At 36.8% G+C, this 144179-nt stretch overlaps 11 protein-coding genes, 1 long non-coding RNA gene and 2 pseudogenes across 15 annotated transcripts; 6 read left to right on the forward strand and 8 right to left on the reverse strand.

Annotated features, from left to right (window-relative positions):
- Positions 1-245, reverse strand: part of LOC124823209 (putative carboxylesterase 12 pseudogene) — a 1286-nt pseudogene extending 1041 nt beyond the window's left edge.
- A 17041-nt stretch (positions 246-17286) lies between these two features.
- LOC124823213 (putative carboxylesterase 12) lies at positions 17287-18333 on the reverse strand. Its single transcript, XM_047295383.2, has one exon. It carries the CDS (start codon positions 18322-18324, stop codon positions 17371-17373), a length of 954 nt encoding a protein of 317 aa, XP_047151339.1. The 5' UTR covers positions 18325-18333; the 3' UTR covers positions 17287-17370.
- A 5049-nt stretch (positions 18334-23382) lies between these two features.
- On the reverse strand, positions 23383-24770 carry LOC148206601 (2-hydroxyisoflavanone dehydratase pseudogene; annotated as a pseudogene).
- Positions 24771-26140: 1370 nt separating this feature from the next.
- Positions 26141-28696, forward strand: LOC124823208 (uncharacterized). Its single transcript, XM_088108202.1, has 6 exons — positions 26141-26486; positions 26517-26728; positions 26825-27892; positions 27972-28195; positions 28265-28522; positions 28609-28696. The coding sequence occupies exons 1-6, from the start codon at positions 26141-26143 to the stop codon at positions 28694-28696; spliced, it is 2196 nt and encodes a 731-aa protein (XP_087964328.1).
- A 12282-nt stretch (positions 28697-40978) lies between these two features.
- On the forward strand, positions 40979-47054 carry LOC124823212 (uncharacterized). Of its 2 annotated transcripts, none has more exons than XM_047295381.2 (6): positions 40979-41517; positions 41840-42075; positions 42169-42427; positions 46010-46189; positions 46355-46510; positions 46604-47054. In XM_047295381.2, exons 1-6 carry the CDS (start codon positions 41488-41490, stop codon positions 46775-46777), a joined length of 1035 nt encoding a protein of 344 aa, XP_047151337.1. In that variant the 5' UTR covers positions 40979-41487; the 3' UTR covers positions 46778-47054. The 2 variants fall into 2 exon arrangements, with proteins under 2 accessions (XP_047151337.1, XP_087960547.1); XM_088104421.1 differs by lacking the exon at positions 40979-41517 and adding an exon at positions 41558-41757.
- Positions 47055-49672: 2618 nt separating this feature from the next.
- On the forward strand, positions 49673-54410 carry RBP47B (RNA-binding protein 47B). The gene is made up of 6 exons (XM_047295385.2): positions 49673-50217; positions 50854-51337; positions 52959-53041; positions 53122-53252; positions 53716-53812; positions 54037-54410. The coding sequence occupies exons 1-6, from the start codon at positions 49861-49863 to the stop codon at positions 54160-54162; spliced, it is 1278 nt and encodes a 425-aa protein (XP_047151341.1). The 5' UTR covers positions 49673-49860; the 3' UTR covers positions 54163-54410.
- Positions 54411-59282: 4872 nt separating this feature from the next.
- Positions 59283-61485, forward strand: LOC124823210 (uncharacterized). Its single transcript, XR_007027623.2, has 3 exons — positions 59283-59809; positions 59910-60048; positions 60788-61485. It is a non-coding gene; the product is annotated as an uncharacterized LOC124823210 (long non-coding RNA).
- A 3661-nt stretch (positions 61486-65146) lies between these two features.
- LOC148206602 (uncharacterized) lies at positions 65147-67363 on the forward strand. The gene has a single exon (XM_088108212.1). The coding sequence runs from the start codon at positions 65147-65149 to the stop codon at positions 67361-67363; it is 2217 nt and encodes a 738-aa protein (XP_087964338.1).
- A 9603-nt stretch (positions 67364-76966) lies between these two features.
- Positions 76967-79829, reverse strand: LARP6C (RNA-binding protein). The gene is made up of 10 exons (XM_047321600.2): positions 79350-79829; positions 78885-78966; positions 78693-78787; positions 78543-78614; positions 78359-78438; positions 78191-78269; positions 78040-78087; positions 77887-77955; positions 77659-77784; positions 76967-77212 (listed from the first exon to the last, which is right to left on the reverse strand). The coding sequence occupies exons 1-10, from the start codon at positions 79653-79655 to the stop codon at positions 76970-76972; spliced, it is 1200 nt and encodes a 399-aa protein (XP_047177556.1). The 5' UTR covers positions 79656-79829; the 3' UTR covers positions 76967-76969.
- Positions 79830-82571: 2742 nt separating this feature from the next.
- Positions 82572-85531, reverse strand: LOC124844630 (very-long-chain (3R)-3-hydroxyacyl-CoA dehydratase PASTICCINO 2A). Of its 3 annotated transcripts, XM_047321607.2 has the most exons (10): positions 85391-85531; positions 85232-85318; positions 85031-85142; positions 84858-84876; positions 84668-84756; positions 84505-84558; positions 83610-83680; positions 83434-83515; positions 83017-83113; positions 82572-82913 (listed from the first exon to the last, which is right to left on the reverse strand). In XM_047321607.2, the coding sequence occupies exons 2-10, from the start codon at positions 85300-85302 to the stop codon at positions 82843-82845; spliced, it is 666 nt and encodes a 221-aa protein (XP_047177563.1). In that variant the 5' UTR covers positions 85303-85318; positions 85391-85531; the 3' UTR covers positions 82572-82842. The 3 variants fall into 3 exon arrangements, with proteins under 3 accessions (XP_047177563.1, XP_047177559.1, XP_087960550.1); XM_047321603.2 differs by having other exon boundaries at positions 85232-85505; XM_088104424.1 differs by lacking the exon at positions 84505-84558 and having other exon boundaries at positions 85232-85509.
- Positions 85532-85866: 335 nt separating this feature from the next.
- On the reverse strand, positions 85867-89642 carry LOC124844629 (basic helix loop helix (bHLH) DNA-binding superfamily protein). The gene is made up of 2 exons (XM_047321601.2): positions 89478-89642; positions 85867-88819 (listed from the first exon to the last, which is right to left on the reverse strand). The coding sequence occupies exon 2, from the start codon at positions 88780-88782 to the stop codon at positions 86026-86028; it is 2757 nt and encodes a 918-aa protein (XP_047177557.1). The 5' UTR covers positions 88783-88819; positions 89478-89642; the 3' UTR covers positions 85867-86025.
- Positions 89643-90942: 1300 nt separating this feature from the next.
- Positions 90943-92699, reverse strand: LOC124844631 (Pre-rRNA-processing protein TSR2, conserved region). The gene is made up of 4 exons (XM_047321609.2): positions 92409-92699; positions 92222-92310; positions 92044-92151; positions 90943-91314 (listed from the first exon to the last, which is right to left on the reverse strand). Exons 1-4 carry the CDS (start codon positions 92590-92592, stop codon positions 91111-91113), a joined length of 585 nt encoding a protein of 194 aa, XP_047177565.1. The 5' UTR covers positions 92593-92699; the 3' UTR covers positions 90943-91110.
- A 7619-nt stretch (positions 92700-100318) lies between these two features.
- On the forward strand, positions 100319-104633 carry LOC124844632 (protein NETWORKED 2D-like). The gene is made up of 2 exons (XM_047321610.2): positions 100319-100676; positions 101273-104633. Exons 1-2 carry the CDS (start codon positions 100583-100585, stop codon positions 104311-104313), a joined length of 3135 nt encoding a protein of 1044 aa, XP_047177566.2. The 5' UTR covers positions 100319-100582; the 3' UTR covers positions 104314-104633.
- A 3677-nt stretch (positions 104634-108310) lies between these two features.
- On the reverse strand, positions 108311-111205 carry LOC124844633 (nicotinamidase 1-like). Its single transcript, XM_047321611.2, has 5 exons — positions 110954-111205; positions 110564-110747; positions 110051-110184; positions 109261-109446; positions 108311-108694 (listed from the first exon to the last, which is right to left on the reverse strand). Exons 1-5 carry the CDS (start codon positions 111185-111187, stop codon positions 108617-108619), a joined length of 816 nt encoding a protein of 271 aa, XP_047177567.1. The 5' UTR covers positions 111188-111205; the 3' UTR covers positions 108311-108616.
- Between the last annotated feature and the right edge of the window lie 32974 nt (positions 111206-144179).

Raw genomic sequence — 144179 nt, forward strand, 5'->3', positions numbered from 1 at the left:
TTGTTGCGGAATCGATGCCCGGCGGAACGACGTCGCAGCCTGAAATTCTCTCGGCGCGACCGTCTTTGTAGATTTTTAGAAAGGGTGTTAAATCGAGGGCTACTTCGCTGCTGGAATCCATGGCAGAAAGAAGGCGATACTGAAGAAACTGAGTTGGGCTGGAGAAGAAGGGTAGGTATAATATAACAGCGGATTGAATATATGAGTACCGAATAGCGTCCACATAAAGTCTTAACTCGTTCACTCCCTCAACTAATCTCTATAGACCAACCAGGTATAATGTACAAGTCAATTAAATTATCAATTAACTAATTAATTGTTAATTAAGGTCTTTTAATAATTTATAATAAATAATATATTATAATTTCCTATACCATAATGATAAATTTATTAATCATTTATTTTATTCCGTCTTTAATTTATTTATTGAAAATGTAAAATTCTATAAATACTTGATAATATTAGAATTTTATTTATGAAAAAGTATACCCTGAGAAGTTGTATTGGTAGAAACATTTGACACCAGTGAGGTTATGACAAGCTTTAAACTTGATTCATTTCTATAGAGACAATATTTTTCATTTCTGTAGAGACAATATTTTATATAATGTCTTTATTGGTTATCAGGTGTTTAATTAGTTATAAGGGATACTATTTACTTTATATGCGATAATGAAGTTTCCTATCGAGGACAAAGTTATCTATGCTAATAATTGAATTGTGTATTAAATTTTAGGTTTAATAGTAAATTTTGTTCCAGTTTCGTTGACAAATATCAATTTAATCTCTCGTTTTAAAAGTGTTTAAAATGGATTTTCACTTTTAAAATTTTGAGTCAAATTAGTCCCTTCTGTTAAATATAAACAAACGACGTTAAGAGTTTGATGATTTGGCATAAAACAGTGCTAACATATTATTTTATAAATATATTTGTGCTGACGTGTTAGTGAATTAGAAGTTGACTGTGAAAGAGTAAAGATTGACGTGGAAAGTATTGTGCTTCCCCGGGGCTTGCGGCTGAGAAACCATCCTTCTAAGCCAGTTCGAGCTCGTCTTCAATGGCACCGCTTCGTATTGGTCCACCGAGAACTAAAGCAATGGGACATTCGTCAACATCCCAGAGATGATCATCCCTTACCTTTACGCCTTTCACTTCGTCGCGTCATTCTCCCCCGTCACAAATGAATATGATTATTATTTGTTATAGAAGTTCAATCATTTTTTGTCTTGTGTAGCCTGACTTCTGGAAAGAACCTGCAGATGTTGCCAAGAGAGCTTACAGTAAAACTGATTCTAATATTTTAGAGATGTCGGGTGAATTAGGTAGAGGAGGTTCAACTGTAGTTACAACCAACATTGAGGCTTAGAATAAGATGTTTTGTAGTTTTTTTCTATAAACTATAATACACTTTTGGTTCACCGTAGTATATCTTCTTGTAGTGTATGATCGTGTATATAATTTGTTATTATATGTTATATTTGGATAATTGTAATAGTAATTTATATGTTTTCTTTGAGTTAAATTTTTTTTATTATTAAAAATATATAATGGATCTAGTTGAACACTATGAAAAATTAGGATGTTACATAAAAACTCTCTATTATTAATAAAAATATTACAATTAATTTGTAATTGAGAGTCTAAATTGATCTCTTTATCAAAGTTTTTTAACTAACTATTATTACTGTCTATTATTAATTAAAAACTAGTTTAGAATATAATTATAATAAGCTAAATCTTTGATACTAATGTTAAAGACAAGTTTAGACTTGAATTTACAAACCAATTATAAAATTTTATTAATAATAGAGATTTTTAAGATATCAATATCTTTTTAGTTTATAAAATAATATTTAAGTTAATCAATGTAATAACTAATTATTTTTGGTTGCTAAATTAATTGTTATTAAGGATTTTCTTATAATCGTTAGTTTTATAATCACTGAACAAGATATAATACAACTTTAAAAGTATATTTTGTTGGGTATATTTTTTATAAGGTTTTAATGAGATATATTCTTGAAATAAAATACAACTTTTTAGAAATATCTTCAAGTCCCACATCAAATTCATACTATCCAAACTATTCGAACACTACATCATCCAAATCATTCAAGGGAAACAATTAAAATATTTAGAGTTATTATATGCAATCAAGTTATTACAAACCACTAAAAACTTATGAACTTATCCATTACGAGGTTCAAATATTCATTAGTCCGTTGTCAGTTAAAATCCTTTTATTTACTTATCGCCAATAATATCATGATCTCTCATAAGATTATAACAAATTTATTGATTTTTATTTTATTTTATTATAAATACATGACAATAGCACGAAAAATATTCACTCATTATTCAATATTCTAGTACACTTTTTATTCACCTATGCAAAAGTCTCCTCACTTTAAGTTGTCAAACCACCAACTTCATCCTATATTTCTCCCTAGCTCTCTCCTACTTGATTAAGGTTAAAATTAAAAATAAAAAAATCAGTCCACGTGTTGTGAACCAAAACGACGGTGGATTTGAACCAGAAAAGATTTGGATTCACATGCAGAAACAAGTTCACACAGACCCCACTCACCAAAAGTCGTCCATGGCTGGTGAAACCATTTAGAATTTGTGGTTTTTGTGGATTTTTAGCTCGTTTGATTTTAAGGTGAATTATTTAAGAAATTGTAATTTTACATCTGTCGGAAAATTTGTCATTAATTCTTACTTAAATTATTAGGATAGACAAATTTGAATTTATCAATATGATTAAGCTGTGTTTTGCGAATATTAAACTTCTTTTTCAATTATTAAAATCCTGTCCACATGAACATTTTTATTTTTAGTGTTTTTTAAGTTAAAGTTCTGTATACAAATGTGGTTTTTATTTTTTGAATTAAAAAAGTCTTGTATGATAAATATAATATTTTTCAATTTTTTTAAAATTACAGTTGACGATAAATACAACTTTTGTTTTTTATTTGTTATATTGATTTTTGTAAGATAATAAGACTTTTACTTTTCTTTTTAAATTTATCAATTTTAATTATTTCTAGAAACTATTCTAAACTGATAAATTTTCTGAAATTCATCACATTTTCAATGATGCTATTTATGCAAAGAGGGAATGGTACCATTTAAAAAAAATTAATAAAATCTATTATATCAAACATAACTTTTTTCGTGATTAAAAAAAGTTTTACTCATTTTTATGAAACTCGACATTTCTTAATACAAATTTTTTTTTAATAAATATTTATTCATTCATAATAAAATTGAAGTTTATCTCACTCTAATAATATCTAATTAAATTATGAGAGTAAAGTTTTTTAAATGTTTCTTCTTTGTCAAGTGATGCTCTTTAGGAGAGAAGGGAATAATGCTATCATATAAAACACAACAATCTGAGTCACAACAATATATAAAACAGAACCATCTAAATCCCTTTGTCATATGACGACCTAAAATTGACCAGAAATAAGGTAGCTCCAAACACTTTCTTCAATAATACGTAACAAGAATGACAGCAATGATATAGAATTAATTCAATAAATAAAAAGAAAAGTTAGACGAGAAGTTTAAGAGACAATGATGTTGCTGCCTTATTCTCAACGTTGAAAAGTCAAACAAAGAAATTTTGAATTGAATACAGGTGTCCCACGTTTCTCTCTCACCTCTTGTCGTTATGTATGAAACCGTATTTATTTATTTTTTACCTTATCCCATTATTAATAAAGGTTTTCTTGAGAATGAAGAGAGGGGAGAAGCATGGGAAGGCACGCAGAATGAATTAACTAAATAATCAAAAGTATTTATTTTTTTGAAAACAAATATTTTCTTCTTAAAATTCGAAAGTCATTCATTATCCTAAAAACTTAATCAAAAGAAGTATTTAGTTATTGTAATTTTTAATAATATTTTTTCTATGTATACAATAATAATAATAATTTAAATCTAATATTAAAATTGTAAAATAATTATAAAATAAAATAAGATAAATAAATATATTTATTTTACTTTTTCTCTATCTTTTATTCTTATTTTTTTTAATTTAAACAATCTTTCATTTCTTTTCTTTTTTATTCTGTGTATTTAGATCCACTGCAACATCTATTTTACTAAGTTTTTTTATGCTATTTGAAAGAAAAATTGTTAAAAATAAAAAATATTCTTTAACGTGAATTTAATAGTGATTAGTAATGTTTGTTGACAAAAATATTTTTATGCGTTAGATAATAATCCATTTTTTATATTAATGTAAAAATATTTTATTTATATTTATTTTACTATTTATAAAGCTTTGTATAATTTATTTTGCATATTATAATTAATATTATTTTAATTTTTTATTAATAAAATATTTTAATTGATGGTGTATATAATATGAGTGTAACATCGACTACACTACTATCTACTAATTTAAAATATTACAAATTAGATATTAAGCATAAACAATCACATAATATATATTTAATATCTACAATCCTATATGTAAATTGAAGAAAATTTTGCAAAGATTAAAACTTATTAGTATGGAAAGAAATACAACAATGCAAACATATGTACATATAAATATTATATCATACAAATTTTTTAAGGAGTTTTATATTATCCATTTCTTCCACCTATATCATCATCTGGTCATTTATAACATACAACCGGACAATCACAAACAACATACAAATATAAGGATAAGCTTATTCATTGTATAAAGTTCTATCATTCATTTCATCATACAATTTATCTTTCAAAAAGATATTCATGATTAATACAATACCAAACAACCAATCATTAGTACATTAATACTAATAAAACTAGACTCAATTATAGAATACATGTATTGAGCCAAATACGTGTGAAGTCCTACATTTGTCATGAAATCTCAATATAGTGAATTCGAGAAAAATAATTGTTGTGGCTCCACTTGACACATATTTAGCATATTTGAGAAAAAAGTATTTGTTGTGTTCCACTTGGCACACATATACCATGATAGGGTTAATTTACTATAACATCGCCACAATAATTATCTCTCACACTAATCCTAGTATAGAAACCTCATTCAACTTTTATAGCCTAAACTCCGTCTTTTATATGAGTATGTGAATTTAGTATAGTTAAGATGACCTCACAATCAGAACTTTCACTGAATACATACCCTAACATTAGACAATGTGGAAATTCTTCTAAGAATTAACTACAACCATATAATACACAAGTTAACCATACTTTCTAATCACAATTTCAAACTGAAATCTAGAAATCATCACCATCAACACTAGAAACTCATTCTTTCTTTTTCATTCATATAATTCACATAATAACATTATTGGTTCACATTTCCAAAAAAAAGCATTTTGCACTTTGACCTAGGCTCTATTCAACATAATATACACCATGAAATCACAAGTAAACTCTAGAATGAGGGAAGAGGGGAGGAGGGTGATTTGAGTTTAAAACTTTTTGTAATTAAGTGCTAGATGTTGTTTGCAGGGGTTAAATGGTATGCACATAGAGTTGAACACTTAAAAATAATTATAAAGCATTCAGAAAAACGGTTAAACAAATAACAAGGAAGAAGACTTGTTTTTATACTGGTTCACTAGGTCTAAGTTATACCCAATTCTCCTTTAAGCACCGTTAAAGGTTCCCTTAATCTTTGAAAAAATTACAACAAGTTTAACCACTCCTAGTTTACAATGAGTATAACCACTCTTCGTATCATTTAATCCAACTAACTATTGTTTAACTCCCCTGAGTTAAATAAACAAGTATCTTAAATTACTCTTGAGTTTACAAAAATAGTAAAGTGTTTTTCTTTAAAGAAGTAAAAATATTAACTCTTTTAGAGAGGATATTTGAGCAATACAAGATTTATCTGAAAAAATTCTTACAAAGATTTTCCTTTTACAAAGAGCTTAGACGAAGAAGATGAAAGAGAGTTTTGACAGTGTAAGAGTATAACAATAAAGTTACTGTTAGTTCTTGTCTTCTCTTCATGAGGTCTTTCATCAATTGGAGGTAATCTGGGTGCAATGGCAGCTAGCATGACAAGTACTTTTCTCATACGCTTGTTTTCGTATTCATTTTCTTATAGCAGGGTCAGAGCCATGTTACGATAAAATTCTTCAGGAATACCACCTTTCACTTCGCACGGATGAACTGTAGTGAACTTGTACAAATGAGTAAAGAGTTTGATGTGATCCACACAGACCCCTTGATCATCGATGTCGCGCTCGACTCAAATTGATGTTGCAAATTAAATGCAGTAACTGGAGAATGACTCCTAGGTCGTCTCTCAATGAATAATTTTGGTTCAGTCAAAGGATCAAACACTTAGTAAGGAGATTTTTTTAACAGATTGTGTGAACTAAATTAACTGACTAAAACACGAATTAAACAGTGATTAAAAACGGTTGGTCATTAGTTCAATTGCAATGCTTCATATCCTTGATTAACAACAAATTACATGCTCCTCTCACTCCTAATCCAACACAAATTAACCAACTAAGCGAAGGTTAATCTGGTTTTCAAGAATGTGAATTAAGCAAACATAATGAATATGTCTAATCAATTCTGCACACATAGATTAGTCAACTAAGTGGAAATTAAACACAAATTAAGCAATTAAGCGTGTACCTAATTGCAAGCACAGAACAGATTAAGCATTATGCAAGATATGTGAAGCAAAATCACAATGACAGCTCAAAAATCTCAAGGAAAACAATGTAATTTCCTAGTGTCCAACCACACAAATTCAGCCTTCCATAAAAACAACTTCAACACAATGAAAATGAATTACAACCATAACAACATAGGCAAGAACGAAATTGAAACTGAATTTGGAATGCGAAAATGAAACTAAAAGCGAAGCATTACTGGAAAAAGAAATTAACACAACAAATGAATTACATACAAGAAACGAAAACGAAATTAGAATGCAAAGTGAAATTGGAAACAGAACTTGAAACGAAATTGTAATGTAAAAATGAAAATGGAAATGAAATGTAGAATCAAAGAAACGAAATGAACCCAGAAAACGAAATTATCAAACTTGAAAATATGAATGGAAATGAAAGTGCACAAGAAACAAGGAGAGAAAAACGAAAATGTAGAACCAAAATTAAATTGCTGAAATTGAAGGTGCTGGAGAACGTAAATGAAACCTAAGATAAGAGCTTTGTTTTTTGTCCAGGAAGCTGAAAAAAAACGAAAATACAATGAATGAGAGTTCCTAAGGGGTGGTTGTTGCATGGGCGCTAAACCTTAGGCTAGCCAAGTCAACCCCCAAAATTGGGCTTTTTTCTAATTCACTAAAAATGGCCCAATATTCAATTCTAACCCAAAATTAAAAGAAATAAAATTACAAAAGAAATTAAAAACAAATGTTGATGTGGAAAATAATAAATGATGTGGCAACCCTCTTGATGTCCCAATTATATTTCCAAAATTCGCCCTGAAAATAATAATGGGAATAATTAAGCTCAAATAATTAAAATTAATTAAAATATAAATTATTGGTCAAATTAAGCCCAAATAGCAAAGTTGAGAAAATAATGGAAAGTTAAACACAATTCACTAATTAAATTTGGTGCAGAAAGCTAAGTGAATATGACAAAATAATGATTCATCACCTCTACAGGTCTTGAGTCCCTATGTCCAACTAGTGATAGTTCAATTTCCATTCTTATTTTTTCATCCTTCGAGGATTTTTGTCGACGAGTAGACTGTGACTCATACCAGACGAATGTCATAGCCCCCGTGGATATGTGATATGGTGATGGCTGATGACAAATTTATGAACACCGAAAAATGGCGCCAAAAACTTGTTTAACCCTCGGCAAGTGTGACCGAATCGTATCAAGTAATAAACTCGGTAAGACCAAGTATCGTTCTCCCAAAGGACTCACGGCCTAGTTAGTTATATGATTTCTTGATTATTTAAGACTTGTGAACAAATTGTTATAAGTTTCAAATGCAAAAGACAAAAAGTAAACATGTATGCATGTGATGATCAATGGGAAAGAAGAACACAAACACTGAACGAATTATATGGATGAGTATGTTGTTGGGGTAATCAATTTCATCTTATCCACTCTCATATATTTTAGGAATTCATCATTCTTTTCATCAATGTTAATATCATTCTCTAAATTACCTTAAACCCGATGTCTCGGCGAAGAAAGCCTATCCTTAATTACGAGTTCATACAATTCCTAGCATCCCTAATAATTAATTCTTAAGCACAGAAGCTTAAAGGCAACCAACCCTCATATCCCTATGTCTAGGCAATATGCTATTGGGAGAATTTCCCCGGATCTAGATTTCCCCGTATGTGTCCATATCGACAAAATCAATAATCATGACATCGAATGAGTTAAACAATGCATGCTTTGAGCAAAGAGGAAAAACCCTAACTATTAATGAAAGAAAGCATGTATCTCAAATAAGATGTTTAAACACAAATTCCATATATGAGAGCTTCAAAAGATTACATTGATTCCCCAACAACAAGAAGAGTTTAGTTCACCATATTCATGGTGAAACTAGATGAAGTACAATGAAAGAGTGAAAGATAGAACCCTAGAAAGTTGAGTAGGTAGCCTTAGCATCCAAAATCTTCCTCCAAGGTGTGGAAAGGTGTGTGTTTGCTTCGTACTCTACCAAAGATACAAACCCTAGGAAGTCCTAAAGCTTATATACTATTCGAAATATTACAGAAAAGTGGGCCTAAGCCCAAAATAATGGCGCTCAGCGGTAAGTGTGTGTGTTGAATTCTTTCCCTCAGCTGCAGTTTCACTCCTCAGCGGTGCCAACGGGTGTTCATTAGTGCCGCTCAGCGGTAAACTGGCGTTGAGCGGTACTTGCGGCTTCTCTTCTTTTACACTTTTTGAGTTCTTTTCTGATTCGATTTCTATCCTTCTTCACTTCTTTCATCAAATTCATCTTAAAATATGCATAAAACACTGAAATCAAGCATAAACCTGTCCAACTCTCTTATTTCCAAAAATATAAACAAAAGCATGGTTTCAAGCTAGTTTCTAAGTGTTAAAGGTTGCTTTTAGTATCAATTTTAAGCATGAAAATAACAGTTTTTCAACTGTTATCAATGACCGTTTGAGGTTTGGATATATTTCTCTTGACATAGAAGGTGCAAGAAGAGAAACTATGGAGTTTGGTGGAAGGTTCAAATATTCAGGTAATGGTACTTGGTGATGTGATGATTGATAAGGAGTGGTCTCATAGGGTATCTCGATGGTGTGTTTGAATATTGATTCGAAGATGGGTAGATTTTTGTGGCTGTCAGGTGAGGGATGAACTTCATAATCTTTGTTGTGAGGAATGTTTAAGAGTGGATAGTTGAAGGGTTGACGTGGTGTAGGTTGGAAATTTGGAGGATAGAACGATGATATGTTTAAGGTGAGCTTTGGGGTTGAGTTAGGTGCTAAGGGAGATTCAGGTGTGACTTGTTCATGAGAAGTTTGAATTGTCATAGATTTATCTACACTAGATTGAAATTGAGGTACTATAGAGATTGATGGTTTAGGGTTACCTTGGTCTGTAGATTGCTCTACGATCACCATATTTGTTTCTTCAGCAATTTGAGATCCTTCCATGATTGACTTCTTAGGTGCGGATCCATAAGAGGGTTGAGCGAAGCTTTCAAAGGGAATGATTTGAAAAGGGGTGTTGGATAATGTTAATGGAAAAAACATTTTTGCAACCTTTCTAATACAGCACTTTCGTCAAATACAGGATATTTCAAGAAGTTGTTAAACGCTCGACCTTGTAATTGGTTTTAAATAATAATTTCTTTTCGAGTGCTATTCAAAATATCTAATGTAGGGTTTGTAAGGACTTCCTTTTAATGAACAATTGTTTAGTATGAGAAGCTCTTATATTCAAAACTAAAATGCAACTGCAGGTTTTATAAGCGAAGAGTTGAGAGAAAAGTAAACAATAAATGAACAAATATTTCTATATTGGTTCGCTCCAACTAAACTACGTCCAATCTCCTTTGTCCTTAAAGGGTTCCACTATAATCTTCAACAATATTACAATTCAGTATTCTCACCGCTCCTAGTATCCCCCGATACGCTACCTAGTTGAGTTTCACTCACTCTTAGTTATGCAGTATTCTTAAACAAAATTATTCTTACTCTACTAGAAGCTTCATGATGGCTCAAGATCGCCCAAGAGAGAGAATCTAGTCCCATCTTCCACATATGACTCCAACTCCTCTCGAACTTCCTTGGTCATTGCTAGGGGGTATGCCATCAGTTGGTCTGTTTCATTGACTCAAATGAGATTGAAGAGGATATCACCTACCAAGTTGACCAACATTTCATAGATCCATATAATTATTGAAGTTGAATGTGTATCTGCATTGCATGACTATGATGGTGATGTTGAGGAATTAGAAGGAGAAATACGAAGACAAAAAGAAGAATATGATGATGAAGATTAAGAACAAAAACAAGAACACGATGATGATGAGGACGCAGAAGAAGAATAAGACAATGATGATGACAATCACTCAATTAAGAGATTTATTATGCTTTGTCAAACTTTAATTTCAAAAACATATGATGTAGTGTATACCATGTTCAAAGTTGTATGCATAAACTTTACATTCACTTTATTTTGTACTAAATATGATATCCATCTTATGTATCTACCAACTGTATTTCAAAATATAACCCTGGTTTAATCCTCTGCATTGTTTCACTTCATTTTTAACCATTTCAATGAAGTAATGACAAGAAAACGTCCATCATGTCCTGATAAAGGCAAGGGGATAACAAAACCTAATTAAGAAGAGGTAATGACAGACACACTATATATTGAGGGTTCCTACAACACTATTGTCCATTGCTGCCCTCACTCCATCGAATGTTGGACCATCACATGCAACACACCCTCCTAAGCTACCCACAACAGACCTTTTAGTTCATCATGTAGTAGACCATGTAGTTGATATGTCACCTTCTACATTCATTGGGACACCTTTGGACTCTACTTTTATACCTCCCTCATTGTTCATACCATCTTCAAATATTCCTACACCATCTGGTAATCCTAATTCACCTGGTGATGGTGTTGACGCCCCTTTCCATGTCGACCCATGATTGAATCTTATGGTCGAGAGTAATACCTAATAATCTTTGTTACTAATTTTTATGACATGACTTGTTTATGTTTTCCTTAATTCAAATTACTTTCATTTATTTATATGTAGGCTTCTTCCATCCAGAGTTGCTTCTCAGGCAATCAAAAGGTCAATTAAGCAAAAAAAAATTAAGTCTTGGCCTACATGGAAAACAATACTTGCAGAAGACAAAGACCCATTCTGACAACGATTTAAGGTGAAAGTGCATCAAAATAATTATCATTTCCTATTTATGTAAGTTAAATAAAATGCAAAACATAGTACATCAATTCTAATGTTTGTATGATTTATTATCACAGATGAATGTGCAGTTGAGCCTTAAACATGAAAGTCAAATTCATAGAAATTTTTACACTAAAGCATCTCATAGGCTATTAGAGATGTTTAGAGATATGTATGCAATGCACGAGAACACCCTTACTGGATTGGAGAGAAGATTTGGAACTCCTTACTAGCACATTGAAATTCGCCAAATTATCGTAATAAATTGTTACTGCATGAGGAATAGAGCTTCAGAAAAGGGTGGGACCGTACATACAGGTTAATTAATTAACTTTCATGAACATGCTATTAGCATGGTAAACCTTCATTCCTTTAGTATCCATTACCTATAACTTATGTTTTCTAAATTTTATGTAAATATATAACTCTATATTTTGTTACAAGCTTAAGAACTAGGGTGAGTTGTCCATGTTGATGAGGTTTTCCAACAAACTCATCTTCGGAAGGGATCTGGTCAGTTCGTTGATGAAAGGTGATGAATCACTATTTTATACTATTCACTTAGCTTTTGGCACCAAATTGTATTAGTGAATTGTATTTAATTCTCTATTATTGTCTCATTTTCACTATTTGAGCTTAATTTTACTAATAGTTCTCATTTTAATTAATTTGAATTATTTGGGTCTAATTATTTCAATTATTATTTGCAGAACAATTTTGGAATCATATTTTTGGACAATAAGACTCTCGCCACGTCAACATTATAGTTCAATTTTGTTTTGAATTCGTTTATAATGTAATTGGGTCAAACTTTATGACTTTGGACCCATTTTTGGTCAAATTTAGGAGAAGCCCGTATGGAAGGAATTTTTGTCTTTTAGGGTTATTAAACCCTTGAATCGGATTTTAGAAACTCTCTTCTTCTCCATTTTAAGTTTTTGCAGCCCTCCTAGGGGTTTTAGGTTTTCTCTTTCCCTTCCCTTTTTATGTATTGAATCTTGTTTTTAATTCCAATTTCATTTTCGTTTTGTACTCTTGCTTCAATTTACGTTTTATATTCTTGCATTTCGTTTACCATTGCATTTCGTTTTTCCCCTTTCTATTCCAGTTTGTGTTTTGTTCAATTCCATTTTCAACTTTGTTTACATGTCCAGTTTCATTTGCAATTTAATTTCGTTTTGCTGTTTGCATTTCATCTTGATGGTAGCTTGAACCTGTGTGAGTTGGTAATTGGGGATATTGCATTGCTTACTTGAGATTTATGGACTGTAAATTTTAATGTGTTTTCTTACCTTGCATTGTATTAAGTTTGTTCTCTGTTTGCAATTAGGTATACGCTTAGTTGCCTAATTGGTGTTAGTCTTCGCTTAGTTGATTAATCTGTGTAGTGTAGAATCAATTGAATATGTGTGTTGCATTTGCTTAGTTTGCAATTTGAAGACTGGATTAACCTTTGCTTAGTTGGTTAATTCGTGTTGGATTAGGGGTAAGATGAGTTTTTGATTTGTTATTAATCAAGGATATGAAGCATTGTAATTGATCCAAATGCCAACCTGTTGTTAAATCTGTGTTTAAATTGTGTGTTAATTAGTTCATTTCATTTCGCAAAACAACCTTTAAAACCCCTCACCATGTATTCGACCTATTGTCTGAACCACATTTAGTCCTTGAGAGACGACCTAGGAGTCACTTCTTAGTATTATACTGCACTTAATTGCATATTAATTTAATTCGGGTACGGCCTCGATCAAAAGGTCTCGGAGGACACATGTAAGCAAACACTTTTAATATTAATTGTTTTAGACTTTAAACTTATTCTACTATATCATTTACTAACATTGTATATCAGTCCAGCCCACACCAATCTAGTCACTTTCACAACAATAGAACGATGAACAAGAACAAGACCATGAAGATGATGACTATTTAGGTTCATTATGTCAAAAAAAGACTTTTTATATCGGTTAAAAATGACTTTTTATATCGATTTTCGAGTAGCTATAGGAACAGGATGTATATCGGTTAAAAATGACTTTTTATATCAATTTTTATATCATTGGAAAAAATTTGAAAAAAGACATCACCATATTTGTTACTATTTTCAATAAAATCATACATAACCCTTACAATAGAATCCAATGTTTCAGATAAAAAATATTGCCGATAAAAGAAGACTTTTACCCTTTGCTCACTTGAATGGATTTGAGGGAGAGTGATTGAGTGGATTTGAGAGGATTTAAAAATAAATTTTGTTGTTGTTTATTTGAGTGAATTTGGAGGTAAGTGAGAGTGAATTTGGAAGCAATGTTTGTGAGAATTAGTGTAGGATTTGATTGATGTAACAGATTAAAAAAAATTACTTCCAAATCTACTCTCATTTACCTCCAAATTTATTCAAAAAAACAACAAAAAAGTTTATCTTCAAATCCTCTCAAATTCACTCAATCACTCTCCCCAAAATCCATTCAAGTGAACAAAACCTTAAAAATATAAAGGTTTAATAGTCAATTTAGTCCTCACTTTGGTTGAAAAATCTCAATTTAGTCTCTCGTTATAAAAGTGTTTTGAATTAGTCCTAACTTTTAAAATAGTGGGTCAGATTGGTCCTTTCTGTTAAATATAAGTTAACAAAATTAATGGATGATGATGTGACACAACTTAAAGCTAACGAGGGACCAATCTAACACATCAGCTTTAAGCTGTGTCACATCATCATCCATTAATTTCGTTAACTTATATTTAACGAAAGGGACCAATCTGACCCACTATTTTAAAAGTTAGGACTAATGTAAAACACTTTTATAACGAGGGACTAAATTGAGATTTTTCAACCAAAGTGGGGACTAAATTGGCTATTAAACCAAATATTAATTATGACATTTAACATCATCACTGTAGATGTATGAGACCGAGATAATAAATCACTGTAGATGTATGAGACCGAGATAATAACGTAATTATTCTTCTAATGCAGCATATGGAATGCCAATCTTGTTTCCTAGCACAAGAAATGGAACATTTGCCAATGATTCGTCCATTGCACGGCATTAAGCTCCTTGTGAACCTCTCTGTCATATGCATCAACCTTCACTATCATAACAAAATCATCAACACCCATTTATATTACTTCTTATATTTTACAAGTCGTTAAACGAAATAATTTAACAAATATAAACTAATTAAGTGACCGAATAATCATGTAGATTTTAAAAATTTAAAATATTCAATCTTCAAATTGTACTCTCTCTGCATATGTTTTTTAACTAGTTATTAAAATTGTCCGTCTTCAAATTATATCATATTCCCAGAGCTCAAAATAAATAAGATAAAAACATGATATCGTTACTGTTGGTCATGTTCATGCTTAGCAAGACATAAACTAAGGTTTACAACGATAGTGATTTTAACTAACTGGTGCAACGTATTTAGGCTCATGCCCCAAGAATACTATGTTGAAATAAAAATCTGTAACCCAAGTTTCAAATTCAGAACATAAAGCACAATATTTCATAGTCCACCCAATTTATCAAACAGGTTGCTTAAGTCACATGTTAAATGCAATCCCTAAAGCATTCTTTGTGATTGCGGGTCCTCAGGTGTGACTCATGAAGATTTCTACCAAATATAGGACACCCTAAAAGTGCACAGACAGATGCAACAACATGAATTCTACTTAATGCACAATTCATCACAAGACTAGTATTAAGTGTAAACTATAAACAACACCCACAAAGCAGAGAAAATATAACATACACAACTAAAAGAGAGAAACTTTTAGTGATGTAAGATTATTGAAGAAAACTAAAATATTTTTTTTCATGGAATAAAACATGCTCGGATGAACAAAAGGTTGAAGGATAAGAAATCCACAAGAAGAAAAAAAATGGGCAAAAGAAAAAAACAAAAGGAGCTCCTAAAATCTAGACATTATATGAGAGTTATCCAGTTCCTCCGCATATCTGAAAATTAATTAGCTTAAAAAGACCATGAATTAAGCACCATAGAAATATGTTAAAAGTGAACAATACTTATCAAGCTGAACATCCTAGACCATAAATTTCAAGCCACAAGGCAAAGAAAGGACTAGTAGTTACAACTCACAGAACAAAATCCTTAAAGCACAAATTTATACCATTATTTGCATTTTAATGAGACAATCTTTTCTTGAAAGGAAAATTCAATTTTTTCAAAATATGCATTGTACACTGTAAAGTAAACATCCTGACCTTTATAAATGGAACAAGGGGAAGTTGAATAACAACCAGGATTGGCAATTAGACGTGCATTCTTTATTTCCTCCCTTAAAACCTCTGTCAATCCATATACAACTTCTTTTTGGATAGAAATTACTGATTAATTCAGGCATTAAAACCAAATTACAAAACGAGAAAGAGGTTTCAACCTAGGACTCAATCTTCTCATATATTATATAGATGAACACTTGAAAAGAAATAAATGTTGACAGGTCAAATTCATAATCCACGTCATAAAAGTCTGCATCCTTCAAATCTGGCAAGTCTTGTAAAGATGGTTTAAGATCAAATAATTTAATTTACTTGACAATACATCAACATCCATATTTCAAATGACACCTAGAGGATTGTTCAAGAAAATGATGATTATAAATAACAACAACATCCATGATCCTCATAAAAAAGGTATGTTAATCTCACTTAGAAGAAGAAAAACAGATAGCTCACGACAACCTCTATAAAAAAATAACAAAAAATTAACAAAAATATCTCTTTAAAGTACATATTATCATTCTTGAAACCAACCATACCCGAGTGCTCAGATGTGGGAATATAGAAGAGATTGGTTGCCCCGCTTTCCTATCGGGAGTCATCAGTGCAATCCCAAATTATGGATGATTTGCCATGAGTCACAAAACCTAACCAAACACTCTTCACAATCTCACAAAAAAATAACACCAGATCATAAAAGAATCTCACAATCTCGAACTCGACATTGTCGTCCAGGGGGTTGTCGATGATAAGGATGTCACACTAAACGATGCAAGATAAAAAAAGGAGAATAAGAACACTGCTACCTAGGGTTTTAGTTCAATAGCCTGAACAAAATAAATTTGAAAATACGAAATAGACATCTTTCTATACCGCTATAAAAAAATGTATTTTGAATTGGTGATTTATGTTTATGAACATATACTTGTTCTATACTTATGATGGTGATTTATGTTTATGAACATATACTTGTTCTATACTTATGATGGTGTTTACATCTGCAGCCAATACTTGAACACGTGATATCTCAACCCATCAAAGAGCTCTCACCACTGAACTACATTACACCTTTCGAAAACATGCAATTTTCATTAAAACTTACTTAAATTTTATTACTATATCACTTCTAACTTTTACATTTTTCTTAGGTCTTATACCAAATTATAGTTGGTAACACTTAACCCTGGATAAGAGGCACTCGTCCATCATGAAACAACACTGACATGTAACGCGCATTGTACTTATTCTTTGGTAAACAAATGTTGACTTTTGGAGAGCAGTTATCAATTCACTCCTCAACAATCAACATATAATGTGTTATAATGTGTTATGCAACCGATTGTCCTAAGAAGACATCATTGTTTGCAAAGCCAAAGGATATTCAGCTACATACAATATCGTGTAACACTTGGGTTCGATTTTCAGTTATAAAAACATATTTAATAACTTGCATTTTGCAGCATGTCCATATACCTTAAGTGTAAATAAGTGACGAGAATATCATGTGTTTCCAACCTCGCACTGTAATGATTAAAGTAGTAAAAACTATAAATAGTTAAATTAAAAGATCCGAATCACAAATAATTCAAAATTAAGAATCTAATGCTTAACAACACAATAGCCGACTCGTATAAATTTCTTTTCAAACCGTCAATTTTTATTTTTATTTTTTGTTTTCTAATTTTCTACAATATTATTGCAAGTAAGCATGAAAAATTATCTGCTAATAAAGTTAACTATTAACTACTATGGTTGATAAAAGAAACAAATCGACTGAGCAGGGAGACAGCGTTGTCAGAATCTGGATTGAACAAATGAAACACGTGGTTTTCTCCTTTCGCCTCCATGACCTCTGCAACACCCTGCCACCCACACTTCTCTACCGACTCCTTGTAATACCAACCCCGATCCCTCATCAAATCATTCTCAGCAACAAAGATCATCACTCTCCTGCAAGCTAGCTTTGCCAGATTCGGATCCGTAGCCGGGTTGATCAACGGGTCGTCGGATCCTGTCGAGGTGGGACAAATAAAACGCCACAAATTATCCACCGCTGCAAGATGTTCAGGCTTTTGGCTCTCACTTCCGATTCGCTCCACGCCCCAAAAGTAGGGATGCACCAAAACAATCCCCTCAACGTTAACACCCGGAAGCCCGTGGATCCCCGCTCGAATACACATATTGTGTGCGATGTTTGCTCCCGCACTGTCCCCACCGTAGAAAACCTTCCCGAAATCAACGTGGCGATTGAGGCACTCCTCAGGGCCGTTTCCGTCGAAATGGGACGCCACCCACTTGAGCGAGGTCCATGAATCTTCATAGGCAATGGGAAGGGGGTGCTCTGGTGCTCTTCTGTAATGAACAGACACAGCAAAGATGTGGGCCTTGGAAACAAGTGAGTTGAGGAATTTATGGTAAGGAGGAGAGTATGGTGTTTCTATGCAGAATCCCCCACCATGGAAGTAGGCTAGGAGAGGAAGCTTTTGGGTTTGATCGCTGACGTTGGGAATAAATATCCTGGCCGATACGTCGTCGTCTTTCGAGATTACGATGTCTTTGGATTCCACGTTTGTTTCGGTATCGAAACCCGGCGGGGTGACGTCGCAGCCGGCAAGTCTCTGGACGCTACCGTCTTTGTAGATTTTGAGAAAGGGTGAGAAATCGAAGGCTACTTCGGTAGAACTGGAATCCATGGCTGAAGGCGATGGAGAAGAAAGTTGTTAGTTTGTGTGATGTGGGAGAGGGATTGTTATAATGTGCATGCAGAAGCATTGGTTGGCGTGGATATGGTCAACTTTCTAGGGCTATTATGTAGGTAAGGTAAGGTTAAAAGTCATTCTAGTTCCTCAACTTCTACTTTTTAATATCTTCGCATCTCATAGTAAAACTTCAATACTGACAGATGGATGATTAACTAATATCATATGAAGCGGAACCAGAACCACTAAATTATTTATATTATAACTTTCAGTTGTATTAATGTTAATAATATGTAAATTGGAATTTAAAGAAAATTGAGCATTTAATGGTCAAGAAGAGCTTAAACTTGATTTTCTTAAAAAGGAAAAATAATTTATTCAAAGTTTACTACTTATTTATTTACAAAATGTACAAACCGAGAGTATATTTTGAGAAAATGAGTTTATTATATATATTTAAGATCATTACTAAAGATACAACTTTATTTTTTCTTTTCTTTACATTTGTTTTGTTGGTACAGCACGATTATCCAATACCTATTATTTTGGTATCATGTTTCATAAGTTAGTTAACAAATGGTCAGTTACAATTATTTTATTTAAGTTTTTTACATTTTTCAAAGTCATCAGAAAACTAGAGAGTTAATATTTTTATACTACCTAAAAGTTGGCCTGTTCTTACCATGTCACAAGTCGCGGTTACAAGTTGGCCTCTTTCTAATTAGTTATAAACCAACATTTTTCTACTCGATCATAAGTCGACCTCTTCCTATCTAATCAAAAGCAAATCTCTTCATACATAATCATAAATCGGCATGTTTCCATCAGATACAAGTCAAAATTTTTCCACCCAACCATAAGCCAATTTCTTCGTACTCGGTCACAAATCGACCTCTTCCTATCCTGCCACAAGTCAGTCTGTTACTATTCAGAATTAAATTTGTTTGTTATACTTTATTAGTGTGATATTCTTTAACTTAACATAATTTATATCAAAAATAAATGAATCCCTATACCCACTCTAACCTTAATAAGTGTGGACTCACAAATGTGATAATTATTCTATAAATAATAAAATCAAAGTAAATAATTTAAGTTCATGTTTACAATATTAGGTTCTATCTAATCCACCAAACTCACCTGGACATAAAGTGACTTTTTCAGGCACACCACCGTCCATCCTATGGAGCACAAGTACCGAGAGGAGCAAGGAAAAATTCTTGACTCGAGGAAGATTGAGGAAGTTTGTAGAGTTCAACTTGTCAGGGTATACACAGTTCCATAAGTACACTAGTACAAGTCACTGACATTTAAAAAAACAGTCCACTTTATTCTAATTTCTTTCATGTCTCTTCCTTCTAATGAGGATGAATAGTTAAATATCTATAAATAAAGTAATAAAATTAAAATAATATTGATAAGTATTTAATCAAATTTTTATTACCTTATTCAATAATGTTTGTACATATAATTGTGTGCATTTGTTTCATGATCTCACACTTATAATTTTCCCATTGACGTAGATATTAAAATTTAAATACAAATATATATTAAACTTAATCATATTAAAAGTTGCTCATTCTCATGTTTTATGTGAAAAATGACGTGATAAATTTTCCAAAAATGGAAGGAATATCTTTATTTAAATTATTACTTAAAAAATGAGATTGACATGCAACACAAGAAAGAAAGTAAAATGAACTAAAATTTTATATATTTATTAAAAGAAATTGACGGAGATCGAATTTAAATGTTTTTAAAAATAATATTTAAAAACAAAGTTATATTTTAATAAACTGTTAAAAGTAAAAAAATTGAACTGAATTTATTTTAAATTAAAAATATTCTCCGACTTGTTTATTCGTTTATAGTATATAACTACTATTTATTTAGATATCTTATTGTCCTTGTTGTTATGTTGCTAATGAAATTACTACACTTTAATGGAAAGAAAGAGACCTATCCTTCGTAGGAAGGGCAATATTAATAAAATCCATAATAAGTTTTATCTATCTTTAAAATATTTGTTACATTGAGAATTTATATGATAGTGTGGTCACGAAGGTAGACATCTTAAAGGTCCACTTTGGGGTCATTTGATTTTTAAACTAAATCACATACCTATTGAGTTTACACAATCCAATTAATTAATCAGATTCAAGCAACAACTTTGAATCAACCTCTCAGGGTTGAAAAGAAATATATAAACAAATTAAGGTTTCAAATACTAGAATTTAAAACATAGAAAATAATTCAAATATTTGAAAAAACCTAAAAAAGAACAAAGTTGATAATGCCAATGCTGAAAAATAACAACACATGAACACAAACAAGATTGCGAAAATCTAAAAGAAAGCAAGATATGGTAATTTTAATTGGTAGAAATATAGTAAACGATAAAACTAAAACTGTAAAGAAATGCAAAAACACAATTGATACATAAGAATGTGGTTTTGCAAGAATCACACAATTATAATGCACGAGAAAAGAATAAAACTGAACATGAAAACTTCAACCCAGATAAAAAAAAAAAACTTTGCAAGAAAATCTTAAATAATCAAAAAATGAATCAAGAGACAAATTGAAATAATGTAAAATTAGAACACAAATTGGAAAATGAATCATTCAATTGTATTAATTTTTTGAAATTGAAAAGGTACAAAGTATTGTTTACACTAAAATCCTCTCAGTGGCTTTGCACTCTCGTAGTCCCAACAACTCAAGTGTCCTCCTCCGATGGCTTTGCACTCAATGGTGGTTCCTCACACCGCTGTGCGTATGAAACCCTTTACCCAAATGTTCACTCTCTTAATATATATATATATATATATATATATATATATATATATATATATATATATATATATATATATATATATATGCTTACTCTACTAAATAGAAAATTAAGACAAGAAGAATAAAAGAGAATCGAGAGCCAAGAGGAGAAAAAGAAGAAAACAAAACAAAAAAGTCTTCTAAACAGAAGAATCCCCTCAATTTTTTTTTATCGATACAGAAAACCTATGCAGGAAAAAAAAACTCGAATCTATGCATCTTGAGGTTCGATACAACAATATAAAGAGGGAAATGGGCAACAAAACAAATACATTGGAGCAAATATTGAATGACAACATGGATAAGTGAAGGAAAGAGAGAAAACCTGATTGTATGCAAATTGGAGAAGACATCACGAAGACAATGGTATGAAAACCACAGCGGGAGACCACGACATGGAGATGAGGCCATGTGATCGATGTAATGTGGAGAGGCCAACAAGTAAAGAGAAGATAAATATTATCACAAGAGAAAGGGTATCATGACATACTTTTATATTTATTTGACACATGATATAAGATAAAATGGTTATAAAAGTGTAAAGTTTTGTATTTTTTCAAGAAAGAAGAAAAGTAAAAATAAGTAAGGATAGTGTCAAATAAACCTAAAAAATTTAAGTGTGTCAAATAATCATTTTTCTTATTGTAAAAGAGAGAAGAAGGTAAATTGAGAAAGAGAATTCGCGAAAAGAGGATAAATAAGATAAAAATACGAAAATAATTTAAATAAATTAGGGATTAAAAACTTTTATGAGAGACCATTATCGTATGTTTTGAACTTTATTACGAAAATCCTATTATGACAAATATTGAATTACCACGTCACTTATGACATTTGTTCTAATTATTCATTGAGGGCATTGGAGGGAAGAGTTTCATTCATTACAACATTGCACTTAACTGAAAATGTTTGGATTAACATGGTTAATTGTCAAGTAAAATTGACTTTGGCTTAAGTCCAATGTGTAATGCATTATCAATATTTTATTTTGGATAATGAACATGGTTAATAAGCTATTTTCCTTTTCCTTTGTTGATACGTCAAAGTGCAGAGTTTTCCTATTTTTTTTCTTAGATTGTTGTCATCAAAACTCTGTTTTTCTCTTGAAGCTTGTGTTGATGAGAAATAAGGAACTACATGGTTGCGCTTCTGATATGTCTTCCTGCTCTTGTTGACAATTTGTGCAGAGTAGAGTGATCAAACTTTATAGCTGGTTATGGATATCTTTACCGTCGAACAAACACCTCTACCGCACAGCCACCGCCGCCACAAGGCCACTGTCGGGATGAGCCTGCCTCTAAATACAACGTGACACACGCCAAAAGCACTCGCCGCCGCAGAAACACCAGCCGAAAAGCAAACACCAGGGACGGATCTCCTTCTGAAAAGAATGCGCCACAAGCCAAAAACCCTTGCCTCTGTCCCGTGTCACTGCCGCACATGCGTCGCCGTGTCACACCCACCCCGACGCCGTTGTCACACGCTGCAGCAAAACCACTGTGGGAAACTGAAATGGATGCTTAAGTCCGAAACAGTTGTTGTAACACTCTCTTTTACGTTTCCAGATCTCGATTACCAGTGAAAATAGGTCTCTCCTCATAGGAGTTTTTCTTATTTATTTACAACTAACTTCCTTTTTCTCTCACTAGTTAGACAATTACTCAGTTTCGTCTTGCAACATTAAAGTAGGGAGTGGTGCAGATAGAGATTAGTAACGCAACATGTTACTCCATACTCGTCCCCTTACCCACAGTTGGGGTGATTAGTAAGGACTCAATTTTCCACGGCAAAAAAATCACTGATTCATTTTCACTTAAAAGTCATTATTTTTTGGCCACCATGTGAGTCGACCACTGCTATATTAAATATGCGTTAAATAGACACCTCATTACAGTATACCCACTTCTTCCCGCAAATAATGGTACAATGACAACGAAATGTTAATACATATTTTTTTCACCAACATTTTAATATTATACATTTATAACAAAAAATAATAATAAATTAGTAAAAAAATTATGTGTCAAAATGTTATGAAAAAAATCTATGTCAATTTTTTTATTTTTAAAAATGCATTGTCTAGCATATAACGAGAGAGATAAGAGTACTTCATTTTGTTTTCTCTCCTCAGTTTTCTTGAGAAATTGTATGAATATTTCCAAGAATACGAACGCAAAAAGCAATTACTGGATACAAACGACAAAGAAAACTAGCAAATATTGAAAGACAGTCACATGTCTGTATTCACTTATGGATAGAAACGACAAAGAAAACGAGGAAATATTGAAAGACAGTTACATGCCTGTATTCACTTGAATTCAGACAAAAACACGGAGCAAGAGAATCGGAAACAAAATTCTGAGCTTTCAATTCACAGGAAAATTCTCTTCCTGCTATGCTATGACTAGCTGGAGAAGAAGACAGAGAAATCCACAGGGCACGAGCTTCCAAAAGGTAGACGGCATAATAAAAGCAATAATAACAAAAGAGTAGTATGAGAAAGTGGGTGATCATAATCTAACCAATGAATCAGCGGCTCGAGGGGGTTTGCTTCAAGAATGCGACAAACTGTTTAACGAGATCCAAGGAATTTTGCTTAGAGGGCTGAAGAAGATGAAACACGTGGTCTTCTCCGGGGAACTCCACCTTCTCCACCTCACCCTTCCACCCGCTTTTCTTCAGCGCCTCGTAATAGCTTATCCCTCTGTCCCTCAGAAAATCTTTCTCTGACACGAAGATCAGCAACCTCGGACACGCCAGATCCGATAGTTTCGGATCCAGCGGGGCGTGGATCATCATGTTGCTCGGTCCTTCGTAGGTAGGGTACAGATACTCTACCAGCTCATCCTTTTTATCGTTCCCGAAGAATGGGTGGAGCAGCACCATCCCCTGGAGGTTCAATCCCGAGAACCCCTCAGCACTGCCTCGCATCGCCACGTTGTGCGCGATGTTACCGCCGGCGCTGTCACCGGCTATGAACACGTTTTTTGGATCGCCGTGGGCGTTGAGCCAGGGCTCCGGGCCGGAACCGGCAGCGTGGGAGGCGACCCACAGGAAGGCCTCCCAGGTGTCGTTGTAGCCGGCGGGAAGCGGGTGCTCCGGGGCGAGGCGGTAGTGAACGGAGGCCACGATAACGCTGGCGCCCGCGCAGACTGTGTTAAGGTGGTTGTGGTAGGCGGGGTTGAAGGGGGTGCAGACGCAGAAGGCGCCGCCGTGGATGTAGACGAGAATAGGGAGTTTCTCGGAGGAGGAGGAAGCGTTGGAAGGGAGGTAGAGGCGGACGGCGACGTTGGTTTGGGGGTTTATGGTGACGTCTTTGGATTCAACGGCGGTGGTGGGGTCTGTTCCGGCAGGAGTGGTTTCGGTGCCGAGGAGACGCTCGACGCTGCCGTCTTTGTAGGCGCGGAAGAGGTGAGGAAACTCGCGGACAACCTCGCCGGGCTTGATGCTTGGTTCCATTGCAGTGATGAGAAAAGATGTAAGAAAGATGGAACGAGAAAAAGTGTGAAAAAGATGGAGAATATGTGAGAGTTTGGTAGCAATGAATAAAAGAGAAAGGGTTGGCAGAAACAACCGAAACTGTTGATGGTTAGAAACAATGCCATAAAGAACGGTTTAACTGATTTCTAAAATTTACACAATTTATAAGAAAAAGATATTTTGAAACATATTTTTAAAAAACATAAGACACTTTTTTTTTTACTTACTGTACTTACGTATAATAATTTTAACAAAAACAATTCAAATATGCATTATATTAAAATAAAAAAATATACTTTTATAAACATAAATTTTTTAGATTTATTTAACATTATTTCTTTTAATTTTTTATTTTAAAAAACTATATAAAAATTTACTTTTTATGATTATTTTATTTTTATATTATGTATTAAATGAAAGTAAAAATATGTTATCATATCATTATTTATTAAAATAATATAAAATAATGTATTCACGTGTCATTGTACAATACATAATTTTTCCTCCTTTACGTGGTCCGGCGCACATTCATTATTCAACGTTGTTTCAACCGTTTCGTCTGTTTAGGAAATTATCATGGAAAACACGAAAAAGAAAAGGTTATGACTTTCCCTTCTAAATACCAAAGAAAAGTTACGAAAGTTTATACATAATTATGTTTCTAAATATTATATTATATTTATATACTATAAATGTTGATTAATAGATTGAATTTTTTAATAAAATTAATGTTACTAATAACTTTATTTTAGAAATAAATATTTAAAATTATAAATGAATAAAATTAACAAATTTCAATGTTAATATCAAGTAAAATAATTTATTCTAGTGTATTTCTATTTTAAAATATAATTATTTTATATATTAAAAAATTTTAAAACATTTTTATTTTGATTTAAAATTTATGTTAATTTTAGGTTTAATACCTCTTTTGGTCCCTCGAAAGGGGGCAAATGTTCAATTCGGTCCTACCTTTTTTTAGAAGTTCAATGTGGTCCCAACTTTTGTAAAAAGTGTGCAATCAAGTCCTTTTTGGAAACGGCGTTGAGTTTTTAACGGAGCAGCTGACAGGGTGGACTGAAGTTAGCTACGTGGCTATGTGTGGGTAATACGTGGCTGTGAGAGGGTGATACGTGGCTGTGAGAGGGTAAATGTGATAATATTACTGAGGTTAAGAAATCAGAAGTTAGGGTTTGAGTTGCAGAGAAAGTGGTAATTTGGGATTTATCATCGTGGAGGAAGTGTGTTGAAATCTGAAGCGCGAATTGGATACCGGAAATCTGAAGCTCAAATTGGAAACCGCAAATCAGGTTAGGGTTTATGTTTGATAATTTTATGACATGTAGTTTTTGTATATGTTATCACTGTTGTCGCTTTATAGGGGTTTAAGTAGGGGTGAAAAGTTGTCTTGTTTTGATGGTTGATAGTGGTCCCATAGATATTAGTTTAACTTAAATTAGTGGTCCCCGTTTGCATTTGCAGGGTTGGGGTAGGGATGGGTGAAGACATGTTCCATCACGGTGGGACCTTGATCAAAGAAGTCCCCTTTAAGTATATGGGCGGGGAGATAGTTTATTGGGACGTAGATCCCGATAAATGGTGTTATTTTGGAGTATTAGGTTCACTTAAAGATCTGGGTTACATGGAAGTAAAAGAATTATATTACAATATCCAACATGTTTTACATAAGCTTGATGATGATAAAGGAGCTATGAACATGATGAAGGTGGCTAGTTATTTGGGGAAAGTGAACCTGTATGTTGTGCATGGGGTGGACGAACCAGCTATTGTAGAAAATGATGACAATGAGATTTTGTACATATGTGAAGGTCCAGCAGACAGTGGTGAGGGTAGTGACGTTGGAGGAGAAGCACATGTTGAGGGTGACAAGGAGGATGCTGAGAATGAAAATGTCTGGGAGGATGACAAGGAGGATGTAGAAGATGTTGAGGTTGCAGTGGAGGTTGAGAATGAGGACAGAGTTGAGCTTGAAAATGATGGATTAGTGGAAGTGCACATTGAGGATGGAAGGGAGGTTGAAAGTGAAGAAGAATTGGAAGTGGACATTGAGGAGGGAGGGGAGGTTCCTACTGAACAAGAAGTGGAAGTGGACATTGAGGATGGAGGGGAGGTTCATATTGAACAAGAATTGGAAGCGGACATTGAGGATGGAGGGGAGCTTCATACTGAAGAAGAATTGGAAGTGGACGTGGACAGTGATGATGAACCAGGAATGGATGATCTGAGTGGTGATGAATATGTGGATGCAGACAATGATCAAGAAACCCAACAACAATGCAGGGGTTTGTCAAATGATGATTGGGAGTCTGATATGCTTGTAACTCCTGAAAACAGTTCAAGTGAGGAGGATGACAACGAGGATAGAGTATGTATGGGTGGTTTCTCAAAATATGCAAAACAGAAGTCCATGGCAGATTACAAGTGGCAAGTGGGCACCATTTTCAGTGGGAAGGAAGAGTTTAAGGATGCTATTAGAAGGTATGTTGTTCATGCTGGGAGGGATCTAAAATTTGTGAAGAATGATAAGCGTAGGGTGAGGGTGCGCTGCATGGGTGGCCAAGGGAAGTGCCCATGGGTAGCTTACTATGGGTACTTGCCATCACGCAAAATTTGGCAATTAAGGAAGATAATTGATACTCACGGTTGTAGTAGGCAACTTAACATCAAACTAATGAATGCTCAGTGGTTGAGTGAAGAAATAGATAGGTCTTTAGTTGACAATCCTAATTTAAAGGTGAATGATATTCGTACTAAAGCATTAAGAAAATGGAATACAAATGTGTCAATATCCAAGGCACGAAGGGCAAAGTTAATTGCCACAAGACAGCTTGAAGGAGATTTCAAAGAACAGTATAAAAGGATATACGACTATGGACATGAGTTGTTGAGGTGTAACCCAGGTTCAACAGTGCAGATTAAAGTTGACTCTCATAATGGTGACCCAATCTTCCAAAGAATGTATGTTTGTCTGAAAGCTTGTAAAGACAGCTTCAAAAGTTGTAGGCCCATTATATGTTTAGACGGATGTTTTTTGAAAGGTTATTACAAGGGAGAGCTTCTCACTGCTGTTGGTAGGGACCCAAACGATCAAATGCTACCCCTTGCCTATGCAGTAGTAGAAGTGGAGAACAAAGACAGCTGGACATGGTTTTTGAAATTATTAATTCAAGACCTCGGGGGTAGTCAAGTATGTAGGGGGTGCACGTGGATGTCAGACCAGCAGAAGGTAAATATACACCTTATATTCAACTTTAGTTAATGCTTTGTTAAAGGATGTTGTTTTATGACTAAAATTATTTGTGCAGGGGTTGGTCCCAGCTATCCAAGAGCTTCTTCCTGGGGCAGAACAAAGATTCTGTATGAGGCACCTGTATGCAAACTTTAGGAAAAAGTTTGGTGGTCAAATTTTAAAAAATCTGATGTGGACAGCTGCCACAAGCACATATCCACAGGCTTGGGAGAGAGAGATGCTGAAAATTAAAGAAGTCAATATTGAAGCATATAAATACCTCATAGGCATTCCCCCGAGGTAACCCATTAGCCATTACATACAATTTATTATCCCTGATGCATTGTAACCCATTTGAGTGTGCAACAGGTTTTGGTCAAGATCTCGCTTCACAGGTCAAGCAATGACTGATACACTAGATAACAACATCAATGAAGCTTTCAACAGTGTTCTTATTCATTCAAGAGGAAAACCTATTATAACCATGATGGAGGATATCAAAGTTTATCTCATGAAAAGGTGGGCCACCAATAGAACCAAGGTGGCATCTATGGACTTCACAATATGCCCAAAGATAAAGAAGAGACTTGAGAAGGAATGTAATCTGTCAAGATTTTGGGTGCCAAGGTAATATAACTCAATTTATTTTATATACAAGTTATTTATCTACATTGTTGATGTGTTTCATTTGTTTCAGCTGGTCTGCACGAAAGATTTTTGAGGTTAGGCATACTTCATCAGTTGGGAACAAGTTCACACTGGACCTGGACACAAAGGAGTGTAGCTGCAGAAAGTGGATGATTAGTATCATTCCATGCTGTCATGCAATTGCAGCAATGAACTTCTCCAACGTTGATCCACAGACTTTTGTCCCTAATGTGTTCACAAGATCCACCTATGAAGAGGTGTATGCGTCCATAATTTTTCCACTCAATGGCCACCTACTATGGGAAACCACAAATTTCAATGATGTACTACCACCACTGATCAAGAAGATGCCTGGGAGGCCAAAGAAAAAAAGGAGGTTGGAAGCATGGGAGCTAACTAAAGATCACACTCAAATGCGTGTTGGTGGCCATAGGAAAAAATGTGGTATTTGTCATCAGATGGGGCACAACAAGAATAACTGCCCTTTAAAACCCCAGCCAGCAGAAACAACACAACCATCACAGCCACCTTCAAGTTCCCCAACCCCTGAACCATCACAGCCATCAAGTCCCCAATCATCCCGGCCAACAAAATGCAAAGTCAGAAGAAAAGATACTTAGATGAAATTGGGTTATTAGATAGTTAAATTACATGGTGGTGTAATATGTACTGTTTGTTACATGGTGGTGTAATAGATACTTAACTTACTTACTGAACTGATTTTATGTATTTCTTTTATGTGTCGTAATGAATGAAACTGGTTTTATGTTTTTGTTTTATGTATTTGTTTTATGTATTTGTTTTATGTATTTGTTTTATGTGCCATTATTCAACATCATATGCATTATTGGGGTGACCTTTGTGAACAGTTTTAAAGCAAATGGGGGACTCATTTCAACATTTTTAAAACATCAGGGGACTGATTTCAACATTGTTAAAACATCAGGGGGACTGATTTGAACATTAATCACTGAAATTAACTCATTAAAATAGTCAATACGTAATACATTGAATTGCTTAATTGATCTTACACCTTTCAAAACATAGGATGTTACAATCTAACTAAATCAACCTAAACAGAACCTGAACAAGGCACACCACAATACACACACACAAAGCTACAACTAAGATCTTCATCATTTTCTACAAGTCCTTCACTGAATTTTCGAGCTGACTTATCCTCCTCACCATTGTGCAATCTTTTTCATCAACTTTCTCTTCAACACACCACTTGAAAAAGTTACACGAGCTGCCAATTGAAGATCCACCCTGTTATTCACCAAGTTAGGGAATCTATCAACAAATGCATCAATTCAAAAAAACTTTAACTCAAAAGGGTATACTTCAAACCTTGTAACGTGGACAACCCCAGAAATTTCTCCCAGCATTCTTCGTAGTTCTCGCCACTTTGGTTACAGCAACATCACCACAGTAACAAGTAGGGATTATCCCACCTCCTCTCACACCACAACCATGGGACCACCCAGAAGATTCTTTGCCCCAACTTCTCGAACACGACGAACACCCTTTAGAAGAAGCCATTCGTATCTCAAATTACCAATTTCTCTGCAACTCAAACCCTAACTTCTGATTTCTTAACCTCAGTAATATTATCACATTTACCCTCTCACAGCCACGTATCACCCTCTCACAGCCACGTATTACCCACACACAGCCACGTAGCTAACTTCAGTCCACCTTGGCAGCTGCTCCGTTAAAAACTCAACACCGTTTCCAAAAAGGACTTGATTGCACACTTTTTACAAAAGTTGGGACCACATTGAACTTCTAAAAAAAGGTAGGACCGAATTGAACATTTGCCCCCTTTCGAGGGACCAAAAGAGGTATTAAACCTTAATTTTAATTTAATTTAAAAAAGGAATTTAATACTAAATTAATTTTAAAAATTTACTTTATAAATTAAATTTTAAACATATCAATATACAATTAAATCTATTCTATTGCATCTATTAAATCAACTACAAACACCTTCACTAGCCCATTATGCAAAGGTGGGTAATTAGTTTTTAATTAAATTTTTTCAGAAGTTCCTTGAGTTACTTTGATTTATTTTTGCAAAATAAGCTTATTTAATTTTTTTTTACCTAAATAAGTATAGTTTTGCATTAGTAAACAGGTCTAGTCTAGTGTGACACCCAGGCACTGACGAGGGCGGGGAGTGATCGCCGGTGCAAGAGGCATGGTGCAAGAGGCATGGTGCAAGAGGCATGGTACAAGAGGCATGGTGCAAGGGGCACTGACAAGGAGCGACTCTTGGCAGGCTTCCAGTGGAAGGGGCACATGGACGAATCGAACATACACCGGAATGAGAGGGATCTAGAGACTGTATAGGTATGGGACTATATAGTTAAAGGATAGCTTAAAAGGATTGATTTGGCTACTCATATCACCAAATGCATTTGCTTTTCGGTAGCCTGACCCATAAGAACTCCATGGTTAAGCGTGCTTGGCACTTAAAGGGATTGATTTGACTACTCATATCACCAAATGCATTTGCTTTTCGGTAGCCTGACCCATAAGAACTCCATGATTAAGCGTGTTTGGCTAGTATAATGTGTAAATCCAAGAAGAATCTCAATTCTTCTCTTCGTTTTAAACTCATTTTACATTAGTTTAGAGAAATCTTCAAATGTGTTCATTCGGAACACAAAATATAATATTGTATTCATAAATATAATAATCAAATAAAACGGATCGCCTTTGTCAAATCATGCTTATTTTTGTTCTTTTAAAATATATTTTTTTTTGTTAAAAAGGTGTAAGATCCGAGAAAATTTAGAGCTGGCAAATAAAACTTGAATATGCTTTATTAGAATCTACATGAGTTCACAAGGTGTTGTGTAATTCAGTTGGTGTGCAAGTCTTGAATAAAATATAAATTTCTATGTTATTTATTTATTTTGTTGATATTATAGTGTAACACATGTTATTGTATGGTTGTTAAATTTGTGATGCCTTATATTTTTAATGTGATTTGTTGACTTGTTGGTAGAGATGTTGTCTAAGATTGAATGGAGGTGGATTCAAATCCTAGGGAGAACCTATGGAGAAAGGTTTATGTGAAACCTTTGTTTGATTTTATTTATATTTTGCTTAAGGACAAGAATGTTCTTTCCATTTTTTTTGTAATTGAGGTGTAGATATTATAAGGTGTAGGAAGTAAAAACAAGTACTTTAAATAATAAAAGTTAAAAATAGAACGTAGAATGTAGAAGTTATATTTTAAAAAACTGGTTGAGATGATATAGGAAACATTATCTAGGCAGTTACCTTTAGATATATTTTAATTAAAAAGAAAAAAAGTTTATGAAATTATAAATAAAAAGAGAGGAAGCTAAAAAGAGGAACTAGAGAGGAGAAAATAACTTTTAGATAAGATAGCAGAAGCATGAGAGTTTGTGATTGACTAATCTGGTATCAATAAAGCCCTATAATTAGCTAAGGTATGAAAAACTCACATTATCTTCATGAGTATGAGAAGCTAATATGATGTGTGATTATATACGTGATTGACATATGTTTGATTATATATGTAATTATTAGTATAATTTTAAATACTTTGGTCTGTGATTATGATTTTAAAAATTTAAATTTCACTCGTAATCGGGGTGTTATATTTGGTATCAGAACCAAGTTTTCGAAAATATTTTGGAGTCTTGGGAAATGAGCTCGTCTAGTTTTTGTTGTGTATCTCTATGGTTGTGTTAGGTATGATTATATCGTGGTGTTATGCTTGATTGTTTATTGTTTGTTATTTGAAATTGTTTTGTTTCTATGTAGTATGAATTTAAATTGTATTGATGAACTGCTTGAATTTGTTTTATGTCAATGATATTACTATATTTTGGTTGTTGCTCTAGTAATGTTATAAGGTGTTTGGGGTTTCTGAAGAAGACATTAATGTCAATTAGACTATCTTGTTATTGAGTTGGAGTGTTAATCATTTTGTGTGGGATTAAACCTGTGATGTTGTCTTGTTTTCTTTAGTACGAGTGCTCAATATTTCACAGTGAATGAATATGATATACTTTAGTGTTTTGTAATTATTCTATGTAATGCCAATTAGTTTATAATACACTCTTAAGTCTCGACAATTTCGATCAATTTTAAAAGTTGCCCTGTGTTTGTCTGCGGTGCAACTATAATAATTGTTATGATGTCTTAATGTATAATTGTTTTAATTTCTATAGTGTGGTATTGTTAATGATTCTTATTTTATTTTTTATTTTATTTTTTATGATGAAGGTTAATTTTATTGTTGTTCAATCAAAGTGTTATTATTATTATTATTATTATTATTATTATTATTATTATTATTATTATTATTATTATTATTATTATTATTATTATTACTATTATTATTATTATTATTATTATTATTATTATTATTATTATTATTATTATTATTCAATCAAAGTGTTAGTGCAATGGGGTTTAGTGTTGTAATATTATTATTGAGTAGTTTTAAAAGAAAATTATAGGACATTGATAATTGTTGTTTAATGTCTTTAATTGATGTTACGCAAAAATGAAACACTATTATATTTTAGAAATTAATGCTGGAATTTTTTCTACCTTAAATTGGAATTTAATAATTACTATTTTAGAAAATTTTTCAATGCTTTAAATTTGATACAATATATATATATATATATATATATATATATATATATATATATATATATATATATATATATATATAAGGATAAAGTTGAATATACATGTTATAATAAATATATTTTTATAAAAGATTGGTAAATTGAGGTTTTATTTTCTCTTTATTAAAGTGATGGTTAGAGAATTTAGTATTATTATAATACTAAAGAAATATAAACGATATAATATTTTTACTTTGATTTGTGATTGATTGTTTTATTATTTTATATTTTGTAATTGTGTTTTTTATGTGAGTTATTAAATATAAGTGAAAATGTTTTTTATAAGTAAAGTTTTAGGATTTATTTACGTTATTTAATTGTGTATCATAAGTGATTATAACATAAGATATATAAATGAACATTGTTACAAAGTGTTATATTAATAATTAAATGTTATATTATTGAGATAAACCTTTATGTGATGAACTTTGATATCAAAGTAGTTATGAATAGTTATTAAAAGTTGAATATATCACCTACTTTATTTTATAATAAGTGGTAGTATACGTGGTTTGAGAAAATTATACTATATGTCATATTAAATAATATAATTTTTATTTTAAAAGTATAAAATAATTTATGGTTATTAAATAATGGGTGTAGTAAAAGTAATTTATTACGCCATGACGCGATAATCATATATGCTACATTAAGTTCTGGGAAGTTATAAATGTTTGCATGGTGTAAGTTGCTTCATGAGTGTAATTTTTGTGGACGAAAATTCTTTTTAGGAGTGAATGTAAGATTCGAGAAAATGTAGACTTATAAATAAGATTTGAGTATGTTTTATTAGAATCTGCATGAGTTCACAAAGTGTTGTGTAGCTCAGTTGGTGTGCAAGTCTTGAATAGAACATAAAGTTCTATGTTATTTATTTATTTTGTTGATATAAGTGTAACACATGTTATTGTATGATTTTTAAATTTGTGATGTCTTATATTTTTAATGTAATGTGTTGACTTGTTGGTAGAGACGTTGTCTAGGATTGAATAGAGGTGAGTTCAAATCCTAGGGAGAAAGGTTTATGTGAAACCTTTATTTGATTTTAAGTTAAACCCCTTCGGAAGTCCCTGTTTATGTGGGGTTCTCCCAGTTAGATCCTCGTCTTATAGGTTTCGCCAATTTGGTCATTTATATTGAAAAATTGACTCAATTGGGCCCTGCCGTTAAATTGGCTTAACGAAGTTAAGTTTTTTATGAGCTGGGATGTTGACGTAGCCAGCTTTTGCCACATCACTCTTGCCATGTCAGCGTCATCTTCCCCAACAGTAGAAACCCTAATTTCCCTCAAGAGTGAAACCCTAGCCACCGCGAGCAAACCCTAGCGTCGCCGCTGTAAAGCCGCTGCGAAGCCTTCAGTCTCGCCGTCACCACCTTGCTGTGCCGCAACCATGAAGCCACCGTGAGAACGCTAGTAGCACCTTCAGTGCACCGCCACCATCAACGCCACCTTCTTCGTGCATCCACCATTTCGTCATGCCTCAATGTCGTCATTGCGCAGAAACCCATCATTCGCCACCACCTTCAACAAATAGAGAGAACCCAGATTCATGGTCGTGATTCACGCCATCCTTGGACCGCCACATCGCCTCCATCTCCTTCCACCATTGTTTCCTATTCGCGAGTGGCACTGCGACACTACTTCATCTCCATCAATGAAAAACCCTAAATCACGTTAAACCCTAGTCGCGCAAAACCCAAAATCGCGAACTCCTTGTGCCGCCGCGAGACCACACCGTGAGAGCTCCAGCACCTTCGTTTCTTCTTCCTCGAGCAATTGCGAGAAGCAGCACATCCTTCATCTCTGCAAGTCTCCTTCTTCACAAATTCATCAACCTACAAACCCAGAGAAATCACAAAACACAGAAACAGAAACCCATTGCGAGTTCATCTCTCTTGCACAAACAAAAACATGAGAAAACCCACAATCTTGAAGGAGAGGCCCTAGAAGACATTGGACTCCACTCCAATCTCGAACTCTATGAATATGTGATTTGTTGTGTCTTTAATCTCGAACCCAATTTGATTTTAATAAACCCTAATTTGGTGATGAACCCTGATCATCAATCGCTAAAGTTGAAGATGATGAAGGGAGGTTGAAGATGATGAACCCTAATTTGGGTTTCAATTATCAGAAACTTTATTTTTTTTTTTATTTTTTAATTATATATTCCACCTAACCTTCTTGAATGTGCCACGTATAAAAAACTTACCATGTCAACGTGCCAAGTAATAAAAAACTTAACCTTGTTAAGCCAATTTAATGGCAAGGACCCAATTGAGTCAATTTTTCATTTTTAAGGACTAAATTGGAGAAACCAATAAGACAGGGATCTAATTGGAAAAAACCCACATAAATAGAGGCTTTTGAAGGGGTTTAACCCTGATTTTATTTATATTTTTGCTTAAGGGCAATGATGTCTTTTCTATTTTCGTAATTGAGGTGCATAAATTGTAAATAAGGGTGTAAGAAATAAAGACAAGTACTTTAAATAATAGAATTGTTGCTATATTCGACAAAGTTTAGATTTTCTTTTTGTTTTGATTTTTTTTTCTAATGTTGACATATGACAAAAGTTACCATTTGTACTCCTTCAAATGTATTATACACACACACACATATATATATATATATATAAAAAATAACCGTAGTAAGGCACACAAGGAACATGGAAACTTAAAAGAATTCTTCATAAGACAATGGGTAATGAAAATCAATACTGGAAATGAACAATTCATGCAATACCAACAAGTAAAGTCAACAACAGGTAAGAACAAAACGAAACACAAATTCTAAATTCACAATGAAAACAATCTTATGATGGAAACCTATTTAGGGAACTAAATGAATATCCATTCAAGGAGTATCAACTTAAGCTAAGGATAAGAAAGGGACGTAGAAAAATGACTTTTAAAAACTCTTTCTATTTTTTCTCTAAGCTTTAAAAGGATTCTAACTACTAAATACTTGTTTATTCTTGTTTTTTTAGGATGTAATAAAGTTAGGAACCATTGAACAGTCAACCAGAACTTTGGAGCAACCTTGGAACATTTTCAAGTTGGCAAACCTCACTCATCAAAACAACATTCCTTGTCCAGTCACGCTTAGAGGCCATCCAAGGGGTGCCAACACTAACGAAGCTGCCTGATACACGTTTCTGGTTGATTTTTCCATGTGACCCAAGCATGTAACTCGTGTTTCATTACAACTGGACTTTCTAGCACAACTCCTTTTGAATTTTGGACGGAATGTAGTTCAGATTAGGAGCTCTCCTTCACCTATAAATATGAGAGCCCAACCATTGTATTATTTCACTTTTGAGTTTAGTGATATGATGTAGAAATCAATCCAGCCTCTTTCTCTTAAGTCATTCTCTAAATTTCGAATTCAGCTACTCTCCTCTTGCTTCTTTCCTTAGTTGGAAGACCTTTTGAGCTTAAAGGCTCCAAACACCACCATTGCCTTCATTCACACCTTCATCAAACACTTTCATGTCACCGGATTCCATAGCACCAAACTTTTCATCCGCTGCTTCTCTGATCATTGGAGATTCTTCTCAATTGAAGCCTGAAGCTACCTCTATCATCTTAAGGCTGACATCATAAAGAAAGTGCAAGAAAAGAAAGTAAAAATATAATCAACTTAAGAATATTACAAAACAATATAGCTATGACTAAAAGAATTCACAACATGCAATTTCAGATCAAGAGTAAGTGTCGTGTTTGTCACCTATTACACATACTAAATTGTTTTACAAACTCTTCTTTTATAGGAGAAAATTCAAAAGGGAAAAATAGGGAAAAGGGAAAAGAACCTAAATGAACTCAAAGCTTTGTGAATCGTCACTTCTTTGAAGTTCATCTATACGCTTGATCACAAACCGCCTCGTTCAATTGTGGAATGTTTGTAAAATAGACTTCAACTATATTCAATTGTCGTTATTTACATAATAACTATTATCAACTATTTTTGTTTTGACACCACTGTTTTTATTTTGACATCCTTATAAATATGAAAGTAGTAATAAATGAATTGTAATGAGAGTAAACAATTATGAAGTGTTAACAAATCACAATGCTTTATAAAAGTTTTTGTGTGCAATCATAACGCTTACTTAATATCTTTATACCTTTTATAAATTCTAACAAAAAAAATTATGAGATGTTAGTAAGAGATATCTCATTAATATTAAAAGAATTATTTATATTTAAAGTTTCATTGATTATATTTTAGAATTATTGATTTTTTAGTATATTTTTCTTTTATAATTTATTATTAAAATTTTAATGATTGATAAATAATTACATTTGTTATAAAACGAATTTACTAGGATTTTATATTATCTAATTATGATTTAACTTAAAAATATTCTTTTAGCTTTTTGTTAATAAAACAAATTTATAGCCACTTTATATGAAATCGAAATTAACATCTTGAATTTGAAATAAAACAAAAAAATATTCTTTCATTTTATTATCACTCTTCCTCTTTTTTCCTTTCATTTTTCTCTTAATAGTAAAAAAAGGAATACCATTCCTTCTCTTTTTATTTCATAATTTGAAAACATTATCTTATTAATTATAAAAATAAAAGATATTTCAAAAACTAGAATTTATTAAAATTGATAAGATGAATTTATATTCATTCATATATTTTAAACAGATTTTATGTCAGAACCAGTAAAATCCAAACACGTGTCGTTAGTGGAATTCACATGTCAAGAGGAAGGCTCGACATTCAGGTGACGAACGCCAGGTGTCAAGCGAAGGAGACCCGAAAAATTAGTTAGTGGAAAGCAGGTGTCGACTGAAGAGGGGACGTTCGTTGTGACGTGTGTAGCAAAACTTGGATTTTCAGAAAATCTGCTCCACTCTCTGTAGGCACCCTCTTTTCACGTTTCTGAAGAACCTCATTTTCTCCTCCTTCTCTCTACCTCCTCTTCATCTTCTCTCTGAGTAAACACTTACTTTCTCTTCTCCGATCTCCATTCAGGCATCGTAGGAGCACTTCCGGCGTCCCAAGTTTTAGTTTAATCCGATTGGTTTCAAATTCTGAACGGGTAAGTTTTCCTTGTCTTTAACCGTTCGTTCTTGAAAACATGCAAACCAAGTTCTGGTTGCATGGGTCCTTAGTTTCATTCTGAACGAGTTCGGACTGTTGTTTTATTTTGGTTCGAAGAGTCGTTGAGCGTTGAGGGTAGAAAGGATCGTAGTTCGGCGAACTGAGTCTCAGTCTGTAGAACGTACGTTCACGCTCAGAGGTAAGGGAAGCTTATTTAATTTAATTTGTATTTGTATGATGTTGTACTGGATGAACGTTCGTTATTTGACTGAATGACTTTGATGCATGATGATTGATATGATTAGATTGCATGAACGTTCGTTTGTTTAATGAGTGGAAATGAAATATGGTTGAGTTATGTTTTAATGCATGAAAGATATGAACCTTATATGATATGGATTGCATGAGCTATGAAAGTTGATCATGATATGAATGTATAAAGTTATGAAACTATATGTTAAGAAAGGAGATAAATACAAATAAATTCTGAATATGAAATTTCTCATATGAAAGTGTACGTTCGTAACTGAACGGTTATTGACCGTTCGGTTCTTCTGGTAAACATAGTGGAAATGGGATTCTTTCATTTGGAGAGAATCCTAGTTGAGGACGAGCGTCCTCGTGTGGTAACACTAGGCTTGAGCGTTAGGCCAAGCATAGTTGTATCTGGGTATCCTGTGATAACTTAAATCTTTATATATATGTATGGTATATTTTCGTTGTTCGTAAACACTACTTCTATAGTATCTGACTATATTTATCAAGCCTTTTATCATAAGTTCATTAGTGCTCGGTCTTACACCAAGCGCTCATACTGAGTAGTGCTCGGTCTTACCCCAAGTTCTTGTACAGAGTAGTGCTCGGTCCTACACCAAGCGCTCATTCTCGTTTCTTATATAATTTATTTTGATGAAAAGTAGCGTTCGTCTAACTTAAATAAAATCTTCTCCTTCACCGTGCTCGGTCATTGACTGGCATTCGGAATTCTTGATGTAAATTTAAATAAGCTAAAGATTCTTAAGCGTTCGGTTTCTTCAGGTGAATCCTTCTAAGTATTCTACTCTGAAAGTCTTGAAGTGTATACGTCCATTTGGTTCCGGCTTAGAGCTTTAGTATTTGGCCTAGTTCTTTCTGCGTTCGGTTAGAACTCTCAAGGGTCAATTCATCTAATTGACTCACTTTGTAAGTAACGTCCGTCCTAGTCATTCTTGCGATATGTAGTTGACCTCGGTTTCTTTCGTAATCCGATAGTAACCCTCTCGGTCTTATTCTATTCTGGAACTGGAGACCTCTCTGTCTCGTTCCAAGTGTTCGTCCTCGTTCTGAGTGAGGATTGAACGTTCGGTATCGAGTATCCGTAAGAATTTTTGAACAAAGATGAAATTTAACTTATTGGTAATGAAAGATGAATTTGAGAAAAATGATAATGAAAGATGAAATTGAGAATGATTATGAATGAAATAGGAAGAGAATGTGATATGAATGAAATGATGTTGATTTGAACGAGCGTTCCAGGGAGGAACGACTCATGGATGAATATTGGAATTTGTAAAGTATGACTGTGGGCATGCTAATGCTGACAGTTCATCCTGGTGTTCCGTGAGTACTCGTCCTCACGTAGAGGAGGGTAGGTCATGTGTGGGAACGGCAGAAGGTCCTAGTCCTTAGGGGTACTTTGGACGGAACGGACTAACCTCGGGTGGCAGCTGATGAGAGTATTCCAGTTACTACATCACCCGGGTGCACGAACGCCTGTAGCTACGCAGATTTCATACAGTCCGGACAGTCAGTCTAGTGATAGGCTTGTGTGATACGTAGTTGAAATTTATCTGGTGTTGAATTATTTGAAATGTATGTTTATGCATGAATTAAATTACATAAGCTTACCCTGCGTTTCCTGTCGTGTCTGGTTTTATACGTCCGTCCTTGTCATTGCAATGATCATCCGTGTGAATGTGAGCAGAAGGAGTCGAGCTGCTGGAAGAGGCGCTGGAAGAAGAAAATTTGGAAGAAATTGAAGTCAAGACCGAAGAGTAGGACGTTCGGTCAATAGTCTAGTTATAGTAAGGTGGACGTCCGCTCACTTTCCCTTTTGTTTAAGTATGAACGATCGGTATGGTTATTTTGTAAATCGGTCGGATAGTTTGGGTAGCGATGTACGGCTTAAATTTGTAACTGTTTCTGTAAGGCTGTTCGGCCATCAGCGTACGCTCGACTCTTGTGTAAGACTAATCTGGATTATTATTAATGTAATTATTCTATCATATGGTTTATTGCTGTATTTTTGGAATGTTACATTTTATTATTAATGTAAAATAATATATATAATAAATAATAAATTTCCTTAAAATAAATTATAACTACAACTCTAATAATAATATATTAAAAAATAAATTTTAAATCTAATTCAATTTTATAAAATTAATTATAAAGTAAAATTTACACTTAATTATATACTGTAAATACTAAACTGATTTTATATTACCGACGTGAAACTCTTAAAAGATATAAATTATTATTCCTAAAGACATGAAACAAATGTCAATGGTTATAAAGTTCGAACATGTTTATTATTGACCGTACTCTCACGTAATTGAAATGTTTAAGACTGTACCAGACACGTCGGTGTGAAATGTTTAAAATTGTCAACTTTGTGAATTTAATTTCTCATAATTTTGTTTTGGTACAGACATGTGGTGGATCTCATGGATTGCAAACGAAGTCAGATGATGTCGTTTAAGAGGCGATGGATCGCACTCATGATGTCGTTTTTCTTTGGTCGTACTCAACCGTCCTCACTCCTAACGATACTCGAAGCACTTCCGAACACAAAGAAAGAGTTGGGCATAGTGCAAGATTACCGAAAATATATGTGTAGTATATATCCGAAATCCAAGATTAGAAGCCTAGAAATAATTGCTTCATTTTTCATGAGATCCAAAAAATAATTCAAAAAGAGAAGGGATAAAAAAGAAGAACAAATAATAAAAAGGAAAAAAGAAAGAAAAAGCTCAGTGTCTCGCACGCACCTCATCTCATCGAGGAACCCCTTTTGCTTTTCCTCCATTTTTTTGGCCTGTGTGGTTGCTGGTTGCAGCAATGAGAGCTGAAACAAAAGCTTTAGAATAAAAACCGAAGAAAGAAATTCAGAAAGGTACCCGAAAAATGCCTTTTCATCTGCATTCTTTTTGAGCTCGTCAACAATGGCCGATGATCTCTCTTCCTTCGCTAAGGTAAGTGTAATTTTTCACCTTTCAGCGTGCCATGTTGTCCTATTCCTCAAATCTCCCAAAATTTGAAGTAAAAGATTTCATTTTTTATTTTGTTTTTACATGGGGTGGCACGTGAAATTGTCCGATCTGGTTCCTTAAAGTAACCCCTATGAATATGTGTTTTTAAGGTCATGGTTATTAGGCGTTTGATTGGGTAGTTTCCTTAAGATGTAGATTCTGTGGGGTTTCAATCTATTTCAGGTGCGGGATTAACCATGCTTATGCCTTTATGGTATATGTTTTGATACAAATAAATCGATTTAGTTGTGGTTCTTGGTTACAGGATGTTTTGCTTGTGAAGAGTTGGAAGAGTTCTACGTTTGTGTGGAGGCTAGTTGTGTTGACCCTTGCCATGGTCAGTGGCGTGTATATATGTTCAATTTGTCTGAAGCAGATAGGCACTGGCACTAAGGTTCGTTTTCTAGAGATCAAGGTTGAACAAAAGCCGTGCCCAGAACCTAACATTGAACCTTGGGAGATTCCTTATGTGCACTACCCTAAACCCAAAACTTACAGCAGGTGGAATTATTAATATATTGCTTAAATCTAAGGTTTTGTTGCAAAATATGTCTGAATTTTACTGATATTTCTTGCTTGGTATTTCTGTATTAGGGCGGAATGCGCTTGCCACCCTGTGCGCTATTTTGCTATTCTGTCGATGCAGAGATCTGGGAGTGGATGGTTTGAGACGTTTTTAAACAGTCATGATAACATAAGCTCAAATGGGGAAATATTTTCGGTTAAGGTGAGAAGGAGCAACATGTCAACAATAACAGAGACGCTGGATACAATTTATAATCTAGACTGGTTAAGTAGTGCTTCAAAAAATGAGTGCACCACTGCTGTTGGCTTGAAGTGGATGCTGAATCAGGTAAAGGTTGTTTTATTTGTGGATGACCTTTTATTTTAAGAAATACTTGTCTTGTTTGAAGCACTTTTTGTATCTTTTGGCAACAGTCAATCATTTTTCTCTGTTTTTTTTCATCTGAATAACTGATATACGCATAGTTAAGTTTGAGTTAATGTACAATCTGATCCTTTAAGGTTACAACTTGCGTTGCTTGAATGAGTCCCAGAATATCCACTTCTACATATAGGTCTTCAAAAGTGTCAACTTCTTACAACGTTACCCTATCAAGTAGTTAACTTTGCTAACAAAGTTTGTTACCAAAGGACTAGTTTGTACACACACCCACACACATGTATCTATGAAAATATTTACAAATCAAAGAAGCTCAAGTTGCCATTTTCAAAGACCAAATTATATATTAACTCCAGTTTGTTGTTAGTTCTTAAGGTGCTTTTACAAATTTTCATTAAATCTATGATTGCCAAGCTAGACTGATGATTTCCCCTTGTTCCTCTAAGACTGACCACTGCATTTGGAGTGATTTAGCTAAACTAGTGTACAATATGCAGGTTTATTGTGTAAAAGTAATGATCATTCTGTTCGGGCCCAATTTAAAGTCACTCTCGCAATTAAAAGAGAAACACGCTCTGTTGAACTGAAAATATAACAGTAATGGAAGAAACAACTAAATGGTGAGGATAACTAAGAAATGAAATAAGTTTACTCGAAGATAATGACTGCTACTCCTAGGGCTGGGCAAAAATATCTTAACTATACTAATTATAGTTAACTGTATTATTTTATACTAAAAAAAACTAATCTATTTTACCCCAAAACCTGATTATACTATTATCTAGTTCAGGTTAAAAAAAATGAACTCATAGTATTTTCAGTGCAGTTTGTGCAGTTAACTGAAAACTACTGTTTCATAATATCTATTTCATACTCATTCCGGAACACTACTTTCTCTTCCAACAATATTTGGTATATTATTTCACATTTCAGAAGCCTCTCTCTGTACCCTTTAACTACCCCATGCTGTTACCTTCCAAGTTTAATCTCCTCTCACTTCTTTTACTTTTATTGTTGAAGCCCTTGTGGTTTCATGGTGGCCTTGTTTTCCAACTCAATCTATCTATCTATCTCTGTTTCAGATATTCCTTTTTCTCTGTTAAAAAAAACCTATTTCTCTCTTCTGTGCTTGCAAGATTTTTTCTTTGATTTTCTTATTGTTTACGTCTTAGCTTACCTTCATCAGGGTTCTTGTGCTTTTCTAGGTGTTTGTCGTTTGGTTTTCAGCTAAAAAGTTTAGTTTTTTGTCAACTAGGTACATGCGGATTTGTGTTTTTTTTCTTTCTAATTGTTGCTCTGTTTTGGGATGTTTTCCTCGTCCTTGTCGATAATGTGGGATGGGAAAAAAAAACTGTTGCTTTGGAGCTGGTTAATTTATTTTTTTGCTTTTTGCTGTGACTTACTATGAATTGCTTGTGGATGGATTGATTTGTTCTGACATGGTTGGAATTGATGAGTTATTAAGTTTAGTTATTAGTACTGATATAAGTTCACTTTTTCAAAACTGAACTCTTAAACAATACAGTTAGATATTATATCAAGTAGTTCAGTTTTTTTTAGTTTATTAAAAATATAGTTTAGTATAGTTTAATTAATTATACCCGGTCCTAGCTACTCCTTGCCCAACCAAAAGGCTGGACCATAAATCTGAATATTTTTCTGAATTCCCCCTTCAATTCACGATCCTCCTCTTTTCATGACCTCTTCCACCTTTTCTTGCTACTGGGTCACGTTCCTCAATCACTCAGCGTAACTGTCTGTCCCTTAATATCTTCCATGTGCTCCTCTTTCCCTTCTCCTACCTTCCATATATTAGGGCCATGGCTTAGCTGCTGCTCTGTTTGACCCTTACACTCTATCATAGTGTCAAGCTCCATAGTCTAATGAAAAATGGAATTGGAAATTTTAATTTAGAGAATGCTATCTCTTAATGATGGTAAAAAGGCTCAAGGGATGTGGGATACTTTCTCTTACATTTAGGGAGTGTCAGGTATTGAGGATTTTGCCTGGTGAAATATGCTTTCAGATATGATTAATGATTTTGTTCTTGTTACCGTCTATGCATAAGATTCAAGACGTGGGAGGGCTAATTATGTTTTGACTTCCCCGCGATGTATTTTTGCCTCAACTTTCATAAAGGAAACTTGTCAAAATTGATATGAAGAATAATACAAAGATCTGGAATGCAATTCATTATTCTTTTGAACTAGTAGTTGAATGATGTATCTGTCGACTGATTTGGAATTTAGAGGGATGTAATGCTTTTTCATGAGGTCTAAACTGTTTATGAGAGATGTAGGCACATGTTCCCAGTTTTTCTAAAGGGTCACAGAATTATGATACTTGGGAGACTTAGAATTAACTCTCTTTCTCTTACACGCAAGCACCAACGCAAACTATGTTGTAGACTATGCAAGCATGACCTTTTTATTTTGTGTTCTTTGCAATTTGACATTCTTATAATTGTTCTTTTCAAGCTGTAGCTGTTGTAAAGCTTCAGCGTAGTTTGTCTAGCTGAGCTTTTCAGTACTATTTAATTTTTGTTATTTGCGATGTTTTTTACTCCTTCCTAGATGTTTTGTGTATGTTAAGAAATGTTTACATAACATATGCTGATGGAGGTTCAATGAAGAACGGTGTTCTTTTTTATGTTTGAATGGTTTTGCATATGATAGATGGTTCTTGGAGTTTCTCTGAATGTTAGTTAATAGAATGCTCGAGTGTATAAGCCAAGTCTACAATACAACCTCATTAGATTTAGAAGAAAGTATAATAATAAAACCTGGTTGAGAATGAACTACGACTTGTCTCTTGTGTAATTGCTTTTATGTTCCTAAAAATATAGAAGTCGCTAACTGCATGTCGATTTTCAAATAAGCTCAAATATTTGAAAAGATAGTTTAAGTATTACCATGTTTCTTACTACAGGCTGGTGGACACAATTTCTGATGCTACAACAATCTCTATTGATAATATTTCTCAACATTTTTACTGAACTATTGTATATAAGTTGCCCATTCTTTGGCAAGAACACTTGATGATGCTAAATTAAATTTTTATGAGTGAGGCTAATTCATTTGATTCCCTATATTTGAATTTCCTTTCTTGCAACTGTTAGGAACATTTTGGTATCTAAAAGGAGCCAATGCCTTCTAAACAAAAAACAACCTAGAAACAAGCCTATCAAAAGCAACACCAGTAATATAGTACTTCTTTCTTTCCATGCCTTCTAACAGACTTTTGTTATATACATTATTGTCTTAGGACCTGTTTGTATAAACTTCTCAATAAAGACTTAGGAGAGAGAAATAAGTAAAATGAAACTTTTTTTATAAGTTAAAACTAACATATGCATAAGCTAATTTTTTTTTAGAGAAGTTATATTATAAAATTTTTACAAATTAATTTTTGCAGAAACTATTTTTGGCTTATGGAGAAGCTAAATATCTGTTGTTTTCCCTTTTTTTCTTCTAAACAGGCCCTTAGTCTTGTGAGATTTGAGGATATCATAATATCTGTTACTTAATGCAGGGATTGATGCAGCATCACGAACAAATTGCTGAGTACTTCAGAATACATGGTGTTTCGCTCATATTTCTTTTCAGAAGGAATCTTTTGCGCCGGATGGTTTCTGTACTTGCAAATGAATATGATAAGAACGCTAAGCTATTAAACGGGACTCACAAATCTCATGTTCATTCACCCAAGGAGGTCTCTACATTTTTCTTTGTGCATGTGTACCTGTTTGAGTTTGAATGTTCGTGGTTGAACATTTGCATCAATGCTTCTATTTGATTCAAGATGTTCAAGTCAGTCAATGTATTAAAGAAATAGTTACGAATTATTCATGTTCCTGGGTTCTGATTACATTTTCAGGCAGAAGTGCTTGCAAAATACAAGCCTATAATCAATTCAACATTGCTGATTGCACAACTTAGACAAGTGAATGAAACCACCACCAAAGCCTTGGAGTATTTCAAGAGCACCAGGCATATTATCCTGTACTATGAAGATGTGGTAAAAAACCGCACCGTAAGTCACAACCTGCTGCATGATGCCTGCAACAAGTTCTTTATATGTTTGTAAAAGGGGTCTTGACATTTGAATTGTCTCTCTTGTTTCCAGAAACTAAGGGATGTTCAGGATTTTCTAAAGGTTCCTCAAATGGATTTGAAGAGCCGTCAGGTGAAGATACATAAAGGGTCCTTATCTAGCCAAATTGGAAACTGGAACGATGTAACTAAGGTACTAACAGGAACACCATTCGAGAGTTTCATTCGTGAAGATTATCGCAGGTAAAGTGGTGGTGGGTATGTACATACCACGTTTTGCCTTTTCCTTTTCCTGTTCTCTGTTATTCCCACGCTGTTAACATTCCTCTGATCCTTTGTTCACAAGTTGGTTCAAGAGCCAACAGGAGAACAACCACCCTGTTGAAATTTTGGCCATGGCCCTCATTTTTGTATTGTTGTTTTTGTCTTCCTATTTAATTCATTCTTTGTACTGGTGCAACACCATGCACTTTGTATTGATGCATCAAGGGAATTCGCAATTTCAACTTGAAATGTGTTCTTGAGACCTGCTTGTTCCCTTTGATTGACGGACATGTGCATTTAAAACATGAGTTGAAAAAAGTGAGTCCCCCTCGAATATCGTACAAATTGTCAAAGCACAAATGTGCTTTAAAGTAATTGAAGAGCATGCACTTAAAGTTTAAACCAAGTTGTTGTTCAACGTTATATCACTGTTCTTATAGTTAGGCTGATGATAGTAGCATGATGTTTTGCTGCCAACAGCTGGACCAGGAATAATTTTGGTGGGCACACTCTACCACATGTTTATTACACGCAATTGTTAACTAAACCAAATTTCAAACACCTTCTCGCTAATCATAGATTTATGTGTGTGAATCTAACAAATCGTGCTATTATATACTCTTAATCGCATATTTTGCATCATATTGATGGTCAAATAATCATAATAATAGAATAATAATCGTGTTGTGGTTGTTATTTGTGTCCTATTTCGAAATTACATTGTTGTAATGGACGTTGGTCAAAGTTGCGGGCGAAGGGGTGCACCTACTAAAAGTCTAAAATTTGATTTGAGAAGTACGAAGTTGACTGGGAATTTGTGACACGTTGGCTTCAGTGTCTCATACATAGGTTTTGACCTGGTCACGTTCTTAAACAACATGCGATGCAAGTATGCAAATCCAACGTTCCAAGCCACCACCAAACGCAACGTAACAACTGTTTTTTAAAAGAACAATCATTGCACCAAGATTTTAAACCATGCCCATCCTTCTATTATCCTTCTATTAAAAGATGCAAATTGAATCCACAAATCATAGCTATTTTTTAAAAGTTATTGGTGAAGGCAAGTGGTATTTGTCCCTCCTCATTCATCAATAAAAATTAATGCCATTAATATATTCTCTCTCCACTGATAATAATTCTATTCTAACAAGCTAAATAGCCTTTATACATAACATTTTAGGATATTTATATTCAGCTATTGATCTTTTTTTTATATTAAATTGCCAACTTCTACTGTTTTTATATCCATTTTTTTTTATTATTTTAACATTTGACAAGGGGATTAACATCTATATATGGGTATGTGTTTTGTTAATATAAATATTTTCCAATTGGTAGGGTTTATAATTTAAATTTAAATCTAATCTGTAACTATATATAGTAATTTAAGTATTTTATAATGTCCACTAAACAATTATCACAAAAGTAAATAATCTTATTAGATACGGCAACTTATAATTGAATGGTGATAAAATACTTTTATAGACGACTGCATTCTAATTAAATTATTGTAATACTTACTTTAAGAGTTTATGTTTCGCATAAAAAATCTCCCGAGATATGATTTTTAAGTCATTATTGTAAGAACTAAACAATTTTACCATATATGATAGAGTGTATTTGTGAGTTGTTTTAAGAGAGTGTACTAATTTATAAACTTGTAATTTCTTTTTTCAGATCATAGCTGAAAGCTTATAAGCTTTTGAGAAGCTTACAAATTACTTCATTGATACACCCATAATATATGATAGGGTTAAAAACATTTAATAACTGTATTCTAATTAGTTTTTTAATTAAAATTCATGATTAATAATATTGTAATAGACACCGATATATAAAATATATATAAAAGTCAATCCTAAATTAAAATTCTTTTCTAGAGCTTAGTGTTTACTTCTTTGCGATTGATCTGTTAGAATAAATAAATATTCAACTTCATAAAAGTACTTTTTTTCATCACGTTTTGACCTTACCCTAGAGGAAATCGCGTTCGGACTTCAATAGTGGTGTGAGGTAAAAGAAAACAAAAGATATAATTACAAAATAGAAGTCTAAATATCTGTTATACGACAGACTAATTAGTTGGTAATTTATTATAACTTATCTATTTAACAAAACATTAGTTGGAATTAAACCAAAAAATACGTTATGATACATCCGTTTACATTATTAGAGTATAATCCACTTCCTCCGTGGTTGACGACGTTGAGATCAACCACTTCTCCAAATGAATTATCTTTTTTTTTTTAAGAAAAGAGAAGGGATATGAATGAATAATTTCTGAAAGAAAAATGAATAATACTTTTTTTCCCGGCATCCTTTACTTTTATTAAAAAACAACTGTGTTGAAAAAGAAACCGACTTGACAGTCTTAAATGTATACACGCACATGGGGTGATAAGGTGGAACAATTAATTAAAAATTCAATTTATGCTAGGAAATTACATAATTAGATAGTTAATTAGATACTTGAATAAATAAATAGGATTTAGAGGCTTAGGTAATTCATTAAGAGCTTATTTAAAGAATAAAGAATTTGAAAACATTTTTATTGCATCTCCACAGGTCAAATTTTTCAAAAAATAATATAAAAAGAAATAGTGAGTGCAATGGAAGGGTTTGAGGCAAGTGGGAGAGAAAGAGGGTTAAGGAGAGCCGTTGATGAAGAGGAGTGGGACCCAGAACAGGAGAGAAAATCACGGACGGCTAAAGAGGGTGCATTTGCGAAGCTGGAAGCGGGTTTGGGTTTTACGGTTTTACCCTGAGTGAGTGAGATCCGATCCGAACCGAACCGAACCGATTTGTGTTGTTATGTCGACCCACACTTGGGTTGCAGTGGTGGCGTTAAGTGTGTGTGTGGGTGTGGTGTTCCTTTATAAAAGAGCAACCCTACAAATTTCGCCCTTCTCTTTCTCTTTCTCTTTCTCTCTTTGTCGCCTGGTCTTGGCATCTCCGCACCCGCTTGGACCAGGTCGTATCGTTCTCTTCTCTTCTCGAGCGAGGTGGGAAGAAAAAGAGAGCAAGGGAAAGGAACTTAACATAGGTAGGTGGTAGCAGGTAGTGATGGCTCAACCCAGCAGCAACGGCGATCTGAGTCAGCAGCAGGGGCAGCAGCAGGGGCAGCAGCAGCAGTGGCCGCAGCCGCATCAGTACCAGCACCAATGGATGACCATGCAGTATCCGGCCACCGCAATGGCCATGATGCAGCAGCAGATGATGATGTACCCCCAGCATTATATGCCCTATGTCCACTCTCATTACCCCCCGCCGCCGCCCCCTCCCTCCCACCACCACCATCACAAACAGCCCGCCGCATCTCCCGCCGCCTCCTCTGACGAGATCAGGACCATCTGGCTCGGCGACCTCCACCATTGGATGGACGAAAACTACCTCCACAACTGCTTTGCTCACACCGGCGAGGTACCGTTCAATTCATTCACTTCTTCTTTTCGATAACGTGATTCGTTCACCTTCAGTTCTTTGATTCTGATACGTGTGAGTAAGCTTGATTTGTTGCTGGAAGTTACTTCAGAAACTTCCAATTGTTATTTTGATTATTGAATCATTCTCAAACTTCTTTCTATGCAGGTTGTTTTAGTTGCCTGCGTTGCGAGTTTTACTTTGAGTTTCTTGATCTTGTTTTTTTGTTTGTGATTCCGGTTGTTTGTTAGGGAATTATTGTATGAGATGATCTATTCTTCAGTTTCAATCCTTGGGATTGCGAATCCATGGGAGTTGTACTGTTGGAAGCCTAAGTGGTCCCCTAACTGAGGGTTTTGCTCTGTTGACCTAAGTTTTCGTCGAATAAATACATTCAAGATCTCTTAATTCTAACTGGAAAAAGTGGCTCGTAAAACTTGTACTTTTTAGTGTTTTTTAAGTCTTTTTCTCCTAAATATCCGCATCTTGAAGATCCCTAGTTGACAATCAGCCATTGCAATTTATTTGTGAAGTGTGAATCTTTTTTCCTGTGAGCTACCCAGTTAGTGTCAACATGGGTGTACGTTAGTGCTTTGCGTTGCAAGACTCTTTTTGATTATGTTGCCATATGTGCAGGTTGTGTCGGCCAAGGTCATTCGGAATAAGCAAACTGGTCAGTCTGAGGGATATGGATTCGTTGAGTTCTATTCACGTGCGACGGCTGAAAAAGTCTTGCAGAACTATAACGGCACCATGATGCCAAACACAGATCAGGCATTTCGTCTGAATTGGGCCACATTCAGTGCTGGGGATAGGCGATCTTCTGATGCTACTTCTGATCTCTCAATATTTGTGGGGGACTTGGCCATTGATGTTACTGATGCTATGCTGCAAGAGACTTTTGCGAGCAGATTTTCGTCTATTAAGGGAGCAAAAGTTGTCATTGATTCTAATACTGGTCGCTCAAAAGGTTATGGTTTTGTTAGGTTTGGGGATGAAAATGAGAGAACGAGGGCAATGACTGAAATGAATGGTGTTTATTGTTCTAGTAGACCCATGAGAATAGGTGTTGCAACTCCCAAGAAAACTTATGGCTATCAACAACAATATTCTTCTCAAGGTTTGTTATTTAATTCTTATTCTGCATGCTTGTGACACAGTTTTAATTTGCAGTAAATTACATTAATGACAGTTGATTTTTTTTGAGAATTTAACCTTCAGTAATTGTTTGAAAAACATTACACCCTGTTGTCGTGGAATGGAAGTTTTTGTAATTTCACAAAACCTCAGGGTGATAAATGTAATTCAATCTTTATTTTATCATGATATTTTATTGTTCAGTTAGTAATTCATTCAGTGTCACTTTCTTTTCTTCAGCATATTCCTTCATCAATTTGGCAATAAAAATCTGGGGTTGCATTGACTCTGTTTAAATCGCATCTTGCACACCTATATTTTGATTGTTTGGCAGCAGGGAGAGGTTGCCTTACTGTCCAAAGGCAATTTCATTGCACTGGCCATCGGTCAATGCCTTGCTGTCCAAAGTTCATTGCATTGCACCAGGTCGTAGGTCATTTTTTCAGATAAAAATTGCAAAAGAATTGCCCACTAGAGAGGGTAAATCATATGGCACCGCAGATATAACCCCTTGTTCCATTCAATCTGCATTTGCTGCTAGAAGGTCAAGAAGGGAAATGACCAAAACCTTAAGTTAAACGGCAGACATCATTTTTTATTTTAGGAACTTTTATGTTTTAGGTCCAAGAAAAAACACCATCCAATCTGATTTTGTTTTTCTTCAGTTTAGGCCATAAGTTATCTACTGGACTGCCTAATCTCTTTTAATAAACATGTAAAGTAAAAAAAATTAAAATTTAGATTCATTATAATGAAGTTTTATTTTTGAATTTAAACAAAGATATTTTCTAGTGATGATATTCTGGAAAATAAAGTTAAAACTATTTTGAAACTATATGTTTATATATGTTTCTTTATGTTAAATTGCTTTTGGAATTATGTTTTATTATTGGTCATGAGTTTACTGTACATGATACGATTCAATTCTTTTGTTCGGAAAATGGGTTTTCCCATTATCAATTTGTATCTCAATTCAACTACTATTTTGTTTTATATTGTCAGAAGGGAAACCCCAAATTTAATTTCCTTATTCAATTTTAGAAGTTAGGTCTTTTTTCTCCAGCCTATGCATTCTTGAGGTTTCATCATCTTTGGTTATTATTTGTTTTGTACACTTCCTTCCTTAAGTGGTTAATAATTGTAAATTGACATTTATGAAGAATAAGTTGCAATGAATGTGCTTAATTGTATGAGTAATCATATCTTGTGTATGTACTTTTGTTCTACCACCAGTAATCATAACTTCTAACAGTTTTAGCTGACAGTTGCATGCTTCAAATTTGTTTATTCTTTGGTTCTCTGTTTATATTTCCCTTACCCATTTCATTTTATATATTAGCTAATTCTAAATTACAAGTCTGTTGTTTCTCTCACACTTCAATTTATCTTTTAATTTCCATGTGTAGATATATTTTCACAATTTAGAAACTTGAATCCATATTCAAGCATTAATATTCATTGTTCATTGTTTTAAAATGTATATATTGCCAAGGCTTGCTGTTTATGTTTATAAAACCAGAAGAAGGTTCTCACTGGAATGAAGTATATCATGTATGGCGCTTCTGATTAGAAACTTCAAACTCTGATATTTTGTCTTTAACTAGCTGTGGTATTGGCTGGTGGACACTCGGCAAATGGTGCTGTGGCCCAAGGTTCCCAATCTGAAGGAGATTCGAACAACACTACCGTGAGTCTGATTTTGTAATCTTTTTGTACATGTTAATCACCTTGCTTTGTTCATATCTTAGTAACTGGTCTCTGTTGTAGATATTTGTTGGTGGGCTTGATTCTGATATCAGTGATGAGGATCTCAGACAACCATTTTTGCAATTTGGTGAGGTTGTCTCTGTGAAAATTCCATTGGGAAAAGGGTGTGGATTTGTTCAATTTGCAGACAGGTACTTTATTCTTGATGTATCTCTTGACATGATGACATAGATTATAACTTCCATGTTAGTGAACCCCTTCCCCTCCAGGGAAGTGGGTCACGTGAAATGGGAAGTGGCTTGTGTATTCTTGTAATGGGTAAGAAATCCTCGAATATGCTAGCTTCTAATGCTTTTGAAGTCATCTAAGGATATATCTAATCAAATTTCTGTGGCCAAGTGCATATAATGTTTGATTCTGACTGCTCTTGCCAGCATAATTAGCGCTGTGTTATCTTTTGCCTTAGGGCATCTCCAAAATGAGTTTATTGTGTTGTTTAACCCTTAGAAGCATAGCTTAACAATTTCTTAATTATAAATAACTCAGATTATTAAATAAACAATGGAAGTTATAATCTATGTCATCATGTACGTAAAGGTGACACAGAGGATGTTCTTGGTGAGTTAACTATTCTTTATGCTGGGTCTGTAACAGAAAGAATGCTGAGGATGCAATTCAGGCATTGAATGGGACAGTAATTGGGAAGCAGACAGTGCGCCTTTCTTGGGGCCGCAGTCCAGGAAATAAGCATGTAAGTTTGTGTCCATTGTTTCACTTAATCGTTTAATATACTTTACCTGTGGCTATACAATGGGAAAATTGGTTTAGTGGCACTCTTTTTAGCATCATACTTTTCAATTCTATATTTGGATTGAGGGCCCCAAAATGAATTTTCGAATTATTCAAGCGAGAAATACTATTTCTAACATTCAACTTATTGAAATCCATCTCTAATTTAATTCCTTGGGCTCACAGTGGAGAAGTGATTCCAATGGAGGCCATTATGGTGGTCAGGGTTATGGAGGCCATGGATTTGCTGTGAGACAGAATCAGGATCTAGCCATGCAACCTGCTGCTGCTGCAATTCAAGGGGCTTCCTAACGGGGTTAGCTCAATTGTGTGCTGAAGTAGGATGGATTTTATTGATCGCCATTAAACTGTAGTATTATTTTTAAATTTGTAGCTGGGTTATACGGTATGCGAGGTTCTTAATTAAGATTGTATTAAAAAGTCTGAAATTTTGGATTGACTCGGGTATTTTTGTTTTTTAAATCCTTAAAAACATATTGGTAGCAGACAGCTAAGATTATTTTAAATACTTCACAGTAAAACTATTATTGCTTGCAAAATCAACGTGCAGAGACTGAATCTGGAACAGGTTATTTGCGAGTTTCTCGCTGACTCTAATAATGCGAACAATATACAATTATGAAATTATGTATACCATGATTTGAAATGAAAGACAATAAATTTAAAAATTGTTGTTCCATAACATTTGTGTATATATGCAGCCCTGGACTGGAAAAAAATGGTAATACCTTTCCACTCAATTAAAGCGGTGGAATTCTTTTGAGGGAAGTTCGGTCTTCTATTCCGTATGATGTTAGACTAACATTGGCCATTGTAGAAGATGACCAGGAAAAGACTAAACACCCCCAAGTTGGGTGGAGACAAAGGGATCGCTTACACCAGGTTCTTCAGCACAAAAAACGGTGTGAATGCTCCATTTACTGTTGCTTAAATTTCGAATGGGCATGGATATTGTGTTTGGTACCAATATACCATCAGTGTCAAGAATTTTTGCGGTGTTGAAGTTTTAAATTTGGCTAGAACTAGAATGGGAATAGAGCAAAGATCTTTAAACAGAAGAAAGTGTACGAAACCTGAAGCCGAAGTATTCGTTCAACTATGAAATCAAATCCACAAATGTTGAGCGTAGAGAACCGAAGAAAAATGGCGATTGGGAACATGATTGCAGTAGCAAGATGGTCTTGAATCTAGATTGCGATTAAAACTAGTGGATGAGTACAAGTTTGACCACGAGAAAAGCAGTGTCATCAATGTGTTATCTATTATCGGCCATGGCGATGGAAATTGGTGTCGGATTTGCCGGCAACTGCCCGCAAGATGGTGGTGACTCGGTTTTTGTGTGGCGATCCATAGTGATCATCATTGAATGGCTTTTACAAAAGTTGCGCTTCACAGGTAGAACTGAGCAACTTCTTTCATCTTCATACATTTCTCCCTGCATTTTCTAGGTCAAGTAAAAAGATATTTTTGTGCTTATCTTTTTCCATCTTCTTCCTCCCGCCAATCACACCCCTCTCTCCCTTCTTCCTCCACCTTCACATCTTCTTCATCTACCTTCATTGGTGTCCCTTCTCCCATCTTTATCGGCGTTCCTTCTTTTTCCATCTCCACTTTCATCATTTCCACTTCCATCAACGTTCCTTCTTCCTCTACTTCCATCGACACGCTCTTCTTCCTCCACCTGCATTGGTACCTCCCGCTTATCACCTTCTTTCTCCACTGGTCTCTGCCCTCACTCTTCACCTTCTTTCTCAAAAAGCCATTCTGGATTGTATAATGCATTTTTTATTCTGGATTGTGTAATTCATAATGCATTTTCTATTTTGCATTATGGAATATGCAATTTGAAATGTTTTCCGAAATTATGCATTACATAATGTCTTCAAACTGTGTTTTTGACACTCAATTGAAAAAAGAGTAAAAGTATAATTTTTAAGTGTTTGGAGGTGTAGGAAGAAATTATGGAGATGTAGGAATTAAGTCCTAGGTCTATTTGATTTAATTTTAAACTAAGGAAAAACTATTTTTTTTTTTTCTAAATGAGTTTACAACTTTGTACTTGTTTGTTATTGTCATTGTTATCATTGTTCGTTGTTTTTTATTTCCTTATTTCCGACTATTCTTGTATGAAATCAAATTGTCATGTCAGATCTAGTATGTCTATGTCTTCATTGTTGTTCGACAAGTCTTTGTGCAATCATCAAAATGTCTTTGTTCCAATATTTAAGTAAGTTAATATGGTCTAGGTAGTCTAGTTTAGTAAGAATAGATTTGAATACCTTTTACACGAGAATTAATTGTTTTTATATACCTGTCATTTATTAATTTTGTTATACTATTTTATGAAGGTTTTTATCCTCTAATAAATCCTAATAAGTGTCTTATTGTAACGGCGAATGGGCTCATAATCATGTTTGTCAAGGTTGACCTAATTTTAACAAGGTTGAACCAGCATCCATTCATATCTACTAAAATGGTGACCGTGGTGAACTTGTTACAAAACTTGTGTGATCTTGGTCGAGATGATCTTAATATTGTATAGTATAATATATAATACCTAAATAGTCTTGGATAAGATAATCTAAGTGTTGCTTCTTCACTTCAATTTCTTTTTATGCCTTTTCCTTTTCTTTTTTCCTATTTTCTTCTACTTTATTATTCTTGTTCTTAATTTTTTTTCTTTGTTTTCTATTCATTTTTATTTTTTGTTATATTTTTCTAATTTTTATTAGTTATTTAAAAAAATGATTTTTTTTCTTTTTTATTTCTCTTTACATTTTTTATTTGTTTATATTTTTTTGTTGTATTTTTCTTTATTCTTTTCTATTTCTTTTGTTCTTTTTTCTTTTTTTGTTATATTTCTCTTTTGTTGTTCTATTTCTTTTTTATTTGTTATATTTCTTTTTAATTTCTTTTTTTGTTTATAATTTTTATTATTATTTTCTATTCTTTCATTCTTTTCTTTCTTTGCAATAACTGCTTGCGTTTATTAACAATGGAAACAACTGAACAAATCAATTAACGATCATCTGACACAAGTGATCTATGATGAAAATATTGTCATCCTTTGAATGAATCAAATTTAAACACTACAAACATTTTGTAATTAATATGGACAATTATATTAGGAGGGCCAAAGAACATCTAATAGTAAAGGAGTAATGTTGCACCTTGTTCCAAAGCTCCAAAAAATGTTAAGAAGAAATTTCCAAAATGTTTAAGAAGAAATTTCGAAAATGTTTAAGGAGAAGGTAGTTGCTTTAATAAATTATGTTGATAATGTACGGAGCTTTGGTGATATTAATAAGATGAAGATGAAGTTGAATTTTCAACCAATAGTAGTCCCAAAAGGGAGAATGATGGAAAAAAGAGATCAATAAATATATTTTGCAAGAATCTTTCTCTTACTTTAGAAAAGAGAAAAACGTAAAAACAAAGAAAAATTAATATCAAAAGGGCATGTGACACAAATTCGAAGGTTTTAGTTCATGAATATATCATTCATTTCTAGTACCAAGTAGGATTGCCATTCAATCTTGTTAAATTGAAGAGCTTTCAAAACATGATTGATGCTATTGCAGCTTACGGTCCACATTAACCAATTCCTATGTACCATTAAACTAAAGTTTCACTTCTTAACAAAGAGATGGACTACATTAAAGGGTTGCTTAAAGATCACAAAGTGCAATAGACCAAACATGGTTGCTCTATCATGTTAGATTCATGGATTGATTGGAAGCAAAGATGTTTAATTAATTTTTTGGTGAACTCTCTTAAATGGACAATGTTTGTGAAGTCCATTTATGGCTTAAAATGTGTGAAAACGGGTGAAGAAGTATTTGAGATGCTTGATAAGAGGAAATAAGAAAAGAAGATGTTATAGCTATATCTTCTACAACTATTTTATTTTGTAAAAGGGTTTTCTCCTTTTCTTTATTAGAGGTGGTCAACTCTTCCTTAAGATTACTAACATTTTGTTATAGCAACTCCACATCATTTTTGGATGATGTTACTTTTTCTTTTAAATCATTATTTTCTATTAAAAGTTTCTTACTTTGTTTTTGCAGAAACCTATGTGTGTTAGATAGTTTAGATGAATATGAAATCAATTCATAATAGGCATAAATAACTGAGTGTAAGTCAGAAAAATCTATCTCGTCATCAGGGTCATCTGATGTGCTCTTAGCATTTCCTACCACGAGGCATACTTTTGCGTCTTTACCTTCACCGGACGTGTCCAAGTCCTCCCAAGTGCTCATCAGTAATTTCTTCTTTTCGTATCTGGGATTATGTGACTTTTTCTTCTTTCTTTTGAGCTCGGGACACTCAAATCTAAAGTGTCTAGGTTTGTAGCACTCGTAGCAGACAATTGAGTCCTCTAGTCATCAGTCTTTTGATTTGTTCTTTGAGCTAAACCTGATTTGTCTGCCCTTGAACATCGTGGCTCTTTTTCTCCTTCACATAGACTGAAGCTTTCTTGATATGAATGAAAGCTTCCCTTCTTCGTTTTCGTCCATGGAGTCTTGTTCACCATCGAACTCATTGGAGGATTCATTTGTTTTTAAAGCTTTGGTTTTAAGCGCAACACTCTTCTCCTTCTCGATTGAGCCATCTTGTAGGAATTCGAGCTTATGTACTTTTAAGATAGAGACCAATATACTTAGCTCTTGAAGAACCTAAACACTTGATACTAACTGATGACAATCCTCTGGCTAGGCTGAGCCAAAACTAGATTGAAGGTTGGGGTGGTTATAAAAATATGGTGGAAAAGAGACTAAGGCTCTTGGTCATGAGTTGTTTTATGGTGATAGAGGTGGTATTTAATGATGCTCTAAGAGAGGTTGGGTCAACTCTTGGAGAAAAATAGCTAGAGGAGGCCACTTGGGTTGCTCTAGCCTAGAGTGACCTAATAAGAGTAGTATGACACAAAAATAATAGCATGATTGTCTTTAAATCAAAGCTAATTACATGAAGAAGAGACACATCTATTTATAAGCTAAGATGTTTCAAAATAGGTAGAAACTTTAACCTAAAAGAGCCACCTTGGCTAGCTTGGAGAGTAAGGAGAAATTCTCTTCTTTACACTACAAGAAAAATAGCCATTACTGACCGATATTTATATACGGATTTTAATCCGTATGTAACATAAGTATTATATACGAATTTTACATACGGATCCTGAAAAACGAATTATATACAGATTTTATCTACCGATATATCCGTATATAAAATATGTATATAATATTCATGCGTTTGGGCGGGAATTTTATCCAAAGATAATATCGGTATGTAAGAAATTAAAATCTGTATATAAATCCAAAAATTATTACCTACTCAAATTAGATACGGATATTTATAATTAGTTATTAAAAAAATATAAAATAAAAGTAAAACTTTATTTTCGTTTTCTCCCTCCTCAAAATTCTACCTTTCTTCCAAATTCTCACAAAGCAAGAAACCCTCGTAGGGTTTCTTCTCCTTCTTCACGCAAACAACAACAACAACCTCCTTTTCGCACCTTCCCAAGTTAACTACGGTGCCACCTCCATTGCTGTTAGGTCCCTCATCATTGTCGCACCTCTCCCGGCTGGCCAAGGTCATCGTCGGCGACATCGCTCACTGCCGTAGTCTCTAACCTAGGTTTTCATGTATCTAACCCTTATTTCTTCCTTTCTCGTCCGTTCCCATCATCTAGGTTTAATATATCTAACACTTCTTTATTCCCATTGTTCCCTAAATCCCTAAATCCATAAGTTCTCCATTCAAACTCCCTTATCTGCTCATTCCCTAAATCCCTAAACAACCTTGGTGAGTTTCGCAGGTGGGATGCTGGCGATGCTCAACGAGCCCCATCTCTCGCTTAAGCTTCACGCGCACTCCAACCTCAACAAATTGGTCGACACCTTCTGGCCGAGATCTCCACTAGTCGGCCTAAGATGTGAGCATTCTCCTTTTTTCCTTCAATCTCTGCTTTTTTGCGAATTTGGATTTGGGTTTTGCGTGTGCTTTTTGTTGACACTGGAGCTTCTCTGCTTAAGAGTGGAGACAATTTGTGTGCAGTTGTGATTTGCTTCCAGCACCAACCTCCTCGCAACTTGGTGGCCCCTTGGTCTAGAGTGCACTAGAGCTTCTCTGCTTAAGGTTTGAAGGAGTTGCAGAGTTTCCTTGAGAACTTGGGTAATTGAGTTCCTTCAATTTTCTTCTTTTTGAGGATTAATATTCATTTGTAATTTTCTTCTTTTAATAGTTGACAACTTAAAAAGACTACTAAAATTTACTTTAGAAATTAATATGCAGAGATGTATGAGTGTAAAGTGAAAAATATAATTAAAAAATGTAATTTAGAATGGTTGAAAGAATCCTGTTAACTAGTTGCAGCGTGGAATGTACTTCTAAATCAATGAGAACAAGCATATTCTCATCATCTAATTAAAATAGAAATTTAAAACTGTATGTTTTCATTTACGATATTTAGGTTGCTTATATGAGGAAGTTGTCAAGTGGTAATTCTTGGTTCTGTTTTTTGGTTATGTAATTTTTTTTTAAGTTACATTACATGACGTATATAATTTAAAATTGGAACTACAGGTGGTGTTATGATTATGTCATTGGCATAATTTATATTAAGTTTGTATTGGCAGAGAGGAAAATAAAAAAGAGATTGAATCATTTTGTTGGTTTGGTTTGAGAGTTAATGTGGAGTGTAATTTGGCAAAGAGGAAAAGAAAAAAGAGATTGGGTCAAAATTGGGTGATTATTAGTATAAAAGTAAGGGTGATTACTCTCTACTTTTGAAATTTGTTTGCTTCTTTATTATGCCCATCACCTTAATTTGATGTGAAAAGTAGTTATTGTCCATTGGCATGTTATATCAACTTGAGTGTTTTTTATTTAGCTTTGTATTGTTGGTTTGCAGGATCTTGTGGAACTGTGTATATCATGCTTTGTAGTATGGATTGGTATGTTCTTTCCTCTTCCTGTAATTTTTGTTTTAAATTTCATCTTCCTTAACATGTTTAAGTTTTTTGTACACGTTACACTATTGGTTATGTTGCAATTCAAATTACTATCATTTAAAGTCCTTTTTTAAAGTGTTCAATTGAAATTTACTTTGTGCATCAGACAAAAATATATTCATGTTTCTTTAGGGTGTTACGGTTAAGGTTTTCTCAAAGCAAGAATATTCAGATAATGTACCTATTATAGAAAGATAATGCTTACTCAAGTTCTTTGGCTTGATTCTCCACAGCATTAGCAACCTCTATGGCTGATTGCTTTGATGGCTCATTTAGATGGACCAAAAATGTTATATTGTCATGCAACATTGTATTTGCATTTTATTAGAACTAACTATAATTATGCCTTTTCTTATCCCTTTGTTTTGAGATTGCCATCAAACTTGAAAAGGTCTTCCACCCAATAATTATATGTGCAACATTTGCAGAGCTATCAACAATTGCTTTGGATATATTATACAAGGACCTGTTTGTTTTAGATTTAAATTATTGTAAAAGTTAAATTTGAGTGTTATGAGATATTAATATTAAGTAGTTGTATTTATTTCTTTGAACTCTCTTTATAGAGTATTCAAATAAAATTTTCATGTTTTAATTATTTGATTTTCAACACAATTATATATTATAAATTTTTAACATTTATAATCTGGTAGTAATTATTTAAAATTTTATGAGAAGTTTTAATGTGTAAAAATTTTAATATTAATTATATAACTATTAGAAAAAACCAATCTAATTAAATGTTATAAACAATAGATACATATGTACATACTTTTGTAATTACATACGGATTTATCCGTATATAATATCCGTATGTAAATTACATACGGATTTATCCGTATATAATATCCGTATGTAAATTATATACGGATTTATCCGTATATAATATCCGTATGTAAATTATATACGAATTTATCCGTATGTAACTTAGCTACGCCTTTTTTATATACGAATTTTTGTTCGTATATAATTCGTATGTAAAATCATTTTATATACGAATTTTTGATGTTATATACGAATTTTGGCGGTATGTAATAGTGATTTTTCTTGTAGTGTTAGAAGAATAACAAATGGCAAAAATCCTCTCCAATAAGAGAGGGACATGTGACCACTACTTACGGAGAATCCTCCTAATTCCTAGAGTGACATTTGGTCATTAACTAAGAGGAAAATCTCTCCAAAGGAAGGGTGACACATGGCATGGACAACCCACCCCTCCTTGTCCACCAAGTTAGATGAAACTTTGACCCCTTGGTCAACAAGCCCAAAATCACATCCAACTTTGGTCAACATTGGGCATTGGCCCTTTGTTGAGTTGAGTGGTCAATACCCTATTCTACTTGGCCCAAAATACAAGGTCCAAAATAAATCCTACATTATTAGACCCATAATACAAGGGTGTTGCTCCCTCCACCACCACACCATGCTTCCTCCACCTCCCCAAATTCTTTTAATTTCAATTTTATCCTTCCTAGTTTTACTCATTTATTTTTGCTAGGCAGCTACACCCCCATCCATCTCTCACGAATTTCATTTTCTTCCATTTCCGCTTCACTTCCTCTCCTCTCTCATTTCCGTTTCTCTCCCATTTCCGTTTCACGTCTTCTCATTTCTTGTCTTCTTTTTTGCTTTAATTATATTACACCTAATTCTTTCCCTTCTTTTCCCAAGAAAACCCCAAACAAGAAAAAAGGACAAACCCCAAAAATATGCTTAGAAAGCTTGCTATTATAGTCAATGAAAGGAGAACCCCAGGGATGTTTATAATGTATAAAACACCAAGTAAAACAATTGTCAGTTAACGCATGCACATGCAAGACAAAGAAAGTGATTATATCTGACTTTTCTTGAGTAACATTTATACATAACATTCCCAACAAAAAACAAGCAAGTGGAATGTCCAAAAGAGTCCCCTGAGCATTAACTTTGGTTTCTGCAATAAAATTTAGGGTCTTTCTCTCTATAACTAAAACAAGGACTGCAACCACCTGTTCGCAAATGACAGCATAAAAAGCAATGTTCTATGAGAATGAGAGCACAAATATTTGATGGATAAATGTAAAATCAATTTACCTTGCATCGAAGCACTATTTTCTTGTGGGTCAAGCCCTGAGGCAATTCAGAGATCAAACAAGTGATATACTTTCGAGATGCATCGTCGACATCTTTAGTAAAGCTTAAAACAGAGGGCTTGTCACCACATTGTTTATCACATACTTTTATGAATTTTATTACAATAAATGACACAGGCATCAACATAAATTTATATTTGTGTCTTGCAGAGCAGAAGACAAGGAATCAATCATGTTGAAAATTAAAGAACTTTCACATGATAAATGGGAGGATATTCCTTCATATGAGTGCATATGGAAAAATGGAAGAGTAAAATTATGTATACATAACAGATTGGCATACAAGAACACATGAAATACACTCGTCAATGGATTTTGTTTTTACAGAGCAGTTCACCACTGTCAATATTACTATTTTTTCTTTAACAGTGCAGTGAAACAAAAACTGGTTTCCAATTGTTTCTTGTCTGATAATCAAATGCATACCTTGCATAGAGAATTTGATGAAATACTGCAGTTACACCAGGTCCAAATCCAGTGGGGAAAGTATGTTTATTTACAGAACCATAAATATTCACCTAATAAGAAATAAACTAACAAGATTATGTTGCAAAATAAGCACAGAAAAATATGAAGATAAATATAGAATAAGATGGGATTCCACTTACAATGTGGTGATGCACCAAAACATGAATGCAGAAATTGCTTTTAGTCCCAACGAGGCCTTTCAACTGAAGAGAATGTTGACATTCGTTGACATCGGTTTGTCCAATGAATGTTGACATTCGTTTGTGCAATAACAAATGTTGACATCCGTTTATTAAAGGGTAAAAAAAGAATAAGGAGGTGCAAGGAGTACTCTATGGTGGTGGAGGGAGTAACTCTCATAATACAAAGCATAAATAAATCCTAAACCACTTGGCCCACAATACAAGGCCCAAAATTATTCTTACTCTATTAGAAGCTTCATGATGGTCGAAAATTTCCCAAGAGAGAGAGTTTAGGCCTATTTTCCACAGATAACTCCAACTCTTTTTTATTGTGCTTGGCCATAACTTGGGGGTACGCCATCAGAAAAGCTCTTAGAGAAAAGGAAACAAGGGAAGAGGAAGATAGAAGAGAAGAAAAAGAAAGAAGAGAAGAGAGAGAGAAGAGAAAAGGAAGAAAAGAAAGAGCTTGAAGAAGAGAAAAAAGAGGGAGCAAATTCCTAACAAGAAGGAAGGTACTATTGCTGGCAATTTCCACTCTCACAATTACAATGGAACCAAGACTTTTAAGTGGAGTTCAACTTTTCTCCAATAATCATTAAGTTTTCAAATTTTAACTTCTCTTTTGAAAATGTTGTCATTCCATCCTTCAAAGTAAATTTTTTTTCAACATGTAGCAACTCAAAACTTGAATTATCGATACCTTTGTGGTTACAACTAGTTTAAGACAAAAAATCAAAATTTTTATGAAGGCTTCTTGTATCTGCAAGGGCCGGACGCCGTACGGAAGGATCCGTGAGCGGACGCCCAAGCTAATTGGGCGGGTCTCCATGCGGACGAGGCGGACGCCCATATCACATGGGCGGACACGACGAGCAAAGCCGGACGCCGTACGGAAGAGCCCACATGGGCGGATCCCACATGGGCGGATCTTCGCGGACGCGGCCAGCGGAACCGGACGCCGGACCAAAGATCCCACATGGGCGGATCTCACATGGGCGGATCTCCGTGCGCGCGAGGCAGACGCCCACTTCACATGGGCGAACGTCCACGCCCGCCAAATCACTAATCAACATGACTTAAGGAAAAGTAGCCTGGTTTAAAGGTAAGTAGAAATTAGAAGCTATCGGGCCGTTTTGGGCCGTGATTAACTTTTCACTAATCCCAAGCCCATAGCGAAAACTATAAATACAGGTCCATGGTGAGTGGTAGATAGGTCACATTGAATGCACATTTATTGCTATTCTAGAGAGAGAAACCATTGCTCAGAAACTGACTTTGGCATCGGAGAATCTTTTGCAGGTCTCCACCCCTCAGGATTGAGAGAAGGAATCGAGAATCAGGACAGAAGATCAGCCACCGGGACAAATTGACAGGAGGTCGTGGAGGTTTGGAACTGCACAGCCCTACACATCCGAAACATTTGGCGCCCACCGTGGGGCCGTGTGACTTAAAAAACCCAATGGTGACCACGAGAAACATGAGCTTAGACGATCCCGCCGAGATGATGCGCGTGCTACAACAAAAAATGGACGAGATGCAGCAACGTCATGAAGAGGAGATGGCGGCCGTGAAGGCCGACTGCGAAGCCCGGATAGCTCGGGAGATCGGGCGGATGAACGGGGAAGAACGAACGAAGGACAAAGGGAAGGGGGTGGAAGGAGAACGCCCGCCCCCGGGTACCGAGAGCGATAGGACTTGGAGGCCTTCCGGATCGGAGGCAGCGGAAAGCAAGGCTAAGTCGGTGCACGCGGAAAGCGCTGCCGAGGACGGGCGGATGGTTATCAAGCCGGAGCCTTCATCCACCCTATTGCTTCCATTCACCCAAAGCATAATGAATGTCCAAATCTCGGAGCAATTCATGGCTCCGCAGTTCAAAATGTATAACGGAACGACGGACCCCGCGTCCCATATCCAAACATTCTCAAACGCGATGGCGTTCCGGACAGGCAATGACGCCATTTGGTGCCGAGCATTCTCGCTCTCGTTAGAAGACGAGGCACTGGAATGGTTCAACACCCTCCCCCCTAATTCTATAGAAAACTTTGCTGATTTGAAACAACTATTCATCAAGCAATTCGCGGCCAGTAGCACCCAAGACTTGACCGTGTTTGAATTAATGACCCTCAAGCAGGGGAAGGACGAAACACTGCGGACGTTTATGGATAGATACCAGAAGACCGTCCGCCGCGTAAAAAGCTTGACCCCTGAGCTTGCCCTTCATTATATCCTGCCGGCCTTAAAACCGGGACCATTCAAGGATAGTGTCTGCAGGCGTGCTCCTAAAACAATGGAGGAGCTGAGGGAGAGAGCAGCTGACGAGATAAGGGTGGAGGAGATGAAACTCTCCTACAAAAAGGAAAATCAAGAAGTTAGAGAAAAGGCGGACGGTAATAAAATCGCTCCGTCGACGAGAAAAACGTTCGGCCTTAGACCCGGGGAGCACAAGAAAGGACCCCGCTTCCAACAGTATACACCTTTGAATGCCTCAAGGGAGAAGATCCTTCGGGAGGCCCTGAGTGCAGAGTTGATAACAGAGCATGAAGGGCTCCCTACTTCGAAGAACGCTGACCGGAGCAAACACTGCTCCTACCACAAAAATATGGGTCACAGCACCGAAGAGTGCTGGACCCTCAAGGACAAAATAGAGGAGCTCATCCGGGCGGGAAAGCTCAAGAAATACGTCCGCGATGAGCGTCCGCCACAACCAACCGAACGGCCTGCTCAGAGGCCGGCCTACCGAAAGGACAAGCCAAAGAACACGAGGACGGAGCGACCACGCTCAGAAAGACGATCAAGCCGAAGCCGTAGCAGGGAACGCCCCTTGAGAGGGCATATCAACACCATTTCCGGAGGATTCGCGGGAGGAGGATCATCTTCCTCCGCCCGTAAGCGCCATCTTCGAGCCCTCCATTCCGTCCATGTGATTGACAAGCCGCGCCGATCCATGCCGCCCATCACATTCTCCGACGAAGACTTTCACGCCCCTGATCCCGACCAGGACGACCCAATGGTCATAACGGCAGAAATAGCACGGTACGGGATAAGCAAAGTTCTAGTTGACCAAGGAAGTTCGGTCAACATCCTTTACTGGAAGACTTTCCTGCAGATGGATATCGCAGAGGACCTGATTGTTCCTTACGATGGGCAAATAGTCGGGTTCGCAGGAGAGAGAGTTGACACAAGGGGATACGTGGAGTTGAGGACGAGGTTGGGGACGGGACGATCTAGCGAGGAGAAGAGGGTCCGGTATCTGCTGGTGGAGGCTAGCACCTCATATAACGTGCTGCTCGGAAGGCCGTGCTTAAACGCTTTTGGAGCGATCGTCTCTACCCCCCACCTCACAATGAAATACCCCTCCGAGAAGGGAACTATTTGTACAGTCCGGGCGGACCAGAAGACGGCGCGAGAATGTTACGCGGCAGGGTTGAAGTTGCACGTCCGTCCCGTAAAAAGGCGGGCGGCCGGCTCGGAGGTGGCCATGGCCGACCTTGATCCTAGGACAAATACCGAGGACCGGCTGGAACCTATGGGAGAAACCCAACCTATCCTGATAGGAAAGGAACCTGCCCAAACCACTCTCATCGCCAGGGAGCTGAACCCCGAAATGGAAAAGGAGTTGAGAGCACTCTTGTGGAGGAACCGTGATCTCTTTGCGTGGACGGCGGCGGATATGCCAGGCATTCATCCGGGGTGATGTGCCACAAGCTCTCGCTTTTCCAGAATGCACGACCTATAGCCCAGAAAAAGCGAAGAATGGGCGAGGAGAAGCGCAAGGCGGTCGAGGAGGAGGTAGAGAAGTTGAAGAGAGCCGGATTCGTCCGGGCTGTCACCTACACCACCTGGCTAGCTAACGTGGTCATGGTGAAGAAGGCCAGCGGGAAGTGGCGCATGTGTACCGACTACACGGATCTGAACAAGGCCTGCCCAAAGGATTCGCACCCCCTACCCAGCATAGACGCCCTGGTGGACGGCGCCTCCGGACACCGGGTGTTGAGTTTCTTGGATGCGTATTCCGGGTACAATCAGATACCCATGTACGGACCAGACATCGAGAAGACAGCATTCATCACAGAGAAGGCTAACTTCTGCTATGAGGTTATGCCGTTCGGCCTGAAGAATGCGGGGGCGACATACCAGCGCCTAATGGATCGAATCTTCCGGGACCAGATAGGCCGGTGCATGGACGTATACGTGGACGACATGGTGGTCCGATCGGCAGATGGAGAGGGACACATCCAAGACCTCGAGGAAGTTTTTCGCCAAGTCAGGAAATTCGGCATGCGCTTGAACCCCGCAAAGTGTACATTCGGGGTAGCAGCCGGAAAGTTCTTGGGTTTTATGCTAACTTCAAGGGGGATTGAGGCTAACCCGGACAAGTGTGACGCGGTACTACAAATGCAGAGTCCGGCCACCCTTAAGGAAGTCCAGAGACTGGTCGGACGCCTCACCGCCTTGTCCCGGTTTATCCCCAAGCTAGCAGAGCGGATGAGGCCGGTCCTGCGTAAGCTGAAGAAAGGGGCCGGCCCGGCGTGGGATGACGAATGCGAGCGAGCGTTCCAAGACGTCAAAGCCATTCTAAGTAACCCACCCGTCATGAACCGCCCGGTTCCGGGTGGAGATTTGCATATCTTCTTGGGAGTATCTGAAACGGCCATCAGCGCCGTATTGATGCAAGAGCGGCCTCAACCGAGGTTAATTTACTTCGTGAGTCGAACGCTCCTAGATGCAGAAACCCGGTATCAGCGGATAGAGAAGGTGGCCTTGGCTTTATTACACGCGTCCCGAAGGCTTCGCCCTTACTTTCAAAGTTATCAAGTGATAGTCCGAACGGACTTCCCAATCTCCAAAATCCTCAGAAAGCCGGACCTAGCCGGACGGATGGTGGCATGGGCAGTAGAGCTCTCAGAGTTCGGCTTGCGCTACGAACCAAGGGGATCGGTTAAAGGCCAACATTTGGCAGATTTCGCGGCCGAATTACCCCCACCCGGCCTAGAAGACTGGCATCTGTACGTGGACGGAGCGTCCGGACGTTCGATAAGCGGGGCCGGCATCGTTCTTGAAGGCCCCAACGGATTCTTACTGGAGCATTCCTTGATATTCAAATTCAAAGTATCCAACAACCAGGCCGAGTATGAGGCCCTGGTAGCCGGCCTCGAGTTGGCGAAAGACATGGGGGCGCGCAGGATAACCTGCCGGACGGACTCTGAGTTGGTGGTCGGCCAAATGAACGGCAACTTCCAAGTCAGAGAGGAGCGCCTTTTACGATACTACCAACGAGCGACGGAACTCGCAAGGGCGTTCGACAAAGTTGACATACAGCACATTCCCAGGGAACAAAACACGAGGGCGGACATACTGTCTAAACTCAGTTCGGGAAAGGAAAAGGGACAGTTGACTACTGTCGTGCGGCAAGTTCTACTTCAGCCTTCGGTAGAATGCTCGGCGGTATCCGATGGAGGGCAGGACTGGCGTGCAGAAATCAGGGAGATCATGACCCGCCAGGACGAAGGGCGGACGGTAGGTCCGGGCGAAGCCAAGAAAATCGCCCCTTATCTTATCGTGGGGGATGACTTATACCGAAGAGGATTCTCCTCTCCCCTCCTTAAGTGCTTGGGCAACGAAGAGGCGCGCTATGTCATGGACGAGCTTCACAATGGCATCTGTGGCCTCCACACGGGTTGGAGGACGTTGAAAGCCCGGTTACTGAGAGCCGGATACTATTGGCCTACCATGGAGGCGGATACGAAAGCGTTCGTCCAGAAGTGCCTCAGTTGCCAAGCGCACGCCAACCACTCTCACCGACCGCCACACGCTCTGAATCCAGTATCATCCCCTTGGCCGTTCGCCCAATGGGGAATGGACATCGTGGGACCGTTTCCGTTAGGACGGGCGCAGAAGAAGTTTCTTTTAGTGGCGGTGGATTATTTCACCAAGTGGGTAGAGGCCGAGCCCCTGGCAACCATCACGGCCGCCCAGGTCCAGAAATTCTGTTGGAAGTTGATATGTCGCTTCGGCCTCCCCCGATCCATCATCACAGACAACGGCCGGCAGTTTATAGATAAAAAACTCGCCGAATTCTTCAAAGGATTGGGGATCAAGCACATTACCAGCTCCGTCGAGCATCCCCAGACGAACGGTCAAGCCGAAGCGATGAACAAGACCATAGTTTCGGAACTTAAGCGGCGTTTGGGAGAAAGGAAGGGAGCATGGGTGGACGAACTGCCCGAGGTCCTATGGGCCTATAGATGCACACCTCATGGAACCACCGGCGAAACCCCTTTTAACTTAACTTATGGTACTGATGCCATGCTGCCGGTTGAGCTGGGCGAACCGTCTTTAAGGCGAGAAGTCGAGGACCTGAACCTCAACGATCAAGAGTTGAGAATCGAATTGGACTCCCTCGACGAACGGCGTGACCGAGCGGCGCTGAGGGCCGAAGCTTGCAAACGAATGGTCGAGAGAAAATACAACTCCAAGGTCCGCCCAAGAAGTTTCCAAGAGGGGGATTTAGTATGGAGAAAAGCGGGGGATGCCCGCCGAAACCCGGCGCACGGAAAACTCGCCGCCAAATGGGAGGGGCCATTCAGGATAGTGGAAGCCCCGGGGAACGGAGCCTACAGGCTGGAACGCATGGACGGACACCCCATCCCCAACACCTGGAACGCCACACATTTAAAGTTTTACTTTAGTTAATGTCAAATACTTGTTCCGATGTACCCCCATAAATCAATGAATCAAGATACCTGTTTTCTCCCACGAAGCTAATATCATCTTATAGAAATGTAATAACGAAGGATCGTCCGCCCTACCAAACTCCAAGCTGGTGAAAGAGTGTTCCAACGAGAACAGCTCTCAGCTTGGTTGGGCGACATAGCGAAGGATCGTCCGCCCTACCAAACTCCAAGCTGGCAAAAGAGTGTTCCAACGAGAACAGCTCTCAGCTTGGTTGGGCGACATAGCGAAGGATCGTCCGCCCTACCAAACTCCAAGCTGGCAAAGAGTGTTCCAACGAGAACAATTCTCAGCTTGGTTGGGCGACATAACGAAGAATCGTCCGCCCTACCAAACTCCAAGCTGGCAAAAGAGTGTTCCAACGAGAACAGCTCTCAGCTTGGTTGGGCGACATAGCGAAGGATCGTCCGCCCTACCAAACTCCAAGCTGGCAAAAGAGTGTTCCAACGAGAACAGCTCTCAGCTTGGTTGGGCGACATAGCGAAGGATCGTCCGCCCTACCAAACTCCAAGCTGGCAAAGAGTGTTCCAACGAGAACAATTCTCAGCTTGGTTGGGCGACATAACGAAGAATCGTCCGCCCTACCAAACTCCAAGCTGGCAAAAGAGTGTTCCAACGAGAACAGCTCTCAGCTTGGTTGGGCGACATAGCGAAGGATCGTCCGCCCTACCAAACTCCAAGCTGGCAAAGAGTGTTCCAACGAGGACAGCTCTCAGCATTGGTTGGGCGACGCAACAAAGGACCGTCCGCCCTACTAAACCCCAAGCTGGTGAAAGAGTGTTCCGAGAACAACTCTCAGCTTGGCTGGGCGACGAAGTGAAAAACCGTCCGGAACACTCAGATAAGAAACGAAACAAAAAACTAGAAGCTAAACGCTACTGTCCGCCTCGGAAAGTCTCCATCACGGCCGGACAATTAACTTAAAGGAAAGTTATCATTGCAAGCAGAATGACATAGTAAGAAAACGCACGGAACTAAAAGCCACTGTGTATTAATCATCCATGTCAAAAGACATATAGATTTACAAAAGTACCGTCCGGCCAACCTCTGGACAATCCGAGACATTGGACGGACGGCCACAAGAATACACATCAAAAAATTCAAATAAATAAAACTCCTAACTATTTCCTCCGGCACCGTCTGCCACGGCCGGTGCATCCTCCTCGGCCATCAAGTCAACCAAGACGCCATCCACGACGTCCTTCTCGATGTCCACGCCGAGGCTATACGGATCCTCGACGCCCGCCAGAAGAATAACTTGGCGAAGGGCTTTGTTGAAGCCTTCCTCATGTTCGAACATGACGGTCGACTCCAGTTCGACGACCTTCTCCTTAGTTTTCGCAAGGTCTTGGGAAAGAGCCTCGTTCGCCTTAACGCGCTCTGCTTCAACCTCCTTTAGGCGGGCCACTTCCGCCTGCAGCTGGCGATTTTCTTCCTCTGCGCTCTCAAGCTTGCCCCGGGCAGCTGCCAAATCCTCAGCGGCCTCTTTCTTTGCCTTCTCAAGGTCGGCCTCTAGCCGATCGATCTTCTTGTTGTATTCCTCTTCGTTGAGAACCATCTCTTCCAAGGTAAATTGAAGAGAGGCCGCGTTCTTCTTTTCTTTATCGAGCTCGGCCCGCACCTCCGCCACCCCGGGGCGATCAGCGAACTTCCTCAGGTACCACGCCAGGGCGGACGTCCGAGTAGACATCTCCAGCATGGCGTTGGTCAATTCCAACTCGGAGAGAGGCTCTATGAGATCCCTTTGGGAGGAACTCATGTGGAACTTCGACCGGTCACTCATGCTAAATTCTGGGCTGAAGATACCACCCGGAAGAGGGACGGCAGGGGCCTTCCCACGGTCCTTGTCTTTGCTCTTTCGAGCCTTTTTTGAGGCCGACCGAGACGAAGACCCCTCCTTGTCTTTGCGTCCCTCCGCAGCGTGCCCCTTTCTCTTGCGAGCTGAGGGATCGGCAGAAACAGTGGCTGCCTCAGATACTGGAGTCGCCTGGATGGCCGCCACCTCCGGTTGACAGTCGGGAGGCGGTACCTGGACACTTGGACCCCCAGTCTTATTGACGGGGGGGGGGGGGGGGGTCTCTACGTTCGGGGTGGGACGCGCAGTTGCGTGGCGTCCGCCCAGAAAAACTCGCCCGGCAGGAGGAGGACGGGGTACGTTTGGGACGGACGTCGGCCGGGCGGTCGACGAGCTAGCCCCGGACTTCTTCCGGGCAGCTATGAAATTGGATTTGCGGGAACCCTGAGTCGTCATAAGTTCTGCAAGAAACAAAGCAATTCAGAAAATTAACGTCAGTATACGAAAAATAAACACACCCAATATAACAAGACCATACCGAACGCCTTTGGTCCACAATCCTCGAGACTAAGGCATTCGACCAAACAGCGGGCGGAAATCCGGCGGGGGAGGTCGTTAATGGTACGCACGGCCTCCAAATCGGGCGCTGTCAAGGCCCCCAAAGAAGTCGCCTTTATTCGTCGAGGATCGCTCGTCCAATAAAATGGGAACAACGGCCTCCCTTCAATATCGGAAAATTCGCGGAGGCCGGCTTTATCCACAATTATTTTGAAGTAATGTGTCTTGAAATTTTTGAAAGAATCGGAGAAAGGGCGGAAGAGGGTCCTATCCCGGACTGATATGAAGGACACCCAACCGCCAGAAGGAGAAGGGCGAACCTCGAAATAGTAAAAGAAGACCGGGATGGTGGGAGTGACGCCCACTGCTAGGCACATAGCCAAGAACGCCTGTACAGCCGCCCAAGAGTTGGGATGCAGTTGTGTAGGAGCCACGTTGACTTCTCGAAGGATGGCCATTTGGAACTTTGTGAAAGGCACCCGGATGAATAGATGGGTGAAGAAGGTGACATACATGAAAAAGAAGTCAAAGGGAGAAGACCGTCCATCATGAAAAACCCTCTCGTTCAACAAGGTCACACCAGCTCGAATTAATCTCGAGTCTTCTACATCCCGGACAATGTGCGTATGGCGGATCCTCCATTCCAAATCCTTGCGGAAAGCGTAACACGAAGAATACCGACTAGGAACGACAGGAGCCAACTCGGACACCACCGTCCCTACACCGTCCGGCTCATGGGGGGACCCGACCACGCGTATACCGCCCTTGAGCAGGAATAGAGGGACGCCATGGAAGATCCGGTCGTCCGGTGAAACCGGAGCCTCGAGGTCCGCCCCAGAAGAACCAACCGCCTCGTCCACAAAATGAGAGGAGACCGAGCTGAGAGAATCGCTGCCGTCGCCACCCGCCGACCCCTCCCGGATTCCGCCCGACGACCCGGAACCAGACACAAGAGAAACGGAGGCCATTTATTACCTGAGGGAAAAAAGAATTTAAAATCTTCAACAAGGGAGACAAGCGAAAATGACCTCGTCTAATCTGCTATTTATAGGAAAAATTTCATAACCGTTGGGCACGCTCCAGCCGTCTAGATCTGGCACGACCAACGCTCCAGATTCGGCGACGCTTCGCCTTCCGTCAATAGGAGCGCGCCACGTGTTTTCCCGCCTAAAGTCCAAATTTGAAAGCCCACTGGGCACGCCCCAGCCGTCCAGATATGGCACGACCAACGCTCCAGATTCGGCGACGCTTCGCTTTCCGTCAATAGGAGCGCGCCACGTGTTTTCCCGCCTAAAGTCCAAATTTGAAAGCCCACTGGATATAGCCCAAATGCGGATTCCTAGCCCAACACACGCCATACTCAAAATCCTACGTCCACTACGTGCACTAGGACTTGGAGGGCTTGTGTATCCGCAGGGGCCGGACGCCGTACGAAGGGACCCGGGAAGCCGGGCGCCGTACGGAAGGACCGTCCCGTTGTCCAAGGACCGCCTACCCAAAGATACACCGGAGTCCAATCCGGAATCCAATCCGGAGTCCACGGCGACTTATGACAATGCCTGTACGCAATCGTATAAGGCAAGCCGGGGGCTCATGCGTTGAAGAGCCGGCCAAAGATTGAACCTAGACCCGGTATAAACTCTCCTAACCCTCTTGTAGCAGGGAGGAACACCTACCAACCGGGTCGAACCTCTTTATAAGAAAAACTTTGAAGAACTCACAAGGAATCCTACCATCACAGAGCAGCCCGACACGACAGCCACTGCATCAAATCTTGTCTGTTAGGTGACCCAAAGTCCTACGTTCACTACGGGCACTAGGACTTGGGGGGCTTGTGTATCTGCAAGGGCCGGACGCCGTACGGAAGGATCCGTGAGCGGACGCCCAAGCTAATTGGGCGGGTCTCCATGCGGACGAGGCGGACGCCCATATCACATGGGCGGACACGACGAGCAAAGCCGGACGCCGTACGGAAGAGCCCACATGGGCGGATCCCACATGGGCGGATCTTCGCGGACGCGGCCAGCGGAACCGGACGCCGGACCAAAGATCCCACATGGGCGGATCTCACATGGGCGGATCTCCGTGCGCGCGAGGCAGACGCCCACTTCACATGGGCGAACGTCCACGCCCGCCAAATCACTAATCAACATGACTTAAGGAAAAGTAGCCTGGTTTAAAGGTAAGTAGAAATTAGAAGCTATCGGGCCGTTTTGGGCCGTGATTAACTTTTCACTAATCCCAAGCCCATAGCGAAAACTATAAATACAGGTCCATGGTGAGTGGTAGATAGGTCACATTGAATGCACATTTATTGCTATTCTAGAGAGAGAAACCATTGCTCAGAAACTGACTTTGGCATCGGAGAATCTTTTGCAGGTCTCCACCCCTCAGGATTGAGAGAAGGAATCGAGAATCAGGACAGAAGATCAGCCACCGGGACAAATTGACAGGAGGTCGTGGAGGTTTGGAACTGCACAGCCCTACACATCCGAAACACTTCTTAATTCTATCAAAAGTAAAAATCCAAATGTGAGGAAACCTTCTTCCAAAAATATCTTTCTATATATCTTATTGATTAAAACAAAACTAATTAGATGGAATAGGGCCTAGCAAGCCTTCCAGATTGGATTCAAGGCCAACAGGTTACTCCCCTCGCTCAACGAGCCATCTGCCTTCCAATGCTACTTTCATGTGCTGACAGCCTCTTCCACGTGTCTTGCCACTTGAGAATGGATGTTCATTGTATAGTAGAATAGTTAAGCTTGCACGAAGCATGAGTTAGTATAAATACCTAACTTCACCATTGCAAATACAGTTTTGAAATTTATGAGAATTGTGATTCTGTAAGGAGCACCCCAAAACCCAATTCCTCCTTGAAAGTAAAAGCTAGAGAATCCAAGGATCCTCCTGTAGCAAGCTTTCATTTCTTGTTGACCACCTTTTCGTTCCTTCATTCTGATTTTCCGTTTCTTCTGTACACCACCAAAACATTATTTTTCCATTCCTTCATTTGTTTTCTCCAATTATCATTTTCACCACCGATCCATATCTTCTCCTCCCTGTATACAAATTCCTTTCCGCGTTTTCATTTCACGAATGTAGAGTCATAGCCCTATCTCCAACCTTCTTGAGCTCCCTAAACTGATTCCACCATCCAACACCGTTTCCATATTTATAACTCGTTCTTCTGCGTTGTAAACACCGGAGAAGACTCTAGAGCCTTCAAGCCAGCTTTGTGACTAGTGATTACTAAAAACATCTTCGTGTCTAGATTACACACTCCATTTCGTTGTGTCTAGTCACTGAAATATGTCTCAGGAAGCTTCAATTCCAGTTTGGTTTAAATGCTTTCAATTCATTCAATGTAGATTTTGAAGATTGAAGGTTTTCCTTCAATACTTTTGCAAATGGGATTAAAAAATGTGTTTCCTTGGGAAATAAAAAAAAGCGGGCAAAAATTTCTCTTGGCAAGTATGTATGTGTTGGCTCCCACTTCAATGTAGGTGTGAGAACAACAATATGAAAACAAAGTTATACAGGAATCAGAAGAAGTGGGAAGTGAAGGCTTGTGATAGACAAAAATTGAAAGGTTCAATAACTAAAAAAAATCTGTGTGGGAATTCGTAAACTGAAACCGCGCAGCAACCGAGAGTGATGACTTGAAGAATACTTTTTCACTAATTATTTATAAATATAAATAATAACACAAATATACTTCAAATTTATAAAAACAATTGCGTAAATATTCAACTTTAAATTGATTCGTTAAAACATCATTTCAACCATTAATTTGGAAAGTTCAAAACGAATAGATAATAAAATTTAATTAACCTTAGAGAAAATACTGTCAGACAAGGAGTGGAGAATTTGACACCTAAGTCTCTTATTCAATCTCAAAAACGTTTTAGTGTACAATAATAATAAGCACTTATTTCTGACATTAAAAGCAATAAACCCCCTCTCACTAAATTGAAAACTAAGAAAGCAGAAATTTAGGATCTTTGTGGCCAGGGACGACCATGCCATATAACAATATACATCTTGAATTATTACTAAAGTGGTAAAATCTAAAAAAATTGGAACTACCCATGTAGCCCACATAATAGGGTCTTCTAAAACACTTTTGCTGCCCATGAATTCTGTGGTGAAGAAATACAGAGAAGTCTCCTAAAGTTGACTATATAGGAAAGGGAAAAACTTGAGAAATACCCATCAGTCTTGAGATGAGACGACTAGAGCAGAAGAACTAATCGGCTTTCCACGTCCCATGGTGAATCCTCTTGTCCCATCTGGCATTCTTGGGCCCTTGGTATTGGGCTTAGTATGAGCATCACACAGAGCAGTGCTGCTTGATTGAAAGGGTGGAGCAAGCAGGCCACGACCTTGAGTGCGTCCTCTTCCCTTTCCACGTCCTCTAGCCCATCCTTTCTTAGATCCTACCGAGTTTTCATCAACCTTCCAATTTACCAAATACAACACTCATCATCTTGCTTTAAAACAAACCAAATTCTCAATGCAGCCATTTTCTAATGGATGAATTTATACACAGTTTTTTTATGTAAATCTTTATTATGCAGGTTACCAGAGTAAAATTTTAATTCTTATTGAAGAAGACCAAAAGTACTTGAATTATATTTAAGTTATGTTGAAAAGGGCATGTCTTCAGAATTAATATATGGAAGACATCTATCGAAATGTGGGATGCATGAAAATGAAAGAAGCTTGTGCTTTTCCTAAGAAAGGGGTCAGTGATTCTTCCATTTAATCTGTTTTGCACAATTTACTTTCATGCATATATGAATAGCAAGAAAGTGGTAGGTTTATATCGTATATGACATGTAAGATATAGTTGACTGGAAGACTTGAAAGAAATGACTACATATACATGTATTGTTACTTACATTTGTATCGAACAATTCAGCATTGTTTGAGTGAGAAGGATCTTCAGCACTTTCAGAATTTAGAATCTCGTCATCTTCTAGATATCCATCAAATTCAGACTTTCTACTCTTCAGAACAGATTTGGGCTGCAAAAGTTAGATGAAAAAAATCCAGTAAAAATAAACTTACGAAGTTCAATAGACACAGTAGATACAAAAGGCATTACTATCAGGTAGAGAAGTACACACCGAGCACCTTAGGAGCAGCCTTACTCGCATCCCTTTCCTCCAATTCCTTTCATCATTTAACTTCTCAACCTAATCAAGTGAGAAAGGAAAAAGGGTGTAATGATTGAGTCATGTGCATCTCGAAAGCTAAAAGTTCTAGGCGAATTTACTCACAGCTTTGTCAGCTATATCTGATGTGTCATACTCCACAAGTGCATGAAGCTTGATTGAGAGGCACAAGTAACGTGAGTGAAAAATTCTCGTATGTAACATTTGAATTCGTAAGATAACAACATAGACATATGGTATGGCATCGTTTCTGTACCTTGTTACTAACGAAGAAATCAGACTTTGGGCGAGAAGTATTAGCCTCCTGAGGATGGCATATTCTAATCGTTTTCACGCTGTTCATAGACCAGCCATCAATTAGAACGTTTTCATAATGTAAGAAAATTCAAGAATGTGAAGTTGGATTTGGATGGAAGAAATTCACCTTCCAACTGTGCTAAAAATTTTTTGAAGATTCTGATGGGAATGATCGTCAGGTAAATTCTCTGCAACAACAGTGCGAGACTGCAAGAGAAAAGAAACAAAAAATGCGCTATGCAACAATGACAAGAAACTTTAACACTAACCATGCGGAGAAAGAAAACCAAAAATGGATACAATTTCTTTACCTGCAAGTCTTCTTTTTCCTTATCAGTGAAAGGATGTTTGCGTTTAACCTTCTTGCCATCAGCGCTCAAAACCTTCAAAAGTCGTATTATCAAAGAGAAAACCAAACTAATTGACAAACAAGAATGCCCCATTCAATCCAAAATACTTACAAGTTTTGAAGATGAACGGATAGCTTGAGTAAGCATATGAATGTTATTAACGAGGGATTTAACCTTTTTAGTAGACGCAATCACGGTTATTGGAACTGTCAGAAAACCAAGGTCCATCAGTGAGATAAGGTCATTCCAATCCCAAACGGGAGGAGGGAGGAAGAAAACAGAAGAGAATACTACAATCCTCACCATATCCTTCAGGATCTTTATTCATCTGTTTCTGGAAAGATTCATTTGCTAGCAAACTCATGTCACTGAACTGATATTCCACCTATTACACACACACATTTTTTTAAACAACGAAACAATTACGTATCACAACAACAAAATTAGTACAACAACCTTCATAATCAATTTCATCGTCAAAGAATCAAACTAAATGAATCCCTTTATCCGATAAACAGACATCAATTCAATCAAAATATATTGCTTGAATATCATGATCGAAAAAAATAATCAAAATCACAATTTCGCAACGTAAACTATCCACATCTTCTAAACGGCATTCGTTATTTGATTTTTTTTACAATGACAACAATAAAACATGAACGTAACAAGAATGACCTTACTGAATAAATGTAAAATGAAAAGGAAGGAAGTGAAGATGATTTAATAATGTAGAAGGAAAAAAAGAATTTTGATTAGACGGGAGACCTGTTTGACGATCTTTTGCTGAAGATCGGGGGTGAGGATATTCTTGGAGGAATTGGGAAGCGCAACACTGGCGGTGGGGATCAAACAAGAAGGATCCTGGTCCCCAACTAAGAACCAATCAGAATCACCACAGCCACCGAGAATCTGGAAACAAGGATAGAAATAACCCGAAATCGGCATCTGGGATTGCGATCTTGGCACGAATTCGGGCGCTTGGGCATTGAATTTGAAGCTGGAGTTGCCAGTTTCTTGGGTGTCTTTTTCTGAGTTGTCATGGATCTTCTGTTCAGGTTGCACCTGCGCCATTCCTCTCAATTATGTTTTTTGTTTTTCCTTCTCCCTCCCTCTGTGTGATGTTGTGGCATATGAGATTGTGTTCTATTGTATTCCCTTATGCTATAACTGTTTTTTGTCTTTGTTTCGATATTCAATCCACTTTTTTCGCGCTCAAAGACGGTACCTCTTTCTTCTCACACTACTCCCCTTTTGACTAAATCTTTTAAGGTTACCATTTCCCCAGATAGGTCCCTACCCCCTAAATTTACAAATCACTATTTTCATTTCTTTTTTCTTTCAAAATTCAATTCTTTCTTTTTTATTTATATAACTTCATATATTCTCATTGGAAGTAGTTTCTATCTCTCTTTTCAAAACTGATACGAGTTCCAACAAAATTTTACATACTATTTATTAATTAACATGATATATTATTTGTGGTGAAATTTGAGTTGTGATTTATGATTTTAATAAATTTAATGATTTCATTACATAATATACTAAATATTATATTGAATTGAGTTGTGATACTTAATAAAATAACATCTTATAATTTTTTTTAGGGTTAAATATGTTTTTAGTCCCTAAACTATTGACCGTTTCTGGTTTTCGTCCCTCTTCCAAAGTAAGGTACAATTTAGTCCTCAATCTTTAAAAAACGTTCGTTTTAGTCGAAAAAACGTTCGTTTTGAGGACTAAAACGAGGACTAAAAACAAAATTTTGAGGACTAAAACGAACGTTTTTCTAAAGAATGAGGACCAAATTGTACCTTACTTTGGAAGAAGGACGAAAACCAGAAACGGCCAATAGTTTAGGGACTAAAAACATATTTAACCCTTTTTTTTATTTTAAATAATATAATATTTTTGGTAAATATCATCTCTTTGTGTAATAAAATTAATAGCATTTAAAATTTTTTAATAACAATAAAATTATTTGATAATAAAAATTAAAAATTTAAATTATAATTTAACTTAATTATTTATAATTATAATAATCATAAATCAAAATCAATACTCAACTTTAGTATAATGGAAAAAATCTATCATTTTCTTAAAACAGGGAATTTCAGATTCAGGAATTCCAAATTCAAAAGTTAATCTCTATTCTCAGATAACTCTAAATATTTTTGGTGAATAAAAAAAGAGAGGTGAGGTGATGATATCGTACTTTAGAGAACTATGAGCCGTCAAGTTCAAAATAATACTTAGATTAACCTATATTTTTATCAGTTCAAACAATAACTTTCTTTATATTAGTTCAATATAATTGACAAAAACGTATGTGTATGCTAACCTATATCAAAGAAAAAATTGAAAATTTTAAAAACAAACGCAATTTTTCTAAAAAAGAAAATAAATAACAAAATAACTTATTATAATTCATTATAATAAAATTATAATAAAATAAGACGTTGTAAAATTAATATAGTATTATTATATCTTTAATATTAATATAGTATATTTTTATATTCCAATTTTAACTACTTACCACATAAGAGATTGTAAAATAGATAAACAATTATCTCAAATTATAAACATATATTAATACAGTTATTAAAATATATTTAAACTAACTAAACATATTTAAAGACACATTAGAAAGAGTTTTTTTATGTAAAGAAAGAGTTTTTTTATGTAAAGGATAACAACGATAATCATTTTACATTAGACAATTTTTAAAGAAATTATGAATATAGACAAGTCGTGGAGATCCAAACAACTTCAAATAATTTACTTCAACTTGCCTGAAACATGGAAAATCATATAGAGAAGAGACAAGAATAATATTTCTTGTTAGTTGAATCGTCATCTTAATAAACTTTTCTAAATAGTTTCAATAAAATCTAAGAGGTTGGACATTCTATTAAGACTACCTACCATAAATGTTGGAATATCCATATTTTCTAGTGTATAGTTTGACGAAGTTAAACAATTTAAGAAACTTGATAATATTTTATTGAATCAATCTTGGTCGAATACAAATATTTTAAGCAAGATTAGTATTAGTTTAATTAGTATTTTACACTTATATTTAAGGAGTTGAATTATTGTATTTTTTATATTTCTTTTAATTTAATTGAGTTTTTATTTAAAATAAAAACAGACTCAATTAAATATTTATTATTTTAAGAAAAACGTAATATAATATTTTATGTTAAATTAATATCATGTTAAACATCTTTTATCTAAAAGGTATCATGTGTTAAAACCAAAATTATCTGAAAATAAAACATGATCAAGATTTTAACAAATAACACTCGTCAATTTAACAAATTAATTACATTAACTATTTTTACAAAAAGAGATATTCAAAATTGAGATAAAAATGAATATAAAGATCAAAACGAATTAACGATGATATGAACCAAATACTAAATAAATCTTTTTATTTTTTATTTTCAATCGGTAAAATTTATCTGAAACCACTAATTTTGATGAGTTCCTCTCCCTTGATTTAAAAAGTGAGATCCACCAATTGTAATAATATTCTAACGAAGCTCAACCATTACAAAGAGAATAATAAAGAAAGTGATAAAAAAAAGTGTTCATGGCATTATTCTTCCTACTTCCTTTAATTAAAGTCCAAGCTCGAAATAATTTTAAGATATGGTACATGTTCTTTAAACGAGTTACGATTTTGAGTTTCATTACGTGACACTGCTTCGCATCATATCAGTAGGAACATGGAATTTAGCCCAACAACCGTGTAAATATATCATGCATCTGAAAGTTTAATGCTAACATTCATGATCCTATACAGTGGTGGAGAGCATATCACCCACACCTCTAAGAGTAAGAAAGCCTCAAAAGTGCACAAGTGTGTTGTTCCCTCTTGAATTAAAGAGGATTATGTTCAGAACTTTAATTTAAGGTATATTAAATACGTAAAATGATCCATAAACTCTTGTATGGACTTATTCGTTACTAAATCTCCCTTATGTCTCCCCTAAAAAAACCTCACAGATTTATTACTTGATGTTAAACATCTATAGCATATGATTAAGAAACACACAACTATAGTAAGCTACACTGCACCATGTTACCGAAAAGCAAATACATTAATTTATCTATCTCTGGCATGCTGCCTTTCAATGATACATTAACAAGAAAATCAATTGTTTCCGTGGTGCCTCTGTATGTGGATTCAAACCAAGACATGACATATGTATGTCCTATGTTTGACTCCAAACCAATGTAAACCACATACATTGCATTACTCTCTCTTAGATTTGGAGAGAGCTCTCTTCCTCTGTGCAAGCATGTATTTATACAGGTGAGGACTACCTGCATATATTTAATGCGAAATCGATCACTTAAAATACAGTCAGCGAAATAAATATTACCCTATGGTTATATCATTAACAGTGAAAAGATCTTTTGTTCATGCCTGGAACGTAGATTCCAATTGCAGCAATTGCGGCATAAAAGTAATCAAATGATGAGTTCCATTTGTTTGGCATCCTTATGCAATACTTCTCAGAAGCCTGAAAATACTTGTCAGATTAACTCAAAACTCCAACTTACTGAGAAACTATCAAATATTTTCACCATATTATATCATAAGTAATAGACTATTCTCCTCCATTTCCATTTTACCATTCTTGTAATGCTACGAAATTACAGATGTCTAGGTTTCCAAATATTAACCAAACAATGCTTTCAACTTCATCTATTCCATTCTTTTAGAAGATTTATTCTTCGTTAAATGATTTATGAACATGTTTCTGATCAAAAAAGATAACACATATCTTGCATTTTAGATCTAATGATTCTAAAGTGGACAATTGGCAACCAAATTATTTACCTTGATGAACGGTAAGGCGATGTATATTAGACCAACCTCACTGCTTATGCCTGTTATATACAAAACCAGGAAGCTGCTGTATCTGCAAAGAAATAATTTGTAATTGATGTAAGAGAAAAAATTGTTTTGCCAAGTGCTATACTCCATGACCAAGGCTTAGCAATCAAACTTCGTACCTAAGCCACAAAAGCCATGATGGAGTAAATCCAAAAGTCTCTTTGACACCAAAGAAAGAATACCGAATGATCTACAATTGCAACAACAAAGAAGATAAATTTATCTTCATTAATACTTCTGTTACCTTTGTAATCAATGACTTCATTACAGAAACGAACAGAGGAATCGAATTACAGAAGAAAATAGGTCACCAAGCCAAAAAAAATTGCTGTCACCCCAGTCAACGCTTCAAATTTCATACCATTAGGTTCTTCCAAGTTTTAGCCATCAAATGTAAGCATTAGCATTTTTATGCCAGACATGCTCAAGTAACAGTTGAAACAGGAGTTTTTTGCTTCTATAATTTTACTCCCAAAGTTCAATAAGGTGAGACCACCAACAGCTCCATTTCAGTCAGAGAGTGAGACACATATATGCATTCACAAACGTTAAAAAATATCCAGGATACTCAGTTCAATATCTATCCTCTTAATGCACTTGTTATATCTTAACCATAGTTATCAATCTTGGATTCACGTGTAGCGGCCATCTCTGAAAACGCTATAGTAAATTAAGAACATAGTAATAAATATGATGGTGAAATTAATAGGGAAAAAACACAAAAAAAAAAAAAAAAAAAAAGAAAGTAGAAAATGAAATGGAAAGTCTAAAGAAAATGACAAGCAGAAAACTGAAAAGAAAAATAAAAATAGTCACGTAAAGTTTAAGGTACTGAAGTCAGAACAGAGGTGGCATTTATTTATTTGAAGTAATGTCATCTTCATGCAGGAAGTGCTCTATAACTTATAACCATTCTGTAGAAGTATGTTATGGCTAGCTAACATCAAACAAGAAGAAGAAAAATCCAAACAAATAGTTTGAACATCACATGAAAGAACAATCACAAACACTTGCCTCTGCGATGGACCAGCTGATCAGTAGGGAGGTAACAAGCACATGAGACCGAGTCTGGGGATAAAAGATGGGGCAACTTTTCACTAGAAGAATATGACTGAATACTGAACAAACAAATTAAATGCGTTCAACAAAAAATAAAATAATCCAATTTTTTCTTCACCTCAGGAAAACTCCATAAAATGCCCCAAGTCAGGAACAGCCTTGAACTTATCTGTGGCAACGTCGATGTTATGGGAGATCTCACCAGTCCTTCACAAGGGAAAATAACACAGAATTTCATAAACAAACTAACTACTTCAATTTTCATTTTCATCAAACATAACCCCACACATTGAGAACAGATTACTCACCAACTAAACCATGAAGAATCTAGCTCACCATTCAATAGAAAGTCCACCAAATAAAAAGTTAGAAAAAATTTGAGATAAGATAATTCCAACAATAAACTTGAACAAATTGCTTGAAAAAATCAAAAGGGTGTGTCCATAGTTCAGAAAAATCAAAACCCTTTTAGAACAATTACCTCTAACACAGCAGCTGTTTGTGCAAAAAGCAGAGGCTTTTCCGCTGCATCGTAAACATGCTCATGACCCGATTCGTTCAACGTCTTGAGAACAAAATACAGAACTTGACACCTGAACAAATTAAGAGAGAGAGATATTTGAGAAAGGGCAAGAGATGAATGAATCATAATGTTATGAACAGAAAGGGTGAGTAAGTGTACCATCCAAACAAAACCGTCCAATTGTAAAGGGAGAGATAGAGGCGCCTTAGAAGAGAGAAAAACCCAGCCATGAAGAGAGATCTAGGACTAGACGAAGAAACAAGAGTGCAAAATTCAGAGATCGAAGAGGAATATTTTAAGGATGTATTAGGTAATTACCGAGGAGGAGATTTAACGTGGGATGAGGTGTGTCTGGTTACACATTTTAAAACGGTTCAGTTGGGAAGCTCAACTCCTCAACTACTTTCGTATCGTAATAACATGCCAGTGGGACCGAGAACAGTTGTGTGTTGGAAGATGTAAGTACAAAATATGAATAGATCTATAGTTCGAATCATATACTGTGATTTATGTAAATTTCTCCAATGCCTCTAAAATAAATAAAATTAGAAGAACGAAGTAATTCATATAAACATAATCCTAGTTAACTTTTTGAATATACAAGTAGTCAATCATAATATATATTCTAGATCTCCAACTCCATTATACAACAAACTCTTTTCTAATATAAATTGCAGCTAATATCTTTAGTATTGGTATGGAGTTTCTCCCCCTTAGTATCCATTTTTTTTTATATTGTTGATTTTAATTTCTAGATGCTTATGTAACAAACATCAGTATTGAGGAAAAAAAGGTAAACAAAGAATGAAATACAAATAAATAAATGCCATATACAATCCAAAGAATGGTCAAGTAACTACATGATCTTTTTGTCGGAAATACAAGACTGACGACACATGCAAAGAATGATCATGATGACCTTTTTTGCTGAAAATACAAGACTGGACACATTCCTACTCTTCTAACAAATTTAGCTCCTTGAATGGTGATCTAGTACCAGAGTTGGCTTCAAGTTTCTTCATCCTCGTGGGAGACTGAATAAACATATTCTCCTTTACATGGAAACCACCATCTGTTTTCAAATCTATTACTGGACTACCATTCTCAAAAGACTGCACCATGCTTCTCAACCTGTCCATTAATAGAGTGTCTTCAGCAGAGAACGCACTGATTTTGTCACTGAATCCCTGAATGAAAGCTGACAAGCTTTCCCTTTCTGATGATAGTCCCGTAGCATTTTCAAGCAACTTTCCATTCTCTATCTTGAGTTTCTGAAGCAAAGCATCATTCAACTCCATTACTTTGGCTTGTTTTGCACGCAATTCTACTTCAGTAACCAATGCAAGTTGCTCTGATCGGGTCCAGTTTTCCTCCTGCAATTTCAGTTTCTGCTGTATAGCACGAATGTCATCCTCAAGTTGCACTACCATCAACTTCTTCTCTTCAATTTCAAGAGCAGCTAGAATCTGAGACTCTGTAATCTTGTCACAAGCTTCCCGGACAAGATTAATTTCAGCCTGTTTCTCAGAAAGCTGTAAAGAAAAGGTGGTCAACGAGTCAGTGAACTGCTGCTCCAGTGAAGTCACTTGCTGCATAAGTTCATCCATTCTCTTGTCTTTTCCTTTCATAAGCTGGACAACATTATTTTTCTCATCCTCAAAGGTTCTTTCTATTGTGCCTTTCTCAATCAAAGTTTTTTCAAATTCTTTCTGGAGCTCTTCTAGAATCTTGTCCTTTTCCGCTATCATCTGGAGATATCTGACATTATCAGATTCAATGGACTCTCCTGATTCTCCCCTCGCTCTTAGTTCATGTTCCAATAGCTCAACTTGTTGGTGCTGATAATTTAGGCTCCTCTCTTTCTCTTCTAACATATAAACCAAGCTGTCTTTCTCTTGCTTGAGGCTTTCGCCAAAGTCTACTTGTACAAGAAGTGATGCTTCCAGTTCTCTACGCACCACAAGATTTTCTTCTAGTTCATTCTTCAAGCGCTCAACAATTGACTTCCATATTTGCAATTCAAATTCCACTTCATTTCTTTCACATATTGTCTCATCCAATTCAAGGATTACACTGTCTAAAGCATCATGAATTTCTTTAAGCTGTTCTTTAAAGTTACATTCCATATGCAAAACCTTCTCTTTGAGAATCAGCTGACTCATAGTTGATTCCTCCAGCTCATTTTGCAGTAGTTCATTGTTGAATGCATTACACTCACCCTCTCTAAAACATGCTGCTATCTCACGTTCTTCATTTAGGCTTTTCTGGGCACTCATCAAAGCAGCGTCTTTCATCTCCAACTGTTTCATCAGTTGAAAAATCTCCTCTTCTCTCGCTTTGTTGATGAGGTCCATCTCATCCTTATCACTAACATGCTTCAAATGAGCCTCAGAAATTCCCTGTTTCAACACTAACAGCATCACAGACATCTCCTCATTCAATAACTTCATCTCAATGGATAAAGAATGAGACCTTTCTAGTTCCATCTGGAGGCCTTCAACTGCTTCAATTTTAGTTTCCAACTCAGATTGACATGTATTTAGGTCTGCTGTCAACTGTTTTAGCTTTAAGTTCCACTCAGCTTCTTTAGCCTTTAAAGAAGAGGAACACTCTCTATGAGTTTGTTCCAAACTTCTGAGCCTGGACCGCAACTTTGAATGCGAATATGAAGCTCCTGCCTCTTGAATTTGAGCTTCCTGGAGTTCTTTCAGAGACATTCGCAGCTCTTGATTTTCTTGCTCTAGCTTATCAATTCTGTATTTTGACTCTTTATTATACGCCTCTTTTGTTTTTAGCAAATATCTCAAATCTGCAATATCTTCGTCACGGTCAGTGTTTAAGCAATCTAGCTGTAACCTAGAACCCAGGTACTTATTGCTAGCATCGTCAAGCTCCACCTTAAGATTAGAAACTTCGACTTCCAGCCGCTTTTTCTGGCTTTCTACATGAGCAAGAGCTTGGTGGCAAGAGTGTATCTGGTGTTGTAAATCCTCTGATATTCTGGTCTGAGAGTCTAACCTTGTCTGAAGTGAAGAAATCTCATCTATCAATGTAGATTGTTCCATCTCCCACTCCTTCTTGCAAGACTTAAACTGCTGACGAAGTCTATCATGTGCTTCTTCTAGATGCTTAAACTGTTCTTTCTTCCATTTTAATTGATCTTCCACCTTCCTGCTTTCCTCCTCTAATTTCTGGAGCATGTCATCTCTTTCTCTTAGTTCTTTGGATACTCTGTTTTTTTTCTCTGATTCCAAAGACTTGTCCTTTGAAACCAAAAGACAACCTTTCAGTCTTTCAATATCTTGTTTGCACATATAAATCTGTTGTTCCTGGTTCTGTGTCTTCTCATTTTCCTCCTCTAAGGCCAACAGCAACCCTCTTTTTTCTTCATCCAACTTTTTCAACTTGTCATCACAATCCGCTCGAAGTTTATCATTTGTAGCACTGAGATGTTTGATTATTGTCTCCTTTCTATTCAAATTCCCTTTGAGATCTTCACATTCTAGCTTTGCCTCAGAGATTTCATCTTCCTGTTGAAGCAGTTTTTGGTCCAGCTTCTCAGCTTTGAACTTTGCTTCCTGTATCTGTTTGATCTGTGCATTATGGGATTTCTTCAAGTTCTCAAGTAAATCTGTCTTAGCTCTAAGTTCTGCCTTCAGTTCCTCTATTTCTGCTTTTGCGTCATCGAGCTCTTCGTAAACCTTGCCCATTTCTTTTCACATTTAAGACATTCAAGACAAACCTGGTCTGCAAGCACTGTTCATATTAAATCAAGTGTTCTTGTTCCCACCAAAACCACGAAAAGAAAAGAGGTATTGATTAAAGTAAAAACGCAAACTTGACATTTCATTTAAATTGTAGATGTTTAAATTAACTTCAAAAAAAATGCGTTTTAACAAAAGAATTCGCCGAATGAACTTCAAAAAGAACCATATCTAGATAAAGTTTCCTAAAATTGCATTTAGGAGTATTCCTAGGATAACTATGGATCATGATCAAAATCATATTTGGAACAATATCTAACTTCAGGTCTCTAAGAGACACTCCTCTTTGTAAAAGCATTTCCCAAACAATCAGAAATTTAAAAAAGTAACATTATTCAAGCATTAACTGAGAGACATTGCACTACTTACACAAAGGCTAAATGGTTCAATTTACCATATAAAAGGAGTAAAATGCCAGAAAATTATTGACATACAGACTTCAGTACATTTCATAAAATCAAACCTCGTACCCCGCTAACCTTAGCAAATAATCTGATTTAGTACATTTTTTTAAATGAAAAGTTACTTGCAATCACTGGTTTCGGGCAAAGGAGTTCAAAATCATAAAGAAAATTCTCAGGATTTCCCAGTCTTTAAGTGGAACAGTTTCAAGATGAATGGTACGTAACCCAGAAACTGACCTGGCTTGATTGAGGTGTAGAAGAAAGTGCAGCGTTGGAGTGAAGATGGTGAAATGGAAATGGAGAGAAAGAGAGACACCAATAGCAAGTTACCGTTACTGTGCACTAACTGCTTTTCGTGTGAGATAAAAACCAAACCAGAAAGGAATTGGAGAGAGATCTTTCGTTTTCGAAATGAAAAAACTAGCCGTTGAAACTGAAAGTTAGTAGATTAAAAATTGAAAATTTGTTTCCGCCATGTTAATTTTGTTTGGAGTAAAACTTGGTTTCTGTAGATGGGCTTTCGACCCATTAGTTACGTCAAATAAAGGGGACTGCTATTCACACCCTTTTTACTATTCACAGTTCCTTCAATATAATGTTTTATTTATTTATTTATTTATTTGAATACTCTTTTAAGAAACTAGTCTGATTTTTGGTCCATTTTTATGGTTTTTTGGTATACAGTAATTAGTTTGACTTACATACACTAACCTAAATTCTCATATTTAAAATTACGATTTTAGTTTTATAATGCAATTTTTATTTTACATAAATTAGTTTGCGTAGATCCGTGAAAAAAGTATGTAGTTTTTAAAAGGAATTCTAAGAGAAATAAATAAGATAGGTCAGAGAAAGAAGTGAAGGGCGAGTGTCCAGTTATAAAAACAAAAATATAACTCTAAATAATTTTAATTGATTAAATTTAACCAGCTAATTATGAATTATTATTAAGATAATTATATATAAAAAAGTTATTATAATTGTTGTAAATAATCAAACTTTTAATAACTGTTTCTGTTTTCTTAACTATCATCGAGGACAGCTTATAAACCTTATTGCTGATGAGAAAATTACCTCTTGTTTTCTCTCCTTAATCTCTTCGTATGTATATATGTTGTCTTGGCATTATGTGTGTGTAGTGTGAGTGTGATGTGTGGTGCCTTGGCCTAACAATAATAAGCAAACCATTAGTTGCTGTGAAAATTTGATTATGCATCTAATATAGGTTGTATAATAATATTATAATCAAAATCAATTACAGAAGTAATCATATATTTTAAATTAATAAGTGATTGGAATTTTTTTAAAATTAACCTTTAAACTTAATTTTTCTTAATACCAAACAATTATTAATACATAAAATCCATTTAAGTGAGAGTGCACTTTAGTCCTTTTAATTATTCATTTCAAAATTTCCTTTCATACCAGTGACAGTTATAATATTTGAACTCATATTCCCCATTACTTTAACAAGGAAGGGTTTTTCATCTTTTATGAGGAGGGCTGGTGCTTGCTCTAGTTCTTGAGGAAGGTTTTGTAAATAAAGAGATAAATATTTATTCTCCATTGAAAATTAAATAATGATAATATTTTTTTCTCTACAACTTAACCTCTCATACAGTGTTATTCGTTGTCAATTCTTCTATACTGTGTGATAACCATTTATACTCTTGTTCAGTATATGTTAATGAGGCAACTTCGCTGAATAAATGGATCACCCAACTGCAAGATATGATGCAACTTTCAATGAGTACAAAAAAAAACCGATACACAATACACACCTCAAGATGTTGCAAAACCTCAAAAAGTACAAGGACTACTACCATGCTTGAAACAAAATTTGAAAAGAAAAAATTAAATATTCTTTTATCTAATTTTTTCTACCCTTATTTCTTCTGTTTGAAACTACAACCCATCCATCATCTACTTCGCCTGAAACATTCGTCCGGGGCTCATTAACTGAATTATTGTTTGAATATCTGAGAATCTCTGTATTGCTTGAAGAGTTACCATCCACAATCATGGTTTCATCATCACCATCTTCCTCACTATCATCTTCTCCATCATTTACAATCTAAAACATAAAAAAAGGTCTAACATTATTACTGCGTTCAAATTCAACGAAAGTGGAAGTTCATGTACAGCCAGGAAACAATTGTCTTATCTTCCTCTTGGCTATATAAGGAGAAATATGTACAAATCAAGTAAAAACATGCTCTGTAAACATATGTAACAAATTGAAAATTCCATAATCTAGTCCCAGTCCACCTTGGGAGATCAATAAAAAAGCTCTTCACATTTATTTAGGAGGAGCTTAAAAAAGGAGGTTAGGAACTGGTTATAAGGTGGGAAGAAAATTGTGGGATTAAAAGAAAATCACAATTTTCACAAGATTTAACACTTCAAAATATTTCAAATATAGACTAATATAATAATTATTCATGACATATTTCCGTTCTTTGAATACTTCCCATTATTCAAACTTCTAAGTCATTAGGCAAGAAAAAAAAGGAATGAAACAAAAATACAAGAACTGCCTCTATAAATACAAAAAATTAGGGGCTGCTCCAGTAACTATAGCAAGGTTTTCAAGACTTGAAATTGAAAGGTAGTTAGATAGGTAAGAATAGATGCACTAGATGACATTTTGCATTGAGGCACACAACAGTTATGACTAGATGTTTGTGAATAATACCCATCATATAGAAATTGAAATACCCAAAATAAACCATCATAGAACCCTGTAATTATGATATTAAAAAAATAATAAAATTTGATTATGCATATGCTGTGTCTAATGTACCTGTGTTGTGTGAGGACGATGCTCGACATTGGCTTTCCTGAGATTTTCGAAAGAACTAAAATTTCCATCCAAGAATTCTTCATGCATAACCATTAATTTTTCAGCCACCTATGTAATCATAAAAAACATAAGAACAAGTGGTTAACAGAACAAACAAATTAAAAAAAAAAATGTATACCTCTTCAACGCTGCCATCTTCGACCTCCACATTGAGAGAAAGCATACCTTGATCCAGTATGTCTTCTAAGTCATCAATGTAAAGTGGCTCTGGAACACATCAACCGGCACAATATAAAAAACAAAAATGAAAACAGAGTTTTCGATCCACACAATTGAATTGTCCTATGTTGCGTCAATTGATATACCTTTGGATTGAGTGAACCACGAGAGAACATCGGCGACAAGTTGATCAGCTTTGACGCGGGACTCACGGCCACCCCATTCGTTCTCGACAGCAGCTCGAAGAGCCGACCAACGAAAAAGGAGTAATCCAATTCCTTCATTGAAAACTCCTATAGACTGCCCCTGTAGCCGTCGAGCACCCTCCATATTTCACGACAACACAACAAACCCTATGTTTTGTGTCTTCGAGAAGCGACGTAAATGGCTCGTTGGAGAAGGTAGTTAGGGTTTTACCTTAGTTTCCAATTTTCTTTTATGCTCATGAAACTATATAGAGTCATATATTTTTTGTAGAGAACTGATACCAGTCTTGGGCCAGCACAGTGGCCCATTCCTCCTCTTCCAAACTATTATAATTTTTAGCGTGTTGCTCCCTCCACCACCACAGCCTTCTCCCTCCACCTCCTCTTTACTATTTTGTCCCTCAGTAAAATTTTATTTTTAAAATTATTGTTTTTTAATTTTACTCATTTATAACATATTTCACTGATAACCTACGTAGTTCCTTGAATGAGTAAAATATTTTTCTGCAAAGCTCAGTGACCGTGAAAAGAATTATCAAGCAATCTTCCTCTTGCTTTCGGTGCAGTACGTGGTGCAGTGCGTTTGTGGTGTAATGTGCTTGTCGTGGTTCCTCTCCAGGTACGTAGTCATAATCCTTCCAATAATCCTAAACCCTAAACCCTAAACCCTTCCAATAATCCTTCCAATAATCTTTTAACCCTAAAACGTAAAATGAAAACGAAGCCTAAACGGATGACATCCTTCAACGGATGTCAACATCCGTTTAAGGCGAAACGGATCCGTTTCGCCTTAAACGGATGTTGACATCCGTTGAAGGATGTCATCCGTTTAAGCTTTATTTTAATTTTATGTTTCTATTATTATTTTATTAGATATTTTAATATTTTGATTTATTATTTTTGAATATCTTTTTAATGTGTTTTAATAATGTATATATATATTAGTTTATATTTAAATATTAAAATATTAAAATAATAAAATAATAAAAATAAAAAATTTTAACTTTAAGGATATAATTGAAATTAAAGATAATTGGGAAAGTGGAGGGAGAAGGTGGAGGGAGAAGGCTGTGGAGGTGGAGGGAGCAACACCCTAATTTTTAATATTATTAATCACTAATGTTCTATGTTTGTCCCAATTGAATTTAAATAAACGGAATTAAAAAGCTTGATACCTCTTAATATATCAAATAGTGATTTCGACATTTATGTAGAAATTAAATTATTTTCTAATTCATGCACACATTCGTTAATATTTTTAAATAATTCAATAATAAATCATTATAAAAGAAAGAAAATTTGGAGTAAATGTTTTTTTATAATTTAAAATTATTTTTATTGATAAAATTTAAATTAATTAATTAACAAAAAAATTAAAAAGATGATAAAATATTAATAATTAATAGTTAAAAATTTTTAATTAAAAATAACAAGATATGAAGATAGGATAAATAGAAGATAACATTAATCCTATACGATCATCAGAATGGATCAAAAATATATTGTTACGGTGAAAATGGTAGTAATTACAAAGGGAAAACTTCCATCTAATGATCGGCCAATATGGCATATAATAATCTCATTTGGAAAACTACAAAGGAAAACCTTCTATCTTTAAAATCTACATCACCATTAAATGAATTGAAAGCATTCATCTTCTCAAGAAAAAACGTTTGTACTTCTTTTACTAAACAACTTCACAAGTTTTAAACATACTACCACCATCCTTTTATAATATTGAATTATCAGCCATCACAAACGTACTAACTCTGTTTGGAAATTTCTCATTAAACAATTCAATTTTGATTAGACTTTACTATGAATTTGATAGGACTTGACTTGTTAGTTTTATTGGGTAAGCGTGACAAAGACTCAGTCTTTTATTGAATGCTCTAACATTGGTAGATGCTTTAATAATCTCATATCTCAATGAATGTTACTTTACCACTTTACTGGATAAACGTGTCAAAAACATTTTTGTTTTTAGTACGCTTGAATCTAACATCACTTGGGAGATGTTCCAATGGCTCAGTCTCTCAATGAATGCTCTCACATGCACTTTGTGACAAAGACAAGATTTAACATCTTTATTGTTTTTATTTTGTTTGTGTTATAAAATATATTCTTTGATTAGAGAATTCATAATAATGAAATTGAAAATGTATAAGTGAATAGAAATTTTTTTTATAGAATGGAAACAATTACACATTATAGAGTTGACATAATTGAGAATGAAATTATACAATACTGGTGGTCTAAATCTTATTCTATCTTTTGAAGATGGAATAAGGTTTGGGTTTATGGAAGAGGATGATGGAATTGAGTTTAGAAGAGAATAATGTTAAGTTTGTTCGAGAGTATGTGAGATTTTTTGTAAGAAAGATAAGTGGATATTGACCAATATCTTACCTATGAAGGAAAAAAAATAGCATAAATATGAAAAGTGAATTTAAGTATTCTTACCATTACATAATAATTTTGTAGGTGTATAGAAGAAAATTGTACAATAAAGTTTGTGATTTTTACTAGAAAATTTGTACTTTGCAATTTTTGTTATAAACATTATATGAATATGTTTAAAATTTTTGTTAGAAAAATTATATAAAAAGATATTCAAATTTTATTAGAAAAATTGTATGGAAGATTTGTAGATTTTGGTAGAAAATGGTACAAATATTTGGTATTTTATAAGAAAAAAAAAGATTTTTATTAAGTATTGGTAAATATTGAACTTAAAATATGAAACCACCTTAAATTTATGACATTTTGTTATTTATGAGTGTGATTCTGTTTAAAGTGAAAAGAGTGCATAATAATGATCATTGTGTTGACTGATGCGATTATGAATGCGATGATGTAGATTAGTCCATTGGGTGGTTGGAGCCTCTTGGCTCTCACTTTATGAGCAATGATAATTGTAATGGCTTTGCAGTGTTGATTCCTAATTATACAGCTAGCTCCAAGGAGGTGGGTCTCAAAGAAAACCCTTTTAAGTGTCATCAATAACATATACAAAGAATTTTCTTTTCCAGGTGAGCTTTTAGTACATGCTCTTTCAACAGTATAATTATGATTTATTTTTTATTTTATGGGTTGATTGACTTCTTTACATGTTGGTAATGAGGACAAACACTTTTGCTTAAAAAGGATTTACGTGTGATGTATCATGTGCATTATGTTAAGCATTGATCTTTCTGGTTTTAGGCTTTCTTGCTGATCATTTTTCTAATAAGACAATGTGTCATACTCATCCTTTTCTTGGGTCTGAGTAATTTTTTTTCCCTTCATGTTACAGTGGTGCTTCGAATCTATTTAAGGATGAGATGAATGGAGAGGTACTAGATAAATAGAAAAAGAAAAGTCTTGTGCATGGAAATTCCATGTTTTGTGAATGATAATTCAATGCAAATAAAATTCATATCAATGGAAATTGATTATATTTAGTAACTTCGTATATGTGTGAAACACAAAATTTAGTGTAGTTGAGTTTATCAATCTAATTTAAGTTAAACACAAAATAAATTAGACATGAATTTACAAGGTATTTAGGAAGTATATTTTGAGATAAAATGAAAATCTGATGACTTGAGTAGGATCTTTAACTAACTATTTTAAAAATCGGTAAGAATATATATGATATGTATTTCATATTTATTTAGTAATGATTTATTTTCTTATTTATGACTATTAATAATAGTATTCAATTGATTTATAGGATAATTGGAACGAGATAATATGAAAATTATTCCATTCAAAATTTTGGTATTGATTATAAAGGTTTTTAATTGGAACATTCAATATTGTGTAGTTTTCTATAGTGAGAATGTATTTTATAATAATTCTATAAGATTCTTTAGTTAGTAATTTGCAGGTTTTATGAATGAGTTGTTATTAGATTTTAAATGTTTATAGATTTAATTTCTATTGTTTGTTTGGTGTGTAATTTTTTTTAATTATTTAATTGAGTTGATTTTTCCGTGTTATATTTTTATTTAATTATCTTTAATTTAAATATAAGAACTTAAATTTTTAACTTTTGTTGCGATTGTAGTTTGATTTTGAAAATCTAGACAATTTATAGAATTCAATTTAGACAACTAGTTTTTCTTTTCCTGTTTTTTTGCTAGATAAAAGTAATGCATATGTTAGATTTTGTTTTTTTTATAGGGTCAAGTGGAAATGTGAAAGGATAAACATTAACACACCATCAAATGAATCTAGTGTGAAACAAGATGTAGTAGACCTTGATGAAACAGTAGATCTACTAGACAATGCTCTTAAGATTCATGAGACAATAGGCAACAGCGATGGCAAATGTGAAACATTAGAAGGGTGGTAGGCGAGCCATAGGATGAGTATGATGCTAAGTAAGAGGAGGAAAACGATTATGCAAGTAGTGTTCATGTTTGAGTTCATGTTTGAGTTTGAAGCGTAAAAGTGTAGCATTGGATATAGAAAATCACTTTACCGGTTGAGAACATGACTAGTAAAAAATTAAACTTATTATATCGATTGAAGTGTTAACTGGTATAGAATGTCAAACTTTTTATGCTGATTAGTTAATGAACAAGTATAAAAATAGACATTTTATACCAATTGTGAAACCGGTATAAAAAGTCATTTTTTATATTCTTTGATTTTATACTAGTTTTAAAACAAGTATAATTTTTTTAACCTATATAAAAATATTTTTTTGTTGGTTTATGAATCACAAATCAAAAATTAATAAGCAATAGACCCTTATAAAATATAGTAGTTCCCAATTGTCTTTAGAACAGAAAACGGAACCTTAGGTTCCTTCTTGATTTTCTCTCCTGATGGGGATAGGGAGAGTGTAATAGGAATAATGAGTGTGCTCAGAGATGGGGATCATGACTCTTTTATGTAACCTCTATCGATTACTTTACCTAAGTTTCAATAATTTTAATTTGTCTTCTTTAACAAATTAAAATTATTGTTGGTCTCTACACAATATATCTTTCATGACATATATGCCCTTAGTCATATTTACTTAATTAGATCACTTCATAAAGTTGGTTAATAAAATATAACGACTCTAACACATTTATTGATGTGTTATATATATATATATATATATATATATATATATATATATATATATAATTAGTTTGCATTGCACCAATCACAATCAAACCTGACAATGATCACTAATGTTGACATAACTTGATGGAGATTGCTTTGAGGATGCTCCTTTAACATAAGATGATATTCTAAGTGGGTTGATGAAGCTTCTTCAGAGGGTGGACTCCATATGAACAATGATAATAGTGGAAGCAAATAGAGATGAAGATGTTGGTGTTGTGTGGTCTTGGTAAATGTACTTCTAGGAGGTGAGGCCAACCATGAAAAAGAAGGTATGAAGTGGTCTAGAAGAAGACATTTGATAAGGTGAGTATTAAGGAAGAGAAGACTTGCAAATTTAGTAAAGTAACATTAAATTCAACAAAGTTCTAAATTTTACATAATGATTGCCTCTCCTTTTATAAGTGGAGGAGTAGGCTAAAGTTCAATGAACTAAAAAAGACCTAGAACCTTCTTATGGCAAGGGGAAGGAATGAAGTCTTCCCCTTAAGTATCGTCCAAGTTCAATGTTTAGGAGCCTCCCTTGATGTGGACATGTTCCAAAGGCTTCCAATGACCCATTTTCGACACATGTTCAGCTACATCAAGTCTATGATGTGCTAGTTTACTCCAAAAGCTACTAAGCTTTTAAAACAAAACTAAAACTTGTTAATAATTCTTTTGTGAGAAGAATAATATATGTCATAAGAGTGTAACACTAATTACATTAATTTTTATTTTATTTATGTTAAGTTTTATGAATAAAATAAATTCTTTCTTATCTTTTATCTTGCTTAATTCTTAATTTTGTTTCGTGTTTTGTATTTGATACGTTTTAGTTATTTTGTCCTATTTTACCTCTAATTTCTTTTGAGTATTTGAAATAAGTGAATAGGAAACGATTATGGTGGGAGATAACAAACTAGATCAAAAAGCATGATTGCACAACTAAAGAATGATCTTAAGGAGAATAGTGTGTTGAGCACCAGTAGCCTCTAGAGAGCCATTATTGGATAGTGAAAATTGGCTTTGAACGATACCTAATGTTGTAGAATTAGCGGTGCTGATTTGATAAAGAGCCCCTGATGTCCAACGGGTTTGAGATGACTGGACGATGACGCAACTGACATGTCAACATAAGATATTTATTCATGCTTCTAGCGAGGGTTTAGACAAATTCCTCATTTTCTCCACTTGGCTTCACTAGGGTCCTTGGGAGAGAGACCTTTGGAGGCTCTCCCTTCTCCTTCATGGATCTCTATCTCCATCCATGGTTATTTTTTTCTCTTTGTGGGTTAAAAAAAAGATGGGTTACGAAGTGAAGATGGAGATGTGAATGAGAGACGTAATTGGAGCGTGGAACAACTGCTAAGAACCTTGGAAGAGTGTTTGCATATTCTTTTTTGTTTCCATTTCATGGTGATTTAAACTTGTTGTTGAGATTATATGTAATAAACTCATTTTTTGTGTACTTTGTGGTGTTAATATATATGTATTTCTATTTCTATGTTAGTATTTGATTTCTGTGTGTTTAATGAATGTGGTGACTTGATCACACATAACTTTATAATTGGTTCTTAAGAAGTTGGAAAATGTCTTTTGAACCTAAAATGAAAATTGAGTACCTGAATGAAGCTTGCATATAAGGATATAATTTTATTCATTAATAATCTTAAATCTCTTGAACTTAATGCATGATTTCACTTGTTGATGATCTAATATATTGGACTTTGATGAGTTATCATAGACTCAAAGTCACTAGGAATAGAATTTAAGTAAACTTGTGACTTGATTTTAACATGAATTTGAAATTGAGATGATTATGAATGCATGAGAATGAAGTTAATGAAATATAATCTTAAAAAAAGTTATAACTTATTAGATTACAAGAGATACATTTATCATATGTTGACTAATACACTAACAAATATTCTAATTTATAAAATAATATAAGATTCTTTAAAATAAGAATAGTGTAGATAAAATCTTTAGTAAAAAAAAAGTAAGATTTAAAAAATAAAAGTTATAATTTAGAGATAATTTTTTTCCATGACTAGAAAGTTATATCATAATCTATCATTTACATTTTTAATAAGAACAAGAGATAAGAATTTTATTTATTTAAATAGTTTTAAAGAACATGTTTTAAATTATATTATGCGTTTGAAATATTTTATTTTGATTTTAAATATAAAAGATAAAAATAAAAATAAAAGTAATAGAATTTTACAATTGAGTTACCAAGCTGTCCTTTCGACAGGCTAAACAAAATACATCTATATCACTCTAAATTCCAAGGTAATTCAAAACTTTATTTTAAAACATGGGATAAACAAATTATAGTCATAATTTTCAAATAAATTAGATAATTTGTTTCGTGTAATTGAGTCCTCAAGCAATATAAATTAAGGATCAACTTCAGGATTAAACACTATCTTTGATCGAACAAATCAAACCTATTAATTTCATGTACACTTGAAAGGGCTTGTCTCATTCAATCTACTTTTTTTTTCTTTATACATGAGTTATAATTTTTATTCTTTCATAAATTAAATATATTTTTTGCATGATAAAATAATGAAAAGTAAAATTTAGAAAGTAAGATTATAGAAAAGCTAGGAAAAAGAAATGGTAGGTGTGGCTTCGTTGTATGAACATGAGAGTGAGACGTGGGAACAGGTGATTGGCTATGCTTTTTGAAAAAAAAAAGGAGGGTTGGAACATTAAGTTCGGCCTAAGTTTTCTGCCATCCATGATCCCATAATTAGAACTTATTAGTTCCACGTTCTCTCTTTTCTCTCACAACATAAAATCTGTTTCTCATTTCTGAATCAAACTTTTTTTTCATTTTTTTTTCTCTTCTCTTGGTCTTCTCATGAAAATTAAATATCTTCTCCCTCTCTAGGCTCATAGAGAGAGTAGAAAGGGATAGACAAAAAGTTTGCATGTTTTCTATTCTCATTTTTTTCATCCCAACATCAACAACTATAAGTGGGAAGGGATAATAGGAATAGAAAGAAGAAACAACCAACATGTTGCAGAGAGCTGCAAGCAGCGCGTATTCATGGTGGTGGGCTAGCCACATCAGAACAAAGCAATCAAAATGGATGGAGCAAAACCTCCACGGTCAGATTTTTTTCTTATTATCTTCCTTCTATTCAAATCAAAAATCAATTGCTTTTAATCTTTTCAATTCATAATATAATTTAATTGCTGGGTTTGATCTTAATTCCACATTATTTGCTAGTTTGTGCCACATGGTTTGATACCTTGAGCATGGAAATTTTGTGGCAAATTCATTTGAGAGAGATTGAAATGGCCTGCTTTGTTTTCACTTGTCATGAACGAATGAACATGTAAGATTTGGATGTTAGTTAATTGTTGATTTCAACATTCAAATTATGTTTTGTTCACGCGCACATATATAAGTCTGCAAAATCAGAAGATTCAACTGATAATATGACCAATGTAGCAGCCATTGTAATTTGAGAACTTGCTGATGGATGTGTTTTAGCATGTTATATTTAAATTTTCTTTCCATAATTCGCAACATGCAAGGGATTAAATGCCATTGTGTGATCAACAAATCTCACTTATATAAGTTATAGTTCTAGGAGAAGTTTATTGTATTTTTTCTTCTGTGTTTTTCTGTTTAGAAGGCTTATAGAGAAATTTATACATCCTATTTGCTTTTGAAAATAAAAATTACAAGAAAACTGCAGATATGGAGGAAAAGGTGCACGCTGTGTTGAAGCTCCTAGAGGAAGAGGGAGATTCCTTTGCGAAGAGAGCAGAAATGTATTACAAAAGGAGACCGGAACTGATAAGCTTTGTGGAAGAATCATTCAGGGCATACCGTTCTTTAGCAGATAGGTATGATCACATTTCAACAGAGTTGCAAAATGCCAACAACACCATTGCTTCTGTGTGCCCAGATCAAGTCCCATATATGGATGAGGACGATGATGATTCACCCAGACCAAAAACTCCGAGAAAAATGGGAGAAGGGTACAAACCAAATGTTCCAAATGTTCCAAAGGTTCCAAAGCCTCCACTTAGAGATTTAAAAACTGTCATAACAGCAGCCACGAAGAAACTCAATACAAAGAAGGCAGCCACCGCAGCTGCAGCTCCAAAAGTTCCAAAATCTGGATTGAGCAGAAAGGCGGCACTTCAAGAGATGGACAAGCTGCAGAAGGAGATTCTGTCGTTACAAACTGTGAAAGAGTTTGTGAAGAGTACTTATGACAATGCCATTGCCAAGTACTGGGATACTGAGAACCAGATCAAGGCATTACAAGAGAAAGTGTCCAGTTTGCAAGATGAACTTGGCGAAGGTATTGCTATTGATGACGAGGAAGCCCGGTGTTTGATGGCGGCAGCAGCACTTAAGGCATGCCAAGACACATTGTCAAACTTGGAAGTGAAACAGTCTATATCACTTAACGAGGCCAAAGTTGAGTCTAAAAGGGTAAAGGAAGTGAGGGATAAGTTAAGTTCTCTGATGAACGAATGCAATTACGATCAAACCACTTCCAAAGGGCCAAGGGCCAGAAGAGATGTAAAAGAAATAGTAGGAACAACGGGCTTTGATGAAGAGGTGGAAAAATTGAATCAGCAGAAACAGGAGATGCAGGTATTGCAGGAGAAAATAAAAGAGCATTTTGAGGCTGGATCTTATTCAACTCTCACCGTGCAAGATATGGCAGAAAAGATTGATTCACTTGTTAACAAAGTTGTCAGCTTAGAAACAGCAGTTTCTTCCCAGACAGCTCTCGTAACAAGGTTAAAAGTAGAAACAGATGAACTTAATTCCGTAGTTCGAACTCTAGAAAGTGATAAGGAAAGTTTGATCAATGATAAAGCTAAATTGAACGAGCAACTAAGTGACATGAATGAGAAGTTGCGTGGGGTACAAGATCTAAACCAAATTGTTGCAGACCAGAATAGCAACCTCCGAACCCATTTCACTGAGGCACATTGTAATCTTGATCAAATCTCGGAGAAAGTCCAAAAGGTGAAACCAGATGTGGTCAGTGAAATATCGCTACCCGAAAGGAATTCATCAAGAGAAGCTGAATCTGAACATGGTCTAAAAGGACAAGATGCATTGAATCAAGATAGTGAGTTGTTGAATGATGAAAAGTCAAACAAGGCAAATAAGGCCACTGCTGTGGTAGATCATACAGCAACTTCAGATAAGAAGTCCAAGGTTGCTGAAGTGGTAAAAGACAATGTAATTCATACTGTAAATTCAGATAAGGAGCTCAAAGTTGCTGAAGTGGCAGAAGACAGTGTAATTCATACTGTAAATTCAGACAAGGAACTCAAGGTTGGTGAAGTGGTAAAAGACAGTTTAATTCATACTGTAAATTCAGATAAGGAGCTCAAGGATGCTGCAGCGGAAAAAGACAGTGTAATTCACCCTGTAAATACAGACGAGGAGCTCAAGGTTACTGAAGTGGTAAAAGACAGTGTAATTCCAGATGACAATCCTAAGGTCACAAGTTCACATGAAAATGATGTTAAGGTCACCAATTCACTAGAAATGAAAGATGAAAAACCAGTGGAAGACAAATCACAAAGAGAGTTGAAAGAAAGAGAGAAGTCCTCAGATTCTAGCCACAGTGATATTACAAAATCAACAGATGCTTTGAAAACTACTTCTGAAGATCAGGTCATCCAGGGTCATTCCCAGGAGCAAGGAATGTCAAAAGAAGATGAACCTGATTGGCAGGAATTGTTGAATGGAATGCGGGATAGGGAAAAAGCTTTGCTGTCAGAATATACTAACGCGCTCCAAAATTACGATGAGATGAAGATGAGACTGGCAGAAATAGAGAAGAAAAATCAAGATGCCCTCTTTGAGTCATCTTTGCAGTTGAAAGAACTGAAGACTGCAAATGCCTTGAAAGACGAAGAAATTAGACTCCTACGTCAGAAACTAGGTGTTCTACAGAAAGGCTTGGAGGGAAAGGGGGATTTGGTAGAGTTAACTTCAGTGCAGCCTGTAATAGAGAAAAATGACATTGAGGAATATTTGAAAGCTGCAGAACCTGATACTACGACATCGGCCATTGAAGAGAAGTTCCGGGCGAGCATTGACGATATTCTAGGGGAGAACATAAATTTCTGGTTAAATTTCAGTACTTCTTTTACCGTGATTCCGAGATTTGAGACCACTATAAAAGATTTGCTGAAGGAGGTAACAAGAATTGAGGACAAATGGAAATCATCAGAAGGAAGTAGTAGTGCAAAATATTCTTTGAAAACAGATGCAAAACCGATTTATAAACACCTTGCAGAGATTCTAAATGAACTAGCAGCGTGGTTGGAAAACAGTGCTCTGTTGAAGGAAGAACTTCAATGTAGATTCTCGTCTCTGTGTGAAATCCAAGAAGAGATAACGGCGGCACTGAAAGCAAGTGCTGAAGATGACGACTTCAAGTTCACCAGCTATCAAGCAGCCAAGTTCCAAGGTGAGGTTTTGAACATGAAACAAGAGAACAACAGAGTTGCTGATGAACTTCAAGCAGGTCTAGATATAGTAACAACTCTCCAACTTGATGGTGAGAAGGCTCTTGCAAAGATGAATGAGAAATTTGGACTCTCTAGTTCTAAGAAAACCCAGAGAACTACAGATTCAAACTCAGTTCCTCTGAGGTCATTTATCTTTGGTGTCAAACCAAAGAAACAAAAACAATCAATCTTCTCCTGCATGACCCCTGGAATGAATAGGAAATACCGTGCTCATAAAGGATAAAGCCATATGTAAATATTTGTATCACACGTCTTCAACTCCTATTATCTTCGACAAAATTCCTATATTGGTTTCGTTAGATAGAGTGTATTGAGATTGGAAATTGTCTTTTTTACTTAAAAGGAAGCAATCAATATTGTGCTTGTCTATAAATAGGCAGAAAGGTTATCAAGTGTAGACTCCAGTTTGTCCTTTGTATTTTGTGCCCTTTTCATCATATATGTATTAATCACTCCTTATACTTCGTTAGAAATATTGTGTTCCAAGTACCAAATTTTCTATGAATAAATCTTGTAAAGGAAGCTAAAGGCTTTTAGTGTGAAGTATGATTCTCATAACTTTTTTATTGATATCACACAAGGACTTCTGTTAATTCTTTTCAGGAAAAATAGAATAAAAATAAGTATACTGCATCAGATAAATATGAAAAAAGTTACAGCTACAGTTGCATAACGATGAATAATCAAATTCGATTGGTTCCCTCAGAAAGCGCGGTGACACCTTCCCTTTTTGCTAAAAAAACCTTCACTTCACTAATGGTGATTTGCAGATGTATAATTAAGCTGAAAAAAACTACCACACAAATGATAGAGCTGAAAAAGTCGCATCAAAACTGGAAGCATTAAAGCAATCTGCAATGATATCAATGGGACATTGTGATTTATATCAACGAGACATAAAAGGAATAAATTGAAATTTAATCAAACCTATTTATAAGAATACGGGGAAAAGGAAGATAAAATAAATAAAACTTATATGCTATAATTTGAGTTACAAAGTGACTTACATATAACTTAATTTTATAAAGGATAAGGATTTTCTTCACTTATTTACCGGGGTTGTTCAAGTAGGATTTAGATTCCCATTGAGATCTAATAAAATAGATTGGATTTAATATTCAAATCCATCTTAACTATCATTTTCATTTATATTTGTTCAATCCAATTTAAATTGGATTTAATATAAATTAATATATTTTGTCAATTACCTTAGATCTAACATGGAATAGACCTAATCGACCTTATGTGAGACCAACCAAACTTTATTTGACATGATTTCGAAATGATATACTAGCCAACGTGGATCCAACTTGACTTGGATTAACTTGGCCCAACCTATCTTCATTCCACTTGAGTCCAATTCAACCTAGATCGACCAGACTTTGCTCAATCAAGGCTCGGACTAACTTGACTTGAATGAGATGTGGTCAACTTCATTCGGTCTTTACCTGAGTCAACTCAACTCTACCTAAACTCAAGCTCATTCAAATCAACTTAGGTCCAAGCCCATTTGGCTCTCTACCTAGTGTAAGATAATAAAATGTCTAATCTCTTAGCTTTTACTAAGACTAACCTATCTTAAGCAATCTTTCACTAGTACAAAAATAGCGTAAAACGTCAAATATTTTTGGCCTTTCACGTCGAATTCGAGATCGACGTTATATCAGGAGACATTAAATTGACATCGAACATAGAACAAATCGACGTTAATCAAATTAACGTCGAATTTTGTCAATATTCAACGTTAATCAATTTTTTTGTTTTTTTTAATTAACTGTGATCCTCTCTTACAATTCTACGAGACTTGAAAAGCAGAAAAACAACAAATTTCAATTTTTTTATATTTTATAAAACACGAACTGTGAACGTGTAGTGTAGTATCAACAACAAACAATAACAAACAAGTTCAATCAAACAACTACAGCTAACAGGTTCAACCAAACAAAAGCAACAAACAAGTTCAAAAAAAACAAACAAGTTCAACAAATAAGTTCTTCAAAACGAAAAACGAAAATTAACCTTCAAATTGACGTCGAATTACAAATCTAAACGACGTTTAATAATTGTATTTATTTACAAAAATGTCACTAGTCACTTTTAACGTTAGTTATTCAGTGGTTGGACGTTGAATGCGTGACGTTATACGTTATTTTTGCAGTAGTGTTTGTAACACTTAAGTTGAATAGTGTGAAAACATTGTTAATGTATTTTCTCTTCATGTTTAAACATGTTTCACATAAGTTAGTTAATTATGATAATTAGGTAGTACAAATAAGAACTAATACAACACTTTTGACAACTAATTGAAGATTGTTAGCTTCAATTGATAATGTTGTAAAAAGATGAGTTTTTGCAAGAATTATGAGGAAAAAAAAGGAAACTTTGTATTGTAATAAGTGATAATGAATACTAACATATATAAACTAGGATTTATTAATACTTCAATTCAATAATGTTATTTTCTAGACTTCGTTTATTTCTTGTTTTTTCTTTTGTCTATCTTCTACAAATCTTTCCTGACTTCTTTTTTATTATAGTATTTTTTACAACTTTTGGACAACTTTGATAAAAATTGAGTTTTTCGTTTCGTTAACCGTTGGATCAAACTGAAAATTTGATAATTGGTCTCTAACACATAGTTCTTTAGTTTGATCTGTGGGATCACTGATTGAAGGTCTATAGTTAGAGATATATGCCACAGACACTTGTTTTTATATTTTTGATAATAAATTTGTTAATTTAGGTGCAGTTGTGCGCTAAGTTAGAGGGGTTGAGCATTGTCTAAATGGTTTAATCTATGCAATGTTTTTTTATGTGATTGTAATATATGTGGATGATTGAATAAGATGAAATTGGGTAATCTATTATTATTACATTAGAAGTGTAGGTTTTAGGAAGAAGTGAGGGGCTATGGAAGGCTCTAGGTGTAAGCTTGGGCTGACTATATAGATTTCACCTTGTAAAATATCCAGGAGAGTGGTGGAGAATGGTTGACTCAACAAAACTCTATGATGTTGGACTTCCACAAAATACTTAGGGAAGAGTAGTTCAAAGTAGACTTTGTCCCCATACTCTAGGGGAGTAGGAAGGAAAAGTTAGTTTGACTTTAGAGATGAACTAGTTTGGGTGGTAAGCTACATGTGAGGATTTTGATGTTGTTGATATCTAACACTGAGACGACATGGGAAGATGTAATTTTTGTTGTAAGATAACCAAGTTTGTGAATGAATATAAGATATAATGTTGGTTGTAATATATTGGGTGAGATAGTATCTTATTTGTTTCCATTTTATTGAAAGTTAATGTTTTGATTATGATTAGCTCACCCTTGCGTGTTTGCATATGTGACTACGATCATATTTTATATGAGAGCATGTATTAATGCAGGTCTAGAGTAACGAGGAGTACTGGATCTTAGTGGAAAGAGAGGGTTTTTCATATTTCATAATAAATTGAACTATGTGTTTTGAAACTTTTTATATTTATTATTACAAGTTATTATGGATATTTGAAGTTGGAATTTATTTTGAAGGATTGAATAAATATATTTATTTTCATTAAGTGTTATATACGCTTTAACTATGTTATAAAAGTTGTGAATTAAAAGTTTTTTAAATTCATTAATTTTACGAAGGAATTTAGTAGCATCTTATGGTGTGTTACATTTTAGATGGTTTTGGAGTGGATTTGTTTTATTTGCTCCACAATATATATGAATCAAGTTATTTTTAAAAATAGTTTAAGAGATTTCAATTTACTCTAAAGACAAAATAAAGAGTTAATCACGTAATTATAATTTCTCTACATCACAATATAAACATATTTTCATTGTATAGCTTGTTCCATCAGCAATGCAGATTCTTCAGCGGAGTTCATGTCAACAACTCAGGTCGCATGCGAGGAATGTTAAAAATTAAGTACGAGTGAAGCACAAGTTAGAAGCAAACGTTTTGTAAACAATAATTATTTTTTTCATGCTGTAATACGTTTTTTAATGTAAAATTAAAAGATAAGATTATTTCAAGTGTCCATGCCATTCATGTCTATCATGTGAAAACACAGTTGTAATCTTTATGGAAGACAATCCTAAGCCAAACGAAATCATTTCGGGTGTTAAAATTTTCTTTCCGATATTCAACATAACCGTGTATCTATAATTCATTCAAAACTATTAGACAAGCTAGAAGCGTCTTGAATCAGTTAATTCATGTACTCCATAGTTATCCCAATCATAACTTGTTATTCAAAACCAAATCTAATGAAATCTAAACAGAAACTCGAATAATATGAGCACTGTGCTGTCAAGTATACGTTCTTTTTCTTATTTAGGGACACTTTTCAAGTACTCAATTCTCTTGTAGCTATCAATTCTTTACATAACACTTGATGCTCTCAGAAATTCCAATTCTATATTACTAACATATACGAACAGTCGATGCTCTTAATTTTTTCAACCCTCGAACCAACACTTAAGGCTCTTTCAATTATTCAATAACATTCCTCAATCATTCAATAACATCCCTCGATTATTCAAATAACACCTCTGAAGCTATATCGGCTCCCCTTCCACGGGCTATGTACAGGCCAACGTGATGCATCAACTCCTGCAGCATAGAAACAATAATAAATTCATAAATAAGCATTGAAAAAAATACACCCATCTTATCAGAAATGTCTATTTGAATTTTTTTAATTTATCATGTAAAATCAGCATGACAATTGCTTGCAATTTGACAAGACCCAAACCATGTTATTGCTCACACAAGTTATTCTGGAAAAAGTACCAGAGCTCATAACTAGAGGTTATTGCAAAGTGTTCATTGTCATATATTAACAGAGAACGGATACATTTTTCCCAGCATAAGTCGGCATTCCTAGATATAATATATTTACGTCCTTATTGTCAGATGAGTTTCCATCGAGATTCTGTTCAATATTCTACTTCCAGGCTATTGAGATTATGTTTATCATCTCTGCAATACAAGTCAGCTCTGAAAAATAATTTCAGTGCAAGGTCGACACTAATCATAGCCAGCACTAGAAAGAATAGCTGAATTGTCTTCTGACTGAGTGCAGATGTTTAGGTAATTAAGATATAAATATAGGGCAAAGAAACATTAAAAAAAAATGAAGTATTCCAGCAAAAGCCAACTTCAATTTGACCAAATACCTGTGGATGAGATATGAAAGCCTTGTTAGTTTTGGCAACATGTAATGGCAAATCATAAGTAGCACAAGCTTGGGAAGACACTATCACATTTTCCAGAGGAGAGAGGAAACCACGGTTTCTTGCAGACAAGACAGAAGAAACAAAATCCAGCACACATATATCAGTGCATATCCCAGCAACCAAAATCTGCAACAAGAAAAACCCAGACCCTTAGAACCTCAACAAAAATCTCATGAACTAATGAAAATAATATCCAAAATATGTCAACCTATGGCAAGAAGAAGTCTAGACAGTTTTCATATATAGGAAAAAAAATGTTTTATTTTAACACAGCAACAGTGTAAGAGATTTTAATATGCTGATTTAGAGCAAAGTTTAATCCTTTCAAATTTCCATTTGAGTTTTGGCCCCAGCTATAAATTTTGGGGTTTTAGTCCCTATAGTTTTATCTATTTAGCTATGATCCGTATCAGTAAGTAATAATTTGTATATTTTCATAATGTGAGTTTTAATCCTATAATTTTCTTTCTGTATATTAAAAGTAAATTGTCCAGATATTTTATTAAGAATCGGTCGAGTATTTTAACTTAGTAAGATATTGGTTACTTATACATAACTAGAAAGTAAAAACTACAACACCATAACCAACCCTAACATCGAAACAGGTCTTAGACCACCTGTTTCAAAAGTGAAGAGTCTCTTGTGCAACATTAGTTACTCCAATAACTGAGCACTTTTCTGCTTAAAATTTATACAGTAACAGATACTCAATTTCAAAGGAAAGGCTTACTTGTTTTATCTCATTATTTTTCACCCAATCAATGAAGACATTTGAACCATCTTTCTCAGTTGACCCAAGGAATCCATCAATGCAGTCTTTTTGCCTGAGTGTTGCATTGGGGTCGTTTTCCAACCACAGGAGATCTATAAATTCAGAGGAAACCAAACCAAAAAGCTAATAAGCACATATCCACTAAACAACCCAATATTGATAACGAACTCAAACCACATTACAGGTGAAAACTAAATAAGGTAGCGTGTAGCACACTAACAGGACAAGGCAGAAAGTTCTCCTTGTTCCTTTCTGTTTGTTTCAACCGATAAACCATGTCACCTTTTAAACATTCCATTCCAACACGTCTGTACCAAAAAACTAGGTACAACTACAACAACAATCTGATATAAAGAGTCATACATGACTTTTAAAGCAAATACCATACAAGTAAACTTTCCCATTACAATTGCACGATAGTACAAAAGAAGTACTCGAAGTAGATTTTAAATAAATTCTAAAGGAAATTACCAGGAACGAGTTTTTCTTCGTTTGATCCTATAATACAGTGTGGTGGATAAGGGGGTTCGGGTTGGTCGGGTTGATGGCAATCAAGGAAAGCAAAAATCGGCCATTTTCTCTCAGAGAACGCTTTGGAAAGCCTCACAGATTCCTCCACCATATGAGAAATTCGCTCATCCGGTTGTTTCGGCGCCTTCGCAACACCAAAAGTGGCAAAACCGAAATTGCGCCACACAATAATATTATAAACAAAACGAAAAAATGTAATAATAATTAATTACATAGCAAGTAAGTACATGAAAAAATGCCGACGAAAGAGACAAAGGAGAATCCCTGTTCATTGAATGGTTTTACCAAGTTATTATAAGAAACGAAAAACAGAAGTATATATATATTTACCAAATTGCCAGCGCCAACGGTGCAGAAGCCATTGACAACATCGACGAGTACGAGGCCGGTTTTGATGTTTGGCGACAACGTGAAAGGTTGTTGGTTGACGGGGATCTCCTCTCTCAGGAGCTCCACAGTGTTGGAAGAAACCATGTTTCTGAAACCGTGTTTCTGAAACCGTGTTGTTTGAGCCAAGATTCTTACGGCGTTTGAGGATGAATTCAGACCTTGACCGAACCACATTATTATAAGGTTAGAATCTTAATTACATATTAATTATTAAATATAATAAAGTGGCCTCATCATTTTCTCGTGGGACTAGTGAACGAGGAGAGGACCAATTTGTTGGATGCCACTGCGTAAACTATTAGTTATCTTTTAATATTGAAAGAAACCAAATATTGCTTTATTCACCTCTCTTAAATAGTTATCCCGTGATAAAATAATGAGTATTAATAAATTTAGTTTAATACTGATATATTTTATAAACATTTTATATTAGTATATTAGTATATTTTATTAATGTCAAATGGGTAATTTAAATAATTTTTAATATGCAAAATATTTATTAAATAACATTACTTAAAAGAAACCGGTGCATAGATATCCTAGTAATGGATACCTCTAATTGGAACCACTAGTAGATGAAGCGGGAATGTGCTTTGTATCTCTTATGGTATATGTTATTGACACCAGTATTATTTACAAAAATAAATTTACTTAAATTGGAGACTACGTTGGATAGGAGTGGTAGAACGGACCAATCTGGTCTCCTTAAATCCTACTTGATTTTAATATTTTAATATGTAAAAAACAAATTAGGCTGATTTAATGGATTAATTTTGGGTTAAATATGTTTTTAGTCCTTAAACTATTGGTCGTTTCTGGTTTTCGTCCCTCTTTCAAAGTAAGGTACAATTTGGTCCTCATTCTTTTAGTCCTCGAAAACTAACACTGTTTAAAAATTTGGTCCTCATTTAGCAACAAAATGAGGACTAAAACCAAAGTTCTGAGGGACTAAAACGAACGTTTCGAAAAGAAAGAAGACCAAATTGTACCTTACTGTCGCAACCGGAATCGCGACGGGACGACGATCCAAAAAAGATACGAGTTTTGAAAAGAGATTTGGAGTCGCCACCATAGTTTATTTTGGAAAACTACGGAAAAACCATAAAAACGATAAGACACAGTCCGCGAAAACCAGATTCTGGGTTCGGGAGTCGGTTACGTGTAGGGAAGGTATTAGCACCCTACAACGCCTGCCCTAAGGCAGTACCTTTAACTAAATACGCGAATTTGATGTGGTTTTCAAAATGTTTAACTATCCCTAAAATAAAATTCTAAATAATCAAAATATATTTTTTTTAGTTTTTCGAGCCCGACAAGGATTGACCTTGCTCCTACGTATTCTCATTCAAAATGAGAAATCAGGGTTACGTAGTTCTTTTAGAAAACTGCTTTGAAAATTGGTTTGAAAATTGTTTAGAAAATTTTGTTTGGAAAATGATTATGGATAAATTTGGATTTTTGGGAAAGTGAACCTGACAAGGGCTAGCCTTGCTCCTACGTATCTCCACTTTTGATGGAGAATCAAGCATCACGTAGTTCTGGGTAGCAAGACTATTGTTGTTTAAAATTGTTGATGTTTTTGGGTTTTTTGAAGATTTTATACCTTTTTTTGTATTTTGTTTAAGAAAGAGAAAAGGTTGTTAGCACAAGGACGATGCGTGCGATCACACATGTGCATAAACCTTTAAAACATATTTTTTGGTTAATTTTACTTAAGGAAAAGAAAAGGTTTTTAGCACAAGGACGATGCGTGCGATCACACATGTGCCTAAACCTTTAAAACATATTTTTTGTAATTTTAATTAAGAAAGCGAAAAGGTTTTTAGCACAAGGACGATGCGTGCGATCACACATGTGCCTAAACTTTTAAAACATTTTTTTGTAATTTCAATTAAGAAAGAGAAAAGGTTTTCAGCACAGGACGATGCGTGCGATCACACATGTGCCTAAACCCTTAAAACGTATTTTTTGTAATTTTAATTAAGAAAGAGAAAAGGTTTTCAGCACAAGGACGATGCGTGCGATCACACATGTGCCTAAACCCTTAAAACGTATTTTTTGTAATTTTAATTAAGAAAGAGAAAAGGTTTTTAGCACAAGGACGATGCGTGCGATCACACATGTGCCTAAACCTTTAAAACGTATTTTGATAAATTCCTTTATTTAAATTGTAAATATTGCATTATTAAACATATATTTTAGGATAAGTAAATATGTAGAATGAGTAGATAGAAGAAAATAAAATAATAAATAAAATAAAAATAAAAGAAATAAATAAAATAAATGAAATAAGATAGCCAAAATAAATGAAATAGAATAAAATGAAATAAGAAAAACAAACAAATAAAAATAACGAGCGTTGGGGGGAATTATGAACGGACGTTGAGAAAAATAGCCTGGACGACGAGCGTTCGTGGGTGAAGATAACGAGCGGACGTTTAGAACAGGAGAGTGGAGGACGAGCACTCGTTGGTGGAAGCTGACGAACGTACGTTGTGAAAAGGAGCCTGGATGACGAGCGCTCGTTGGTGGAGATAACGAGCGGACGTTTAGAACAGGAGAGTGGATGACGAGCGCTCGTTGGTGGAAATGTCGAACGGACGCTGGGAAAGGAGGCTTAAGGACGAGCGTTCGTTTGGGACGAGCGTTCATTGGGCGATGACGAACGGATGCTAGGAAAGGGGCTGAATGACGAGTGCTTGTTGGGACGAGCGTTCGTTGGGCGATGATGAACGGATGCTTGGAAATGGGCTGAATGACGAGCGCTCGTTGGGACGAGCGTTCGTTGGGCGATGACGAATGGATGCTGGGAAATGGGCTGAATGACGAGCGCTCGTTTGGAACGAGCGTTCGTTGGGCATTGGCGAACGGACGCTTGGAAAAGAGGCTGAATGACGAACGCTCGTTGGGGACGAGCGTTCGTTGATGAATTGGCGAACGGACACTGGGAGACGGGCTAAATGACGAACGCTCGTTGGGGACGAGCGTTCGTTGATGAATTGGCGAACGGACGCTGGGAAAAGAGGCTGAATGACGAACGCTCGTTGGGGACGAGCGTTCGTTGATGAATTGGCGAACGGACCCTGGGAAAAGAGCTAAATGACGAACGCTCGTTGGGGACGAGCGTTCGTTGATGAATTGGCGAACGGACGCTGGGAAAAGAGGCTGAAAGACGAGCGCTCGTTGTGGACGAGCGTTCGTTGGGGATATGGTCACCCAAACGGTCCGTCCAAGAAGTTGACGGACGGACGTTCGGATAGGGGGTAGATGACGAACGTTCGAAAAAGGCCGAAAAACGTGCGTTTATTATGGGCTTGGCCCACCCGGTGGTTTCTAACCTAGAATTCCCCTAGGGGTTCTCTGACTCTACACTCAATGCTGCTTCCCTCCATCGAGACCCAGGTCTCTTCCTCTCTCTGACCAGGAAAAGCTAGGGCTGGGATTGCCTCCCTTGAACACCTGCGCCATTACTTCTTCCAACCAGCCACCGCGCCACCACCTTCCACCCGTCTCGGTGTCGGCGGCGACCCCAAGCACCACCGGAACCACGGCGTTCTCTCCCCTTCTCTCTCGCACTAGCCTAGGGTTGAGGCTTTTCCACCTTGGGCACCTCCTGCCGCCGCCTCTGCCAGAGCCGGCCACCGTCGCCTCTAGCTGGAGCGCGCTTCTTCACCGGCGCCGCCAGTGTCACTTTCCTCCCTCTCCGTCTTGGTTTTCTTATTGGCTGCTATTCACTGGTTCAAATCTGATTTTGCATGGAATTGGTTGAGGAACAGAAACGTTGAAGACTGTGGAAAATCAGAGCTCGTGTTGCTCCATGTCTTTGAAAAGGGGAAACCGAAAATGGATTTCTATAGCTTCATTATGCATTGGAATGTGTTTGTGTGCGTATGAGTATGAATCGTGAATGAAGAGTTTGTCCTGCTCTGAGTATTGATTGGGTCATGAGAAAATGATGAGTGAAGTTGAGAAATGGATTTGCTTGGAGGAGAGAAACACGATCAGAGAAGTGGAGAATCAAAGGGGTTGATGGAAGCTTGCGAGGGAGGGAGACAAAGGTTGGAGTAGGGAAATGGGTGAAGATGGTTAAGGGTAGGATGAGGCTGGGGTGGTGAAACAGAGAATGAATGGAAGGGGAGGTTAGTGAGTGGCGGACGATATCGGAGGTTTTAGATCGAAGACAACATGTAATTATACATTGGATGATGATGGAGAAACGCGGACATTCACACAACAATGCATTATCAATGGAACAACATCCAGTATGAAGCATAATACATCCAAGACTTATGACTATACGAGTGAGCAAGTCTACTTACCTCTTGGAGCTCCACTGGTTGTCGTTAGCTCCGCTAATCCGATGCCTCCTCCTCCGACGTGACTGAAGCGTTCCCGGAAACAACCAAACTCACCGTGCTTCTCACTGTTCCCCTTTTTTTTTTTACTGTTGAATTATTTGTGATTCTGTTGGATGAAGGTTGCAATTAGATGAAGATGGAATCAAGGTTCGTCTATGGTTTGAAGAATACGTTGGCAAAAATGAAGGATGAATCGTGATGGCTAGTGCGAGTATGATGGTCTCTGTTTTTGGTGGTTTTTGATGGTTCCTAGTGAATGCAGGTGGGTAGTATGAGAAGTGTATGATAGATGATGAAGGCGTTGAGTTGAGGTGGTTACGGGTGAGAGGGGTCAAAGGTTGAGGTTTTTATGGTTACAGTGGGCAGGGGCTAGGAAAAAATGAGTGAATGAAGATGATGGGTGTTGGAGGCAATGGAGAAAAAAAATGTTCAGAGTGATATGCGTGAGGGAGGAAAGGACGAGTGGGGGTAGCTACTGGAGAGACGGAAATGCGTGGAACAAAAAAATGGAGAAGGAAGACGGCGGCTTTCTCCCTCACGCCTGGACGAAGAATGAGCCTATCCTTTTTTGGAGATCAGAGGTGTAGTGGATGATGGGTTTTCTAGCTTTGAGTGTGCTGAAGAAGATGAAAGGGAAAATGAAGATGCACTGATGATGAGGAAGGCGCTTCTCTATGCCATTGAATAGAGGAATCCCGAGTTGTGTGTGTGGTGATGGAGGAAAATAGAGAAAAGGGTCTGAGGTCAATGGTGGATCTGTTGGAGATGAGGAATTGGGAGTGAAAGGGAAATGTGGTTGGGAGTGGTTACGGACGAGGGGAGCAAACAGGGGCGTCTGTCAGTGTGCGTGGTGCTGCCTCCCCCCGCTCTATAGTCCTTACCTGCATAAAACCGTTTTCTGTCCCCTCCCCCTTTAACACACATACACGCGATAAAACATTTATTTATTTTTTATTATTATTTTTCACTAAAGACAAAATGGTACGTTCCAAGCCTTTTCCTTTTCATTTTTTTTTAAAACTATGTTAATTCAAATTAACCATATTAATTATATTAGAACAAAACTAAAATTAAAAATAAAAGTAAAACAAAGTTAAAAAATAGAAATTATGAAAGGAAAAGTAAAATAAAATAAAAATGGAATACTAAAAAGAAAATAAGAATAAAATAAAAGAAAAGGAATGAAAATGACAATGTAAATGAAAACGAGTAAATAATAGAATATAAGACAATAGAATACGATGAAGCCAAAACCAATCCGGACGAAATTTGGTATTGACAGCTGCCCCTCTTTACTTAGATTTTACTAGATAATATGACAAACAACGTTTTGATATTATCAGAGTAAAAGATAAGTAAAGATAGAAATACTAATTTCGTCTGGATTTCTAAGGAGGCGAAATGAAGGAAAATGAATACGAGACCTAAGATTAGCCAAATCCATGAAAAATGTAAGATTGCCACATAAACGACCATTGCCGAGCAGAGGGCCCAAAATCACAGAAAGACTAGAGGCACCAGACGAGACTGGGCTTGAAACGCTGAACCAAAAACGTGCTTGAGGGGAACGAGGTGTACAAACCTCATGGAGGGTGTACAAACCCTGAACGAATGATGTGACCTCTTGGAGGGTGTACAAACCCTATGGATGAATGATAGGAGATGTACTAACCTCGGAGAGGGTGTACAAACCCTATGAATGAATGATGTGAGGTGTACTAACCTCGTGGAGGGTGTACAAACCCTGTGGAGGGTGTACAAACCCTATAGAAAGCGAATGAGGTGTACAACCCTCGTGGAGGGTGTACCAACCCTATAGAAAGCGAATGAGGTGTACAAACCTCATGGAGGGTGTACCAACCCTATAGAAAGCGAATGAGGTGTACAAACCTCATGGAGGGTGTACCAACCCTATGGATGCGAATGAGGTGTACAAACCTCATGGAGGGTGTACCAACCCTATAGAAAGCGAATGAGGTGTACAAACCTCATGGAGGGTGTACCAACCCTATGGATGCGAATGAGGTGTACAAACCTCATGGAGGGTGTACCAACCCTATAGAAAGCGAATGAGGTGTACAAACCTCATGGAGGGTGTACCAACCCTAAAGAAAGTGAATGATTTGAGCTTGATTGCTGGGTTCGACCATTGCCTTGCAGAGGGCCGAGATACCAATAGCAGAAAGTAAAATTGGGCTCGACTATTGCCTTGCAGAGGGTCGAGATACCAATGTCAGAAAGTAAAATTGTTTGATTGTTTTGAATTTGAAATTTGGATTTTGTTGAAATTTTGAGATGTTGAAATCTATTGATTTTTTTTTTCTTGAGATAGAAATGAGTGTCCATTTTTATTTTTTTGAAATGAGAAGCATGGTTGATGTAAATTTGGAAATTACGGGAGAAAGCTTTGATGCATGTTGATTTTTTTGTCTTTTTGAAGGAAGAAGATTTGATAAATATTTACGAAAACAAATTCAAAGTTTTTGAAAATATGTACATGATGTTGACTCTGATGATTTTTTTTTTTTTTGAAAGTTTTTGAAATCAATAAACAAAGTGTTGCATTTTTGTACAAGGATTTGAAATCTCAATACGTAAGAGAGATATGATGGATGTAAATTTTGAAATTTGAGGAGAAAACTTTGTTGTATGTTGATGATTTTTTTGTCTTTTTGAAGGAAGAAGATTTGATAAACATTCATGAAAATGAATTCAAAGTTTATGAAATATGTACATGATGTTGACTTGTGATTTTTTTTGTTTTTGTTTTACTGGAAGATTATGAAACTATGACACTTTTTTTTTTATTAAGTCAATTTGTTTCCTTTGAAATCATCAAATTTATGAGGATTTAGACCTTCATTTTATTTTTACGATGGATGTTAAATTCTAAAAGTCAAATGTTCAAACTTGTGTGCTCAACATTTTCTTTTGAAACATCAGTGTATGCATGCCTGATATCAAGGGTTGGGACAAATGTGTGGAGGATGATTGGAAGGATTTGGAGAGTACCGGATTGGCTACTTGGGCCTCTTACTCCTTAAAACGGCTACAAATGCCAATGTGAGGTAGTAGATACTCAGAAGCTGCTCCAGTTTGGGGCATGGTAAAAAGGTAGGTATGGACAAATGTATCTGTGAATTGTGAGGGAATAAGTCATGAATCAGGGAGTGAGAATATCATGTGTGATTTACAAATTGCCCCAATTTTGGTGGTGATAAATTTTTGAAGTTCGGGGCGAACCAAAATCATGCGAGGCCCAACAAGGGATGCCCCAGTCTTTGTATGAGCTTTGAATATTCAGATGAAAGATTAACAAAGTTGCCCAATATTTTGAATGGGCCAAAACACATGAAACTCACAAAATTGCCCCTAGTTTTGGAGAACGGGGAAGAGTTCGAATGGGATATGAATTTGTGATGTATATGAAAATGATTGGCTTGAAAGGATTGCCCCAATTGGCTTGATTTTCCTTTGTATAATTTTGATCAATAGGGAGTTCCCTTCTTCCAAGGACATTTATTTTTCATCATTTTTTTTTTAACAACTCATTGTTAGTCATTTTGTTTTGTCTCAAAATTAAGCTTTATGAAAATTTAAGCAACCATCTTTCAATCAGTGTGGACTTTTATTTAGCTTGTAATGTGGCTTGGGCTAAAGGGTATTGAAAGAAAGGATATAAAGGCCCAAATAAATGTTTATGGATTTTTTTTTTTTTTTTTTTTTTTTTTTTGAAACAAGAGTTACCATCTGCACCTTGTATCAATTATTCGTCAAATCCGTTTTGCCTATCTTGCCATTTCTCAAATTTCATTCTTTGTTTGTCATCACTTTGTGATTCTTTCTATTTTTTTTGCTTTGCTTTTGATGAATTCTCTTCATTTGATCACTAAGTGTGTTTTTTTTTTTTTTGCAATTTGAGTTGACTTCTACTGTGATGGTAACCCTTGTTTGGGTAAACTTTTGAAAAGAAACTTCTTATTGGCTCAAATTTGGGTATCAATGGATATATCTCCTTTTTTTGGGTGAAGAAAAATGGCCACACATCATTTCAAATTTTGGTTGTTTTATTTTCACAAGATTAATTAGGAGACAAAACTAAATGATCTCAACAAGAGTCATTTTTTTCTTCTTTTTTTTTTCTTTTTTGTTTTGTCCTAACAGATTCAAGGATCTCCCAAATGAAAGCCAATGAAGGTAATCTTAACAAGGAAAATCTGCCCCAGTGTAAGAGTTTGCGTTTATTTGGGCTCAAGAACACGATTGGGGTCAATGTTTGGTTTAGTGAAGGTTGAAGGATGATGTTTCCAAGCAATGCACACACAAATGCTTCTTAAGAATACGTCATTTGATCATTTGACTATAGGAGATTATGACATCCATTAAATTTTTTTTTTGTTTTGTTTTTTTTTTTGAAATGTCATAAAATTGATGATTTGCATCGAAAAAAAAAAAAAAAAAAAAAAAAAAAAAAAAAACTGACTCAACTTTTGATACGATATGCATATTTTTTGGGTTTTATGAATGCAGAAATGTAATATGAAATGAAAATGATGCACGTAACTTAAGAAAATTTATTTTTTATTTTTATGATTGAAGACATGTACAAAATTTTTTTTTTTTTTTTTAGAGAAAATTGGGTTTAAGGGCCAGTCGAGCCTGACTTTGTGGGCCGGCGCTGGATCTGGGCTTTATGTGCCAGCGTGGAAACTGGGCTTTGTGAGCCAGCGTGAAAACTGGGCTTTATGGGCCAGCGTAGGAATTAGGCTTTTGAGCCAGTGTAGGAACTGTGTTTTGTGGGTCAGTGTAGGAATTAGGCTTTTGAGCCAGTGTAGGAACTGTGCCATTTGGGCCAGTGTAGGGACTGGGCTTTTTGGGCCAGTGTAGGAACTGGGTTTTTGGGCCAGTGTGGAAATTGGGCTTTTTGGGCCAGTGTAGGAACTGGGCTTTTTGGGCCAGTGTAGGAAACTAGGCTTTTTGGGGCAGTGTAGGAAACTGGGCTTTTTGGGCCAGTGAAGGAACTGGGCTTTTTGGGCCAGTGTAGGAACTGGGCTTTTTGGACCAGTGTAGGAACTGGGCTTTTTGGGCCAGTGTAGGAAACTGGGCTTTTATGGGCCAGTGTCGGAACTGGGCTTTTTGGGCCAGTGTAGGAACTGGGCTTTTTGGGCCAGTGTAGGAACTGGGCTTTTTGGGCCAGTGTGGAAACTGGGCTTTTTTGGGTCGATGTAGAAGCTGGGCTTTTGCGGGCGAATGTGGACAGTGGGCTTTGTGGGACAAAAATTGATATGAGAAAGTTTGATTCAGAAAAACATTTGAAAAACAAATGTTTTTTTTTTTTTTTTTTTTTTTTTTAAGAATCCCTTTTTTTTTTGTGTAATGAAATCGGACTCAAGCAAAAGCTTTTAAAGAAAGCGATTTCAGTTTTTTTTTCGAGTCAATTGTCTTACTTGCAGTCATCAAACTGGTCATTATTTTCAATGCTTAGAAAAGTGAGAAATGTCATACATCCGAGATCTAACTTTGAGATTAATACATTTTGACTTTTTCTCCCGAGACATCAACGTACATATGCTTGAACTCACTCGCAAGTGAAGAATGGGAGTTGTTTAGAATGGTTTGGAAGATAATGGGATAGCTATGCTAACATGTCACCTCATATGCTCTGTAAAGTAGATGAGTGCCAAAGCGAAACACGAGGTACCTAAACAGTTTCCCCGGTTTGGTGTAATGAGTATGATATGAATCCATGATAATTCGGATGAAAAAAATTCAAATAAGATCCGCAAAGTTGTCCTAGTTTTTGTTGTTGTTGTTTTTTTTTTTTGGCATGGGGCTCTGTTTGGAAGAAGTAGTGGGTATGAAAGGGTCGGCTAAAAGGATGGCCCAAATGGGTTCGATTTTCTTTTGTATGCTTAGGCTGGTTGGTAGAGAGGTTCCCTATCCTTGATTTCGGATGTCCTTGATGTACCCTTTAGGTTGACATCGATGTGCTAATGATTCTTGTCGGGGGTGATGAAAACAAATATAATTTATGGCTCAAAAGGGGTGCAATTGGATAAACTTCTTTTAACGTTTGGATAAAGAAAAAAAATGGCCACACGTCACTCTGAATCTTTGCTTACCTTACTTTCTCGCGACCTTAGCCCTGGAATAAAACTCGGTAGTGGTTGACACATCGACTTCATTGTTTTTTTTTTTTCTCTTTTTTTTTTTTATCTCCCAATCAACAGATCGTTGGGGATGTGTACCACGATGAACACTGCCCCAGTATTGTATTCATGACAACCCCTTGTTCTAATGGGAAATGAAAAGGTTGAGGGTTCAAGTAGTATGAATGCAGATGCTCTAGCCGGAAAAGAACGATGGTTACCCCCGAAACCTTGCATCAGGAGAAGACCAAACTTTGGTATTTTCAAAATTTATTTGGCTTTTGCTTTTCGAAAACACTACGCCCTTGACAACCTCATTGACAACGAATTCAGCATGTGTCTTTTCTTTTGCTTTCTTTTTTTTTTATTATTTTTTTTTATTATTTTTTTTTTATATTTTTTTTTTACTTTTTTACGACACCCACCAGGACCGAGCTAAGCCGACTGAATACCCGTGATGCTTTTATTGACATTCGTTCAATTATTTTCGTTTTCATTCCTCTTTATTTACCTAAACAGCTCAGCGCGACATGCAATAATTTCAGAAAGTATGAACAAAAATTAATATGCGGTATTTATTGAATGAAATAACACAGATTACAACAATTTAAAAGGCAATGTTAATATTCGCTAACGGCAACCCTTATCACGGAATCATCATACATAGAACTTTTTGACCGCATCAGAATTAACCGGTAACGGTAATTCCTCCCCATCCATCCTTGTGAGAATTAGTGCCCCACCAGAGAATGCTTTCTTCACTACAAACGGCCCTTCATAGTTCGGGGTCCACTTGCCTCTATGATCTTTTTGGATGGGCAAAATCCTCTTCAACACCAGTTCGCCTTCATGAAACTCTCTTGGGTGCACCCTTTTGTCAAACGCCTTTTTCATTCTCCTTTGATACAGCTGTCCATGACACACTGCTGTTAACCTTTTCTCTTCGATAAGGTTGAGTTGGTCGAATCGGGTTTGAACCCACTCAGCTTCCTCTAACTTAGTTTCCATTAACACGCGTAAGGAGGGAATTTCGACCTCAAATGGAAGTACCGCTTCCATCCCATACACTAGCGAGAACGGCGTGGCCCTAGTTGATGTTCGTACTGATGTGCGGTATCCGTGCAAAGCGAAAGGAAGCATTTCGTGCCAGTCCTTGTAGGTGACCACCATCTTCTGCACAATCTTCTTGATGTTCTTGTTAGCAGCCTCTACTGCCCCATTCATCTTTGGACGATAAGGAGAGGAATTATGGTGGTGAATTTTGAATTCCTCACATAACTCCGCCATCATCTGATTGTTCAGGTTGGTAGCGTTATCAGTGATGATCTTGTTAGGTAGCCCATACCTACAGATCAACTCCTTCCTTATGAATCTAACCACAACCTTTTTAGTCACGTTGGCATACGAAGCAGCCTCAACCCACTTGGTGAAATAGTCGATTGCGACTAGTATGAAGCGATGTCCATTTGACGCTTTTGGTTCTATAGCTCCGATGACATCTATTCCCCACATCGAAAATGGCCATGGTGCAGACAACACGTTCAGAGTAGTGGGTGGCACATTGATATTATCTGCATATATCTGACATTTCTCACACTTTCTCACGTGTATGCAACAATCGTTTTCCATGGTCAACCAGAAGTAACCAGCTCTTAAGATCTTCCTAGCCATCGAATGTCCATTCATGTGTGTACCAAATGTACCTTCGTGCACTTCTTTCAATATCAACTCGGCTTCCTTTGCATCCACACATCTGAGGAGAACCATGTCATGGTTTCTCTTGTATAAAACATCCCCACTTAAGATGAAACTGCCGGCCAACCTTCTTAGTGCTCTTTTATCGTTTTCAGATGCATCCTCAGGGTATTCTCGGGTTTTAAGATAACGCTTGATATCAAAGTACCAAGGCTTACCGTCTAACTCCTCCTCGATGAAGTGGCAATATGCTGGCTCTGCATGGCTTTTCATTTTGATTTTTGGTAATTCTGCATCTTGATCAACCTCAAACATTGACGACAAGGTGGCCAGTGAGTCTGCTAATTGATTATCTTCTCGAGGTATATGGTTAAATGTGATGGAATCGAAATACTCCATTAATCCCCTGATGTAAGCTTGGTAGGGAATTAATTTTGTATCCCTAGTTTCCCATTCTCCTTTCAGTTGATGGATGACCAAAGCCGAATCTCCATACACATCCAGAATTTTTGCCTTAGACTCAATTGCTGCTCGAATACCCATGGCACAGGCTTCATATTCAGCGATGTTATTTGTGCAGCTAAAACACAACCTTGCCGTCATTGGTATATACTGACGCTCTGGGGAGATAAGCACTGCCCCTATTCCATGTCCCATCACATTCGAGGCTCCGTCGAATAACACCGTCCACGCTTTTTCGTTTCGGTCTTCTTTGTTCTCTTCGAATAGAGCCATGATATCCTTGATGAGTCGTTATTTCTTGAATTATATTTAGTTTATTGCACTTAAATAAACCAGGGAATTGTGTTTAATTGTTTGTTATTTCCCCGTTTTCCGAATTCTGCTTAATTTAGTCGGAAATTTGTAATTGTGCTAATTTGGGTTTTCTGAGCTGATTAAGTGCGTTTTTGAAGTGCAGGAAAATTTCGGAAATACATTTTGGGACATCAGGAAGAATGCCAAATAAATTCAAGACTCTCCACACAGACATTTTAGAATTAATTAAATTGTAATTCAGTAGTTTAGAATTTCTTTATCAACTTTTACATTTTGGGACAATTTTCGGTAAAGTAGACTAGACCCAAAATGTGAAGGAAAATGACTTGGCACCTTAGGATTTTTTTGTGTGGACCCCACCCTTGTTAAAAGGTGACCCACGGCATTAGAATAGGTCCAGCCGCCATCCCGTTGGCAGTTTTCGTTTTCTCTCATTTTGCTCTTGGTTCTTGGAAACGGTTTTCAATGGCATGAATGAAGAGAATGTTGATTTCTTTTCGCTGATTTTTTTTATTTCCCTTTTCATTTTCATTTGGTTTTGTGCACCTTGGTTTGAAGCTTGGGATCAGCTGCTGCTGCCACATCCACAGTCATTTTCAATTTTTTTTACTTTGAAAAAGGAGTGTTTCTTTCTTTAGAAGATTCTACCGGTGATTGAGTTTTGTTTTATGGAAGTTAAGCAACGTGCGTGTTGAGCTGGAAGAAGGCACAAGATTTTCAATTGGAAAAAAGAAAGTGGGGTCACGGCCTGGAAGGAAGCACACTGTGCATTCATTTTCTTTGAAGAAGAGGCATATTTTATTTTAAATCTGCACGCACATGAGAGAGGAAGGAAAGCTGGACATTTTGGAGACAACAACACGTTGATGGCTAATGTGGAGTGGGAGAATAGAAGCACTTGCATACAGCTGATTTACGGTGATTAGATGGTGTGAGGTGTGTCCGTGACGTGGAGCAAGGTAAGAAGAATGGTGTCTCGGCTGGAATGATGTTGCTGCAGCAAATTAATAGAAGAATAGAGAATGTTTTTTTTTTATTTAAGCAAGGAGCTCGTTGATTTGATGGGAGTAGGTAGTGAGAGTACATTGATTTATTAGAAGCACATGAAGGTCCAGCAGCTGTCACGGATAGGGAAACATTTGGTTGGGAGAAGCATATTTAATTCCTTTTAGGCAAAATGCATTTGATTTTATTGAAGCAAGCAGTAGGTGTCACGGTGGGGCCATGCTGGAAGAAAAGAGAATGGCTTTTGATTTATGCAATGAAGGAGTAGATTAGGTAGAAGAGTAATTCACGTGAATGTGGGCCATAGTGTGCACGGTGATGGAGCATTTTCAAGAGACTAGAAAGTTTTATTCTATTTAGTTAATCATTTAAGGAAGATGGTGCAGAGGTGTGAAATTTTTATTTGGAAAAAGAAGTGGCATACGTTGGAGATGTGGTGTCACGGGTAAGGAGGTAGTTTTTTTTTTTATAAGCATTTACAGATTCCAATTGCTCTTGGTAGATGTGTGGGGTCATGGTTAATGGTAGGAAAGTTTTATTTTATTTTATTTCTTTTGTCTTGGAATATTTTATATTGTATGTATAAATGCTTTTCTTCTTTTTGATGGTGAATATGTAGGATAGATGACAATATTGTGCATTTAATGTTTTAGTGTAACCGTTGCATGTTTACAGCTTGAGTTGTGTTTGGGTATTTATTTGTTGTAATTTCCATTTCAATGTTTTCAATTATGTTTGGTTGTATTTAATTTCCCGTTTTAATTTAGTTTATTTCCAAAGCACAAAAACACTTTCAACCCCCCCCCACTACGTGTTTGATCTGAAACTGAACCACAATTTGGTCCTTGAGAGACGACCTAGGAGTCACTTCCTAGTTTATACTGCATTCTTTTATGCACAACTTTTGTTGGGAGGTGCGACCCTCTCATCAAAATGGCGCCGTTGCCGGGGACCAACGGTTCAGTCTTAGGTCTTTTGTTGTGTTAGTGTCTTTTGTTGTGTTAGTGTTGTGTTGTGTGATGTGTTTTAGGATGTTTAGTTAGTCTTGTTTGGGTTTACTTCTTTTATCGATTTTTGTGTTTTTAGATTTTTATCATTTTTTGTATTTTGTGCATTTAGTTGTTGTTTCTGGAAGTTTCAACTTATGTAAATAATGGTTTTCCCCCATGTTATGTTTCTATATGTTTGGTTTAATCTTTGTTTGAAGTGGAAGTCCAGGTCTGAGACAGGTTTTGCACTACAATAGAGGAGATGACAGATTCTCAAGACTGGATATATGATCTGATCAAGAGTCTTCCCAAATTCCATGGGTTGGCACATGAAGATCCATACAGGCACCTTAAGGAGTTTTGTTTGGTGTGTTTGTCGATGAGGCCTCCTGGTGTTTCAAAGGAGACAGTGTTGATGAAAGTGTTTCTAATGTCCCTTCAAGGTGCAGCAAGAGACTGGTTCCTATACCAGTATCCTTTTGATAGTTGGCAGGAAACACAACAGAGATTCCTCAACAAGTTCTTTCCAGCAGCAAAGGTAAGCAACATTAGGAGGGAGATCACTACCATTGAGCAATTTCAAGAAGAAAGCCTGGCAGATTATTGGGAGAGGTTTAACAGGCTCTGCACAGCCTGTCCAAACCACCAAATTTCAGAGCATTTGCTCTTGATTTACTTTTATGAAGGGCTCCTGGACAAGGAAAGGATATTAGTGGATGTAGCTGCTAGTGGATCTTTGATGGACAAAACTCCAACAGAGGCAAAGAAGTTGCTCTGCAAGCTGGCGGGTCAAAATCCAAGTGAGGTAGTAAAGGAAAAACCTGAGCAGGTTTACTGTAAACTTGAAATCCCTACTCATGTATCTGAGGTTCAAGTAAATTTTAATGCTTTTGAATTGGTAAAACTTGAACCATTTAAGCCTGTTCTGGATTCTGATATTGATACACATGTGCACACTCATGTTGTGGATTCATTATTCCCTGTAGAGCACATTGACATACCTGATGTTCACTACCCTTGCACTGACCTTGATTTAAATGATAGCCTTGAGGATGCAGCTGATGATTTGGAGATTGGTAAGAAAATTTTCAATGAGCAAAAACAGGTTTATTCTGAACTTGAGATTCCAAACACTTTACCTGATTTGCTTATGCATTCAAATGCCTGTGATGTGATGCACACTGATTCTATAGGAATCAGGACTGATACTGATACAGATTTGATTGACCATCCTAAAATTTTTGATTCAGTATCAGCCATTGAACCCATTGGTCTAAGGGTTGTTTTGAATGGACATGATTGCCATGATGAAATTTTGAATGATAATAGCCTTGAACTGACCTTTGATTCTGTTGATGATGCATATATCAATATTGATTTTGAGGTGGAAACTGTGCAATCTGATAACTCTATAGAGTTAGGACTGAACTTTGATTTGACACAGTTCTCTGAGAACTTTGAATGTGATTGTGAATCTGGTTCTTGCCCGATCTGTATTGAAATTGATTATGTGTTACAGACAGATTCTAAGCGTATAACAGATGCTATTAATTGTGAGTTTGATTACCATGCTGCCGAATTAAATGAGACTACAGGTGCTGACATTAAGGAAATCATGATTAATGAAGGAGAGTGTACTGCCACTTCTTTGATTGAGCCAGAGATCTCCATTCCGATGTCACACACTGAACAACTGCCAGTGGAAGGAAAGCTACTGATGGAACAATTTGCTGGGAGAAGAAAGAAGAAACATCTCGTTTTGGATGATATGGCAGTACTGATGAAGTTGGTCCTCCTCAAAACTCGTTTGCTGAATCCAATGGTGGAAGACATCTCCCTGAAAGTCCAAAATTGGCAGCTTCCACCATAACTCAGGGGAGCTTTCCTTTTCTCTTCTTCCCCTTTTCCTACTTTTATTGCACTTGTCCATGATCTGTTGACTGTTTTGATTTCTGATCTTATACTTATGACACATTGAGGACACTGTGTAGTTTAAGTGTGGTCTATTGGGGGAGATTCTGATTTTTCTTCGTTAGTTTTTGTTTTCCGTGTTAAATTTTTTCTTTTCTAGGTAGTTTTTGTTTTGTTTTGTGTACAGTTTTACATGTTTCTCTTGATTTCTGGACTTTGTTTGGGTTGTAGACTTATCATTTCCTTCACTTGATTGATACTTATTGGTTTGAAATCCTTTGCTTTTCTCTGCTTGGAAGATGATTATGATGTTTAAGAGGTGATTTGATTGTGACAGAATTACCCTGTGTGAGATTTGAGCCACTTTATGTTCTTTCTTGTGTGTGATATGTCTCTTGATTGCTTGCACATATGCCTTGGCTTGACTCTTTTTGATGATTCTTAATTGATGTGCATGTTTGGAGATGATAAAGGCATTTTTTTGTTCTTGAGCCTCTCTAGCCAATTAAGCTTACCTGGTTCTAATCCTTTGAAAACCCTTTTTGAACCTATACTTTCCCCCATTTCTTTGTTTTGAATACTCATACACTAGCCCTAAGTGAAAAACCATGATTACCTTAACCTTAGGGAATTTTGGAGCTTTGGAAGTGTTTTGGGAACAAGTGTGGTCTCTTGGGGGTTTCTGATGAGTTGGCTAGTTGGTCCCTCTTCTTGTTTTGTTTTGGTAAATATATGTGTATCTTGTCTTTTACAGTTTTGTTTTGAAAAGAGAGAAAAGAAAAGAGACAGGATGAAAAAAAAAAAAGAGCAGAAAAATAGTGAAAAAGAAAATGTGAATAATTGTGAATAATGGAGTCAAGAAGAGGATGGAAGTAGAGGTTGTGGGTGTGTTTGAATGTGTTTACACTTGTTCCCCATTGCTCCTCTGTTCCTTATGGTTTGTAGCTTCTTATCCAGATATATCTTGCCTTGTCCTTGGCCCCATTACAACCATGAAAAGACCTTTTGATTTAAACATGCGTATGTGCTTGAGTGTTGATATTAGAGGCTTGCCAAGTCTGTTTGTGATTGCTTTCTTGAGTGCATTGAGTGACATTGATTTACCTTAAACACTTGAGAGAAACACTGATTGTGTGCACCTGTGAGGCTCTGTTGCTTTTGATTCATCTCTTGAACTGATTGATAATTTTGCCATGCTTGGAAGTGCTTGGATGATTTCATGAGTATCTGATTTCCTTGATTCATTTTGTGTTGGAATTGTCTACTTCCTTTCTTGGTCTAGATTCCTTGAGAACTATGTAATTCTGTTTCTGTCCTTGTTGAGTCTTTGTTGTCTGTCTGTCGAGTCTGTGTCAGCCCCCTGATGTTTGAGTAGTTCCCTGGTTTTCGTCTTGGTTTTGCCCAGGAGTGCAAAAGACTAAGTGTGGTCTATTTTGATGAGTCGTTATTTCTTGAATTATATTTAGTTTATTGCACTTAAATAAACCAGGGAATTGTGTTTAATTGTTTGTTATTTCCCCGTTTTCCGAATTCTGCTTAATTTAGTCGGAAATTTGTAATTGTGCTAATTTGGGTTTTCTGAGCTGATTAAGTGCGTTTTTGAAGTGCAGGAAGACATTTTAGAATTAATTAAATTGTAATTCAGTAGTTTAGAATTTCTTTATCAACTTTTACATTTTGGGACAATTTTCGGTAAAGTAGACTAGACCCAAAATGTGAAGGAAAATGACTTGGCACCTTAGGGTTTTTTTGTGTGGACCCCACCCTTGTTAAAAGGTGACCCACGGCATTAGAATAGGTCCAGCCGCCATCCCGTTGGCAGTTTTCGTTTTCTCTCATTTTGCTCTTGGTTCTTGGAAACGGTTTTCAATGGCATGAATGAAGAGAATGTTGATTTCTTTTCGCTGATTTTTTTTATTTCCCTTTTCATTTTCATTTGGTTTTGTGCACCTTGGTTTGAAGCTTGGGATCAGCTGCTGCTGCCACATCCACAGTCATTTTCAATTTTTTTACTTTGAAAAAGGAGTGTTTCTTTCTTTAGAAGATTCTACCGGTGATTGAGTTTTGTTTTATGGAAGTTAAGCAACGTGCGTGTTGAGCTGGAAGAAGGCACAAGATTTTCAATTGGAAAAAAGAAAGTGGGGTCACGGCCTGGAAGGAAGCACACTGTGCATTCATTTTCTTTGAAGAAGAGGCATATTTTATTTTAAATCTGCACGCACATGAGAGAGGAAGGAAAGCTGGACATTTTGGAGACAACAACACGTTGATGGCTAATGTGGAGTGGGAGAATAGAAGCACTTGCATACAGCTGATTTACGGTGATTAGATGGTGTGAGGTGTGTCCGTGACGTGGAGCAAGGTAAGAAGAATGGTGTCTCGGCTGGAATGATGTTGCTGCAGCAAATTAATAGAAGAATAGAGAATGTTTTTTTTTTATTTAAGCAAGGAGCTCGTTGATTTGATGGGAGTAGGTAGTGAGAGTACATTGATTTATTAGAAGCACATGAAGGTCCAGCAGCTGTCACGGATAGGGAAACATTTGGTTGGGAGAAGCATATTTAATTCCTTTTAGGCAAAATGCATTTGATTTTATTGAAGCAAGCAGTAGGTGTCACGGTGGGGCCATGCTGGAAGAAAAGAGAATGGCTTTTGATTTATGCAATGAAGGAGTAGATTAGGTAGAAGAGTAATTCACGTGAATGTGGGCCATAGTGTGCACGGTGATGGAGCATTTTCAAGAGACTAGAAAGTTTTATTCTATTTAGTTAATCATTTAAGGAAGATGGTGCAGAGGTGTGAAATTTTTATTTGGAAAAAGAAGTGGCATACGTTGGAGATGTGGTGTCACGGGTAAGGAGGTAGTTTTTTTTTTTATAAGCATTTACAGATTCCAATTGCTCTTGGTAGATGTGTGGGGTCATGGTTAATGGTAGGAAAGTTTTATTTTATTTTATTTCTTTTGTCTTGGAATATTTTATATTGTATGTATAAATGCTTTTCTTCTTTTTGATGGTGAATATGTAGGATAGATGACAATATTGTGCATTTAATGTTTTAGTGTAACCGTTGCATGTTTACAGCTTGAGTTGTGTTTGGGTATTTATTTGTTGTAATTTCCATTTCAATGTTTTCAATTATGTTTGGTTGTATTTAATTTCCCGTTTTAATTTAGTTCATTTCCAAAGCACAAAAACACTTTCAACCCCCCCCCCCCCCCACTACGTGTTTGATCTGAAACTGAACCACAATTTGGTCCTTGAGAGACGACCTAGGAGTCACTTCCTAGTTTATACTGCATTCTTTTATGCACAACTTTTGTTGGGAGGTGCGACCCTCTCATCCTCATCAGGAAATTCAGGTTGCATTGGTTGATAATCACAAAGGGGTTGATGAGCCAGGTATTCTGCTAGTGCGCTACCCTTGACAGATTTTTGAGTGACATATACGATGTCGTACTCTGACAATAGCATCTGCCATCGAGCTATCCTTCCAGTAAGAGCAGGCTTTTCAAAAATATACTTGATAGGATCCATCTTGGATATCAACCATGTAGAATGACTCAACATGTATTGCCTTAAACGATGAGCGGCCCACGCCAATGCGCAGCAAGTCCGCTCTAACGATGAATATCGTTGTTCGCAGTCTGTGAACTTCTTGCTCAAGTAATATATAGCGTGCTCTCTTTTGCCATCCTCATCATGCTGACCCAATACACAACCCATTGACTTGTCCAATACAGTCAAATACAAAATGAGTGGCCTTCCTGGTTCTGGTGGACGTAATACAGGAGGGTTTTGTAAGTATTGTTTGACTCTCTCAAAAGCGGCCTGACAATCCTCATTCCACACCACAGCCTGATTCTTTCGTAACAACTTGAACAGTGGTTCACAAGTAGCAGTTAAGTGGGAGATGAATCTAGCAATGTAATTCAATCTACCCAAAAACCCTCGAACTTCTTTTTCCGTTTTAGGCGCAGGCATTTCCATTATCGCTCGCACTTTGTCTGGATCCACCTCTATCCCCCTCTGGCTGACAATAAAGCCCAACAATTTCCCGGATTTCACTCCAAATGTACATTTGGCGGGATTCAGCCTAAGCTTATACTTCCTCAATCTCTCGAATAACTTTCTCAAGTTGAGGACGTGTTCTTCTTCTGATTCGGACTTCGCGATCATGTCGTCCACATAAACTTCAATCTCCTTGTGCATCATATCATGGAAAAGTGCCACCATCGCCCTTTGATATGTTGCCCCAGCATTCTTGAGTCCAAAAGACATCACTTTATAACAAAATGTGCCCCACAATGTAATAAAAGTAGTCTTTTCCATATCTTCTGGCGCCATCTTGATCTGGTTATACCCCGAAAAACCATCCATGAACGAAAACAGTGAATACTTGGCTGTATTATCAACCAGGGTGTCGATGTGTGGTAATGGGAAATTGTCCTTTGGGCTTGCGCGATTCAAATCTCGATAATCGACACACATCCGAACTTTACCATCCTTCTTAGGCACCGGTACAATGTTTGCTACCCATTCTGGGTATCTCGCCACAGCTAGAAACCCTGTATCGAATTGCTTCTGTACCTCCTCCTTGATCTTCAAGGACATTTCCGGTTTCATCCTTCTTAGCTTTTGCTTTACCGGTGGGCATTCCGGCTTGAGTGGGAGCTTGTGTTGTACAATATCTGTATCGAGGCCTGGCATGTCATTGTAAGACCAAGCAAACACATCCCTGAACTCCCTCAATAAGTCACGCAATTTTTCTTTCACTTCTGCTTTCATGGCTGTACCGATCTTCACCTCCTTTACCTCATCCCCATTCCCTAAATTGAGTACTTCAACATCTTCCTGGTGAGGTTTCATCTCCTTACACTCTTGTTCCACTAGTCTCAACAGTTCAGGAGGGGGTTCCGGGTCATCATCACAATCATCTTCCGTATTATTGACGGGGCGCCCAAAATCAGGAATATCAACATAATTACTTTCAAAACATTCATTGTCATATCTGCATTATTTGAGTTTATGAAAAGGAAATAAATAAACGAAAAACGACGAGGAATGCAAAATGATGATAAAACACAAACAAACACACTTTGATTATCGCGCTGAGCATAACAAACTAAAAACGTCAACCCGTAAGTCATGAATCCTAAAGCCCCGGGTAAAGCTATAGGATTAATTAAAGTTATTACATCTTATTCAAATTAAGCATCACGGGCAAATCCAGCATCTCCCAGTTGTCGAGTCGTGCATCCGGGGAGCAGGCCCACACGAAACTGGAACCTTCCGATCCATCTTCATCTCCCACAGCTGCTATGTGGCCAGTGTTAACCCAACCAGCACTGCGAAAGCTCTCCTTGAGGTCACAGATACGAATTCTTCCCACTTTGGGCTCCCGTCTTTCCATCCGAGCCAGACTGCGCTCCCTCCTTTCTTCTATCAGCCTTCTCCTATCCTCCTTGGTGGGCTTGTATCCTAGGCCATACCTATTCTTGTTCTCGACGACCTCCAGAGGGAATGCTCGCCCCTATCCATACCTACCCAAACCTTTCCCATGCATGTAACCTTCTTTTAACATGACTTTGGCCATCATGATAGAAGCACGCGACAGATGTGGGCTGATCGCGAATGGCTCCACGTAGGTGTTTCCCACGATCTCCAGAGATTGGAAAGTTGCCTCGAGAGCTTCCTCGGCTACTTCAATATAACGGGAGGATGATGGTCCGCTCACAAGGAGGTCCTCCTCTCCTGATACTATCACCAGCTTATCTCCCATAACATATTTCAGCTTTTGGTGTAGTGTGGAAGGCACAACTCCTGCAGAATGGATCCACGGGCGACCCAACAAACAGCTATAAGCCGGGAGGATATCCATAACTTGAAAGGTCACTTGAAAGACACAAGGACCGACTTGAACGGGCAATTCAATTTCTCCCATCACTACCCTTTTACTACCGTCAAATGCCCTCACAATCATAGAGCTCGGCTTCATATGCATTCCATCACAGGGGAGCTTCTCCAATGTCGATTTTGGCATGACGTTCAGAGAGGAGCCATTGTCCACCAAGACACGCGCTATAACGTGATCTAAACATTTCACAGAGACATGAAGAGCCTTGTTATGCCCTCTCCCCTCAGTGGGTATCTCCTCATCAGTAAAGGTGAGGTAATTATTAGCGACGATGTTGCCAACAATGCCCTCGAACTTGTTCAGAGAAATACCTTGTTCCACATGAGCCTCACTGAGTATCTTCATCAACAACTTTCGGTGGGAGGCAGAGTGCATGAGTAATTCTAGCAAGGAGATCCGGGCAGGCATGCGATTCAACTGTTCCACCACTTTGTACTCACTCTGTTGTATGAACTTTAGGAATTCACCAACTTCTTCTTCAGATATTTCCCTCTTCTCCTCTGTGTCGGGGGTCTCCTCGGCCTCCACGTTCTTCCCCCTCAAGAACTCCTTTGCTTTTGCAGCCATTGTTGCTTCCCTATCATTGGTTCTTTCTCTCGCCAATTCTGGTGGTGTAAAGATTCGACCACTTCTGGTCATCCCACCAATGCCTGATATGTTTTCCACAGTCGGATTTGCATATTCTCCCTCATCTAATGCAGTTGCCCCATATCTCCATGGGACGGCTTTCTCGTTCTTATAAGGGAAAGGAGTTGGCACTCGGATGACCACAGACGGATTTCCTTCAGTTACCAGTGCAGGGGTGGTCCTAGTAAAATGGATCACCAAAGGTTCGGGTAGAGTCACATCAGATTCTCCACCAATTTGTGCAAATACTTCTTCCTCTCTGACCTTGCGGCACACTTGCATCAGATTTCTATCAAGTAAGTCTTGTAGAAAAATCTCAAATTCCATACATTCCTCAATAGAGTGCCCGGCCTCCGGATGGAGTGCGCACGCTATACCCAGATCATAATCGCCCTTCACTAGGCCCTTCTTCAACAAAGCTTCAAAGATAAACCTCCCAGAACTTCGGATTTCGCCCACATCTCTTATCAGATCATGGTTTCCAACCTCGACGGCGTTCGTCGAGGAACTCCCGTGCCCGGACAATGGGTTAGTATTGACGTTGGGCTGGTCCTCTTGAAACTTTAACCAACCCGAATCTATCAGAGCCTGAACTTTGTATTTGAGAGCCATACATCCTTCGGTCGAGTGGCCAACGCCTCCTGCATGATAACTACACCTGGCATTCGCGTCATAACCCCTAGGATACGGCGGCTGTACAGGCTTCATCGGACAAATGGCGACCAGACCCTTTTTGACTAGGTTAGGTAACAATTCAGTGTAGGTCATAGGGATTGGGGTGAACCTAACAAATTGATTTCCCCTTGGGTTGTTGTTGTGACCCACATTCAGATTTGGGCCCATGTTTGCGACCGGTCTTGCAGCTTCGGTTGGGATACGCTGCGGTGGATAATACGCTTGTTGTTGTTGAGGCCTAGCTTGGTGAACAAACGTGGTGTTAGCAGCATATGGAGGTGGGTTTAAGTGTGGTCGATAATTAGGATTGGGAGCTCGTCCTCTCCACGCAGGCATTACCGACGCAGCATGTACCTCCCCCTCTTTTTTCTTCCCCTGATTGAAGCTGGGCTTTTTGTAGTTTGTAGCTGTAGGTGGGCCATAGGCTATCTTCCCGTTTTTCAATCCAATTTCTATCCTCTCACCAATGATGATGGTGTCAGCAAAATTGACAGATACATTCCCAACCATATGCTCATAAAATGGCGGCTGGAGTGTGTTTACGAACATCGACACCATCTCCTTATCAAACAACGGCGGCTCAACTTGCGCAGCCAACTCTCTCCATCGCTGGGCGTACTCTTTGAAAGTTTCATTGTCCTTTTTTGTCATATTCTGCAGCTGCAGACGGTCCGGAGCAACATGAGTATTGTATACATATTGTTTTACGAAGGCGTCAGCTAGATCCGCCCAACAACGAATTCGGTATGGCTCCAGGTGGGTGTACCAGTTCAATGCCACCCCAGCCAAACTTTCCTGGAAAACGTGGATGAGTAGCTGCTCATCATGAGCATACGCAGCCATCTTTCTGCAGTACATGGTCACATGGCTTTTAGGGCAAGTGTTACCCCTATATTTTTCAAACTCCGGCGCCTTGAACTTAGGCGGGATTTTCAAGCCCGGAACCAAACTTAATCTGGCCGCATCTCCAAACCCGTAGCTCTCAACTCCTTCAACAGCTCTCAACCTCGCCTCCAGACTTTCCAACCTACCCGTAGCTCCAACGAGGCTACCGAATCCCCCAACCACTGTGGCGTGTGGTGCAGCTTCGGCTGAAAAAACCTCCCTAGCAACCACAGGCGGTACTGGGGTCACCCGAATTCCATCAGTGGTGTTGGTCTCATTCATTCCCGTGCCCACCATGGGAGCCGACACTAAGACAGGTCCCTGAGTGCCAGTGGTTGGTGGTATATTGACAGTCGCGGGGAACGAGAATGAAGCGTGCTCAACTTCTGAGTACTCTCCTACAGGAGGAGTGTAACCCGGAGGTAAACCATACAGTGGGAAAGGAACAGATTGGCTCGCAGCGTTGAACATTGGAGGATAAGGGTGAGCATTCCCCCCAACATGCGTAGATGAAGACTCTCCAGCAGTCTTCATGGATTCAAACGTCGCCAAGATCTGGCCGATCTGGTCCTTCAACTGGCCAACATCCGTTTTGAGAGACTCCTGTGACTCCTCCCAGCTTGCCATGGCTTTAGAGTTTGCCCGGGTCCGGTAGGGATGTCGTGGAAATTTGGTCGTCGTTTTTTCTCACGCGTACTGCTTTATTATTTTAATTAATTAGATGGAAATGAAACATGCTGAACAAAAGAAAAGATGATGCATGCTAGTAATAGGGGGAAATCACAAGATTGTAATGACATCACTGATGGAAATTAACATAAGCAGATGCTAAACAACATCCCACGCCTTTCATTTAAAGGGAAATAAGTTCATTACATTTCTTACAGGAAACAAATCATAAAGATCTCAAAATACATCAATTCCTATCCCGAGTGATGAGGGATTTCATCTCGTCTATCAACTGTTTACAGTGATTAATAAAAAGCTCTATCTCTACTGGTGGGCTATAAAAGTGGGTACTCGCTTCAGCTTCCGACACCATTCTGGGGATGTCTTCAATTGCCCCATTTGCCAAAGCAGCCAACTGAGAGAAGCTTTCCTTCCAATGCTTTACGGCCGTTTCTTGCTCTGCGATGTGCTCTTTCATTCACTTTATCAAGACCTGATGCCTTTCTTCAAATTCCATCGTCCTCCATCGCTCCTCCTGCTCCTCGATGTAATCCTCCATCTGCTTTAACATGGCTCGATATTCCCCTTCAGCCTCTGCCAGCTTCCAGCGCTCCTGATTCAACTCCGCTTCAAATGATGTAGCCATTTCCTTCATTTGATGCCCCGATTCTTGTACTTGGACTTGCGCTTCCCTTAGTCTTTTTAGGGCTTCCCTCTTATCCCTCTTGGCTTCTTCATAGAGTTGTTTCCACTGTCTGCCCTCTTCTAGAGCCACATTCTTCTCATTCACCCTCATGGATAACTCCTTACTTGCGGCCGCAAGATCCTGTTTTACTCGGAATGTATAATCTCTCTCTGCTTTCTGGCTTTTGACAATGTTTTCATAAGCCCGTGACTTTTCTTCGTTATCATTCCTCATATCCACAAAATCATTGCGAGCTTTCTGTAATTCATTTTCCAACCTAGCATTCCTCACCCTCAATTTCTCCACCTCAACCTTCAGCTGTTTCACCTCTTCACTTTCTGGGGCTTGGGATGTTTCTTCACTTGCCGATTGATCATTGATGGGCTTAAAAGGCAACTTGACTTCTCTTACCCTCTCCAGAATCCAGGTATGGTAACTAACCCTGCTATCCATCACTCCACTCCTCAGGTCCTTCTCTGCTCGCACCACATTTTCCCAGGCACTTCTGACTCTCCTCAACATTTCAGTACAATGTCCGTCCTCATAGTAGATGAAGAAGGCTGTGAGATAATCTGGTGAAGGCGCTCCCTTCATAGGATATCCGAACTGTCTTTAGACCAAAATAGGGTTGTAGTTAATACAATACCTAGCGCCTATGAGAGGTATGTTAGGGAAGTTGCCACAATGATGGATGGATGGTTTAGTCTCAAGCCAAGGAAGGCGCCATTTTACGTTTCCCTCTCTCAAACCGGCAAAGAAAAGAGCCCACCCATTACCTCCTTGATGCGACAGATTCTCAGGTGAACTTCTAACATCGACTACCCCCTTAAATACTCGTGTCGTCATCCACGCATATAACGCCGGCAAACAACAAAGAATCCTCTTCCCTTTTCTCTCCTGGCAAAAACTCATAGTCCCATACACATCTGCGAGGACTGCTGTTACGGGGTTTTCTGATCTCGTCTTTTTTGCCACGAAGACATCAATAGCAGTGTAATCTACAAAGTCTTCCAGCTTGGGAAACAGGACAATGCCAAACACAGTGAGGGCTAGTACATCCATGAAGGTCTCCCATTCTTCCCTATCGCCCAGGTCATGCAAATATTGTTCAAGGTAACCTTGTGTCAGCCCCCGAATTTGATGTCTCGTTATCAACCGGTTCTCCAATTCATTGGGCTGTAATTTCATTATAACAGCAAGGGTAGAAACAGAGGCATGATGCTCCAAGTGCTGATATGGCTTGGTACCCTCTAATGGCAAGCCCAGAATATGCTCAAATTCTTCTACAGTTGGCGCCAGCTGGAAGTCCTGGAAGGTAAAACATCTCAGGGGAGAATCATAATACTGAGCTAGAGCTGTAATAGCGGGCAACTGTACTTTCACCTCCATTAAACTCAATAAATTCCCATATTTCCTCCCGAAGGCTTCTCTCTGTATGGTCTTGAGTCTTCGGCCTAAATTTATCAACCCGGTCAAATTTCCAACATGTGTCCTTAGGCTAGACTTCTTTCTTAAAATGGCGGAGTTGGTATGCAGTGTAGCATCAGATCTGGTGTCAACATCCATCTCGTGTGAAGTCAAGTGTATACCTGTGATTTCCCCTAAAACCAACATGTTACTAAATGATGCATGAATATGATGCATGATAATAAAACAACACGATGAATCAAATGCATGCATGGTATGAAAATGCAATAACATAATTTTCGAAAGAGAACGAACAGCGTGAGGATTACAAGAATACACGTTTCTCCCTTTGTGCCCTAATAAAGGTTCAATGGCTTGGATTCGAGGTCAAGTACATGCAATTTCACAAGGATGGTCTCCTGAACCTAGAGGTCAATGGTCACTAGAGCTATGGCCCCCTTCATAGCATCTCCACAACAGTCGAGTAATCAACTAGATGAGGGGACACAAGTGAAGAGAACAAACTCTAGCTGGAGTTCTCACGATAGCTAGACAGGAAGTACATCCCAGAATGACACCGCTACACAACTCCTCTAATTCTAAGTTGCGCTCAGACCCGGGTATAGGGCCCCACTCATGATATGCACAAAGTGTGTGTGTGAAGGGAGAATGCAATGCATACCCAAACCCTCACCTGCAAAACAACCAGAAAAAATTCCCAGGCAGATATAAACATGTTTTCTACCCTAGGGTTCCATATTCAACAATTCACATGCAGTTATTCCAACTATCAAACACAAATAAAGAAAAAAAAAACGGGGGAAGAAAAACACAAAGAAAAATCATGTCAAATTCGCGCATCTAATTAAATGGCCTGAACAACGTCATCCCCAGTGGAGTCGCCATCTGTCGCAACCGGAATCGCGACGGGACGACGATCCAAAAAAGATACGAGTTTTGAAAAGAGATTTGGAGTCGCCACCATAGTTTATTTTGGAAAACTACGGAAAAACCATAAAAACGATAAGACACAGTCCGCGAAAACCAGATTCTGGGTTCGGGAGTCGGTTACGTGTAGGGAAGGTATTAGCACCCTACAACGCCTGCCCTAAGGCAGTACCTTTAACTAAATACGCGAATTTGATGTGGTTTTCAAAATGTTTAACTATCCCTAAAATAAAATTCTAAATAATCAAAATATATTTTTTTTAGTTTTTCGAGCCCGACAAGGATTGACCTTGCTCCTACGTATTCTCATTCAAAATGAGAAATCAGGGTTACGTAGTTCTTTTAGAAAACTGCTTTGAAAATTGGTTTGAAAATTGTTTAGAAAATTTTGTTTGGAAAATGATTATGGATAAATTTGGATTTTTGGGAAAGTGAACCTGACAAGGGCTAGCCTTGCTCCTACGTATCTCCACTTTTGATGGAGAATCAAGGATCACGTAGTTCTGGGTAGCAAGACTATTGTTGTTTAAAATTGTTGATGTTTTTGGGTTTTTTGAAGATTTTATACCTTTTTTTGTATTTTGTTTAAGAAAGAGAAAAGGTTGTTAGCACAAGGACGATGCGTGCGATCACACATGTGCATAAACCTTTAAAACATATTTTTTGGTTAATTTTACTTAAGGAAAAGAAAAGGTTTTTAGCACAAGGACGATGCGTGCGATCACACATGTGCCTAAACCTTTAAAACATATTTTTTGTAATTTTAATTAAGAAAGCGAAAAGGTTTTTAGCACAAGGACGATGCGTGCGATCACACATGTGCCTAAACTTTTAAAACATTTTTTTGTAATTTCAATTAAGAAAGAGAAAAGGTTTTCAGCACAGGACGATGCGTGCGATCACACATGTGCCTAAACCCTTAAAACGTATTTTTTGTAATTTTAATTAAGAAAGAGAAAAGGTTTTCAGCACAAGGACGATGCGTGCGATCACACATGTGCCTAAACCCTTAAAACGTATTTTTTGTAATTTTAATTAAGAAAGAGAAAAGGTTTTTAGCACAAGGACGATGCGTGCGATCACACATGTGCCTAAACCTTTAAAACGTATTTTGATAAATTCCTTTATTTAAATTGTAAATATTGCATTATTAAACATATATTTTAGGATAAGTAAATATGTAGAATGAGTAGATAGAAGAAAATAAAATAATAAATAAAATAAAAATAAAAGAAATAAATAAAATAAATGAAATAAGATAGCCAAAATAAATGAAATAGAATAAAATGAAATAAGAAAAACAAACAAATAAAAATAACGAGCGTTGGGGGGAATTATGAACGGACGTTGAGAAAAATAGCCTGGACGACGAGCGTTCGTGGGTGAAGATAACGAGCGGACGTTTAGAACAGGAGAGTGGAGGACGAGCGCTCGTTGGTGGAAGCTGACGAACGTACGTTGTGAAAAGGAGCCTGGATGACGAGCGCTCGTTGGTGGAGATAACGAGCGGACGTTTAGAACAGGAGAGTGGATGACGAGCGCTCGTTGGTGGAAATGTCGAACGGACGCTGGGAAAGGAGGCTTAAGGACGAGCGTTCGTTTGGGACGAGCGTTCATTGGGCGATGACGAACGGATGCTAGGAAAGGGGCTGAATGACGAGTGCTTGTTGGGACGAGCGTTCGTTGGGCGATGATGAACGGATGCTTGGAAATGGGCTGAATGACGAGCGCTCGTTGGGACGAGCGTTCGTTGGGCGATGACGAATGGATGCTGGGAAATGGGCTGAATGACGAGCGCTCGTTTGGAACGAGCGTTCGTTGGGCATTGGCGAACGGACGCTTGGAAAAGAGGCTGAATGACGAACGCTCGTTGGGGACGAGCGTTCGTTGATGAATTGGCGAACGGACACTGGGAGACGGGCTAAATGACGTACGCTCGTTGGGGACGAGCGTTCGTTGATGAATTGGCGAACGGACGCTGGGAAAAGAGGCTGAATGACGAACGCTCGTTGGGGACGAGCGTTCGTTGATGAATTGGCGAACGGACCCTGGGAAAAGAGCTAAATGACGAACGCTCGTTGGGGACGAGCGTTCGTTGATGAATTGGCGAACGGACGCTGGGAAAAGAGGCTGAAAGACGAGCGCTCGTTGTGGACGAGCGTTCGTTGGGGAGATGGTCACCCAAACGGTCCGTCCAAGAAGTTGACGGACGGACGTTCGGATAGGGGGTAGATGACGAACGTTCGAAAAAGGCCGAAAAACGTGCGTTTATTATGGGCTTGGCCCACCCGGTGGTTTCTAACCTAGAATTCCCCTAGGGGTTCTCTGACTCTACACTCAATGCTGCTTCCCTCCATCGAGACCCAGGTCTCTTCCTCTCTCTGACCAGGAAAAGCTAGGGCTGGGATTGCCTCCCTTGAACACCTGCGCCATTACTTCTTCCAACCAGCCACCGCGCCACCACCTTCCACCCGTCTCGGTGTCGGCGGCGACCCCAAGCACCACCGGAACCACGGCGTTCTCTCCCCTTCTCTCTCGCACTAGCCTAGGGTTGAGGCTTTTCCACCTTGGGCACCTCCTGCCGCCGCCTCTGCCAGAGCCGGCCACCGTCGCCTCTAGCTGGAGCGCGCTTCTTCACCGGCGCCGCCAGTGTCACTTTCCTCCCTCTCCGTCTTGGTTTTCTTATTGGCTGCTATTCACTGGTTCAAATCTGATTTTGCATGGAATTGGTTGAGGAACAGAAACGTTGAAGACTGTGGAAAATCAGAGCTCGTGTTGCTCCATGTCTTTGAAAAGGGGAAACCGAAAATGGATTTCTATAGCTTCATTATGCATTGGAATGTGTTTGTGTGCGTATGAGTATGAATCGTGAATGAAGAGTTTGTCCTGCTCTGAGTATTGATTGGGTCATGAGAAAATGATGAGTGAAGTTGAGAAATGGATTTGCTTGGAGGAGAGAAACACGATCAGAGAAGTGGAGAATCAAAGGGGTTGATGGAAGCTTGCGAGGGAGGGAGACAAAGGTTGGAGTAGGGAAATGGGTGAAGATGGTTAAGGGTAGGATGAGGCTGGGGTGGTGAAACAGAGAATGAATGGAAGGGGAGGTTAGTGAGTGGCGGACGATATCGGAGGTTTTAGATCGAAGACAACATGTAATTATACATTGGATGATGATGGAGAAACGCGGACATTCACACAACAATGCATTATCAATGGAACAACATCTAGTATGAAGCATAATACATCCAAGACTTATGACTATACGAGTGAGCAAGTCTACTTACCTCTTGGAGCTCCACTGGTTGTCGTTAGCTCCGCTAATCCGATGCCTCCTCCTCCGACGTGACTGAAGCGTTCCCGGAAACAACCAAACTCACCGTGCTTCTCACTGTTCCCCTTTTTTTTTTTACTGTTGAATTATTTGTGATTCTGTTGGATGAAGGTTGCAATTAGATGAAGATGGAATCAAGGTTCGTCTATGGTTTGAAGAATACGTTGGCAAAAATGAAGGATGAATCGTGATGGCTAGTGCGAGTATGATGGTCTCTGTTTTTGGTGGTTTTTGATGGTTCCTAGTGAATGCAGGTGGGTAGTATGAGAAGTGTATGATAGATGATGAAGGCGTTGAGTTGAGGTGGTTACGGGTGAGAGGGGTCAAAGGTTGAGGTTTTTATGGTTACAGTGGGCAGGGGCTAGGAAAAAATGAGTGAATGAAGATGATGGGTGTTGGAGGCAATGGAGAAAAAAAATGTTCAGAGTGATATGCGTGAGGGAGGAAAGGACGAGTGGGGGTAGCTACTGGAGAGACGGAAATGCGTGGAACAAAAAAATGGAGAAGGAAGACGGCGGCTTTCTCCCTCACGCCTGGACGAAGAATGAGCCTATCCTTTTTTGGAGATCAGAGGTGTAGTGGATGATGGGTTTTCTAGCTTTGAGTGTGCTGAAGAAGATGAAAGGGAAAATGAAGATGCACTGATGATGAGGAAGGCGCTTCTCTATGCCATTGAATAGAGGAATCCCGAGTTGTGTGTGTGGTGATGGAGGAAAATAGAGAAAAGGGTCTGAGGTCAATGGTGGATCTGTTGGAGATGAGGAATTGGGAGTGAAAGGGAAATGTGGTTGGGAGTGGTTACGGACGAGGGGAGCAAACAGGGGCGTCTGTCAGTGTGCGTGGTGCTGCCTCCCCCCGCTCTGTAGTCCTTACCTGCATAAAACCGTTTTCTGTCCCCTCCCCCTTTAACACACATACACGCGATAAAACATTTATTTATTTTTTATTATTATTTTTCACTAAAGACAAAATGGTACGTTCCAAGCCTTTTCCTTTTCATTTTTTTTTTAAAACTATGTTAATTCAAATTAACCATATTAATTATATTAGAACAAAACTAAAATTAAAAATAAAAGTAAAACAAAGTTAAAAAATAGAAATTATGAAAGGAAAAGTAAAATAAAATAAAAATGGAATAC

This window comes from Vigna umbellata, chromosome 1 (genome assembly GCF_029865625.1).
Source record: "Vigna umbellata cultivar VRB3 chromosome 1, Vumbellata_1.0, whole genome shotgun sequence".
Taxonomy (NCBI): Eukaryota; Viridiplantae; Streptophyta; class Magnoliopsida; order Fabales; family Fabaceae; genus Vigna; species Vigna umbellata.

Excerpts from the sequence above, each read along its gene's own strand:
- LOC124823213 (XM_047295383.2), bottom strand. The coding sequence starts at position 18,324 with ATGGATTCCAGTTCTACCGAAGTAGCCTTCGATTTCTCACCCTTTCTC.
- LOC124823208 (XM_088108202.1), top strand. The coding sequence starts at position 26,141 with ATGGGTGAAGACATGTTCCATCACGGTGGGACCTTGATCAAAGAAGTC. Across the intron at positions 27,893-27,971 it reads GGATGTCAGACCAGCAGAAG|GGGTTGGTCCCAGCTATCCA; the intron begins GTAAATATACAC and ends TTATTTGTGCAG. Across the intron at positions 28,196-28,264 it reads CTCATAGGCATTCCCCCGAG|GTTTTGGTCAAGATCTCGCT; the intron begins GTAACCCATTAG and ends AGTGTGCAACAG.
- LOC124823212 (XM_047295381.2), top strand. The coding sequence starts at position 41,488 with ATGGCCGATGATCTCTCTTCCTTCGCTAAG. Across the intron at positions 41,518-41,839 it reads ATCTCTCTTCCTTCGCTAAG|GATGTTTTGCTTGTGAAGAG; the intron begins GTAAGTGTAATT and ends TCTTGGTTACAG. Across the intron at positions 42,428-46,009 it reads TGAAGTGGATGCTGAATCAG|GGATTGATGCAGCATCACGA; the intron begins GTAAAGGTTGTT and ends TACTTAATGCAG.
- RBP47B (XM_047295385.2), top strand. The coding sequence starts at position 49,861 with ATGGCTCAACCCAGCAGCAACGGCGATCTGAGTCAGCAGCAGGGGCAG. Across the intron at positions 51,338-52,958 it reads ACAACAATATTCTTCTCAAG|CTGTGGTATTGGCTGGTGGA; the intron begins GTTTGTTATTTA and ends GTCTTTAACTAG. Across the intron at positions 53,042-53,121 it reads GAGATTCGAACAACACTACC|ATATTTGTTGGTGGGCTTGA; the intron begins GTGAGTCTGATT and ends TCTCTGTTGTAG.
- LOC148206602 (XM_088108212.1), top strand. The coding sequence starts at position 65,147 with ATGAGCTTAGACGATCCCGCCGAGATGATGCGCGTGCTACAACAAAAA.
- LARP6C (XM_047321600.2), bottom strand. The coding sequence starts at position 79,655 with ATGGCGCAGGTGCAACCTGAACAGAAGATCCATGACAACTCAGAAAAA. Across the intron at positions 77,956-78,039 it reads CAGATATAGCTGACAAAGCT|GTTGAGAAGTTAAATGATGA; the intron begins GTGAGTAAATTC and ends TCACTTGATTAG. Across the intron at positions 77,213-77,658 it reads CTGAATTGTTCGATACAAAT|GTTGATGAAAACTCGGTAGG; the intron begins GTAAGTAACAAT and ends GTAAATTGGAAG.
- LOC124844630 (XM_047321607.2), bottom strand. The coding sequence starts at position 85,302 with ATGGCTGGGTTTTTCTCTCTTCTAAGGCGCCTCTATCTCTCCCTTTAC. Across the intron at positions 83,681-84,504 it reads TCAGCTGGTCCATCGCAGAG|ATCATTCGGTATTCTTTCTT; the intron begins GCAAGTGTTTGT and ends TTGCAATTGTAG. Across the intron at positions 83,114-83,433 it reads TCGCCTTACCGTTCATCAAG|GCTTCTGAGAAGTATTGCAT; the intron begins GTAAATAATTTG and ends AAGTATTTTCAG.
- LOC124844629 (XM_047321601.2), bottom strand. The coding sequence starts at position 88,782 with ATGGGCAAGGTTTACGAAGAGCTCGATGACGCAAAAGCAGAAATAGAG.
- LOC124844631 (XM_047321609.2), bottom strand. The coding sequence starts at position 92,592 with ATGGAGGGTGCTCGACGGCTACAGGGGCAGTCTATAGGAGTTTTCAAT. Across the intron at positions 92,311-92,408 it reads GTGGTTCACTCAATCCAAAG|AGCCACTTTACATTGATGAC; the intron begins GTATATCAATTG and ends GATGTGTTCCAG. Across the intron at positions 92,152-92,221 it reads AAGATGGCAGCGTTGAAGAG|GTGGCTGAAAAATTAATGGT; the intron begins GTATACATTTTT and ends ATGATTACATAG.
- LOC124844632 (XM_047321610.2), top strand. The coding sequence starts at position 100,583 with ATGTTGCAGAGAGCTGCAAGCAGCGCGTATTCATGGTGGTGGGCTAGC. Across the intron at positions 100,677-101,272 it reads GATGGAGCAAAACCTCCACG|ATATGGAGGAAAAGGTGCAC; the intron begins GTCAGATTTTTT and ends AGAAAACTGCAG.
- LOC124844633 (XM_047321611.2), bottom strand. The coding sequence starts at position 111,187 with ATGTGGTTCGGTCAAGGTCTGAATTCATCCTCAAACGCCGTAAGAATC. Across the intron at positions 110,748-110,953 it reads CCGTTGGCGCTGGCAATTTG|GCGCCGAAACAACCGGATGA; the intron begins GTAAATATATAT and ends GGTGTTGCGAAG. Across the intron at positions 110,185-110,563 it reads CGAAGAAAAACTCGTTCCTG|ATCTCCTGTGGTTGGAAAAC; the intron begins GTAATTTCCTTT and ends CTGAATTTATAG.